This window comes from Sturnira hondurensis, unplaced genomic scaffold (genome assembly GCF_014824575.4).
Source record: "Sturnira hondurensis isolate 20B ecotype Veracruz unplaced genomic scaffold, ASM1482457v3 Scaffold0009733, whole genome shotgun sequence".
NCBI lineage: Eukaryota > Metazoa > Chordata > Mammalia > Chiroptera > Phyllostomidae > Sturnira > Sturnira hondurensis.
In genome coordinates this window covers 2,869,550-3,010,445 of record NW_028082364.1, presented here as the reverse complement: position 1 = coordinate 3,010,445, position 140,896 = coordinate 2,869,550, and the positions used below count along the sequence as shown (strand labels likewise).

The window sequence follows — 140,896 nt, the reverse complement described above, 5'->3', positions numbered from 1 at the left end:
TTGAACTTGCACGGACCCCATTTCCATGTGTCTGCCCCCCAGTGCCCTGGCTGCAGCAGGCACTCAAGTGCTTACTGAATGGTTCAGAAAAGTACTTACCTGCCTCCTCAGGCACCGTGAACTACACGGCTGGTTTCGTACATCCTACCTGAGTTTGAAATGCAGTGCCTCTTTTTTTAAAGGCATTGTTTAGAGAAGAAAAGCTTATAAAAAAAAGAGCATAACAAACACAAACACCAGATTTCCATAGAAAGCAGGAAAATAATTTATTCCAAAAGATGGCAGAAGAAATTCATCCTGAAAGGAGACTTTGGTGTGATTCTGTTGGGACAGAGCTCCCCGGGTGCGTACACTCCTGTTGGCTGCTGCCCTGGAACCTCTGTCCCAGGACAGCTTTCAAACACGTCACGGGTTCCCACGTCGTGAGTGGGCAGGAGCCACCTTCAAATCCACAGGATCCGAGGAAAGAGGGTGTGTTTCTCAGAAGCTAGCACCTTCTATCTCAGAAGAGTGCATGCACATTTTACGTCGTCGGTCGGCACAGTCGAGATTACGGAGGCACATAATTTATCGAAGTGTAAAAAAGGTACAGGAGAAAAATACTGCACTGCAGAGTAAGGTGTTCAACCGTGGTGGGAACGTTTAAGGCAGCGGCTGGTGGCCCACACGGGCGAGTCAAGAAAGGCGGTCTGGGTGCTCTTGGGTGTGGAGGCGGCTTTGCATCTAGAGGAATTCTCTCCGAGACCTGCAAAACAAAGCCGTTCTAGTAACTGGTCCTCACCCCACCCGCGGGAGGGCAAAAGGTGAATCTCAAGGAGGCCGATCACTTAAAATAGACAGGTACCCAATAAAGGCTGAGGGGAAAAGTGGGCTCGATCAACGTGCAAGGTGGGCAGGCTTTGCAGGGCGGTGACAAGAGGTCCCGTGGCAAGGACACTGTGAAACTGAGGGTCACAAGCAGGTCTGACTGTGTCATAGAGAGAGGAAGAGTGAAGTGACTCAGACCGATCACACAGGAACCTAAGCAGTGCCCTTCGCCCCTTACAGCGAGGAGCGAGGGGACCCAGGCGTGGCAGACTTTTCTGTCACACTCCCAAAGAGCTGGCCCTTTGTCCTTGGTGCTGGAAGTTGCTCCTAGACTGCTCCCTGTTCTTGCCCCCACAAGTGTAGGTGACACACGTGAGTTTCTTGGCAAGAAGCTTCACGCCGCGGCACCACCTCGGCAGTGCTGGTGAGCCCTTAGCACAGGCGTCTGCCCCTGGCTGGCTGCGACCGGAGGTGGGTGAGCTCCTGTACGGACACCTACGGAAGTAAGGCCACACATGCTGCTCCTGAAAGTAAAAAGCCAGCAAAGAGAAAACGTCCTTCAAAGGCAACTTCCACACGAGCCTTGCGCTGGCAGACAAGAGAACACGCTGGTTGGGACGCAAGGTGCCAGCAGGTTGAGGGTTAAGCGCAGGTGGGATGGGCTAAATTTGGAGGAGACTGCTCTGTGGCAGGCAGGTCTGACAAGACCCATGGTCCATGGTCGAAGAGCAGGGAGATCTGATGGGCCCTCGAGGTTTTCCAGGTCAGTGAGCAGAGGCAGGGGAAGCCCCAGCACAGTGTGGTGAAAGGTCGCCCAGGCCCAGTGTCCAGGTGCCCAGCAGTGGATGAGACTGGTGCAAGCCGGGGCAGCCCAGCTGCCCTGGGTGTGGAAAGAACCCGACTGCCAGGACCCTAAGGCGGGACACCGCAAACAAGGTACTTTCAGCTCAGGATGTGACCGGGGACCATGCTTACACCCAGGCCACAGAGGGCTGGTTACCGCAGCGAGCCCTCAGCTTCACAGATCCCCCCTAACGCGGCGATTCCCTCCTCTCCTCCTGCTGCGGCCATTGGACAGCACCTCTGTGCAGACCCCAGTGCCGGGCCCCCTCTGAGTTTCACACGAGAAGCCTGGCTAGTGAACACAGATGTTCTGTGTGGTAGTTTTCTGTGAAGAACATACTGGTTAGACTTCCTCATCGTTTAGGCCTTATTGGACAAATAAATATCACAAAATGAAAAGCATAGGCCTTCACTTCTGAAAAACCACATGGACACTGGGGACAATTTTCCCTCCTGTGCAATGACGCCCAGTGTAAAATAAATGTGAGTGAGCCTTACGTTAAATGGCACAGACGTGCTGTTTGATTTTGGAGTGAACTGAACAGATACACATTCTGATCAGGTGGGGTGGGGGAGGGGAACTCAACAAAGGGTCTATGTTCTTATTTTGTACAAGGGAGCTACTAAGGCTACTTCCCGATAAAACTGGGGATGCAGACAACAGATGCAGAAAACATGAAACCCAGAGCCAGGAAATCTTTTCAGGGAAGAACGAGTGGATGTATTTTTTTTACACAAAGATAGATGTTATTTTTATCTCTATTTTTCATTTCAGACAAATTCACAAAATAATTTCTTACCTATTGTTATGTGTAGCGTATGTACTTCCTGTAGGAGATGAACTACCAGGGCATTTAAGCAATCTAAGGGTGTGCATTTAACCAGATGAGGCAGGGCACCAAATAAATGGCACAAAACTGGGGGGCTAAACACCTTTAGGGAGAGAAGAAATCACTCTGAAACCAAGTGGCCAGGAAAGGAAGTGCAAGGCCTTGCAAGCCAGACACTCAGAAAGCATCGGGAAGAGTTCCAGGGGGAAGGGGGAGTGGAACAGGACAGAAGAATGTTTGCAAAATAAGAGTGTTTACTAATCCACTTTCTAAATGAATGAACGTTGTAGGTAGCAAGAGGCAGGAAAAGGTAAGTGAAGCTAAATAGGTCACGAACATGGAAACGGTGAGGCTGGAACACATAGGGCCTGCAGGAGCGAAAAGGCAGCAGAGCGAGTCTGAGGGCCGACTGGGAAGGCCTTGACCACCAGTTAGAAGCTGGACATAACCCGCAGATTAGTCATTCTTATCGCCTGTGGGCTATGCTTACAACATATTACGTAGCGTTTCAAGGGGCCTGAACCCGCTGAACTCAGGAGCCTTGGGTTAAAAACCCTGCTGTGGCCCATGGAGAAGGATGGAGGGTTCAGGGCCAGCAGCGATCGTTCCGGGAAGCGCCCCAGCGGGAAGGTAAACAGGACGGTGTTTTGTAGACACATCTTGTAGACACACCATCGGGAGGCCAGGGAGGCCTGCAGAGGAGCCGTTGCGGTGACTCAGGGCTGCGGTGACTGGGGTCAGGGACGAGGGTGTTGGAAGAAGTGGATACAGAGACATTACCAGGGTCAATTGGATCCAAGGAAGTGGAGAAAGATGTGATGGACAGGCTCTGACCCTAAGTGACAGGGAAAGCTGAGCCACCAGGAACTGAAATGGAGATAGGACTGGGTTTGAAGTGGCAGCAGACCATCCAGTCCGAAATCAGAGTAAAAAATAAACTTTTCAACCACGAACACCTTGAACTTGTTGAACTTGTCACAAGCAACAAACATGGCTTAATTTCAACCTCGGACATATCGGAAACCCCTTCGGGGCCTTCCTTGAATTTCCACTCAGTACTGTGCCCGTTGTGAGCTCTCAAATATTTCTGGAATGCAGAGGAAAACAGCTCCCCCAGGGCAGAAGCCGGATTCCCAACACCCTCTATTCGTCCCCTGTCCAGACGCTGCAGAAGACAGAGCGTCTACCTTTCGGAACCGTGGCACACCACGCAAGCTCACGTGACACACTACAATGACGCAGCACCCCAGCCAGCCTACAGGACGCTGGCTCTGAAGCCAAACCACTCCAGGGAGACGAGACGCCAGTGGGACATCCCCAAGGCTGCAGGAAAACAGGACATTGACAAAAACAGCCACCTTGAGGCGACAGTTGCGCAGCAAGGGGAACAAGGCTGGTGGGGGCAAAGATGGTGCGGGCCCTGTTCGGAGAAGTGCGGACACGGCTTCCAGCCCGTGACTGCCACGGGCCAGCACTCATCCTATGAATCCTCACACGTGGAAGAAAACGGTGGCAAGTAAAGTGACGAAGGGAGCAAAACATTAACTGGGCGCTTAACTGTGTTGTTCAGACCAAGTCGATTCCATCTGTATCGATTTTTCTAAGCTGTCAACCGCTGTTCCTCATCTTCCTCTTGCTGAACACCGTGTCTAGCTTACCTCCCCAACTTTCCGAACCTGGGCTCTTCATCAAGTCGTGTGTAAAATCACACGCTTTTCCTTACTGGACAAAGACGGGCCTACATCTGGGTTCTGTACCCCTTGATCACCCCACCGTTGTCTAAAAGCTCAGAGTTCAAAAGGGTTTGAGTTAACCACCAAAAGCGTGAGGTGGGGTCGTGTTCCTGTGTTCCACACACCTGAGATCTCCTGACGGGGTGACTCCAAAGGCCCTGAGTCCTAATGCTTCCGGGGTCACCACCTCAAACGCAGAATAACCATGCCATGGTGCTCAGAATTAGGGTTTGCCTGGTGGTGCCCTCCTACTTCCTGGACTTTGACTTGTAAAGGAACAACCTTCAACAGAGGGTTTGAAGCAGCAGCCCCAGTAGGTGCTGTGGACCAGAATGCAAATGTTAGGGCTTCATCAATTAGGTCAGCACACACGGGAGGCAGGAAAGATCCACACACCGAGGGTTATGCAGGACCAAAGGGCCCACCTGTCCAATCAGAAGGCAAGGAAATGAGGCTCAGAGAAGTGAAGTGAAAGGCAATGCTGAAGTCCTCAGCTTTAAAGCCCCAGCAACATCCCTACCTAACACTCACTACAATGAAAAGAAAGAAGAGAAATCAGGAGACGTTGTGGGGAAAAAATCTTATGCATCAGATTAAAAAAATTATGTAAGAGGGAAATCAAAACACCCTGGGCAAAGAGGGGAAAAAGCCGACGACGTACCTATCAGATTGGCAAAAACCAGCCATGACGTACCAGGCATCTGATACACTGCTGGTGGGAACACGGAAATGGCGCACTCCCCAGAGAAGGAAGCGGGCTAACACCTAGCAGAAGTAGTTTTACCTTCAACCAGCAATGCCATTTTCAGGGAATCTAACCCGAAGATCATTAGCAAAAATATAGAATGTCATATGCACAGGACGGCACTGGGGCTTTATCAATAAGGGCAAAGGACTAGAAACAACCCGGAGGGGCAGCAACAGCCACAGAAAGAACCAGGAAGATCCCCACCCGCCGACAGGAGCCATCTCCAGGCTGCGGGGCTCGTGGGAAAGCAAGCTACAGAACAGCGTGTGTACCTATCTGTTCTGCGCCAGCGTGTGTGGGGGAGGATGGGGACACACGCGCGAATGCATGTATTTGCTTATCCCAGGCGAAATGAAATACCGGAAGGACAGGCTTCTTTGAATATATCTTGTTTACAATTTTGACTTTGGAAATATGTTTTACATATTCAAAAATAGCAATAAATAAAAAAATGACAATGACATGACCCATGGACATGGACAACAGGGCGGGGACTGACTGTGGGAGCCAGGGTGGGCGGGGCAGGGGAGAACAATGGGGGGAAATTGGGACAACTGTAATAGATCAATAAAAATAAAAAAGGAAATAAAATTACTACAAACTGAACACAAAATAAAACTTAATCTAACTACGTCTCACATTGATAACCACCAGAAAAAAATAATTATTTCAAGTGACCTCAGAAAACAGCATTCTGTTCTTTGCTGTTCTAGGGACAAATAAAGCAGGAAGGATATGCCAAACTGCCCTCAATAAAGCTACAGTTGGTAGTTATATTGGCGCTATTTGGAAACTCTTTTACATGTACTGTAGGATAATAAAGGTAAGTAATTAAGTTACTGTGTTAGGGACCAAGATTGTCAGCATATGTGAACGACATATTCAAGTATAAACCAAAGAAGTAAAAAACCTATAATGTCAAGTTTGAATTAGAAACACTAACACGCACACATGATTCTTTTTCTTCCTAAAACTACACATTTCCCAGCTCTGTCCATTGTAAAAGCTGAGAAGCAACGACCCCCCAGCAGAAACAGACGCACGCCCTAGTTGGCGCTTGGTTTTTAAATGCCATTCCCACTGAGAGAAACCAGGGCCGGGGGGACTGACAAGGGAGCCAGGGTCCTTTCAGTGGGAAATTCAGAAAGCAACTGGAGGGCCAGCTGATTCCAAGCCTGGGCCAGGAGACACACAGGAGGGGTCAGGGATACCTGACGTTGCCAGAAAGTAAAGAAGCCACTAAGACCAGCATCTGATGGACACAGAAGCCGGTCTAGACGGGCTCCCATAGGCCAAAGAACAACTAAACACAAAAAGGATATTGACTGTAACTGACCACGACTGAAAAGGAAAGAAAACCTCACTAGACACCCTAGAAGGAACTTGAGCACAAATAATTTACCCTGAAAATTAAAAAAAAATTAAGTATATATTCTGCTTTTCCTGTGTGATCTATATTTCAAGGTACCCTAGTTGATGAGGGCAAGTTCATCTTTATTAGAGAGAGCTCATCTACTCAAATGTAGAAGTCAGGATAAAACTAGAAATCACCAGTCTGCAACTTCTACAGAAACTCCCAATTCGGGCTATGCTCATCACTGGATCAGATCCCTGGATGAAAGGCTGACAGTGCCCTTCACAACTGGAGCGCTGGGCCGTCACCGCCTGAACCCACCATCATCACCTTAGCACCACTAGAGAGAGGAGGGCCAGGCACGCACGTGTCCCTGATAGGCAACTCGAGGCCCGCAGCAGCCCCGGGCCGGGGAAGGGGGGGGGGGGCCCTTGCCCAAAGGCTGCCCAGAACCTAGTCGAGCACGTAGCGCTGTGCTCCCTGTATCGGAATGATGGCGACGGAGGAGCCAACTACACGGCAGGGATTCCGACCCCAGCCAGTGACTAAATCTTTCCACTGCACCACTCCCTACCTTCCAATCCTCAGGACCAAATAAAAGCTGCAATTTTAGGACCAGTTTTCAGAAAAGCACCCTTCTTTCTCTATCCAGAGCATTCAGAAATGCACGTAACTTCAAATCGGCCAGCCGCTTCTTGAGGCTGCTGAGTCTTATGACATCAACTGTAGCAGCCCCTTTCCTGAACTGTGTCTAGAAGACTGCCCGTGAACTTAATCTTGTACATCAAAGTGTGTTTTGAGTGGCAGGGTAAGAGTAGAATTTAAAAGAACCTTGTGGACAAGTCCTCCCGTAAGTAGCCGACCTAACTTCCTAATCCACTTCTGCTCTTCAGACCACGATGGCTTCCAGCAGCCTGCCCCTGCCCAGTGCTAAAATGCCACAGACATTCTGAGAAAAAGCCAAGGCGAACTGACAACACAATGCGCAAGGTCAAGGGTATATAGTCACCTCGGTGGCTGAGCACTGGACTGCGGGTCTTCTTCCTCAAGGCCAGTGATGCTTGAGATACCAGATGGTTTCATTTTTCAGCTGCGGTCCGAAGAGAGGGTTGAGTTGGGCCAGAATTGCAATCAGCCAACTGGAAGAATCATGGGGGAGGAACAACAACAAAAAGTGGTGAAATCTTGTGGGAACAGGACCATTTGCAATTAGAACGAAAGAAAAGAGCTTTAGCAAAAACTGCTCGGTCCAGCCTTCAACACAAGTTCATAACACACTGTACTCACGGAGCCAGCGTACAGCCTGTAACAGAGCCTCTCACCCAGCACACCCGGCTGTTTCAACCCGTTGCACAGCAGTGCGGCTTCATCACAGGACAGCTCACTGTCTTTTCTCATTTTCTTCCTTCTTAGCAGCTAAGATTTCCCAAATTCATATGCATATCTTTACCTTAGAGTGTTTTTACCTAACCTCAATTTATCATCACAACTCCCAAGCTCGGAAGATGGGTGTTACCTTACCCACTCTCCAAATGCTGAGGCCCTCGGACCTCAGGACACATGCGTTTTCACTGGCACGGCCAGGTGACTTTCCAGCTCCCCCACCCCTCAGTTAGACTCTCGCACTGGCGTGCCCCCTCTCTGCCACCATCGCCGTGCAAACGTGGGCCACAGAAACGAGGGACCAAACGGGCATTTACCTCCCCTGCCCACTTCAAAATCTATGGACAATTCTGCAGGAAGTCCAACTAACTGTGTTACATACAACTGCAGGGTCAGACGTGAAAAACAGCACACAGATGGTCTTCAACATTTGCTCATTCTGCTCACAAGGGGCTTTACATCTGACATAGTCATTCACATATTCAATGAAGTTTGAGGACCACTGAGTTAGAACCGAAGCAGAGAAATTTTAGGACCTTGAATTCCCCTAAAGGAGGGAACTAGCCAAACGGAGCCAGGGCATCATCTGGTGGGATCTCTGTTCTTTCATTTGCTGTCATTTCTGGAACTTGTCCAATCAAAGGATCAAAAAGCCGACTCTGATCACCTGTGACCAGCACCGCACCAGAAGCTTGCACCTCCAGAAACAGAGCACCCACTCTCCCCACCCCGCCCCACAAAAGGGGGTTTTGTGACAGGTAACACGACACCCGAGGAAATCGGGCCAAAACAGATACCTCTGGCTGACTCACTTTATAAACAAAAAGCTAATTCAGATGAGATCCTCTGATCTACCCCAAGAACTAGAGTAGTAAACACCAACAAAATACCCAGGTGTGTAGCTAGGGTCTGGCAGCGATCTGACACTGCAATGACGGGGGGTGGGGGGTGTGGACAGTGCAGGCAGACACACTGGAAAGCTCTGTGACCGCAGCAAACACTCACCGTGCAGAGCTGCGAGTCATGGAAAATTCCACAGACTCGGGACTTCCCCAATCACAGCAGGCAAGAGAAGCTGACTGTACAACCGTCACCCATCCCTTCGCCAGAGTCTAGCTACTGCTCAGACATCGGAATTAAAAATAGGTTAAACCTGAACTAGAGTCTGTCTCCTTTCTTCACCAAAAATGTACAGTCCAGCCTGAAATACCCGCTCCCCGCCCCGCCCTTTCGAGGACGCGGCACAGCAGTGGTTCCCAATCCTGGTTGCACACTGACAACCCGGGAGCTTTGTACAGCTGCTGGTCCTCTGCTTCACGGGGAACCTTCCTTTGAATTCCCCCATAATACAGTTGGGGAAACTGAGACAGAGAGAGGCTCAGGGACCTGCCTGTGGTCCGATACTAATTAGGTGGTAGCAGCTCCTGACCCAGAAATCTGCTCAAACTCATGTTTCCATGGCAGAAGTTCCCTTCTGAAGTACTGACATTTCTTTTAGCAAAATCTAAATGGATCTGGGGGTTAAAGAAATAAGGAATCCACCTGGCTCATTATTGCTTAAATCCATGACATCCCCTTGGTACCTGAGGGGAAAAAAGAAACATCTAGAAGGAAGTCCATTTGGCTTGCTCAGATTAGTATTGAGAAACTTTTTTGAATTAAATTTTACATACTATTTTTAATGGTTTGATTCAAGCAAAACATCTCACTTAAAACCCCCCACAAACCACAGTTCAACAAGTTCCCTGGGAAACGGCCCCGGCCAGTTCATCTGAAACTTCAGGGAGGAATGGTCCCCTCTGAGCATCTGCGTGTGCTCTGTGCCTGCCCTTCCAGCTCCCGTCTGATTTGAAAGTTCCCTTTAAGACAGAGAAACACTGGGAGAACTGGGAGGGGGGAAAATCCAGTCTGAATTGATGGAAGTGGGTGGAGGAAGAGGTCATATTCCAATGACTATATTACTTCATGTGTCCAAGGACAGAGAACGAAACATACCCTTCCAATTCGCCCACACTGTTCCGCATGTCCCCATAACCTGAAGCCAAGCCTACTAACAAACCATCTGAGATTATTCAAGTGCCCAGGGTAGCTGTGGTGTGGTGACATCTTTCTGCAGCGCTGGAATGGCCCAAAGTCAAGTCTACGTTCCTCATTCTATAGATGAGGCGATTGGGCCCTAGGGAACATACTATCCCCGAGCGTGAATCAGTGGTAGGGCTGGATGGGGACCCAGGGCTCCCGAGTCCCACTAGACAGGCTGAAACAAATGTCCTGATCTATCCCACAATCATTACCAATGCCACGTTCCACATCAGACTCTGGGGACCCAAAGAGGGATCAGAAGAGAGGCCAGCCACCCCAGGGGCTCCTAAAACTGTGACAGACACACCAGGACAGCAGCAGACTGTGCTCTGGGAGAGACACGCATGGGGGGTTTCATTCTACGCACACTCTCTGGCCACTTGTGATGAGCTCTGCTCTTGGCTATTAGAATTCTCCAAGCTTAAAGTACCCTGCCACCACCACCAAAAAGGCTATACCCAGCTCTCTCAATCTTGCTTTTTTTAAAGATTTTTATGTATTTATTTGTAGAGAATGGGGGAGGGAGAAAGAGAGAGAGAGAAATATCAATGTGTGCTTGCCTTTTGCACGCCCACTACTGGGGACCTGACCCACAACCCAGGCATGCGCCCCAACTGGGAATCAAACCAGCAACCCTTCAGATTGCAGACCAGCACTCAGTCCACTGAGCCACACCAGCCAGGGCTCAAATCTTGATTTGTTCTTTAGTTTCACATTCAGATATGGGAACAGGGGCCAGAGGCGTGGTTACTTCCCAGTGACTTGCAGCTCAAGCGGATACACGCCCAGCTTCCCTGCTGGAATGGGGAAGTCTGGCAAGGACTTCTCCTCTGACCCGCTGTCCCTCCGGGGGGCCGTGACAGGCCATGACAGGAGTGACCTCTAGCAGTGGGCTCCTTAAGAGACAGCGGAGAGGCTGAAGGCGACTTGCCTTCTCTCCACTGAGATGATCTCTGTCATCTGCCCTCCTCCCAATCCAGGACACAAATTCTTCCAAGGCAACGTGTTATCAGACGCTCTTAGAAAATATGGGATTGCATACTAGGCAGGGTTGGGTTTTAATGCCCGCCACCTCAAATATTAGTTGTCTGTCTTCACACAGTGGCCTCGCAACCCCAAGCCTCAATTTCCCCTTTTGTAAAATGAGGTAATAGTCCCTGCCCCAAAATGTGAAGAAATAAAGACCGAATTATGAAAGTACTCTGAGGAGTAGTTACAAACAGAAACTTAATAAATACTAGTTATTCCTTTTTCTTGTGGGACAGCTGACATGTATTCAAGCACGCAATGAAAAACAACCTGTGTTCTCTGCAAACGAATTTCTCACCTAATTCTGAGTCATCCTAGTCTCCACCTCCTCTCCCACTCCACCCGCTGCGGTGGGCAGAACCCCACAGTGTCCCCTGAGATACCCATCCCCTGGCATATACATCCTGTCTAAACCTGAGACAGTGAGTAGGATGGCCCTCCTGTGGTCAGTGTGTAATGCACAGCTGGCTTTAGGGAAGGGAAACCCTTCAGAGTAGATGTGACCTAATTGGCTGAGCCCCTAAGAGAGACAGGACTCTCCCTGACAAAGGCCTTGGAGTGTGTGTATCACTGACGAATTTACAGCTGATTGGATCGGAACGTCCCCTTCAGCATGTGCTCTGTGATAAACAGCTGAACTCCCTTTTCTCTCTTTAAGGAGAGCATGCTGTTAAGCGGTCTCAGTAGAGGGAGCTGGAGGGACACTGCAAGCGGGGACAGGAAGTTGGCAGAGTGGGTGCGAGGATGTCTGGTGAAGCCTGGGCAGGCTCGGGCCCAAATATGGTTGCTTTTGGACCCCGTGGCCTTAGCCTGGAAGTGACTTTCCTGTAGCCCTTTCGATGCCCAAACTAGCCCCTGCATGGCCCACATGCCCTGCATGACCAGTGCCCTGCGCACAGGAACTCCGAGACACACCCATGTCACTGGCCACCTGCTCTCCTGCCTGCACTCCAGAAGGAGGCCTCCTTCCTGCTTGCCCAGCACGTCCAGACACACTCCAGCCAGGCCTCTGGACTGTTGGCAGGTGAACCACACCTTCTCCAAAGAGGCCTGAATCCTTTCCAAGTCTGCGCTGCCCTGGGTCTCCCTCGGCCCCGGAGCACCTTACAGAGCTTCCTTATATCTTACACTCTCTCGCCACAGTTTATATAAATCATGCGGCCTTTATCTTCTCATTAGACTCAGACTGCTGGAGGGCAAGGGGACTGCTGGCTCCGACAGCTGGGGGACGCCACAGCACGTGTGGTGGCCTCTGGGGGCCAAGAGCGGACCCCAACCAACTGTCCCAGAGGCTGTGGAACCTGGGTGATGGCCTCAGGCTTCCGCCGGAGCAGTGGGAATCCTTTCCGGGAGGAGCCCCCTGCATACCGACCTTGAAGAAGGCACAGGTGTAAAATTATAGGGGAAATGAACTGCAACTAAACACGAAACAAGGCAACATGAGTGACAGGCAACAGAGAGCAGGAGCAAGCATGTAAGGACTTTAGATATGGAATTACTGGACACAGATTACAAATAAACTCTGTCTTAAGAAATAAGATAAGCTTACAATATGTGCGGGGAGAAAGAAGAAAGAGAGGGAGGGAGTGAGGGATGGAAGAAGGGAGCTGGTAAACAAAACTATGAAACAAGCAAGAGACCTTCTATAGAAATGAAAAATATAACACCTGAAACTGGCCCTAGCTGGTGTAGCTCAGTGGATTGAGCACAGGCCTGTGAAGCAGTGGGTCACTGGTTCGATTCCCAGTCAGGGCACATGCTTGGGTTGCAGACCAGATCCCCAGTGGGGGACACGTGAGAGGCAACCGCACATTGATGTTTCTCTCCCACTCTTTCTCCTTCCTCCTTCCCTTGCCCTGTCTCTAAAAATAAATAAAATGTTAAAAAAAAAAACCCTACATCATGAATCTTAAAAAAAAAAAAAAGAAAAATATAATACCTGAAAATAAAATAGCCAATAGGTGAGGCTCTGGCTCTGGTAATAGCAGAGTAGCTTACAGCAAACTCATCCTATAGACAGTAATAATAAACTCTGAACAAAATAGGAAAATCAGCTATTTGGTGGTACTAGGGATGGGAGATCTCAAAAAATAAAACTATAAAAAAAGAACCCAATGGAAATTTTAGAACTAAAAGGTATAATATACAAACTGCAAAGAACCCTTTGGATGGCCTTACTGACAGACTGGAGAGGACAGAAGAGGCAGCCCATGAACCTGAAGACTGGTCAACAGAAACCACCCAATTTGAAGAAGAAAAAAAGTCGACTATACATATAACTGAAGCCTGAGAAGGAGAAAAAGAATAGCAGGAAAAAAAAGAAGAAGAAAAAAGGCTGTAATTTTCTCAAATTTGGTGGAAAATACTGACTCACAGACCCAAGAAGCTCAGCAAATCCCAATTAGAATAAATCCAAATACAGCCACGCCTACACACACCATAGTCACACTGCTGAAAAGCAAACACAGAGAGAAAACCTGAACAACATCCAGAGGGAAAGAATGCAAAACACTCAAATCAGCCCTGGCTGGTGTAGCTCAGTGGATTGAGCTTGGGCCTGTGAACCACAAGATCACGGTTCGATTCCCAGTCAGGGCACATGCCTGGGTTGCAGGCCAGTTCCCGGCAGGAGACTCACGAGAGGCAACCATACATTGACGTTTCTGTCCTCCTTTCCTTCCCTTCCCCTCTAAAGATAAATAAATAAAATCTTTTAAAAAACCCCTCAAATCAGAGCTGAGTCTCAGCAGGAGCAGTGAGGCCAGAAGACAACTGAAAAGCATCTTAACATTGTTTGAATGAGTGAAAAATTCCTGTCAACCCATAATTCTATGTTCAGAAAAAACATTCTCCAAAAATGAAAGTGCAGTAGAGGCATTTCCAGGTGCGTGACAGCAGAGGGGACGTGTCCCAGACCCGCCTGTCCCACAACAACAAACACCAAAGAGAGTTCTTTTCTTTAGGGCAAGGGACAGCAGACAGACATTCAGATCTACAAAAAGACAGATGAGGAACACTAAAAAATGGTAAACATGTAGGCAAATAGAAGATATTCTTTCTCTTAATTTCTTTTTTTTTTAGGATTTTATTTATTTATCTTCAAAGGGGAAGGGAAGGAGAGAGGGAGAGAAATAGCAGTGTATGGTTGCCTCTCATGTGTCCCCTGCCGGGAACTCGCCTGCACCCCAGACATGGGCCCTGACTGGGAATCGAACCGCGATTGTGTGGTTTGCAGGCCCGCACTCAAGCCACTGAGCTACACCAGCCAGGGCTCTCTTTCTCTTAATTTCTTTATAAGACATATGATTTCGTGAGGTTAAAACTGTTACACTGTAGCAGGACTTTTACAACATAGCTGGACATAAAATATAAGATCCCAACAGCTCGACAGACAGACGGGGAGTAAACAGAGGTTTACCTTACATTACGTTACATTCTGACAGGTTGTTACATTTATCTACAGTGGCTCAATATTAAGTCTAAGCAGATTTGAAAAGTTAAGAATGCGCATTGTAATCACTAGAGCAAAGATTAAGAAGAAAAATATAAAAAAGGTTTGCTAAAAAGCCCTTAGAGGAATTGAGGTAGAATACTAAAAATATTCAATTAACCCAAAATAAGGCATAAAATGAAGAGCATGGGAACAAAAAACAGATGAGACAAGCAGAACAATGAACCAAATAGTAGACCCAAACCTAGCTATACCAATAATTACATTAATTGTATATGAATATCTATTAGGAATAAAAAACTCCAACTGAGCCATAGCAAAAAGGCACATTATCAATATAAGGACACAGATGCAATGAGCATAAGACAGGCAGTATGATTATTAACATCAAACAAAATAAAAATCAAGTCAAAGTTATCTTTAAGTTATATTAAAGGGGGACATTTTATAATGATAAAAACACCAATTCATCATGAAAAAAACAATCACAAATGCGTATGCTCCTAATAACAGGTGTTCAAAACATATGAAACAAAATAGAAATAATTAAAACAAGAAACAGAAAAGACCCACAGTAACTGATGATTTTAACACCCCCTCTCAGTAATTAATGAAAAGTAGACAAAACAACTCTGTGACGATCCAGAGGACTTGAACTTCCTGGCCCGACGTTTACAGAACACAAAACTCAACAATTCCACAATATACATTCTTTTCAAGTGCTCGTGAAACAATCATCAAGGTAAATCACAGGCCGAGCCATGAATACGTTCCAACCGTCAAAAGGAGAATCTTACAGAGTGTATCTTCTGATATGATATCTAGAAAAGCTCCATATATTGGAAATTAAACACCACACTTCTAAGTATGAAAGCACGGCATCATCAAAATTTGTAGGCTGTAGCTAAAGCAACACTTAAAGGGGATTTCATTAACTTCTTATGTTTAAAAAGAACAAAGATTTAAAATAAATGATCTAAGTTCTACTTTAAGAAGCTGGAAAACGAGCAAGTGAAACCCCAAGTAGGAGAAGGAAGGAATCGAAGAAAACCTAAATAAATGGAGATACGCCGTGTTCATGAGCAGAAGACTCGGAACTGTTAAAACGTCAGTTCACTCCAAATTGATCTATGGAGTGAATACAATCCCAGGTAAAATCTCAACAGGGTTTTTGGGGTAAAAACTGACAAGCTGATTCTAAAATTGATATGGCTATTTTAGAATAGCCAAATAACCTTGAAGAGCAAACACGAACAACTTAGACTTCCTGATTTCAGTACAAAGCTACAACAGCCGAGAGAGTATGGTACTGTCGGAAGGCTAGACAAAGAGATGAATGAACAGTAGAGAGAGGGTCAGCCTGGAAACAGACTCACTCGCTTGCGGTCCAGTCATTTTGAACAAAGATGCCAAGCCATTCAATGGAGAAAAGCAAAGTCTTCAATCAATGGCAAGCAATCAATGGTGCAGTGTCCTGGGAAACGACACTGCTGAAACAAAACAAAGCCTGACCCCACCATTCCAGTGCCGGTGTCCTGGGGAGGTAGGTACCCAATGGCCAGGGCCTCTGACTGTCCCTCTGCGGTGGAAAGCCTCCTAACAGGACTATAACCACTCAGGTTAACACATCTCTCGTCTTCGTTTACCTCAATTGTTTCCAGGAAAAAAAATGTCCCAAACCTCTCAGGACCACCTACTGTGATCCTAATTCCTCCCCGGCCCGCTCTGCTCATCCCTCCACTTGATCCAACATCCCACCCTCCCCTTTCCTCCACCCAGTCCCAGCTGGGTGCTGTCACCTGCTCAGACAGCGGCCACTCACACAACTCCAGGTAGCTCAGGCTTTGCATGTGGGAGCACTGACTTCTCGGGTCCCCCTGTGTCACCTCCAGACACTTCTCTCCCACTCCTGGGGAGTACTGACCCCTCTAAGGGGTGTACGCATGCTGATTTCACTGCCCTCTGACCCCGTCATCTGTTCTGGTCACTCCCGCTCACTCACAAAGAAGGCTCAGGGGCGCCCTTTCCTGGCCCCTCCTCATCTGAGCATCCAAAGGCCGGCCGTCCCCTTTCCTCTCTCCATCCCTTCCTTCCTTTAGGGCGCATTTCTCAACCACAGCAATACTGGCATTAGGGGTGAGTAGTGCTCTGCTGGGAGGAGGGGCTGTCCCCTTCACTGTGGAATGCACCGCAGCACCCCTGGCCTCTGCCCCAGGAGACCACCACCGCCTTAGGAAACGGCAGTCTCCTGGCCCCAGAGATGTGCCCTTAGGTATCCAGTTCCTCGCGTAACATCTCTTAGAGAAGTTTGACAGAAATGCGAATCGCAGCCTGCCCTCCACTGAATTTTTGTTTTGAAACTGACTCTCCTCTGCTCAACTGTTAACACAAACCGGTCACACTGGCAGAGATCCAGGCCTGTTCAGAGCTCCAACATGTCACGCCCCACAGACTCTGACCTTCAGCTAGAACAAACTGAAAACAGACCAAAAAACTACCACAAACAGAAGGCAGTTTAAAAGTCCATGAATGCAGCCCAGGGCAGTGTGGCTTAGTTGCTTGGGCGTCATTCCACAAACCAAAAAGTCACCAGTTCGATTCCTGGTCACGGCACATGCCTGGGTCATGGGGTCAGTCGCCAGCTGAGGTGTGTACCAAGGGCAACCGATTGATGTTTCTCTCCCTCTTTCTTCCTCCCTTCCCCTCTCCCTAAAAATAAATGAATAAAATCTTTTTTTTAAAAAGCCCAGGAATGTATTTCAAAATATGACTTTGTTTAGGATATCCAGTTTTTTCATCAGGTTTCAAGGAAAAGAAAGACTATTCCCAGGAAGTCTGTACCATCCAGCTCATCCCCCATAAACGGCCTCCAGGGGCGCTGCATATCGGGGCTCAGGGTGCTGCTCTCACAAACACACCGATGCCACCGACGACAATACCAACCCACTGCCAACACAAGCTCATTGGAACAAAGACGAAATGGTCTAAAATCTCAACAGCAAGGGAGGGGTACGGACTCAGACAGTCCCCACTGAGTCACAGAGACTCAAAGCAATACAACTCCCAACCAAGTCGCTACTCATTTTACAAAATGTAGGAGACTGATTGAAAAAAGTGGTTTTTTGTTGTTGTTCTAAAAAGGCTATCATGAAAATGAACTAATGTCAAAGGTGGAGAAAGAGCAAGTCAGAAAACATTTTTGTCCCTCTTGTCTTACTCTGAAGTCGTTCCTCTGTGCAATCGGTTTTTCCTTTTTTAAGCCCCTACCACCAACCTTACTGCTCAGGGAGCAGAGATCTTTAGAGAAATAAAGACAAAGGCCTTTTCAATGGTGGGGCCAGTCCTTGGCTCCTGGACTAACCAAGAGCTCCTGAGCTGGGATCGCTGTAAGAGTCAATAGGGCCGTGACCCGGTACTCAGTCGCCCTTCCAGAAACGGTGCACGTACTTCCTCTCACTCACTCGTCAGAGCAGAACACAGCTAGCGTAAGCATGACCACTCACTGGTTCCCTCCACGTGCCACCTGTCACACTTCCGTTCCGGAGGCTGAGCTATCAACCCTGAAAGCCTCTCTCCCTCTCCCATCCAAACAAAAGGCCAACCCTGCCAACCCGAGTCTCGTCTGCTAAGCGCTGGTGCCGAGCAGGCACACAGCCACGCCTGTGCACTGCGACTCCGCTTCAAACGTTTCAGGTTACACCCGAACGAGTGACTGATGCCTGGCCAGAGTCGACGTGCACGGTGGGGGTGGATTTTGATTTATGCCAAAAGCTGGAGGGCTCATCCTCATGTTTTTCTTAAAAATCTCAGTGAACCCTGGCTGGTGTGGCTCAGTGGACTGAGTGCCAGCCTGCAAACCGAAAGCTTTCCAGTTTGATTCCTGGTCAGGGCACACGCTTGGGTTGCAGGCCAGGTCCCCAGTTGGGGGCGTGTGAGAGGCAACTCTTTTGCACATCGATGTTTCTCTCTCTTTCTCCCTCCTTTCCCCTCTCTCTGAAAAATAAATAAATAAGATATTGAAAAAAGGTAAAATTAAAAAAACCTCAGTGAAAAGCCTAAAGATGGAGGAAATTCACAGGCTCAGAGGCACAGCAAGCCGAGGCCTTTCATCACAGGGGCCGAACTGCTGCCTCCTGCCTCGTGCGTGCACTGAGCACTAATTTGGCCAACATCAGTCCTTTCTTGCAAGGGAGTCTCGGGAAGCTAGAAAGCACTTTTCAAGAAAAGAATCACCGCCCTGGCTGATGTAGCTCAGTGGATTGAGCACGGCCTGCGAACCAGAGGATTGTGGTTCGATTCCCAGTTAGGGCACATGGCTGGGTTGCAGGCCAGTTCCCAGCAGGGGACTCACAAGAGGCAACCATACACTGATATTTCTCTCCCTCTCTCCTCCCCTTACCCTCTAAAGATAAATAAAATCTTAAAAAAAAAAGAATTACTGGTTCAAAACCCTGAAAAGAAATCCATAGAAGGATGTATTTCATGGTATGCGAAATATACTGCAAGAAAGAAATCATAAGGCCCTGGCTGGTGTGGCTCAGTGGATTGAGTGAGGGCCTGCGAACCACACAATTGCGGTTTGATTCCCAGTTGGGGCGCATGCCTGGGTTGCAGGCCGGTTCCCGCCGGGGGACGCATGGGAGGCAACCATGCACTGATGTTTCTCTCCCTCTCTCCTTCCCTTCCCCTCTAAAAATAAATAAATAAAATCTTTAAAAAAAAGAAAGAAATCAAGGCCTTGGAATACTCTGAGATGGCTCCTCCCCCCACGCACTGACTATTTCTGGACCGAGTCCACTCTCCGAGGAAGCGGGCAGAGTGGACACGAGCTGGGGGCAGCTTTCAAACTGTTCCAGGCAGTTCTGACCCCTGAGAGGCGGCAGAACAGCCTTCCAAAAACCACAGGGGGTGACCTCAGTTTCATTCCAGTTTGTGTAAATGGCACAACATCTATGCCAACAGATGTTGACCATTATACTTTTAAATTAAAAACCTTTTTAATTAAAAAAATTCTTCTTATTCCACTTGATTACCATTCTAGCTCAACTTCTGTTGACCTGATGAACAAACGTCGTGACAAAGAATGGCTTTACGGCTTCACAGGAAGATGTTTCAGTGAAATGAGGAGGCCAAATACTGAGCCACAGTGAAATACAAAGCAGTACAGTGACACTTTCTGGCTAAACAGGAGCTCTAGACGTACGCCAGATAAACCGTACTAGTGTCAACAGAGGAGAGGGTACCTGGATTGTCCTTGTATTTAATTACGTAATTACTGACCACAGGAAAAGTGTGCCACTGTCGCTCTTCGGACATCGGTTCTAGATGCTACACGAGGGACAAGCTTCGAGAAACAGGGCCGTACCGTCGCACAGCGATCATGCCCCACTGACTTCATTTTCCATCACACACAGAGTAAATGTCAACAACAATGCTTACGGTGTTAGCAAAAACTACTTACTAGAGAAACATACTTACAAGAGATAGCAGCAAACCGAACAGGTCACCAACATGGTGATGATAACCCTGAAAAAGAAAAAAGAGATTAGGTAACTTGCAAACTATGCCGGCACTGCAGGATGGGGCAAGTCCCCCTCCCAAGTGATCAAACCAGCAGGGACTGTGCCCCCAGAAAATGCCCCTGAATCTGTTCCAAGACCCACTCACAGGCTGCAGCGCACCCTGGGGTGCATTTGGTAGGGGTCTGAGTAAGTGATTACACACTTATGTGTATTTAAAGGGTTACGTGGTTATGCCACAGCTTATCGGTCTGATCCAAACCCATCTGAAAACAAACACACAAAAGCCGCAGTGACAATTAGTTTAGTCACCCAAATAACTACCCCATTTTGTGGGTACCTACCACAAAACGACACGACACTTCTAAAAATGTGACTCTCTAGTCACATTTCTCCACTCGTCTCCCCATCTCCAGATAAGCCTGGGTCTCGGACCCAGTGAATGTCAGCATTTCTAAAACTGCACCCAAGCTAATCTCTTCCCCTTTTTCCTTCCAAAGGCTCCCCTGGGAACCTCCTGCACCCCAGAAGCAGCTCTGACACTCCACCCACCCAGCCCACCCTCAAATCAGTCATCTTTTGCTCACGCCTCCTCTGCACCCTGAGTCACGAATGCTGCGTGTAGTCCTTTGAGCATCCTTCCCTGTGTGCAGTTCTTTCCTTCTGGTCCCACCCACAGCACCAAAATGTATCAGGTTCGCCTGGCTAACTGCTAGCAGAGTCAAAATTCCCTTCCTTCCCTTCTATGCACAATGACCCTGAACCAGTCTTCCTAAAACACTCCCTTCATCCACCGCTCTGCAGATGACCACCTCTCGATGCCCCCCACCATCGGTAAGAGCAGTGTCCAAGGAGACATCTCCACATGCTAAGCAAGTATCAGAACTCCTATTTCTATCTTTTAATATTTATTTATTTATCTTTAGAGGGGAAGGGAAGGAGAGAGGAAGAGAAACATCAATGTATGGTTGCTTCTCGTGCATTTCCTGCCGGGAACTGGCCTGCAACCCAGGCATGTGCCCTGACTGGGAATCGAACTGCGATTGTCTGGTTTGCAGGCCCGCGCTCAATCCACTATTTCTATTTTGAACTCATCCTTTAGAAGTTGGGTGAGTGCATTTTCCACAGTTAACATACTGGCACACCCATTCATTCACTCAACAGAGTTTCATTAAGTGCCCAGTACGTCCCAGGCTCTGGGGAGACGGGAGTGAAGGGAAGGGGTGAAAGCCCCTGCCCTGGTGAAGTTTACTGGTGGTGGTGAAGTTTACTGGTGGTGGTGAAGTCAGACAACAAACAAGAACAGTACACAAACAAGGTCTGTGGGTCGACTGATCTACCACCTATCCGTACGCAGAATGTCAGCCAGTGCAGATGAGAAAAATAAAGCGGCAGAGGAGGAGAAGGGGTCCCGCGGTGTCTGAGATAAAAGGGCTGTGAGATGTGTGCGCACACTCACTTGTGTGTGCCAAGGTAAAGCAACGGTGCACTTGTAACGATTACTGGACTCCTGTGGTGGTGTGCAGCAGGTGTGCCACCCTCTGATTTTCTGTCTGAAAATGTTCTGCCTGTTTGAAGAAATGAGCTAACAACTCCTGGCCCACCCATCCCTGTGCCTCCCCTCGCTCCCTCAGTCCACTACCAAGAGAGCCCCTGTCAAAACCTGAAGCTTTGTGAGATGTGTGGATCCCTAAAGAGAAATGAGGGAAACCACAAAAGACAGGGAGGGCCAGGAAAGCTGAATCTGGCACAGATTTACTCTCCTCTTTTCTGGCCGTAGAAAAGAATGAGAAAGGGGCGCTGGGTTATACGAAGATTCAGAAGTTTTTCCTTTTGCCCTTGCTATCTCCCGGCCTCACAGGTCCCAGAAACCTCATCACCCCAAGTCCTGCCTGTGCATGTGCAGGCGTCATGCAGGAAGAGGACGGAACAGCCAAGCCCTCCTTCTCCCCTTCACCTGCAGCACCTTTATGAAGGCGCTTTTCTATCTCCTCAGTGAAGGTGTTTTAATCCTTCAAGTCAAAAAGGCTCTCCTGTTTTGAAAATTCACTATAGTTCTTGAAGCAATCCAGCCCCTTCATGCATTTCAAAAAAAACCCAAAAAACTGCAGACTCTTCGGGAGGTAAAGGGAAACTAGCACTAATTCAGCGCTAAGGTTTCCATCTTACAATGAGGAAATGGGAATGTGGGAAAGTCAACTAAAGGGTCCAAGGTCACAGGGATCACCCAGCTAGGGGCAGTGTTTCTTGAAGTGTAATGCAGGAACTCCTAGGAGACACTGTGTTTTAAGACCTGCTCGATCCTGCCAAGAGCAGGAAATACGAGGACCAGGGTGGAGGCCGTGGCTTAGACCTGGATAGCATATCACCAGCAGGTCAAACCTGAATTGTAACACCAGGGCCAGACACTGAGCAGCCGTCCACACCAGGAGGCACTTGTTAGCCTGGGTAACAGCAGTGGCTGCCAGTCCCAAGGTTGGCACGCTGGGCCCCAGATGGGGGTCTTTAAGAAAAGGAGGGGTCAATGCTACCAGCACTAAATGCTTTTCTCAGTATGAAGGCTAGAAAGGCAGACAGTACGGTAATGAAATGGTTGAAGACAGAAACACAGCAAAGACGTACTTCATTGTTCTCTGACTCCAGGAGGAAAAGCAATCTAAGACATTACATCTGGGTCATACAAACTGTTTTACCAGGCCCTGAATTCTGACTATTTCATCTATGGCAGGCTAAAACACCCTACAGGACAGGTGTTTTACGGGAGGGAGGGAGGTAAGGGAGAGCCACTCCTACAAAGTGACAGAAATTCATGCACCATTTTTCCTTTGTAAACAAACTGCATTTTATTTTTAAACCTGTTGGAAATAATAAGCCTCATAAAGGTTTATTTCAGAGAGCAAAAGAGGTTTAGGAAGTAACAGTAATTCCCTTCTTTTACTAAAGGCAACAGAATTGTTCACTTAACAGACCCTTTTTGGATCTCTACTCCACACGCAAGGCACTGTGAGGCCACCAATTAATGACAAAGAATTTTTTAAAAGGGTGTTTCTGACAAACTGTGGCTTAGGTCTAAGTTTCACCCCACATGATCCTGCCCTGAGAAAAAATGACTAAAAGGCAAAAGAGGAACAAAAAGGCAAAAAAAGAAAAGGAGAAGGAAAAGTGTGCTCAAACTCCTTCGAAGATACCCATAAAAGTTTACTTATAAAATAGACTAAGCTCTATTTAACATGGGAAAAAGTATCTTGACCTACCATTCTAAGAACTCGCTACATTCACCCTCCAGGGCAGCAGCACCCTCCACACGGTATGACGCAGGGGTTTCTAACCAATACCTCCCGCTCTTCGGTAATAATCTCGCTTTAGATCGCGCCCCAGCTACTACTGGGCGCCCACCAGACGCAAGGCCTGGGCTTGTCCTGGGCTTGTCGCAACTACGACCAGCGCGGAGGGCAATATCTCTTCTGTTTATTCGGCCCGTCCCTTTAGGCAGATATGGCCTCTTTTGGGTGGAGAGCAAGGCTAGAGTCGTCTAAGGTCAAACCCCAACTTCTCCTTGGGTTGGTATAAACCCATTTCCGACTACACCGTCCCCACACTGGACCTGATAAAAAAAATACATTCCCCTAAAACTCCTTCCCAAGAATGGTCTGCCGGGGGTCACCCTCCTCACCCTCCAGCCAGGAGTCACTGCAGCCACCGCCTTTAGAAAATCGGGGGCGGCGGGCGGGTCGGGGCCACCCCGCAGGGTCCCCGCAGTATGGGGTCCCCCCTCCCCCGCCCGGCTCGGCCGTTGCTCGTCGCGCGTCGCTCCGCAGGCGGGCCTGGTGCACTTACCCCCGGTTGGGACCCTTAGGGATGAACCAGGGGACCAGGAGGCCGATGAGGCCCCAGAACACGCTCATCACGATCAAAGGCACCGTCAAGCCGCTGTACGCCATGGCTACCAGCCCCCGACCCACTGCCGCACTTTGGTCCCACCCGGAAGTGTCAACAGCAGGCCGCGTGACCAGCGCGCGCAGGGACCCGCCTCCCGCGCGCCCACGTGACCGGCGCGCCGACTCCGCCCCTCTAAGGGCCGAGAGACAGAGCTCCGCCCTCACCTGGTGGATCTTGGGGCTACTGCTCCTATGAGGGACGTCACTCACCCCAGAGCCTCAGAGCAAGGGGTCAAGTCATCAGGGGCTCAGCAACGTTTTCTGATAAGAAAGTGGCCCTTTTAGGGAAAGACTGTAGCTATTTACAGCGTTATCTTCTTTTTATGCACCAGCTCTTAGCAATAGTAAGTTACTGTTATAAATTCCTGTATGAGTTTTAAGTTTGGAAACCTCACTACAGCCCATGAGGTAGGATTAACTATTACCCCCACTTTGCAGTCGAAGAAAGAAGGCCCAGGGAAGAGGTTAAGGATCTTGCCCAAAGCAACAAAGCTAGTAAGGGGCAGAACCAGGATTCCACGCCTAATGGTGTGATATTCAAAACCGGCACTCTCCTGCACTGTGCCAGGGCCTGGGGTTACAGAGACCAATCAGAACCCCCTCGGGAGTTCACAGGCTGGTGAAGGAGATGGGCTGGCATGGGCCATGCAATGCAGTGTGGAGGTGCGGCGGACAATGGTGTTGGACTTTCCCCCACCCTCAGCCAGTCCCGAGCTGAACCTTGAAGGAGGAATTAGCCAGAATAATGAGATAAACTTGGAGTTTCTACTGCTTTCTACTGCACCCCAAGAATTCTCACTTATGTTAATTACCAGCATGCAGCAACCCCGGAAACCACCTTGGAAGAGAAGAGTAAACCAATTCTCAGAGAGGTTAAGGAGCTTGACAAAGGTCATGGAAGGAAAGAAGAAGGAAAGCACATCTAGAATCCAAATCCAATGCTTTCTTGCAATAGTCACACTTTCTCCCCTCACATTACCCCCTGATTTCTTTCTCCATCAGGTCAAATGGGTTCTTGAATTAAACACGAAGTTGGACCGACAGTCTTTAACATCAGTACCAACTCCTCCAACATGATTCTGAGCCTTGACCTGACGGACAAGGCAGGAAACTAGTCGATCACCTTTGTGCTCATACCACTCCCCAGTGACTCAGCCTCGGCAGAAATTCCATCGTCCTTGAATTCCAGTTCAAGTACCTCCCTCTCCAAGACCGGTTTCATTCTGTCCGTGCATCTTCTGAAGCACTGGACTTGTCTGTGGGTGGCTTGTCACCAACCCTCTAACCGAAGGCAAACGCCTGAGAACAGGCGCTGTTTAGCTGACCTGTGTGTATACACAGAATGTGCTCAATGAACACTTGTACAAGGAAACTGAATAGTAAGGAAGGGGTGAGGTCAGCCAGAGCTAAATTAGAGAGAAAAGTTTGCCCCTACTTTCTTCCCATTTCTTTTTTCAAATTTATTTAGTTGCGGTAAAATATATGGAACCTAAAATTTACCATCTTAACTCTTCTAAGTATACCTTTCAGTGGTGTTCCATATATTCCCAGTGCTGTGCACACAGTCTGCAGAACTTTTCAGATCCACCAACCAGCTCCCCACTTCCCCTCCCCCAGCCCTGGCAACCACCAGCCGACCTTCCGTTGCTATCCGATTGAGTGCTCTGTATACCTGATGTTAAGTAGAATCATACATTTGTCTTTTTGTGTCTGGCTTAATACACTTAGCATAATGTCCAGCATTTTCATCCATCGTTGCAGTGCATGTCACAAGGCTGAATAATGTTCTATTTTATGTATATACCATATTTTGTTTCTCCATCTATCAATGGACATTTGTGTTGCTTTCATTTTTTAACGGTTGTGAATTTTTTCCCGTTTCTTAAATCAATGCAAATATTTTATTTTAAGTTGATCCCGTTAAGTCTTAAGTTTCGTCTTGCCTTCTTGGCTGCCTTTTTGAGAAGCAGATGCCGGGGAGCTCTGGGAAGTGGCTGTTCAGACACCAGTTCTGTTTTGTCCTCTGTGAAATGAGAAAAATTCTGTCTCGGTTTCATATTTGTGATCTAGTATTGGCCAATAGCTCCCTCTATCAGTGAATCTGTCAAAAACATTTTATCACACTGTTCAAATGAAAACTGTAGGCAAACCCAGGAACTAGGATTCGATGATCCACTGAAGAAAGAAATATAATCTGCCCTCAAGATGCTTAAAAGTCTACTTCAGGGAATAAACCAGACTCTGGGCAGTGGACTAAGGACCCCTGGGGTGTTCCTGAGACTCTCCCTGCCCTCCATAAGGGCTTTCCTAACCACCAATCTGTGTGACGCTGAATTTTCTTCCTCTGATTCCCCTAAAACAGTATCTCACCGCAGATTGAATGCAAAAGTGTAGTAGGAATCCACTGGTCAGACATCAAGAAATTTTGCAACAATGGAACACAATGTCACTTTTCTCACTACATTCTTTTATTTTGGAAAAGAGTTATTTTTCATAAAATGTTAGTTCTGTTAAGCAGTTTGGGGTTTATTATGTGCTGAGATTTTAATTTCTAATATGGTAAACTATATGATAGATGCAAATGTAAAGCTTATAAATGTAAGCTTTTGGAGTCTTCAGTAATTTTTACCTGTGTAAACATGTGTTGAGCCCCAAAAGTGTGAGAACCACTTCTCCAGGAAAAGCCTCAGAGGCAACCCCCGTGGGGTAAAGTACATTAAGGGCTGAGTGAGCTGCTACAATACACCCCCCAAGGAGCCCCCCTTTCCCAAGCCCAGCCCAGTAAATAGAAACTGGCCTGCAGAATCACAAAGCCACAGAGCCATAAAGTTCCTTCTAAGCTGATCTGGGGTTGGAAGTCACTGGAGAAGCTGCTGTCCTAACTCATTTGCTCAGCAGGGATGGTTTCGGGCCGGTGCTCCATCCGCTGAGCCACACCAGCTGGAAAAAGAATATTTTATTTAATATTTGTGCATGTTTACACAGTAATTAAGGTGTTTAAGCAGTGAATCGACCTGACACCACAGTTTCAATCTGGATGGCCTGCCTTGCTCATGAAGACGTCTCCATGGATGAAACTGGCGGTGAACACCCAGTCACAGACGTAGAGGCTATTAATGGGAGGGCAAGAAACTGGGAAAGGTGACCGCTTCAGGGGAAAACTGAGTGACAAGAGAGTCAAGGTGATGAGGAAGCTTACTTTTCACTGTGTTCCTTTTGTACTTCTTTATGTCGCACCATATGTAGGTATTACTTCCTTAAAAAAAAAACAAAAAACAGTTTAGCCCTGGCTGGTGTGGCTCTGTGGATTGAGCACTGGCCTGTGAACCAAAGGGTCGCTCGTTCGATTCCCAGTCCGGGCACGTGCCTGGGTTGCAGGCCAGGTCCCCAGTGGGGGCACGTGGGAGGCAACCACACATTGATGTTTGTCTCCCTCTCTTTCTCCCTCCCTTCCCCCCTGTCTACAAATAAATAAAAAAATATTTTTTAAAAACGCCACTTTAAGTGAACAATGAAGAAAGACGCAGGTCACCCTTAGATCAGAACTGCTGACGTCTGCACCTTCGCTCGAGGCCAGTGGGCTCTCGGTGAGTAGAGGTCTGTTTGGTTGTCAGAAGAGTCAGCTCTTGCCTCCCCGACTCGCATGGACAGCCCTGCAGCTGAACATCCATGTGTGAGGCGTGAGCCCGATATGCAAGGAGACACTCAGACGCAGTCCTCTGAAGTTTCAAAGCTGGTATTCTTCCCAGAAATAGCCCAAGGGGACTCACTCAAGAGAAGGGACAAGTGCAAATTTGATGAAAAGGTCAGTAGGGAACTGTCTACTTCAGTTATCCCAGGAAACGTGCTAGTACCCAGGCAAGGCAGGCCCACCCAGCTGGCATTCCCCAGGCCCCATTTCCTGCAGCAGCTGGAACACAATACTGCCGCCCTTGACCCTCCCCTCCATTCAAGCACCGGCTTTGTCTGAACTCCCCTGAGAAAAACTCGTCCCTCTGCAACTGTAGACCAACCCACTTCCATTCTCCCCAAAAAGACAATAGCTAACAGTCGCTCAACTCTCCGTACGTATAGTATCACACGTAATAAGCTCTCAAAGCTCTTATCTGTATCAAATGTCTTGAATGAACGCTAAAAACAAGCCAAGTCTACTAGGAAATACCATAGTTGTAATGGTATCCGCAGGAGCCTAGGGCTCAGACCGGGCACGAGAAGACTGTATTTTGCTGTGTATAATGCACACAGCAAATTTTGTCCACATTTTTTAGGGAAATACAAGGACGTGCATTATACATGGGTAGTACCTGAAATACCTTCTATCTGTTATGTTTTGTAACTGTTATATATAATTTTTTGTACCATATGTTCAGAAATAAATGCTGAAATTCCTTTATACTACAAAAAAAAAACAAGTATCAAAATATAAATAAAGAATTGAAATTAAAAAATTAAAACGAAAAGATTTTTACCCTGAAGGTTTGGGCCAAAACCGTGGGTGCGCGGTATACACCGGAGCACATTATATGTGGCAAAATACGGTATGTCATCCTTAAAAGAAACAATCTATGAAACCTAACTTTATGCAACTTTGGGGTTCTACAACATGTTGGTTGAGAATAAAGACAAATCTCAAATGAGGGCAAACTGCAGACCTCACTGGTAGACCTAGTCATCACCCTGATGGGACATACAGCTCCGCATGCTATTGATGTAGCCCTGCACACTAATAACGTGGCTGTCGTGCGGGACACCTACTCAGTTTCATGTGCTAAGTAAAATTATAGCTACGTCCGGATCCATCAGTGGGGAAAGGGAACATCTCAGACGTGGCCCTGGGTCTCAATCTTGGAGAGTAACTGTAGGTTGGATGAGAAATCTAAAGCTCAGACGCACGTGGGGGCCAGGCACACAGGTGCCCGAGCGGGGTGAGCCAGGAAGGGATCAGCCCAGGGATCAGCCAGGCCCTGGCTGCACGCGGCTGATGCCCTACAGGATCAGGGGAAGGATGAATTCGGGCTTCTCTGTGGCTCTCGTGAGTTTTAAGGGTTGGAAAGTGTCCTGGCTGGTGCGGCCTGGTGGACTGAGCACTGGCAAGCGAACTGAAAAGTCGCTGGTTTGATTCCTGGTCAGGGCATATGTCTGGGCTAAGGGCTGGCCGCTCCCTCTCTTCTCCCCCGCCATCAGAAAGAATTTTTAAAAAAATTATGAAAAGCAACAGGGCCAAGGAAATCTGTCTGTGAGCCCATCCTTGCCTACAGAGCACCCATTTTCTGAGTCAGCCCCAGGAGAAATGAGGGGCATTTCAATAACATGGCAAGGGCACCTGCAAAGTCAAGACCTTCAGCGAGGCCGCCCATGTAGGGAGCTGCTGCGCATCCTTTGGTTTCACTGGGAGCATGAGGCAGAGGAAGCTCGTGAGAGGTCCATCCATCAGGTCCAAGAAATGAGTGTGCAAAGCAGCACCAGCTGCTCAGTGGGGCCACTGAGCGGAATGAGCCCCTGCATCAGGGCCCAGCCTGGTCCTGTCTGTCCCCGTCAGCACAAGGGTCCAGGCAGGAGCAGGCCCATCCCCACCGCTGCTATCGGGCTGCTCTGTCGATTAAACATACGGAATAACGGCAACTAGTCATTGATACAAACACGATTTTATCCACAAGACAGTGCCAACCAACTCCATCTGGAATTAAGAAACAGTTCCAATTTTTATTCATAAAATTATTTAAGACAGCAACAACAGATTTACAGAGGCACATGTCCAGTAACGGAACAGGAAGGAAACAAACTGTTCCAGAGACAACTTGAGAAGTTTCAAAGGGATTCGCACCGGCTAGAAACCTACGGCGGAACGTGGCTGCACGCCAGCTTGTATTTACTCCTGCATTTTCTCAATAAGCTCTTCCTTGTATTTGCCTTTCTCTTTTCCAACCTGTCGAGACTTGGCTTTGCGTTCAAGAATCTTCTTCCGATCTTTGTCCAGTTTTAGCCTGGTGATAACTACCTATTAGGAGTGAGAAAACAAGCAGATTTATGTTTTTAGGTGGAAAGGTTTATAACCATGACTAGCTTGTACAGCAGAGCTTCCCTCAACAGCAGCAGCTTCCGTTCTTTCTGCTGGCCAACCTCCTCCCTGCCTAATTCCTGAGGACCTGGGAGACCATTCAGATGGTTTAGGGACAATAAAATATCAATTGGGTTGGGGAAAATTATGCTACCACCAGCATATTTCTGGTTTGTCTATCCTCCCTTGGCTGGGAAAATGCATTAAGAAACACCTGCACTGCCCTGGCCAGGTGGCTCAGTTGGTTGGAGCATCATCCCATACACCAAAAGGTTGCAGGTTTGATTCCCGGTCAGGGCAAATGTCTAGGTTGCAGGTTCCATCATCAGTCTGGGCACCTACAGAAGGCGTTCAATCTGTTTCCCTCTCCTGTCCTTTCTCTCTCTCAAATGAATGAAAACATGTCCTTAGGTGAGGATGTGAAAAAAAGAAAAGAAAAGCAGATGCCCGGATCAACCCCTGATGGGTCAGACTATTAAGTGTGTCTGTGGCTACCACCGCCCAGCTCCGGGCCGCACCTTGCTCGGGTGGATGCCCACGTGCACTGTTGTGCCATTCGCCTTCTCACGCTGCACCCGCTCGATGTAGATGACGTACTTCTTTCTGTACACCTGGACCACCTTGCCGATCTGCTGGCCTTTGTAGTGTCCTCGAACCACCTGAGAGAAAATACACAAGAGAATTGCCCCCCATTTCTAATGCACGAACATCACAGCGAGGACACTACCAGGAACACACAGGCTAACATACAACCTTTTGCACAACAGCAGATTGACCCCAGCAGGCAGGAGTCAGCCACGATTAGGCAGAAATCTGCTTTGTGTTATCATAAATCAGGTGGAATTTCTTTACTTGAAGTTTTCTCTTTTCGTATCTGAAGAACAAAAAATTGCTTGAACTAGGATGGCTGTCACAGAACTAATCCCGAGAGTAAAAAGATATAATCACTGTACACCTAAAAGTAACATAATGTTATGTATCAACTATCTCAGTTAAAAAAATACAATCACTCTGAAGTCCTCAACAGAGATCGGTCAAAGACAGCATACTGAGATTCACGCAACCGTTTAGAATCCGTGTTTTCAGAACATAATTTATGACCCAGGAAAATGCTGAAGACACAACCTTTACAGAGAAAAGGAGAACACAATGCTGTATATAGAATCTGAATCTGAATCTTGTATGTATATGTTTAATGCATTGATGATGAGACTGAAATATACCCAAATCTCAATAATGGTTGCTGGTAGGCAGGAAGGAGGATTACAGATGACTATTTTTAAAATTCAAAGTCTTCCACATTTTAGGATTTCCACAATTAATAGAAATGTTTTATAGGCAAAAAGTTTTAATGTTCAATGAAAATCTTGTGGGCCATACTAAAAATCTGCTCTCACGCCAACTCTATTCAACAATCAACTCGATTATGGTTTCCCTGAAGGCAAGAGTCTACTGAACAGTAGCCACAACATAGGTGATGTTCATTAATAAGCACAGAGGAAGTAACTCACATAAAGAACTGGAGAACCTCACTACCCCTAAAGTGTCTACCTAGGCTGTTCCGCTTATTTACCAAGGCCATGTTCAGGTTGAAGAGACCAGCCACTCTGCATGAAGGCCCACCACACTCTCTATGACGCTCACAGGGAAGTCTGTGAAAAAGCCCCTATTTAACGACTATCAAGATTGAAGAAAGATGTTAATAAAATGAGTCCAAAGGAACAGCTGGGATAAAGAGAAGTGGACATGCACTTGACCCAGAGAGGCGGATAAAATTAAGTTGAAGGGAAAGAAAGGTGAGGAAAAGGCAAGAATGATACCGAGTCTGGTTGGGCAACTGGGTGGATGGCCCTGTCTTCCCCAGAGGCATGGAACAGGGGGAAGAAACAGGTTTTCAGAGACTACATGTTGAATTTGAGGCATCCGGAGACATTCTGGTGAAGAATTCCATAAACAGATAAGAGGCCGACTAATCGGCAACCAAAACCTGGGAGTCACACCGCACAGGCGCCCCCTACTCCATGCCCTGCCACGCAGAGAGCCACCCTGAGCACTGCCTGGCAACCTAGCAGCCCTGGAGCTAATAAAAAATCAGGGTTTTGCTTGGCTGGCATAATGTTTTTAAAAAGAAAGTATTAGAGAACTGAACTTGAATGCTCTTAACTAAGTTGGTTGGGCAGGTGGCTCTGGGCCACCACCTCCTGTCTGACACACCTGCAGGGTCACATTATTTGCCAGGCTGCTGAGGGCAAGTGAGGTCTATGACTCCCCCACGTCCACGCGCACGTGACGCTCCCAGGCAAAGGCGAAGCCCGCGCGCTGTGCATCTGGGTAACTGGAGCCGCACGCTGTGCATCTGGGTAACTGGGTAACTGGAGACGTACCTGGACCTCGTCGTCCTTGCGGATGGGCATGGAGCGGACGTTGTACTTCTGCCGCAGCTCCTTGGAGAGCGGGGACGACATGATCTTCCTGCGCACGTGCGAGGGGGCGTTGAAGTGGCGTTTGCGGTTTTTGCTGCGGTCCGAGGTCACGAAAGGGTTGAACTTCATGGTGACCGTCTGCAAAGAACGGCGAGGGAGGGATCAAAGGGGGGGTTCAGTGGGGTACTAGCGCCCACTTTCCATCAGGCACGCCTCATCCCCGCCCAAGTGCTCTAAAAGAGGTGGCCTCGGAAGAAGGCGACTAAGCGTGGGGAGGCCGGGGCTGTGAGGGACTTGGGTGTTAAACTAAGGAGTGCATGCCTGATCAGAGGGATCGTGGGGAGTGTTGAAGCGGAATAAAACGGGAAGGCACGGCTGAAGAAGAATGAATGCATGATGGGGTCACGCAGAGGGACCTCTGGGGAGGTGGGTATCCCCGCAGCAGGTGGGGAAGGTCCTGTGCGGCGGGGAAGTATCACAGTCCGAGAAAACTACCTGCAGCTACTCACCTGCCTGGCGCCGGAAATTCTGAGACAGTGCGTGCTCAGAACCGGAAGTGAGGTTTTCCTGCCGCGTAAGCGCAGAAAGAAAGCGGTGCCCCATTCTCTGTAAATGAAACTGAGTGGCGCCCCCTGCGGCTTGGGGTGGGATTGTAGTACCTCGTTTCCGGGGACCACTGGATGGGTACTAAGTGGCCCTGGGTGTCATACCAGGAGCCCCGAAGAGATGGCACCTCTGGGGAGAAGGGGCCTACTTTTTTAGTACCCGCAATAGAGGCTTATTGATGTTCTTTTAATAGGTGCGCCATCGATAGTCCCTCTCCTACCCCAAACTCTTCGCCCCTGTTATTCTCTGCATCAGTGGTCTAGGCATATTATCGGGTTGCTTTTAACGGCATGATGCCCCGAATGCAGTCTGCTGACTTGTTTCTTAAAAATCATCAAGAAGCCCGTTCAAAATGCAGACTTTCGTGCCCCACCACAGTCCTACAAACCAACAGTGGTAGGTTGGGGGTCAGGGTATCTGAATTTAAAGCAAGCCCCCCGCCCACACCCTCACACCCAAGATTTTGAGGTGCTCAAATCATTTGAGGATTGTGGCTAACCAGCCACCTGGCTTTGCAAAACTTCCCCCCCAGTTTTTTAATTCTCTTCGGAGATCTAGGTTGTGGAGTTCAAGTGCTTCTTCATGCTGTTTGGCTCTTGGGGAGCCGCCTCCATGTTTCCGAGCCTCAGTTTCCTCACCCGTGAAATGGGGATGATCTTAAATTGGTGCCTGGTGGAGTTGTTATGAAGACTAAATGAGTTAATCCGTTTAAAGTGTTTAGAATAGTGTCTGGCACACCGCGTTCAATTACAATCATCCATTATTCCTATCTCCCAGAAAGCCCCGGGGCCAGACCTCACATTCCCTGAGTCCTCCATTCAGACTTTTTCCATTAACTCCGATGACGCAAACTGTAAGCTTTCTAAGTACACCACGGGTTTTAGTCCCCCCCCGCCCCCTCTTTTTTGTTTGTTTGTTTTTTAACCTCCGCAAACGCCTTCTGAAATGGCGAACTGGCGCAGCTGGGACTTTGGGGCCGGAGCTCTCCAGCGGGTTTGGGATCGCGGCCCCGCCCCACTCCTTTTGGCTCCGCCCACCACGCCACGGCTTGTTTCTCCCACCTCCTGCCCTCCTCGTCCCCACCCCCCTCGGAGGAAGACCGCCCAGGGATGTGGGTGCCACCCAACCGTTCGTTAAGTTCCAAAACTTCTGCGGGGCTTCTTGGAATGAAAGGTCTCCGGATCCAGGCTCCACTGTGCGGGAGACTCCATGCGTTGATTCCTTCGTTGAATGAACTGATTCATTCTTTCATTCAATTCGTATCTACTGAGCGCCTATTTGATGCCAGATAGAATTTGTGGTGCTCAGTTGACAGATGGGCACCCTAAAATTCAGAGAGCCGAACGTCTTGCCAGAATCAGGCAGGTTTCGTGCTCTGTCCGTTTGTCTCCCTGACACGTGGTGGTGAAATTGTTAAACACTAGTATTTACGGATGCTCACGGTCAACCAGGGCATCTCGCCCAGCCCTGGACTTGCCAGTCCCATCTGAGATTTCACTCCGGAGCCGCGGCAGTCAGTGTTGGAGACCCCTGGCGTTCAGACTGGGGCGGAGGGCCACACCCGGGCTGTTTGCAGAGGTCGGGGGCTGCAGAGTAGGCGGAGTGGCAGTTGCTGAGGCAACAGCACTGTGTGCCCACCCTGTGCCTGGGCTTCCAGAGGAAGGTCGCGGGGAAGAGACATAATAAAGGAAGATCTTAAATGCTCTCACCAGAAAAAAAGAAAAAGACTTATGCCAGGTGCTGCAAGTGTTAATTAACACAAGTGTGTTTATCATTTCCCAATGTATTATTTCTCAATATGTAATTGTATCAGATCAACACGTTTTACACCTTAAACTTACACAGTGTCGATTATATCTCAATAAATAAAACTGGGGACAAAAAAAAAGAGGAAGTCCCTTCCCATGGGCAAGGCAGGAGCAGACACTGGCATGAGTGAGTTCACAGGGAAGGTAAGAGGGTTCTCAGAGCAGCCCATTTATTCAGTCATTCAGTCACTCAGTCACTCAGTCACTCACCGGCTCCTTCTCTGTTCATTCATTCACTCCTTTATCACACTGATTCATTAACTCCCTCACCTACTCATTTACTCACACATTCACCCTTTTACTCATTAATGTACTCATCATTTATTTGGCACCCGCCTGGAGCTGCAGGTACAGGGCTGGATCAGAGACACCGAGGGGGTGTGGGGAGGTCTGGTCCCTGCTCTCAGGGACTACAGAGCCCTGCTGGCAGCCAAGTATGGGCAGATCAACACAACACAAGACAATCAAGGTGTATTTGTGATCAAAGCAAGGAGGTACTTCTTTACACCCCACCATGGCCACCCCCATGGCTCAGTAAAGTCAAGTGCAATGATATCACCAGACATGATGATGAGAGCCCAAGGCTACATCACTCTGATGAGGACTTAGTGGGATTGGCCACCATGTCACCTCATGCTCACCCTTGGGCACATGCACAGGGATGGGTCTCAAAGCCCCAGCCCTGGCACAGAGCCTGGCACAGAGGAGTTGCCCAGGGAGTATTTTTATGTCTCAGAGGCAGACGATGATGTGGTGGGGCAGGGTGTAAGTCCCAGGTTCCAACTGCCTGGGTTTGCATCTCCGCCACTGCCCAGCTCTGTGGCTTTGGATAAGATAGTTAGCCTCTTTCTTGGTCACTCACGTTCCTCGAATGAGAAATGGGAAAAATGACGGTATTTACCTCATCAGTTTGGTGTCGGGATTCAACGAACCCTTAGCACAGTGGTCGACTCCAAGCAAGGGCTTAATAACTGGTGGGAATTACTGTTTATGAAACGAATAGTAACAGCTACTTATTAGACTGTGCCTTCATGGTCAGACATTGTGCTAACAATGGTTAAATGGTGACCCATTTAACCTGGTGACCAGTCCTCTGAACTGTCCCTTGTACAGGTGGGAAAACAGGCTCTGACTGTGATGGAAGAAGAGGATGATCATGACCCAGCACTATATACTCAACATGGTTATGACCTTGCAGACGATAAAGATGATGAGATCCATAGTTATTAACATAGGAAGGCGTCTACTGAGTGAGGGGAAAAGTAGACTACGAAATAATATTAACAGCACAATCCCATTTTGTTCATGGGAGGAGTTAGTTCATTAAAACATTAACAATGATGATCTTTGATTAGAGGGATGAGGAGTTCCTTTAATTTTCCCCTTTTATCGTTTTGCTCTTTTCTGATTTTCCTCCAGTGGGGATATGAAAAGCTATTCTTTGTGTAATTAAACTCGTGTGTTAATTAATGGCTTTAAATTTTTGTTTCACAAAATCCCCAATGTTCAACTTAGCTTTCTTGTACAGGAAGAAAGCAAAAACCAAAAATATCTCCACTGCTTTCCATTTTCCCTTTTCTTGGGGGGGGGGTCAGTTTTCCCTTTTGACACAGGTCAGCTCTTGGGGACTGAGGTGGGACCGTACAATCTGTCATCATCCTGGAGTCAGGCGGACATGGGTTTGCATTCCACCTGCCTGCTGTGTGACATGCGATACAAACTACTAAATCTCTGTTTTGTCCTTCCTAAGAAGGAGGTGACACCCAACTTGTAGGGTTGCTGTGAGGATTCAGACAGATGAGGCCGAACAATCACGCCCTGCCTGGCATGTGGAGAATTCTCAACTACTGGTGACAAGAGTTATGACAACAATAATTTATTTTGGTCAGAATGAAGTGCATGGCCTCACCACTGGGTAACTGACGGAGGCAACTGCCGGGGAGGGAGTGGGGTCTTGGGGGAAGGTCCATCTCAGCCCCTCGTGTTCTTGGACCTGGAACAACCCACGAACCGGTTTCTTCAGAGGGAGTGGGACCACCGGTGACCTGGCCCATCGAGAATGTGAGTGTCTCTGCTTCTCACAAGAGTAAAAAAATTAATCTGTGAGGACGGCATAGGGAACATCATCAATACTATTTTAATGACTGTGTACAGTGCCAGGTGGGTACCGGAAGTACCAGGGGACCACTTTGTAGAGTAGATGATTGTCTAATCACTACTCTGTATGCCCGAAACTAATACAAAATCATACTGAATGCAATGTGTAATTAAAAAATACAATTTAAATTAAAAAAATAAATAAACAAAACTCCAAAAGCGAGTCGTTAAAAACATCAGTGACATGTAGTAACGCAACTGGAAAGGTAAGCAGAGACAAGGCCTGGGTGTTCACGGGCGCTCCATTCAGATGGTCGGCACCATCGCTTCACCCCACTTCTCCCAGGGCCTTGCTCGCCCTCTGCATGCGTGCTCACCCCTGGCAGCATGGGCTGCAGCACATAGATTTTTCCTGTCACCGCTGTGGCTCTGTAATGTCCCCTCTCCTGCAGTGTCCCTGGGAGGAGCCATTTCTGCCCACACCACCATGGCCCCAACCTGTCACCCCCTCCCCCCACCCCTGGCCCCCTGCCCCCGTGATCCCCGATGGAGAAGTCCTCTTACAGGAAAACACTGTAATCTGCGCTTGGTTAGATCATTGGGAGAATTGGTTTAAGGGGCAAATCGTAACAATGACACACACATACGGTAAATGTTCCGTCAAAACACACTCGCCAGCCTCTGGACCCTGAAGCAAGGCTTCTTCACTGAGAAACCTGCCGTGGAGAGTTCTCCTTCGTTTTCCGTACATTAAACCAACCCAAGAGTGTCAGGTTTTGGTTTGTTCAACGTGGAGTGAGACCTTAGACACTTTCAGGATGAGTGCAGAATCCTCAAGGACTTCCTCCCAGGCTCCACCCCCCACCCCCAACTCTTTTCGGCAGCCTTACTCAGCGAATTCAGCAGCATTTGGAGGAGGCCGTGGCAACACACCTTCATCATTTCTCTCCAAAGGATTCGACTTAGTTTTACCCGGTTCTTTCCTTTTTCAATCCTGTTTCATGGGTTAACGAAGTCACATCGTCACGGCACAGAGCACAGCTAGCATGAACAGGCTTGGGAACGCACATAACTGACTCGCTGAGCTCGACAGCAGTAGACAGGATGTTAAAGAGGAAAGGGGAGGGTCCATGAAGGCTGTTTCACAGACAGGTTCGCTCCCACGCCCATCCCCGATGTGTTTACCCACGTTCCTGCTGTCCCACTGAAGACCTTAAAGGACCGGACGGCACCCGGCCATGAAGTCCCTTCACTACGGCTCATGGTGGTGTCTCTTTGCTGAGCTAAAGGTTGAGTGAGGAATGCCAGGTCCTTCGAAAATCAAGAATTTACGAAACACCTTCATGTGTGTGGCCCTTCGCTCGAAGGTGTGGGGAGATCTCAGCCCTGTTCTCCAGATTATATTCTATTTGGGAAGAGTAACGGAATAACCGCGGTGTTTGAAAACTTACCGGGTGCCTCTTTCCTGCCTACGGGAGCTCGTCCTGAGCCAGGGGGTTTACTTGCCCTGGTGGTAGATCTAATTTCTGCAATGGTCCTGTGAGGTTGTGTTCCTGCCAGCCCGTTTGCCCCTGGGCAAACTGAGGCCCTGAGAAGCGGAGTCTGTATGACTAGAGAAGGTGCAGATCCGGGGACCAGCCTGGAGGGATTCAGGAAAGGAAGCTCTGAGTCCCGAGGACGACTTTCTGATCGTCCTCACGGCTCTTCTCCGTTTCCCCATGTCTCTCCCACAGAATGGAAGGCCTTCTGGGCCCGAGCCCCGGGCTGCGCAGCCCCAATCAAGGAGAAAGACACACACAGCAAGAGTTCTGAAAATCAGCCATTTAATCTCTTTGAAATCAATGAGTGGGGAAAGAACTAGAACATGTTTTTCCCTTGAGACTTTGTCGATAAGAATATTGGGTTGGGGGGGTGTCTCTTCCATAGGAAACTGACATTCCCCATGCCCTTACGAGTTTGTTTTTTAAAAATGCATAGAGGTGGATTTTCCATTCCTGCGCACCCCACACATTTCCCCGCCCTACCCCGCCCACCCTCCGAAGGGACTCTTCTTTCATAACTGGGGAACAGAACGTAAAAAATTTTTTTAAAAATCCACCTAAGTGGCCATAGACACCAGAAATAACCAAATGCGGTTACGCACACGTCAGTCACCTTGTAGGCAAACGGGGGAAGCTCTTCCTCTTGGAATCCAGAGCCAAAAATTACAAATGGCAGAGACTTAAGCTATCTATATAGATACGTTAGAACTCCTCCTGGACACTCCCCTTAATCACAAAAGTATGCAAACAATCTTGATATAAATGGAAAACAGGCAGCGGCTCTCTCCCGGGGCATACCTCAAATTCCCTGGGCCCAAGTGCGCCTGGGCCACTGCCCCTCCCTCTCAGGACTAAAGGGTGGGGATGACGGGGAGCAGAGGGGAGCCCGGAAGGTGGGAGTCCAGAGGGGGGAAGGTGGGGCTGCTTTGCTCCCCCCACCTAAGGCCTCAGGATGGATGACCACTGGCTGGGAGAGGCCCAGCCACGATTAGTTCAGGGTGGCAGAGAAAGATGCTGCCCACATGGACCTAAGTGCCCAAACCCTGTCTGCTTCTCAAAGGGTGCCTTCCCAGTCACAAGAGGTGCTGCTGTCACACGGTGGTGCAGGGGCTGAGGCACATTGGCAGGGTGGTGGGGACCGGGCAGCTCGGAGGAACAAAGTAAACTGAGGAAGGGGATCCTGCCACCTGCGCAGTGACCAACTAGGCATCTCCTTCTTGGGAGAAGAAGAAAGCAGGGCGTGGAGGCCTGGGCTCTGGGTCAGGCAGGAAAGCAGGGGGCAGAGCGAGGTTTCGCCTGGAGTGCCACATCCCAGGGGCTTGCCTGGGAAGTACCATTCTTTGTTGAAGGCGCCAGGTGGTGGTGGTGGGGGGGTACCTTTAGGCAGCTTGGTCCAGGGCCGAGAGTCCAGGTCTACGGGTTGGCTGCCCAGGGTGGGGGCCGAGGGAGGGAACCAAATGATTAGTGTGTCCCAATGGTGGAGGCTGCGAGATTGTCAAAGCCTGGCTGAGAACTGGTCCACGTGGATTCTGGGCTGGTCCCACAGGAGAGAAGGGACTATAGCCCTCTCAGGAGTGGTCCCCACTATCCCCAAGCACCCCTTGCCGGATGCTGGTCTTGGGGATCCCCAGGGGAAGGGGTACCACAACTTCAGGCAGTGTAACTCGTCTCAAATTAAACACAGGGAATAGAGGTAGCTGCGAAACTGTGAGCCGCCCCTCCCTCTCCCTACCCCAACTTTGGGATGCAGCCAGATCCTGGACCAGACAGAGGGCAGGAGGAGACAGGGTGCTGTGCGGGAGGCAGGGCAGGCGGGCTCCCTGGGCCCTCGGCCACGGGGCCGGGCAGGTGGTCAATGCATCTTGCCCAGCTGGATCTTCTTCCAGGCCTCCGAGGCTGTGAAGATACACGAGTCCAGAATGCCGGCAACGGTGAAGGTCCCACCAATGATAGCACAGATCTGCAAGGGGGGAGGTCAGAGGTCAGTGCTGGAGGGAGTGCCAAACCAGCCTGCTCCCACGTCACGGGGCCACGTGCTCAGCAAGCCCCACCGCGTGCATACACGAGCTTGTGCTCTACCAGTGGGATGGGTAGTCATCAAATACGCACACCGACAAATGCAAAACTGCAACCAAGGCGAGTGCTACAGAGGAGAGAGGGGCCCATGGTGCTGCCAGAAAGCTATCAGGGCAAAGCTTCTGAGGGCACTATTTTCTTCCGGGACCAGGTGACTCACTGTGGGGCTGTCCTGCGCATTGGAGGGAAGGGAGCAGTCTTCTGGGCCTCCACCCCTGAGATGCCTGCAGTCTCTTCTCCTCATTGTGAAAACCAGAATGACTCCAAACCTTGTCCAATGTCCCCTGGGGGTCACACTTGCTCCAGATTAAGAATCCCCGTAGCAGGGGATGACAATGAATGTCACCTGGATGTCTGCACACTGGCGACATCCCGCCACCTAATAACCACAGCGAAACACAGCGCTTCCACCTTCCCTGTGCCAGGCACGGTCTGAGGTACTTCACACCTCCCACCACGGAATCCCCAGACCAACCCAACAGGGCAAGTGGGATTCTCACACCTGCTTTACAGCCAAGGAAACCGAGGCACGGAGACACTGGATCACGTGTCTAAAGCTACGGCAATGGGTGGCTGAGTTGGGGCACAAAATGTGGGGTCTATGAGTTCTTTTCTGGTGCCATAAAACAATCAGAGTATGAAATGGTAGAAAATAAGAAAAGCCCACGAGAGGCCTGCAAGGGAACTTGACAAGTATTTTCCCCTTGAACACACTTCACGCTGTTCATGAGAACCAATACCACCCCCACCCTGAATACCCGGGAGGGAGGAACCTCTTTACTCATGCCCCCTCGTGGCCCAGAGAGGGAAATAACTTGCCCACGGTCACACAGTAAGTGTGAGGCAGAGCCGAGTCTGTCTGCCTCCAGAGCGCTCACTAGTCCCCACATGCGACATTTAAGCACACTTAAATGACCACAGGACTCAAAAGAAGCCACATTGGGCAGCTCCAGGGGTACCCAAGACCACCTTAAAGACACCATGGGATAGCTGGCCAGCCACGACCCTGGACCCCTGGAGGATTCTGGGAGAGAGTAGCTCCCAAATGGATCCTCTGGTGCCAAGGGGAGGAGGCCAGGAGACACAGCGGAGGCAAGAGGGAAGTGCGAATCGAACCAGCATTTATTTTTAAAACGGTATTTTCTACAAGATGAGCTAAGCAGCGGCTCGTGAGGCCCAGGGCAGACAGAGCTGGTCTGTACGGATGGGCTGTAAGTGGAGCAGCTGGCATTCCAGTAATAACAGCCCGAGCAACCGGAGCAGCCCCCCGGGGGGTGGAGAGGCTGGGGGCGCTGGGGGGATTATTATGAAGTGTTTTCAGTGGGCAAGGCCTCTCCCTGCCAGCCTCAGAGATGACGAAGGGGCACTTTTCAAGGAAGATGACGGCGCGGGAGCCGGTTTATTTCGGTAGGGGCGGATCAGATGATGGGAGATTTTATACCACAAAATGCTTTTAGAGCTTGGATCAGAGGATAGGAAAATGTGACTTCAGTGCAATGGAGCAAATAATGAAAAAATAAAAAATAATCACACACACACACACAGATCTATATTCATCTGCACACTCTGGAGCCCGAGCACACCCGTGACTCACACACACCCGGCCCCCAGTCCACGGGGCTGGCCTAGAGCAGGAGACGGCACATGCAGTGGGGTGCATGGGAGAATATGGGTGGGGAAACTGAGGCCCTGCAGGGAGCCCCGTGAGAACCCACTGGTCTCCCCCAGCTCAACAGCACATCCCCCACTATCCCACATCTGTTGAAGGTGCTCGCCACCGGGCAACTGAGGACAGGAGGCGTTACCCTTTTGGGGGAGTGAGGCTCAAAAGCCAGAGGAAAGGTAGCAGCCCACCTGACCTGCCGTGACCCCTGCCCTCCTCATTTTGTCTACAGGCCACTCAGCCTCTCTGACTCGCTTGAGAGGTGGTGACTGGAGTAGCAGGGGGCCTGGGTGCCCTCGGGCCAGGCGGCCCCTGGGTGCTGACATATGGGTGGTCCCAGAAACCCCCAGCCAGGGGGTCACCACATCTGGCCTCATCCAGAGAGGTGGCCAGGCATGGTCAGGTACGTGCTGTGAAGCGTTTGTGATGGACAGCTTGCATTAGGGACAAAGCACCTGGGCCACAGGCAACTCTGCTTCTTTGGCCCACCTCAGCCCTCTTGCTACAACTCTCCTTTACCTAGAAGCCCGAGGGACAGAAGAAGTGCCTGACACGCAGTAGGCACTCAGGACAGGTTCGCCAAGGAGGTAAAGGAGTGCTTCAGTGTGAGAGTAAATGGACACATGAATGAACAAGTGACTTGCTCGGAAAAGGAGCAGGATTCTAGGCCCAAGGTGGGGGGCCGGCAAAGGTGACTCACTCCAGGGTGTCAGCCTGGAACAGGGCCCCTCCCACTATGTGCCCTTGAATCCCCCCGGCTTTCTGGGCCTCTGTTTCCCACTTTTACGAATGGGGAGGCTAATCCTCGCCAGTCGGGATGGCTGTGGGATTCATGGGGGTATCCGTGACCCCTGCCTGCCTGCTTTCCAGGTACCTCACCACCGCTATACTTTGTACCTCAGGACCAGGCCCAGAGTCAGTGGGAAAACCTGCCTGTGTGTGTGTGTGTGTGTGGGGGGGGGGTTGGTGGCAAGGGGAGGGGTGAAGGAATAGGGCCCCTGGACCAGAAAGGGTCCCCAGAGCCAACACATGCCACCCTCCTCTGGTCAGCAGCACCAGCTCCAGACTGGAAAGCAAGGACAATGCGACATCCAGGCCCCAGTGGGTCTGAGACAAGCACTTGCCTCAGCTTTCAGCAGAGGTTGTCAATAATGCCCCTTTGTTCTTCGGAGGGCCCTCCTCCCTGCGGTCCGCCAGTTCCCCGACCTCCCACGACCTCCTACTCAGGCTAGGATGAAGTCAGCTGGTCTACCTCGAAAGGAAGGGGTGTGTGTGTGCGTGTTTCCCTTACGTCTTAATTACGGCTCCTGATCCCTTGTAATATGGAAAGGACCCGTTCCAACCGCACTGGCGGGCGAGCTGAATCCCTCCGTTGTCCCACCAGCGTCAGCCCTTCCCCAGGGCGAGCGGTAAGCAACTATGACAGACACCCCACAAGGGGTGGGGGGCATAGCAGGCTCTGGAGCACCCATTCCTAAGGTCAGATCCCCGCTGTGTGACTGTCACCAGGAAAACCAGTTTACCTCCCTGAGCCTCAGTGTCTCTCATCTGTAAAATGGGGCCCACTGTGGGGGCCGAGATGCCCCATCTGGCTGCCAGCCCTGCTAAGTGCCGGGAGCCAGTCATTCCCCTTCCCCGTCCACAGTCAGCATCACTAAGAACACTTGTGGAAAAGCACAGTGTGAGGAAATGAATAATGAATCTGAGAACCATCGGGGCTGGCTGGCGGCAGACAGGCTGGAGCCGAGGATGAGGACACGGAGCCCTGCCTGGCAGAGGGGGGGGGGGCGGTCTCAGAGGGGAAGCTGATGACCAGGCCCTGGCAGGGTGGGGGGTGGGGATGCGGGTCCCCACCCAGAGGTGTTCCACCTGCCAGAGTGCCCATACCTACCCTCTAGTGCAAGGGACTGGGGGGGGACAGAGTCCTCCCCCCACCATTTTTATCATGGCTGCAGCTGAAAAATAACTGCCTCCCCTCAGAAAAAAGCCCACCTTGGTTGAGCACCTACTGAGTGCCAGGCCTCAGATGGCACTTCCCTCTGCCTTCTCATCCGGTGTTTGTTTGCAAGTGCTCGGGGGGAAAAGGTGACCCCCATTCCACAGATGTGGACACAGAGGGTCAGAGAGGGGTGACTTGTCCAAGGTCACACAGCCACCACGTAGGGTGACAAGAACCCGGGTCTGGGAGGCTGGCTGCAAAGGGCCTGCTTCTTCCGGTTAGACCACCCCGCTCCACGCCACCCTGCGGGCTGCCCTCGGCCCCCGCCCGCATGCATGCACAGATGGCTCCTTTACATTGTGCTTTCTCAGTTCCATTATCAAACGTCCTGAAGTGAGGGGTCCCCCGCAGCCAAGTCTGGGAGGCAAGAAGCTGCGTGGCTGTGAAAGTGCGTGTAGGGAGCCCACCGCATCCCAATCTTTTTCCTGGCGCCAGAACCCGCCTCTGGAAGGCTTGGAATCCCACCGTGCATCTCTGCGCATGCGCAGTCGGAGCAATCTGTCCCTGAGACCAGCCGTTGCTCTGCTGACAAGTTCGGAAGGGTCTGAACTGATTTTCTGCACTAACTGCAGCTTCCTTCCCCCGCCCCCTGCCCCCGAGGACTGACTGAATAACTGACCTGCTAATTGGGCTTTATTTCATTCCTCAGATATTGGAAATTGTCTTGGGGGGTGGGTGAAGGTGGACACCCCTCCATTTGCTCATCGTTTGACACTATCACCCGCCTGCACTGGCTGGCACAGACCTGGTGACAGGAGGTGACAGGATCCAGGAGGTGACAGGACCCAGCCCTGCCCTCCTGGAGCTCCCAGCTCCCCGAGAAGAGAGAACCAGGGCCCTTTGTAGCAGGGCCGGCTACAAAGCTGCTGTGTCCCCAGCTCACACAGTCCTTGCAGGTAAAATCTGCTCAAGTTTGGGTCCTCTCAACTCTCTCGGTCACCTCCCCCCACCGCAGGCACCCGCTGCCTTTGGTCCAGGGCGGACTCCTACGTGGGGCCCAAACATGTGGACAAAAGGTAATCAGACAAGGGCAAGAAAACTTGCAAACCACACGTTCGGACCGCTTGCTTTTTTTATGGTTTGCACCTGTGTGACTGTGCTTTTATCACATGTGCTCACAGCATCACCTGGTTTCCCGCTGGGATATTACTGTTTCTTGATTCCCAGGATGGATGTCACTGGGATGGATGTCACTGTAGCAAATGACCCTGGTGTCCTCCCAATGGCCCCATGGCTTCTGGGGGCTCTGTGGCTGGAACATCTTTGAGGGAGGTGGGCTTTGGGGTCAAGTTCCAGCCTTGCCACTTACAGGCTGTGTGATCTTGGCTGCGTTTCTTTACCTCTCTGGGCCTCAATGACTCATGTATAAAATAGGAATAAATTAGGAACGGAGGGTCCCGGGGGGCGAGGGGCAGAGAGGTTAAAGCCGATAACTCTAAAATAACCTGGCACACAGTAGGTGTGCACTAAGCGTAGCTATATCATCACTTCGTGCAGCTGCCCCGGGTGTGTTTCTGAGCCCTGATGTGCCGGCCAGGCCCTGTGCTCTGTGCCGGGGACACAGTGGTGAATCAGGCCTGGCAGTTCTGAGGCACAGTCTCAAGTTTGGGGGATCCTCTTATTGGCGAGAAGCAGCTCTGGGGCAGGACAGAGTCCGAGTCTGACTCAGCTGCCCCTGCTGCCCACCGGGAGTGTGTCAGTACCAGCTGGGACTTTCTGGTGGGCAAAAACTGTCTCGGGCCATACCGGCAGCTTGGTTGGGCACTTTGTGGCTTCCAGCTGTTCCCCCGAGAATAGAATAAAACCCACAGGGAAGGCCATGTGACTCGAAGCCATCGATCAGCCACCGTGACCCACTAGACGGGAATCTCAAAAAGGGGCTTCAGCAAGTGGCAGGGGACAAATGTGCATGTGTGGGAGGGGGTACTTCAAGGGGGGTCACCAGCGTGTCGTCCAAAACACCATCTGTGTATTCTCTTAGTGGTGGAATTTTCTGGAGCGGCAGTAAGTGGAGATCTGAGAAAGGTGGGTGAGAGGGAGGAGCCCTGGACAGTCTGGTGGAGGTTTGGGGGGCGTGGGGGGTGAGGGGGTGGGTGGGAGGAGCTCTCCTCTGTTCAGGCTCCGGAGGAGGCCCCCGGGGGGGGCCTCAACAAGCCAGGTACCAGATACTTAGAATTGCACTGGGGAGGCCCCAGCCGCCTCTCCCCGCACGCCCACAGCCGCGCCCGCCACCGGCTGTACCCACACCTCATTCCAGCCCGCCCGCAGCTGCCCCGGCAGCCGCTACATGACGACATCCTGGCCTAAGCCCCCTCTTCAGCAGCCTCTCTGAGGAGCTATTTGCAGAGGCCTCCCCTTCGCACGCAAGGTGGGGGTTTCGGACGCAAGTGTTTGATTTTGAAAAGAGAGGAAGAGGAGCCCTAGCAGGTGCCCGCACTGCCACACGTGCCCCACCCCGTCCACCCGGACCACCCTGCCCCACCCCTGCTGAGCGTCTGTGTGCTGTGCGTCTGCGTGCGAACGTCATCCCCACATCTGCTGTCCCGTGACGAGGGCCATTGAAGCAGCACAATGACGCCATCTGCCAGGGACAGCCAGCTGGCGCCAGGCGGACCCTGGTTGCCATGGCAACCAAGATGGCGTCACAGGGCGGGGGGGGCCTTTGGAAAACCCAGCAGCCTAAGGATGTGGCAGGCTCCCTGCAGCGCTGGTCATTCAGGTGGAGGTGGACAGAGTACAGATGGAGGAGGGGCTGATGGCCAGAGTCAGGGAGGTGGCTGGCCTCTGGGTGCCAAAGCTCCTGCCCTGTGCCTTCTTGGGGCGCCCAGCTCTCAGGAGTCCATCCGCATGGAAGGAGGCTGCCTGGCTTTCACAAGACATGCTGTTGGGTGCCTCTGCACACACTGCGCCCTCTGCTTGTACTCTCTCTCCANGGGGTGGGGGGTGGGCTTTGGAAAACCCAGCAGCCTAAGGATGTTGCAGGCTCCCCGAAGCGCTGCTCATTCAGGTGGAGGTGGACAGAGTACAGATGGAGGAGGGGCTGATGGCCAGAGTCAGGGAGGTGGCTGGCCTCTGGGTGCCAAAGCTCCTGCCCTGTGCCTTCTTGGGGCGCCCAGCTCTCAGGAGTCCATCCCCACGGAAGGAGGCTGCCTGGCTTTCACAAGACATGCTGTTGGGTGCCTCTGCACACACTGCGTCCTCTGCTTGTACTCTCTCTCCACCACTCAGCCCAGAAAACGCCTCCTTGTCCTTCCAGACTCTTCCCAAACAGAGGGGACTGTGCCCGCCTCTGTGTCCCCACGGCGCCTGGTGCCCAGCTCCATCGGCACCCCCGCTGGAGGAGACTGCATCTCTCTGGGTGTGGGCCCACACACTGGGGAGCAGCCTGAGGATAGAGATGGTCTAATCTTTCCACCTGGTTGCCCAGCAAGGGCCCGGCACTTGGAGAATTCTAGCAAATGCTAAATGAATAAATGAAGTCGCTTCACTGCTCCGCTACGTGCCAAGGGTTTCAACCCTCAGAGCCTTGGCCGCCTGGGGTTGCAGGAGCAAATGGGAAGGGGTGTGAGGGTCCTTCCCAATCCCACCTCGAGGTTTGGGCCCAGGGTTGTCAAGGCCACCCCTGCCTGGGGGCGTCTGTTGCACCTTAGTTTGTAATTCTGGGCATGTGGCCAGAGTGCTGGGCTATGCGTCAGCGCCAAGACCGACGGGAGGGAGAGTGTCCACTGTTTCCCTCTTTTGTGGATTAGGAGATGCAGGCCTGGGCCTGGTCGTGGACATTGGGCCTTTCTGCTTCTTGGCACCCACTCCTCCCTCTCCCAGTAAATGGCCCCTGATTCTTCCCTGGCAGCCTTTGTCCTGGGCGTCTGATTGGGGCTGGCTGTCTGGCGCAATCCGTTCCTTCTCCAGGCTGCTAGGATGGCAGGGAACCCAAGCCGGGCCAATGACAGCACTCTCCTACGCAGGACTCAGGTGGAATTACTGAGAAAGGGCATTTCCTGTCGGTAAATTAGATTTGAAACAAAGCCCGTGCAGAAAATGCAGGCTGAAGAAAGACCTATTGTAGACACTAGTTGTGCCTGGATCCAGCCATACCTGAAACTTACACTCTCAAAGCAGCTCGATGTAGGGTCTGTCTCATCTGTAACAGAGCCCTGTTACAGGGCTACTGCAAATCTAGTCAGAGCCAGAAATAAAAGTGTCAGGACCAGACCTCTGATCCTGAATCATATTAAAAGCATGAAGAGGCGCAGAAGCCTGAGGGTCGTGAGGCCTCAGTTTCCCCCTCTGTGATATGGGGACAATCACCCATCTCTTCACATCTGCTCACTCTGGTACCAAACACCTGCGGGCCTCTTGGCTGAAATAGGGCACCGTGACACTGTTCTTCTGGCCCCGAGGACATTGCGAAAGGGAGGCCAGGGAGCCCTGAACACAGACAGATCATGAGGATCAAAAAGAAAGGACATGAGCTTGAAGCCGTCCTGCAGAAGACTGGCCTGGGCGGAGATAATGGCAAAGAACTCGAGAGAGAGACCAGGCAGGAGGGAGAGAGAGAGAAAACCTGATGATATCCGCAACTGCGGGGGGAAACATACTCAAGGGATAAGGGGGCCAGTCTTCCCTGCAAGACTCACACAGAGCAGGGTCCACGCTGCTGGGAATAATTTCCACAAAACGGAGAAGCTGGAGAAAACCACAGACAGCTGATCAAGCCATACAGAGATCTGCTAGAGAAACGACTTTAGTGCCATTCCCCTCGGGGAAAAGTTTTCTCAATGAAATGCCATCGGCCCTGATGTGACTCTGGTGGCGTGTCTGAATGTCCCCCCCCCCCCCAGATCAAAGCTCTCCCACCCCCCACGGTGTATAGCCTGAGCCCCCAGCCCCAAGGGCTATGTCCTGTTGCTTCAAGGACTGGCCGGGCGCTGATTGCAGGGGCACACCGTGAGCACCCCGCCCACTCACCGTGGTGATGAACCTGTACAGAGGCTGCCGTCTCTCTGTGTACTTGACCGTGATGGGGCTGAGGTCGTATCGGAACCAGATGGCAGGGATGATGCGGCCTGTGTGGCTGTAGGCGACATACTCCTGGGATGGAGGAAGAGTTGGGCGAGTCGGGAATGTGAGATGTAGGCACACAAACCGCATCTCACGGCAGGTGGGGGCTGGCATACAGAGGGCCCCCCTGCAGCCCACGAGAATGGGCTTTCCTCCCTCCCTCCCTCTCCCCACCCGGCCCAGGGAGCCAGCCCCCACCAGCCCCTCCCCTCACACCCTTCCTCCGGAGGCTTGGCCATCAGTGTGTGGATGGGCAACACGGCTGGGGGTGTTTTGACCTTTTCAGCTGCCTGGAAACTGCATGTTTTGATTCCGGAAGCAGCCCCAGAATCAAAACATGAATCTGAGCGCAGAGAGGGAAGAGGACAGTATGTCCTGGGCTCCGCGTGAATCGAGGCCTGGCTCAACGCCCAGGCTGTGCAAAATCCATTCATTTGTTCGCTGAGAGTTTCCCTGAGTGCCTCTCCTGTATGCTGGTGCCTGGCACCGGGTCGGCGGCTGAAGCCCCCAAGGGAGCAAGCCTCACCCTGACCCCAGAGGGGGTCACAGTCTGGAGAAGGCAGATGCAACAATACAGGTAATACTGTGACATTGCACATGCCACAGCAGAGGGACGTGGGGTGCCACGGGGGGGCGAACAAGTGACCAAGTCTCCCCAAGGGCATCTGGAAGGCTTGGCAAGGAGGGGACATTTTATACCATACGGATATCCTGGGGAGTGTGGGAGGGACAGAGAGATGCCTCTGAAGGGAGTGAGGGGAGTGAGGTTCTTTGGAGAAAGAACACACAAAACTGGAAAGCCAGAAGGCTCAGCCCTACAGCAAGCCCTCCTGAGAAGGCCCCCCGGCTGGGACCAAAGGATGCTCAGGGCTGAATAACTGTGTGTTTTCTCCGGTCTGGGTGCTTTAGGACACTGGAAACCTCTGGGATACCCTCACTCATTTATAATACCTGCAGACCAGGCTGAACCCCCACAGCGCCCCAGGCCCAGTGCTGGGCCTGATCCCGGGCTTCTGCTTCCTTTGTTCACTGTCCCCATGGGCACTGCCCCCTCTCAGGGCAGGCTGGGGCCAAGGCCACAGAGAGAGCTGAGCCAGCTGCTCTGGACACAGGGCCCTCGCCAAAGCCTCAGGGGAAGGATCCTTGGGCAAAATAAGATCAGCTTTCTCCAGGGAGACCTGATGGGGCAGAGTGACTGGGTCACAGCCTCGAGCTGAGGGACAGAAGGAAAAAAATGAAAAAAAGAAAAAAAAAAAACAGCATTTATCCTCAGCTTTATTCGGTGCCTGGTTTGAAAGGCACTGCCTCATTTGACAGTGATCTTATAAGGAAGGCGTCCTTTTACAGAGGAGTAAACTGAGGCACGGGGTGGTCCTGGGATGAAGGGACTGAGCCAGGTTTGCACTGGCAGTCTCCTCCACACCTCACGCTCTTTCTATTCAGACTGCAGCCACGGTCTCCCAGCTGCTGGGCGCCGTTGGCACCTGAGGGTGGGAAGAACACGCCCTTCAAGAAACGACAGAGAATCAGAGAAGCAGGTCTACTTTTGGAGAGTAGGGGGCCAGGGGGGCCAGGCTCTGGAGCCCGGGTTCTAATCCCCACTTGGCTATTTTGTAGCTCAGTGACCACCCTTCCATGCCTCAGGGGTCCAATCTGTGAAACGGGGACAATGCGAGTCCCAATCTCAGAGCTGTCATGAGGACTGAAAAAGACAATGGAGACACCTCAGCGAAATGCCTAACCCATTAAGAAGTGATAGCTACACTTACTGTTACTATTATTAACCGAGCTAAACACTGTATCACTCAGGAGGGGTTTGGGCAGCCCTGGAACGGAAGAAAAAGGAGCTTGGTGGGAAAGGGGTCTACGAGGCAGGGGGTGGGGGACTCAAGCAAAGGGCTTCAGGCACTCACAGGGTCCTCTCTGAGGAAGCCCAAGGCTCTCAGCTTGAAACCACTAACTGCTGGTCCCCCCATTCTCCTGGCTCTGACCATGCCCTGCCTCTCCATGCAGCCTGCCTGCTTCTCCATGACTTTGAGGGTTGGGGTCCTGGGACATTCCTGTTAACCAACGGCCATTGGGGGGATTCAAGAGCCTCATGATTTTGGATAAGGTGCTTGTGCCCGGAAAGCCAGAGCATCTGTCGTGTGCTGACCAATCAGGGTCCTGAGTCTGAAGGACCGGGTGGGGAGGCCACCTGCCTGCTCTTTCTCAAATCGTGCCCAGACGCTCGGCGCCTCTGCTCTCGGCCAGCAGAGGGCGCTATTGCACGCGGCGCAGCGCGGCGCAGCCCGGCCCAGCAGCCCCGTACCTTATTGGCCACCGTGTACTGGTAAGAGTACCGCTGCTTGCCACTCTTGTCTTCGTAAACCGTGGGCACGATCTTCAAGATGTAGTCGTGGGAGGCGAGGGCTGCGGGAAGGACACAGCAGAATGAAGCAGGGGGACGGGCACCGCCTGGCTGGCAGCTCCAGGTCACGCCAACCTTAAATTTGCTTGGCATTGTCAGTGGCTGGGGAGTGGGGTGGGGCTGCAGGCTCCCCCCTTTGCATCCCCAAAAGACCCCTCTTCATTTCTTCCTGTTGACCCCGGGCATGAAAGACTACCGTAGTGCACATTTCCAGAAATGGAAACGACGCACCGTCCTTCAGTAGGGTAAGGATTGAAAGGTGGGTGCTGGGAGAGGCCATGTTCTAAGAGGAACTGTGATGTCAAAAGAACCAAGTTACATAACAGAGTGAATAATGCGTTTCCGTGCGCAGGGCACAGGGAAGGCTCACGCTCCCCTCATGCAAAAATACGTAGAAGAATGCTCTGGAAATATACCCAAAGAACTACTAGCAGTTTTAGCCTCTGAGGAAGAAGGCGGGATGTGATCCAGATCACATTTTATTGTGCGCCCTCTGGTCCTGTTCAAATGTCGTGACCTTTAGAGAAAACTGGGTTGAGGTTTTAAAAAGAAGGCGCCCACAAACCATTTCTGGTTTCCATGAAGAATGGATGAATTTCTCTCCCCATTTTTCAATTCACGGGAGATCTGTTCTCCCTCCACCTGGCCCCGTCGCAGATTCCGGGGTAACTCTCACCCCCTCCCCTGCGGGGTGGGGAGGCCTCAGAGGGCAGGGACCTTACTCATCCCCATGTCCCCAGAGCCCTTCTTGGGCTGGGTACGGAGCTTGGTATGGCTGGGTACAGCCGCTAATGCTTATTGAATGAATGAACAGGTGGAGGGATGACTGGTCAGAAGCATGAATGGGAGAGCAGATGAATCAGCTTCTGATAAGCATGAGGTAACCGGAATCGAACGCTGGGCCCAGAGAGTGCTGGCCCAAAGCTGCCAGACATTGCCAGGGAGAGGTATGAATTCCCTTGGGCCTTCTGGGATGCTCAGAGAAGCTTGGGTCAGGGGTCATGGAGCTAAAAGAACAGAAATCAAAGATGTAGGCCCATGGGTTGTGATCCAGGCCTCCTGGCTGAGTCGGCCCTGAGCCCTGCACTCATCTTGTGGAAGAGGCGGGGGACGCAGCTGGTGTCTGCGGCCTCTTCCTGCTAACGCGGAGTCTCGGGAAGGAAGGGATAGAGCTTCCGGAGCTGTCTGCAGACCAGAGTCCTCTGGGAACCCAAGAAGAGCCCTGTAGCCTCGGGGCTGAGCCCATGAAGGCCCTAATGCCCCTCCGCTCAACCCTGAAGCAGTCCTCAGATAATAAAAGCACCAGAGTCACCTAGGAAAGGCAGACACCTGGGCCAGAGCTCAGAACCCATCTGCACTTTAAAGCAGGAGCCCAAGACCACCTTTGAAATACAGCGCTCCAAGTGCCCACCGCCTGGTTAAAAACCTGAGGGCATGGGAATCACGCCTGTAATGGTTCTAGTAAACAGAATGGAGGGGGGCAGTGAAGCAGGGGGGTAGTGAGGGACGACGAAGAGGGCAAAGGGTGTCACATACACGGTGACGGAAGGAGACTAGCCTGGGTCGTGAGTACTCAGTGGAATACACAGCCGTTGTATTATACTAGTGTACCTGCAATTTCGCGTCACTAATCAATGTCACCCCAATAAATTATAAACAAATTCAAAAGGGTTCTGTTAAAATGTGTACAAAAAATGATCAGGAATAAAAGAAACAAAACTCACAAGTCCACCATCCATAGGAAACCATGGATTCTCACTCTTGGGTACAAGCCGGCAGACTTGTATGTACACACATGTTTGCATTCTCTTAAAATTGGATGACACTGTACCTTTTTCTAAAAACTGAACGCCACAGACCCCAGAGGGAAGGCTCCAAGGTGGGGTCGGTTATGCGTACTGCCATGCCCCCAGCATGGTGCCTGGCATGTAGTAGGTGCTCAGTAAACGCTGGCTGCCTGAATGTCAGTGAGGTTCTGACACACTGTGGTCGGTGACAGCACACATCCTGTGGCATGGCCACGGACACCGTCCTTGCCCCGAGCCCCCACAGCTAGACACAGACCTCATTTTTACTCTCATAAACAATGACCTAATGGACACCATTTTCCTAAGTTGCTGGACACTCTTAATTCTTTCCTTAGCTTCCTCTCTCATGAGGAGAATGGATGACTCAAACACGATGACCAGTTTCAGAGCCTTTGATATAATTTGCCAAATAGCCGCTAGAGACCTTGCACCTAACATACCCACGTGGATTCCTCGTCAGCTGACCCCTCCTCGGGACCGGTGGCCCCAGAGCCGTCCACGCAGGCCCACGTACCCTTCCTGCTCCCTGCATCCACCTCCTTGCGGAGAAGCTGGGCGTGTAAGACACAGGGATCACGGAAGGAGCGCCCCTGCACCCTTTTCCCGGAGTCCCAGCAAACAACAATGGCCAATGCACTTTGATTCGACCCCATTGCCCCTCCTCCCCCACTTGACGTTGAAGCTAACCCTAGACATCGCATCCATTCATCCACAAGCATTTGTGTGCTGTCTCCCTGAAAGATAAGAACTCCTTAGAAAAGAAAAACACCCACCACCACAAGGCCACCATCACAGCTCAAACGTCAACAACTTCAGTATCGTCAGTATCTTCAAAGAGAGCGGCCTGAGCTGGGAAAGACAGTAAACTCACTCCTTAGGAGGAGTGGGGTGCTGTCCTACAGAGAAGGTGGTCTGGGAGGGCCTCCGAGTGGTAGTGTTTGCGCCACCATGGGAAGATATGAGTGCAGGGGGCCCTCCAGAGGTGAAGGCCCCCCAGCACAGATGGAGGCTGAGAGCTGAGGGAATGACAGGCCATCCTAATGCCCTCCATCTGGCCTTCTGCCGCTGGACCTGAGGCATTTTTCTCACCACCGAGCCAGCCTAGGACAGCTTGCATGGTAGCCCCAGGCAGGCGCAGTTTCTTGCCTGGATCCTCTGCCGGCTCCCCCTCTGGGGCCTTGAGCTGGATCAGTGTGCCATTCCAGGCAGCTGAGGGTCCGTGCTAACTGCAGGCACATGTGGACAGCCACCTGGGGACCCCACACTGTCCTAACACAGACCTCTGACGACTCCCTGCCATCTGTGACATTCGCTCGCACACACACACAGCGGTGCCGTCATGAGCTCGGGCACTGCTGGCGGCAGCGTGAATGGGCGAGGGCCACTGGGAGGCCACTGGGGAGCTGACACAAGGCAGATACAGGACATGTTGGCGGTACTGCTGACGCAGCGAAAGAGCACTGGGCCTGGCAGAGCCACTGGGTGGGCGGCCGGGCCTCCGTCACCGCCGGAAACACCGGACAGAACTGTGGTTAGGTCATGAGGCCGAGTACAAATATCAGAAGGCAAGCTGCTGCCTACGCTTTGAAGAAATGACCCCTGGCGGTGGACAAGAACCCACAGGGACACAGAGAATGGAAAGTGGGGTTTCCTGGGGGCGGGGCAGGTCCTGGGGAGATGCTTTCTCTTATTGAGGTTCCTGATGATTGGTGAGCAGAAGGTATTTTAAGAAATGCTAAGGAAAGCCGTATGTATTGATAAGAAAAGTGAGCTCAGGCGAGGAAGTTGGAAAAGGCAAGGTGACCTGCCCTGCAGTCCCCCAGATCCGGTCTGTGCTCATGTCCAAGGCCCCGAGTGTGCCCGCACTGTAACCTGGGCTGAGGTGCCAGGAAGCCAAGCCAGGAGAAGACTCAGGAGGGGCCTTTGTTGGGGGGGGCGGGGGGTTCAGCAGAAGAGAGGGTGGGGTAGGGGCGGTGGCCCAGGTAGCCAGACCTGACTGAGCCGCCCACAGAGACCTGGTCTCAGCCAGCCATGTGACCTAGGAAGGGTGCCAGCTGGGCCACTGCTCCCTGAGGGACCTCAGGTGATTCATTTAAGGACAGAATGGTAACAGCAGCTACAGTCATGGCTGCCCAGGAGCACTAATGGAAGTGCCCGGGGCTGCTGCTGACTTTCCCCAGGGTCAAGTCAACTTCTCTTAAAGACAGAGAGAGTTCCATCTCCCAGGCTCGCTGTGCAGAAGAGGCCTAGCTTACGGGGAGTGCCCCGTGCCCGCCCTGCCCTCCCCTACTCCCTCTGGGTGGGAGGCAGCTCCCAGCGGCAACACTTACGGTTGGAGGTGAGTCTGTCCGCTCCCCCGAGGGCATTGAACGCTCCGTGGACATTCTGGACCTGTGGAGGGGCACAGCGAGGGGGATGACCTCGGGATGCCGCCCCCTCCAGACCTGGCCACGGCTGCCAGGGGACAACCAGGTGCGATCTGGTTTAGGGACCTCCTCTGTTTGTAAAACGGGGGTCCATCACGGTCTGTCTCATAAAGAAGTTGTGGGGAGCAAGATCCAGACACTGCACAGGCCTGGCACAGAGTAGGCACTAGGTTGCTTCCCATCTTGGGCACCTACTATGTGCACTCTGTCCTGGGTACTCCAGGGCCTGGCACAGAGCCTGGTGCAGAGCAGACATCTCTAGAGAGTCTGATGAATCCATGACTGTCCAAGGCATAGAAAGGAAGACCCGGAGCCAGTCACACCTGGTTTCTCACAAGCTGTGTGGCCTTGGGCAAGTTCTCTGAACCAGTGTCCTCATCAGGAAAAGTAAATCCTATCCCACATGGCTGAGGGAGGTTTGTTTTTTTTAAAATATATTATTTGTTTATTTTTAGAGAGAGAGAAAGGGAGGGAGAAAGAGAGGGGGAGAAGCATCAATGTGTGGTTGCCTCTCGCATGCCCACTACCGGGGACCTGGCCTGCAACGGAGGCCTGTGCCCCGACTGGGAATTGAACCGGCGACCCTTTGGTTTGCAGGCCAGCACTCAATCCATTGAGCGGCCTCAGCCAGGGCTCCTGAGGGAGTTTTTGACAGGATTAAAGAAGGAGTCGCCTACAACCCTGTATTCTAAGTGACAAAGGAAAGGCTTCTCACCAAACAAGGCCTGGGGAGGCCAGGGCCAGGCTGCCAGTCCCAGCACTGTGGCCAGGCAGTCACTCTCCCTCTGAGCCTCAGCTCCCTTTGTCACACAGAATGCAAGAGTTTCTACCTCTGGGGCCGTCAACGCTCCCCTGCCTGCAGCTGGCAGAGTCAGGCTGTCAGCGTCTGGTCCTCTGTGTTTGCTGCCGTGAGTACGAAACTGCCACTGGGGCCTGCTGCCCTCTGGGTCACACAACAAGGACTCGGAACACCTGGGTCACCGCGCAACCCACTGAACAGCATGGGGCTGAGCGGAGAGGCCAGGAGGGCCGTGGAGGGGAGCAGGCTGGACTGTGCCGTCAGACAGATGCACGGGGCTCCCTGCACGAGTGGCTTCTCTGGTCCCAGCTCCACGTTTGTGAAACGTGGTGCCCCTCCCACCGCAGGAGGCTGCTCGGACAGAGAGGGAGCATCAGCACGGAGTGCCTGCTGATGAAGAGCAGGTCCCCTTCCCCAGGACTAGGCAGGCCTCAAGCTGAGGTTCCAAGGCCAACGCACTGCTGATGAAACTGCAGCCGTGCGCTCAGAAGGAACGAAACAGAGCGGGTGCAGGGTGGAGCAGAGGCTCAAAGGGGGTGGCGGCCCCTCCGGAGGGCATTGCTCTGGGCCCAGGAAGGACAGACAGCTCCGGTGACAGAGCCCCCATGCGCCCATCCCCCGCCACACCGCCTGCAGCGTGGCCGCTCACCTGTAGCGTGTCCCCGAAGGACAGTTTGTGGATGATGTGGGTCATGTCCGGGTTCTGCGGCTGCGCCGTGGCACTGTGTGTGGACACGTGGAAGTTGCCGGGGACCTGGGGAGAGAGGCAGGTTTCAGGAGTCTGGTGGGCTCCCCCGGAGGGTGGGGCGCAGGGCTTCGCCCTGGAGCCAGACAGATCTAGATGGGGGCCCCAGCGTGGTCAGGCCTCGAGATCGGAGGGGCCACTGCCCGCCTCTGAGCCCCAGCTTCCTCATGGGCAGAATGTGGCAGAGACGGTAGTGGCCCAAGGGGGCCACTGCAGCTGGGGCAGGGGGCAAAGCATGTCTGCGAAGTGCCCTGCTGGACACCCAACGCAAGGCCACGTGGACCGAGACAGCAGCTGCCCGCCACCCACTCCTGGCCGCCGGCTCCACAGTGGGTTGGGGGCGACCTTCTGGCCAACAGATCAACGCAGCCTCCAGGAACTCCGAATCAACACGTCGCCCATGAGGGGAAGAAGCACAGCTTACGGTCTAGAAGCTTATTTTGTAAGCCCGCCTGTTTCAAACTCTGCAGCCCTCTCTCAGGAATACGCATCTTCACTAGGACCTGAGCTGTGCGCTGACTCGGGAGGAACTTGGCGGACAGTGCGTGGCCGGCCTCAGCAAGCGCACATCGAGTGGCCAGCACGGCATCTGGGCCCTGGCCCAGGGCAAGCCACTGGGTCTGGGGTGAGCAGGAGGGACAGCATCACCCATTCCGAGCCCGATTACCTGGGACAGGGCGGCAGCTGAGTTCCACATGTGACTCCCGTGTGGCCCTGCCTCCCAGCTGAACGTGCTCAGTGGCTACTCTGGGTCTCAGTCTCCCCATCAGCAAAATGGGGATGGCAACCTCAGGGGGTTACCGGGAGGATTAAACGAGGTGATGAGTGCCAAGCCGATGGCACTGTCACTGGGTTGGGTTCCTGGAATGGACCACTTTGTCGTCAGGGAGAAGGACCTCCCGGAAGAGGGGACAGCATGTACACGGGCAGGGCCTGGGAGGAGCCACTGCACTTAAGAAACACTTTCAACTTCATTTTTACTTGTGCAGGTAACACGGAGAGACATCTCCATTACAAAAAACTTCCCGAGATAAAGTCAGGACTCCAGTCCCCGTGACCGACCACCCCCAGAAATAAGGACAAGACGGCGTCTGGCTCGAGTCCCGCGGCGCTTCCTGTGCCGTGACGTGGGGCCCCCTGCGGACGTGGGCAGAATCGTGTCTGGGGCCCCGGCCCTCCCGCTCCCACAGTTAAGTGAGCCAAGGAGGCTGGCTCCTGCGCATCTGCCACCCGCTGCCACCCCTCGGGCTGTGACTCAGTGACCCGCTCCCCCCGGGCATCCATCACAGGTGGCTGACTCATCCCGGCACACGCTGGGCCGGGGAAAGAAAAGACGACGCTCTTAGAGCCTGTGACTTAGGAACCTGCGTCAGTGCCTCTGACGGATTTTAAAAATACATTGCTGAAGCCGGGCCTCAAACCCCGGCTCACCCTGCCCTCTTCCCCGGGGCGCTAGGTGATTAAGCGAGGAGTGGGGGGGAGCTGAGGGCTGCCAGAGCAGACACGTGAACTCTGACTTCTGGCTGCTGACCAGCCTCCTGATGTGTGGATAAGGAGGCCTCGGGGTAAGTGCAAGGCAGATGCTGCGAGATAAAGGGGTGGGGGCCAGCTGCAGGCCCGGCCTGCCTCCACGGCCGGCTTTGTCCTCCAAACTACCGGCCTGGCTGAGAGACTCTCGAAGGCCCGACCCCTTAGCCCGCCGAGGGTGGGTGGGGGTCAAAGGGGGGCCTGAGCTGTGCTCCAGAGCGAATGAACACATTGGTCAGGTCACATGTGACCGAGGTGTCTCAGCGGGAGAGAACGGGAGCCTGGGGTGTACATGTCAGCACCGGGACTCTGCCCACGGGTCAACACGCAGCCCCAGAGCAGGGCACCCACCCTGAGACTTGGCAGGTGCCCCATACAAAGTTTTGGACTAAACGAATGTATAATAACAGCTCATTTATTCCTCACACAGGTTTAGTGAAGCGGGTGCTTCATTGCATGATCATCCCACCCTCCCCCTAAAGATGCGAAAACTGAGGCTAAGATGGACCGAGGGACTTGGAGGACCTAGCTTCGCCGAGACGGGACAGGGCTGCGACTCGAATACAGGGCTCGGGGCCGCCAACGCTTTGGTCTCCCACCTCACGCTGCCCAGTCCCACCAGGAGGGACTCCAAGCCCCGGGGAGCCCCGAACCCCCACCCAGGCCCTCAGTCGGAAACTCCAGACACCTGGGTATTGACCTCAGCCTGCTGGGGCTGGCTGGGGGAGGCTAGTGGGTGCATCAGGGTCCGGGGAGGAAGGGGACAGAGGAGATGGGGACCGGGGTCTCTGTTACCTTGTTGATGCTGAACTGGCCCTCGAAGCGGCAGCCCACCCCGTTGTTCAGCGGGATCTTCATGGAGTTGTCGATGTGCCCCACCTCATGCCTGCCCATCTCATCCTGGATGTCGAGCCCGACCACTGGGACAGCCAAGGAGAGAAGAGTCACAAACACCCAGAGAGACGGCGGTGAAGCACCAGCCCTCTCCCCAGTCCCCTCCACGGACAGGCGGGGCCTTCCAGGAGCTCATGGTCTGGAGCCCAGAAACACAGAGAGGAAGTCGGCCCACAGGGGAGGAGGACAAAGGGACCGTGGATGAAGAGGGAGCCAGCCCCCCGCATCCCGCCACTGCCTGCGCTGGGAAGGAAGAGGGGAAAGAGAGGAGGGGGCAGCGGCTAGTGGGGCCGGTGAGGCAGGATTGCAGGGTGTCGGGGTGACAGCTGCCCCATGGGAGGCTGCAGGCCGCACAGGGTCAAGGTTAGGAGGTGGCCTGGATCCTGGCCCCGCCTGCCTTGTACCAGCTGTGTGACCCTGGCTGAGGCCCTTAACCTCCCTATGCCTCAGTTTCTGTCTTGGGAAATGGGGTGATAACAATTAAACCTTCCCTGGAGGAGCATGAGGATCAAACAGTTAAAATGTGTAGAAAACACTTGGAACAGGGCGTAATGCACCGGAAGTGGCAGCTGCTTAATGAACTTCAACACTTAGTGTGTCTCAGGCAGAATCTGAGTTCGCTAGTCAAACAGGCTCATTCATTCATTCATCATCAGTTCACTCATTCACTCATTCATGCATTCACACCTTCCCTTACCCCAATGCCTGTTCCTCCAGGCCTTGCCCTGCAAGAGCTCAGCCTCAATTACACTAAATGGGAAACCTGGGGTATCCTGGTCCCTGACTGCAATGTGGCTCTACCGCCCCTGTGACTCAGCTTCCCAACCTGGAAAATGGGCAGGTGCATGCCAACTGCGTGTCCCGAGTCGGTCCAAGCGGCAAGGTGGCGATGGAGGTGGTGGGGTCCCCATAACCCACAGAAACACAGCAATTTCCCTGGAAGGAACGCTGGGAAGGAGGTTGCCATGTATAGAAAGAGCAGCTGGGAGTAACGTTTGAAATGAGCCAATCCTGCAAGAGAGCAACGGGAACCACTCCCACGCTCTCGCCGGAGATGGGGAAGGGAGCAAGGGCCCGCCCACAGACGAGGGTGGGATGCAGCCCCTACAAAGGGTGCTCAGGGGTCTGCAATAGGTGGGAAGGTCAATGCTTCAATGTTCAATTTAAAAGAACACACAGGCGGATCCCCATTTGAGTCAGCAGTCACTTCCCGGGAGCCTGTCCTCCGCATGCACACGTGACCAGATGAGTGCGCAAGGCCGCTCAGGGCAACTGTGTTTGAGATTGCGACAGCTGGAAGCAGCCCAGCTGCTGGTCAGCAGGGGCCTGGCCAATGGAACGGCCCCCTCTGGAAGGCTGGGCAGCGGGTACAGGAAGCCCACATGCGGGAGAGGCCGCCCACGGCAGGGCAGTGGCTGAGTGTGAGCGTGTGCTTCACGCTAGTTACCTAACCCCTCTGTTTCTCAGTTTCCGCCTCCATCCTAGGTTTCTGAGGACAAAGAAAAAATTAAAACAGCAGTTACTATGCACCAGACACCTTTCTAAGTGCCTTTTATGTAAGAAGGCACCATCTGTGCATTCTGATGGGGAAGGTAATGTTACCAGACCCATCCTTTTTGGAGAGACACCAAGGCACAGAGAGGTTAAGGAACTTGCCTGTGACCGCACAGCTAAGAAACGGTGGCACTAGGATTAGAACCCACGGAGTCTCGATCCAGAGCCCATGCCCTTTGGATACTCTGCTAGAACACCCCTCGTCCTAACACGCTAGCAGAGCCAAAGCATTGAAGATGGGGCCTGGCCGGGGCTCTAAGCCCACCGAATGCCTGCTGGGGTTACCAGTTCACTAATCCAACGAGTAATGAAAGAACAGCCCCAAGACATTAGCTGAGACAAGAAGCCCCAGAAAGGTCCCATACAGTTGGGTCCCCATGATGGAAAAGAAAAGAAGATTGTTGACGGACAGAGAGGCACACAGGCAGACAGACAGACAGAGGACACGGGTGGGGGCTGGGGTCCTCACTCCTGGCAGAGGCTCCCTCTGAGGCCGGTGGCACCCTGGGGGAACATGTGTTTCTTTTAGTGTTTCCTTGATCTATTTCTATATTTTGAACGTGTCATCCTTCTCAAAAATAAAAAATGTATTCCTGGATTAGTTGTGTAACCAAAAAACCCCACTGTTTGGGAAGCAGGACATGCGATCGCACAGCATGACCTCAGCGGGTGTAGAAATGCACAGAAGAGGAGGCCAGCGGGACAGCATGGCCTGGGACATCCACGGAGAGAGTGAAGGGTGGGCGATGTCTTCTCTCTCTGCTGCTCTGGGTTTTCCAAAAGTACCATGGTGAGCACGCAGTTTCCCTTCTATAATGTAAGCTTGACACGGGGCTCTGGCAGAAGCCACCCGGGTCTGGGTGACGGCCCCGCAGAGCAGCAGGGCCCCTCAGGCCGGCACAGCCACAGTTCGAGGTCACCGGGCCCCTCTTGGGCCGCTGCCTGGAGCTGGGACCCAGCCTGGAACCACATCCCTTCCCTCCCCTGGCCCACGGGGCCCAGTCCTTGTTCCAGAGACATGACCCACTCCTGAATGAGAAGCTGCCAGGTGAATTATTTTTCTAAGAGAGAGGAAGACAAAAATAAAACCGACCAATTCCAACAGGTTCCCTGGCTTGGGAACCATGGTGGATTCAAAGTTGTGATGTCATTCTTGGCAAGAGTGGTCACAGGGCCGCCGCCTCGTCACTGCCTGCAGACCGGCCCAACGTGCCACCCTCCAACAAGAAGGGAGCAGGTGCATGCCAGGCTGGGGCAGAGAAACAGCTAGAACCCCAGTCCTGGAGGGGACACCCACTCCCCTCACCCACAGGTCTAGGAACCAGCTTATCATATCCTCTCGACAACTTCGGGCGATAGTTAGCACTGAGCCCATTTTACAGAGGAGAAGACCGAGGCTCGGAGTGGTTACTGTAACCAGGGTCATACAGTGTTCATGACCAAAGGAGCCGGAATCTGACGCCGCACGCCAGACTTCCAAAGAGTTTTGTTTCCACAAGTAATTCATTCTCTTGGTTGAAACAAAGGGAACAGACAAGGCGGAGCCTGACGTGGGAAAGGCTGGGTTCCGACAGCTGCTAAGAGCTCAGACCTGCCTCCTCCGCCAGGTGACTGGAGCCTGGTTGGCTGGAGGGCTCCCTGCCTTCAGACGCCCCCTCCACCCATCCCCCACACGACACCCTGCAGTGGTTAGTCAAGGACACCAGGGACGAGGACCATGACAGCCAGGCCCTCTGCCACCGGGTGGGACAAACCTCGATGCCCTTCACACGCCACACATCTCTGCCTGTCCTCTGGCCTCCCTCACGCCCTTACCGGTTCCTCCTGAGAGCCCTCCCTCAGTAAATCCGTTTTCGGAGAACCGGACTCTGCTTCTTGGGAACCTGAAGAAATGTGCCTGCCCTCTGCAACATGTATTCTCCAGAGGTCACGCCCCTTAGCAGTGTCTTGTTTTTTCTTCCAGAAACCCCCCAAGTCCGTTCGCATGGGGTCGTATTCTCCCCAAGAGGGCCGGGGAGAATGTCATGCTGCCTGTGACTGGCAGCCCGCCCTGTTTGACCCACTGGTTCGGGTTCTTGCGCCATTTCAAGGCGGGGTCTTGCCGCGGATACTCACGTTCACAGTGCAGGTTGGGCAAACTGATGTTCAGGCTGACGTCGATTTTGCCCCCGCTGTCCTTGTCCGGGTCATCGACATACAGCTCATTCACGCTGCGGGGGACAAGCACAGAAGCCTTTGCTGGGACGGGGGCACCCACCCCGGCTGCAGGGACAGCCAGGGACCGCCCCGCATGGTGACTCCTGTTCCAGTAGCCCAAGTCACTCCCCTGGCGGGGGGCAGCAGGGCTCCCATCCTGATGGCGAGGGTGCTCCCCAGATGCTGGCCTTCCCACTCGGGGGGGGGGGGTGTGGGGGCGTGGCAAGAGCACAGGAGTCAGTGCAGGTTCTGATCCTGGCTGTGCCACTCCCTGTGGGGACTCGGCAGAGGTCACCTCTGGGAATGCATCTGTTACGTGGGTGTGAGTGGGGTGGTCTAAACGTGGACACGAGAACTGCAGGCCTTGCTAGGGGTCTGGGCCTGGCACCAGCAGGCACACAGCACCTCCCTCCCTCCCCGCTGTGAGGGCGGGGCTCCCAGGGTGCCCGTCCCCATGTCCTGGCTCTCACAAGCCCTGGGCGGGTTCCAGGTCTGAGAACAACCAGACCGACGTATCAGTATCTTGTGGCTGCTGAAACACATTGTCAGGAAGGTAATGACTTAAAACAGCACCCATTTATTAGCTTCTACTTCCGGAGGCCAGCCGTCCGCAGGGGGTCTCCAGGGGAGAGTCCCCCTGTCTTGCCTTTTTCGGCTCTGGCAGCCCCCTTTGCTCACAGCCCCTGCCTCCACCTTCCCGGCCAGCCGCATGGCACGTCCTCTCCTCCTGACTTCCTCTTAGAACTCTTGTGAGTTCACCCTGCCCACCTGGGTAACCCAGGATCCCCTTCCCATCTGTAGACCCTAGACATAATTACATTGGTAAACTTTCTTTTTCATATAAACAGTCACACAGTCACAGGTTTCAGGGGCAGGGACGTGGACGTCTCTGAGGGGAGGCATAGTTTGGGGGCAGGCGGCTCCCTGGACACCTTGACAGCTTGTTGTCAGGGGCGGCGGCACCACACTGTGATCTGTGGGCAACACGTGTGTATTTCGCCAACCCTCTGAGCACCTAGTCTGTCCGGCACCAGAGTGACAGGAAGCAGACCCAGGTGGTCTCAGCCTTCACAGAGTCCCCAGACCTCCAAAAGCCCACCATCCACGACCACTGCCTTCACAGGGAGTGGGGGTGCCCTGAACGGGCTGGACCAGGCGGCTGACCTCGGGGAGAGTGACAGCTGAGGCTGAGGGTGAGGAGGCTGTCCTGGCAAAGAGGGAGGGGGCGCTTGGGACAGAGGCCTGGGAGTGTGAGGGCAGGGCTCGCTGGGGAACTGAGTGACGGTCGCTGAGGCTGCAGTGGGAAGCAGTCTCAGACTGGGTGGGGTCCGGGTCAGGGGGACTCCAAGCCCATGCTGATGCCTTTGCACTTGAACCTGAAGCAGCGCTGCGGTCAGGCTGCACTGTACTAGGCTCCCCCTGTCTGCTGCCAGGAAGGCTGACCGGAGGGGCCACTGTGCACTAGGGGGTCCAGACTGGAGGCTGCTGCAGGGTGCAGGTGACAGACGGTGACCTGGCCGGGGGGGTGGGGTGGTGGGGATGGAGAGGAACGTAGGGAGTACCAGCCTGAAGGTGGGCCAATGGAAGCACTCAGCGGACTGCCACAGATTCTTCCTGGAACCATTCACTGGAAGAGAACCGACTGGTGGGAGGAAAGGCACTGTGTTCTGTGCGGCTGTGCTGAGTTCAAGGTGTCTGCGAGTGAACGCTGGGTGGCTGGGTTGGGGGCCTGGTGCCCAGGAAGCTCCCCACGGGGAGAGGCAGCCGAGCCTAAAGGTCGGCCTAGTGGGCAGCTGTGGGCAGAGCTGGAGGCGGCCCCTGGGGTCCCATGCACGGGCTGTAACATAAAGGGCTGCAGCTCTAAACGATCACAGATGCCCTGGCTGGTGTAGCTCAGTGGATTGAGTGCAGGCCTGCGAACCACACAATTGGGGTTCGATTCCCAGTCGGGGCGCGTGCCAGGGTTGTGGGCCAGTTCCCAGCAGGGGACTTACGAGAGGCAACTATACATATTTCTCTCCTTCCTTTCCCATCTAAAGATTTAAAAAAAAAAAGACCAAGATCTTAGTTTATATAAAAAATAAAATAAAATAAACAGTCACAGAGCCTGGTTAACGACTGCTTCTTCAGGAAAGAATGAGTCAGGCTGGGGCGAGAGCACTTTGATTTTCCTGGGATCCTGTCCTCATGCCCCAGCCCATAGGGTGATATGGCCGGTGCTCGCTTAGTGAGAAATGGAGGGCTCAATAGCACACCCAGGGCTCCTTTCCTTGTGGGGTCCCAAGGATGTCCCCAGAAACAATAGAGACCTGCACAGTTTAACATTCAGATTGCAGGGCCTCCTGCCCATCCGGCCAGGCATGGCCCGATCTGCCCCTGGGACATGCCCTGATCCCCACTCTGAAGGCAGGCAAACTGAGGCTCAGAGAGGCGGAGTCCCACTCCCAACGTCACACAGCAGGAAGTGGCTAAGCTGCCATTCCAGCCCAGGGCTGCCTTCCTCCTGAACCCGGGGCTCACTCTGCCTCCCTCCTTCTTGTCCTTAGCATCCAGGGTCAAGGCAGAACATGAGGGGGGCCCTGGCCCTCTGAGGCCCCAGCATGTGGGGAGGGGAGAGAAGGAGGCAGGCTGCTGGGGTTGGCCCTCATCAAAGAACAGGAAGATCTCAGGAACCCATGGGAGAGGATTAAGCAGGATCAGGGGAGGTTATGCTGGAGGAGGATGGACTGCGCCACAGCCAAATGCTCTTCCTCAGCCTTTAGTGCCCAATGTCTAACCCGGCCTCAGATGGCAACTCAGGAGGGGTGTTGAGTAAGGAAACTGCTCGGTGATTAATAGCATGGTCACGGAGGGAGAGCCCTCAGCTACCCTTCCCTGCCCAGTGAAACTCTTCCTGGAAGCTCCTCACCTCTCCCACCTGAAAGGCGGGGCCTGGAGCATCACTGAGGGATTGTGGGATGATGTCATCCCCTGGCAATCTGCTGGAGGTGACCTCAGCTTGCAGAGCGAGGTTGAGTCCCAGGTGTGGCACGGAGGTGAGCTCACCCTTGAAGCCCCAGGGGCCTCTCCCAGGGCAGGGGCCCAGTCTCCCCAGTACAGTCAAGACAAAGGGACTAGGGTACAGGGGAGGGTGGCAAAGGCACTCACCTACAGAGCTCGGGGACAGTCTTGTCATGTAGGCCTGGTCGCTCCCAGGCGCCTTCCTGAAGGCCCCAGACTGTGTGGGTTAAACCACCCAGTCACCTGGGCTGCCTGCCTGGGAGGTCAATACGGCCACCTTCTGAGTACAAGGCCAATGTTCCAGGGCTGCTGGCTTCCTGCCACCCCCGGCTGGCTCCCAGAGCCCACTCACAGCCTTGTGTCACTTGTCACTGGCAGGCGCCTGCCCCGGCCAACTAACCTTACTGCCTGAGGCCAAACCGATTTTAAATCATGATTTTAAATGCCCCTTTGGAACTGAAATAAACACTTTTTATAGACTCACTGTTGTTGGGGGACCCCCGTGGGCCTGGTCCCCTGTCACTAGCAAGGGTGATGCAAAGACCTATGGGGCAGTGACAGAGAAATGTGGGCTCACCACCTGGCCCTGCCACTGAGAAGCTGGGGGTCCTGGGCCAAGTTGCTTCATCTGCCTGAGGCTTGGTTTCCCCAACTTAAAACTGGTAAAGCTTTCCATGAAGTTTAAAGTTCCAACAGGCAAAATTAACCTATGCTACCAGAAGTCAGAATGCGGGGGACGGGGGGCGGAGGGGGGGGGCGGTGACTGACTGGGAGGGACAGAGAAAACCTTCCGGCTGGCGGAGATGTGCTGTCTTGGGGTGGTGATGTGGGTGGGGCGTCGGCACAGGTGAACATCTGTCAAGTCTCGTCTTTAAGATGTGGGTGCTTTGCCATCTCTAAGTTACGTCCACCTCACTGAAAAGGGCAGGGGGAGGAATAAGAAGGAGGGGAGGGAGAAGAGGAAGAAAAGAGGGAGAAAGGAAATCAGGGGCTAAGGATCCGGCTACCTCCCAGGGCTGTGTGAGGACCAGACCAGTGATGGAGCGACAGGCTGCCGGGCAGGGGCGTATGTCCCCCACCTGACCCTCAGGGTCACAGCATGGGCCTTCTATCAGGGTGGAAGTCCAGGCTCTCGGGGTTCGAATCCCGACTCTGCCGCCTACTGGCCGACTGACCTTGTCCAAGGGGCTCTGCCCCCTTCAGCCTCAGCTTCCCCAGATCTGTAAGACAGGGACAATCAAAGGCGTGGCACAGTCTCGGCTAACAATAAGTGCTCAGTGCACGTCCACTGCTGTTCCCGTTGTCCTTAATGTCAGCGTTTACTGACTGAGTCCAGCGCACAGCATCACGGGGAGGACCGATGTGCTCCCACGGGTAAGGCGCCGCGCACAGCCCTGGTCACGTCTAAGGCCATCGTAAAAGCTGGCCCTGCTGATAACTCATCAAAGGACACGGCCCTGTTCTGGGTGCCCAGGTGGTACCAGGCGTCATGCTGGGGCTTCCACATGTATCTCGTTCAACACGCAGAACAAGCCAGTGTTGAATAGGGGTTCCTTTCCTCTTTCCACAAGGACGAAGCCGGGCTCAGAGAAAGACAGGTAAAGACTGGCCAAGGTCACAGGGCAGGAAGAGGCAGAGGCAGGACCTGAACCTAAGGACCCAGAGCCCCTGGAGCCCAGGGTGGCGTTCCTTCCATTGAGAGACACTGGACGGGATGCGAAGTACTGAAGAGCCAAAGGGCATGGCCCCCAAGTCCACCTGTGAGCCAGGTATCACTGTCTTTCTGATAATCTTCAGATGTCCGACCCCCATGGCCTAAACATCCATAGACTGTGGGGGTGCTCAGGGGGCCACGCCCTGTATGCCCCATAAGCCCCCTCTGTCACCACCTGCCATACCCCGTGGGCATCTGACCCCCCCATCCCCTTGCAGAACAGGGCTCGGCTCTGCAGCAAGGAGCCAGGGCTCACGATCTCTGCTGACAGAAGACGGGGGAGGCAATCAACCGCACTGGTGGGGGAGTCGGGGGTGCATTCCGGGTGGGCGACGCCAGACAGCGTCGGGGAGTCTGGCGGATGGCGTAGGGGTGGGGAGTGAGCCGAGACCATGTAGGGAGCAGGAGAGACGCCTGGGGAGGTATCGGTGAGGGGAGCGTAGGTGGAATGTAAATGGAGGGCCTTGACATTCTCGGCTGAGGCGTGAGTCGGATGACATCCATGGAAAACAATTTTTTATTTGCTTTCAGAAGAGCACTCGAATAGTTCGGATTCCTACCCAAAGTCGCCGGCCTCCATGCTCAATAAGTGGACTTAATGGAAACGTACACATGAGTGAGGCCCAAGGCAAGGGCCTCTGTGGGAGGGGGTGGAGAGGGACGCAGGTTATACAATTACTCCCTGGTATGTAAGAATGCCCCCCAAATCAGCCCTATGCAGACACCCCGTCCTGCTCCCACCCCTGTTCCTCGGCTGTCACCCTCTGCCTTGGGTCATCACCCAGCCTCCCCACCTGGGCCTCGGCCTCCAAGGTCACCTCCTCATAAGAGGTGAGCTTTCCCCCTGGCTGGTGTGGCTCAGTGGCGTGAGCTGGCCCCCGAAGCAAAGGGTTGCTGGTTCGATTCCTAGTCAGGGCACGTGCCTGGGTTGCAGGCCAGGTCTCCAGAGAGTATACGTGAGAGGCAACCACACATTGATGTTTCTCTCCCTCTCTTTCTCCTTCCCTTCCCCTCTGTAAAAATGAATAAATCTTAAAAAAAAAAAAAGACAGAGAGAGAGAGGTGAGCTTTCTGAGGCACAAGCCTGGTCCTGTCACTCAGCTCAGAAGCCTCCAGTGCTCTTGCTGTTCCTTTCCCAAGAGCACAATGACAGCTGTGGCTGCTGCCCAGCCCTGGCTCACAATCTGGGCCAGCTCCTCCTCCTGGTGAAGCCCCTGGCCTCCTTAACCTGGACCTGCTGGAGGAGCGTGTGAGGACACTGGTCAAGGTTACCTCCAAGTTCCCACAGTGGGCACTGGCCTCCTGGAGTCCCAACTGCCTGCTCAGCCACCTCACCTGGGGAGGGGGCACCCAAGTCCTCCAGTCAACTATTCAGACCAAGAAGCAGCAGCTCCCAGGTGCCTGGGGAGGCGGAAGTGCTCTGGGTAGAAAAGGGCTGGATGACAGGCCGGGGTGATGCGTGGGCATCGGACAGACTTGGGTTTGACTCTGCATCCACGACTCTCTAACCGAATTGTGGTTTTAGCCTCCTGCTGCCTCAGTCTCCCCAGCTGTAAAGCGGGGTGGACACTAATAGTGGTATCCACTTCAAGGGCCTTTGGGAAGATCGAATGAGCTGAGCAGGGTAAACTGCCAGCCTGAGTGGGGGCCGGCACCTGGTCGCCTACTATCAAGTCAGAACAGGAAATTATAATGAGTTGTATCACGCCACCAGTTATCAATGGAGAGCACCAATGGCTATGGTTTCTCATTATAAATCCCTGTCATGTTAATAATAAAAGCAGCCAGAGCCTGGGCAGTCAAATGCTGGAATGTTCTGTGGCCATGTTCTCTAAGGGTGGGGTGAGGCAGGGCAAGCGGGGGTGTGGTTTGCTCCCCAGCACCTCCCAGCACCCTGTGGGGCCACTTTCCCCAGCATAATTAAAGGCCTGTTCAGGGCCCAGGTTGGAGTCTAACCACTCAAACAAACAGGCTTCTCTCCCACCGGGCCGGGCCAGAATAGCGTCTTATGTCACCGTTAACCACAGGCCCGCGTTGGAGCCATGTTGGTCCAACCAGCGGTGACCTCATTTCCTTAGGTTACAATCTCACGGCGGGCGGGAGACTGACCCACTTCGGTCACACAACTGCCAGGGTGGGCCAGCTGCTCCGCGAAGGAAAAGAACTGTGACCTTCCCAAACCAGCAGGGCTCTCCGCAGGGGACAGATCCACGTCTGAGAGAGGACGGACACCAAAGGCGCAACCTCCCTCCCTCTGGACTTCCCTGGTGCCCTCAGTTCTCGCCTGTGCACACTCCCTTTGGGCAACATCTGTGCTGTGATTCTGTGGCCAGAGACACAGGGGGCATTAGGGTTGTGGCATGCCGTAAACGGGGCCTCTGGCCCCAATGAGGTCTCTCCTCTTGTCCTGTCCCCACTCCCCCCAGCCTCCGGCCACACGCACTGCAAATGGAAAAGCGCGTGTTAGCCCAGGACTGGATCCTCATGGAATAGCCTCTTGTTTTTATTTCTTCCCTCACCCTCATCTTTCTTCCTCTCCAGGGACCTGGTGGGACCCAAGGGTCCAGGATGCCCCCAGGAACCAGGAAGAGGAAGTCCCAGGGAGGGGATGGGGCAGGGTAGCGGGAACATCCTGCTGTTGGGAAAGGAGAGCCCTGTCGTGGGTACACAGAAGGACCTGTCCAGGCTTGCCAGAGTGGCCCTTCCCCTGAAGGCGAGGCCCCGCCTGCTTCAGAGGCAGGCTCTGACGTCCACACTCTCCTGCCTGGGGCCCCGGCCTCAGCACCCTACCTCACTGTGGGCTGAGCTGACAAACAAGGTTCCTCAGCTGCCCTCCCAATGTCAGCAGGAGGCGAGGGAGGCCTGTGCTTAACTCAAGGGAGGGGACCAGGAAATAAGCATTCAGGGGCTCTTATCACCTAGGAGGCACTGAGCAGCCTCCCCACCTCTTGGGGAGTAAATATGCAGTGAGTAAGTGTGAGAAGAGATAGAATCTGTCGGCATCAAACGCTACAGTAGGTTCCTCATTTACTCGCCCTTCCCGGGGATTGTGTTTTCAGAAATGGGAGTCAGGACCACCTCCACCAGCCAGAAGAAGACACCTCGCTTCCTCGAGGTGGTCGGTCAGTCCCAGACAGACAGTATCTCTAAGTGTGCCTCTGTCTTGGACAAGCCCCCCAGCACACCACACCCCTTCTCCTTCTGCTTCCTGCTGGGTCTCCTCGTTCAGAGCCTCACCACGAGCTGCCAGGTCCCAGGGTCGCTTGCTTGCTGACTGTCCGTGTCCCCCACTGCCATTTTCAGCCCCTCTGAGCATGGAACCACAGAGCAGCGAATAAGGCAGGCCTGGCCCCAGCTTCTGGGGGCTCAGGGTTGAGGGCGATCCCCCGTGAACACGCAGCTGCGTACAGGGCCCGGCCTGACTTGGCTCCGCCTGCTCCATGCTCTGCCCTCTCCCTGGATCGCGCTGCACCAGCTCTCCGTCTGTATTTCACAGGCACCAGGGAACCCTGCCTCTGGGCCTTTGCACTTGCTAGTGCCCTTGCCTGGGACATGTAAAGCCTCCCACCGGGTGCCCGGGGCAGGGGGGAATCGGGGCCCCCTCTGTGCTGCCATCACACGTGTATTCCTCTTGTCTTGCTCAGAACATGAGGGGCCTGCAACACACCCCTCCTCCTAGGGAACAGGGGGCAGCCTGGAGAGGCCAGCAGGTGCCTGGCACACAGGTCCTTTATAACACCTCTTACTGCTCTCCCTGCTTACACCCCCAACCCACAATGGGGTGACCCCTAGACGTAAATGGCCCAAATGTGCACAGGTGGGGAGACACTTGACTCAGACAGGTCATCCCCCATTAGGGGCTGGGTGTGGAGGGGGACACACAATCCTTTCTCTGACCTCCGCATGGTTGGGGGTGGGGGGTGCAGGTCAATGTCTCGGGAAACAGCTAAGCCTCCCCAGGCCTAGAAGGGAGTGTGACTCTGATCCACTGTCCCTTGTTTCACCCGCAAGACTGAGGCCCAGAGAGGTTCAGCAACTTGCCCAGGGTCACACAGGAAAGTGAGCGGAGACCTGGCCCTGGGTCTCCCAATCCTTGTACAGTGTGTTTCCCACCACTCTGTGAGGACCCCTGGGCATGGGTGCCATCGGGGTTGAACACAGGAGCAGAGGGACAGGGAAAGCCAACCCTGTCACACCTTGGAGGGCAGGAAGCTACATCCAGAAACAGGTTAAAAAGAGGCGAGACCAGTAGGCCTCAGGAGCCACCTCCTAACGGCATGTCCTGGACTGCAAGCAAGTAGCCTGTCTGTCTGTGCCTTAGTTTCCTCGCCTGTACAACTGGAGGTGACAACTGCCCCTGGGGCTGTGGGAGGGTCAAAGACGGTGACACTCTTACAGCGACCAGGCCCAGCGGGGACTGAGCGGCTGTGTTTTCAATTTCCTGGTGCCTCGTGGCTGAGGAGGAGGCCAAGAAAACCAAGGAATTCGTGAGTAAAAGAGAAAATTCCAGTGCTGAGCAGGAGCGAGAGTGGCCAGGGCCCAACCCCCTGACGACCTTCTGGGCTGCAAACACGGAAACAAAGAGACCTGGAAGCCTCCAGCCACGGCCAAGGCAGCAAGCTCCTAGGCCCGATTCCGCCTCAGAGGGGTGTCCAAGACGTGGCTAAATCATCCCACGGGCATCTGGGTTCCACACGGCCCGGAGGATGAGCTAGGAATCCGGACGGACTCACAATGCGTCAGTCTCGGCCAGGAAGCCCGCACCGATTCCTCACGGAGCGTGGGCCTGGGAACAGGGCAGGGGGCTTAGCCGAGGGGGCGTGGCTGCTGATGTCAGAGGCCACGCCCCCTCGGCTAGGAAGCCGCACGGTTTCTCTGAACTCACCCAGCTTTGACTTGGAATGACCCAGGGATGAGTCAGAGGGGGAAAAAGCCCCCAGCCAAAAAAAGGGTCGGCAAAGACAGCAAATGTGCTCCATCCACGTGGGGACCGAGGCGGCCTCCCACAGCTCGGAACCGAGCTTACTCCTCAGCTGTAACGAGGCAGCATTCGCTTCTGCTCTGACTTTAAAACCCTTTTAAGAAGCAGAAGGGCAGCCATGCCACAGGCTTGGAAAGGGAGTTGGAAGGTTCTGAGGGTTCCCTCTGTTTTAAAGCCCCTCCCTCTTCCCATCTGGGAAAGCTCTGGAATGCGCTGGGGGAGGTGGGGGGTAACTTACACTTCTGTGGTGATGAATCCGGTGAGCTCTGAGAGGAAGAGGAAGAGGATGAAGAGGCAGCAGCAGATAGAGACTGGAAGAAACAACAGAGAGATGCACAGTAAGGGCGGAGGGCACTGACCAGGGCAGTTGGGCTCTCTCTGGCCCTCCCCGCCCCCTACCCTCAGGGGAAAGCTGCTTAGAGGGAGGGGGAGAGGCCCCCCTCACACAGCCCCCAAGGCCCCAAACCTCCTATTGTTTGTCTCAGAAGCAGCCCTGCAACCAGAAAGGGAGCCTGACCCTCCAGGGTGCGCCCAGCCCCCTAACAGGCAGAACGTCCCAGGGGCCAGCCCAGCCCTCTTCCATAAGAGCAGGTTCATGCAGAGTCAAAAACAGAGGCGGCCAGGCGGTGGCCACCAAATGTGTTCTGTTTGGCTTGAGTGGGTTCTGTTTGGCTCTCTACACATTCTGAAGTACAGAGTCGGCCCTGAATGACCTGGAGATTCCCCCCAAAGTCCGGCTTTCCGGCTGCTGCAGAGCACCCCAGCCCCTGTACCCGCAGGGCTCTGAGCCCACCAGCGTGCCACAGGCCCCACCAGGCCCTCCTGCCTCCCTGCTTCCTAGGCCGTGCACCTGCACTGTGTATCACCACCCCCCATGGTGCCACCCACAGTGTGCCCATGTCCCCATCAAATGGAGGAAAGCGAGGACAGTGAGCTCTGTGCTTCAAGGGGAGGGACCATTCTTTGTGGATGTGAGGAATGGTCCCAGTCAGGAACACAGAGACGGAGACCAGCTCCAGGGCTGGCCCCTGCGTGGGTAGGGAGCTTGGCTGCCTGGACACTGCCAGTGCTGGGGTGTGTGGCCCTGTGGTGGCGCAGGACACAGCCAGCGCCCCAGAGTCCAGGCCTCCGCTCACCTCCAGGCCTGTCTCCTGACATGCCCCCAAGGTCCCACCACCCAGCCACGCTGAGTGAGCCACATGCTGGTCCCGAACCGTGCATCCCTTTTCGGTCCCTCTGCCTGGACTGGCTTTCCCATTGTCCCTCCTCCTCTGCCATCACCCTCTGTGCGGCAAACTCCTCCTCACACTTGCAGCTNTGGGTAGGGAGCTTGGCTGCCTGGACACTGCCAGTTCTGGGGTGTGTGGCCCTGTAGTGGCGCAGGATACAGCCAGCGCCCCAGAGTCCAGGCCTCCGCTCACCTCCAGGCCTGTCTCCTGACATGCCCCCAAGGTCCCACCACCCAGCCACGCTGAGTGAGCCACATGCTGGTCCCGAACCGTGCATCCCTTTTCGGTCCCTCTGCCTGGACTGGCTTTCCCATTGTCCCTCCTCCTCTGCCATCACCCTCTGTGCGGCAAACTCCTCCTCACACTTGCAGCTGAGGCCCTGCCCCAATGTCCCTTCAGCAGGGAAGCTCGCCCCATCCCCAGAAGCGGAGCTGGCTGCTGCTTCCTCCGTGCTCCCAGCCTCTGCTGAACACCTGCCACATCCAATGGTTGCCTGTGGCTGTGTCTCTTACTGGACTGACGTCCTGGAAGGCGAACACTCCACAGCCCTCTAGTAGGCCTTTCATCGCAGAGACCTCGAAGGGCTGGGTGGTTTGGGGAAGGCAACATGACACACAGGTTGACCCTTAGTTTCCTGCGGAGAGCAAGCTTGTTCCCAGCACCACCTGCTCCTTCCGCTACGTTCTGGACAGCTGACGCCTGGACTGGCCGAGCCACCGGATGGGCGCTCAGACCAGTTACCACCATCATGCCATTAGCAGTGGCATTGTTATTATCTATCTATCTGTCTATCAAAGACTGGTCAAAGACACATTCTGGTGCGGAAGAAAGAGAATGAGTGTTTCCTGAGCACCTACTGTGCGCCCTGCCGAGGGAGCATGGACAGACATCTAGTCACTGCACACGCCCATGGAAGGGGGCATGAGCCCACGTGATGGGTGCAGAAACAGAGGCTGGGAGAGGAGGAGACTGGCCTTGGAGCCGCACTGGGAGGGGGTGAGACAGGGACCCATTCGCTCTAGAGCAGATGCCTGAACAACAGGAGCCCCAAGAGCTCAGGGTCCAAGTGCAGGGCCCTGGGATGTCCCCAGAGTCCCCAACCAGCTTCCAACCACACCAAGACATGGAGTTACTAGAGTCACTCTCCAGGTCTTCCGAACTCTGAAAAAGCAGTTTGGGGCAGCTTTTTAAGAGGTTTATTTTTTTTATTGTTTTTTTTTGGGGGGGGGGAAGAGGTCAAATATGCACATGACAAGAAAGGATACAAGCTGCATTAAAAGGCCTGTAGTGTTCGAGTCTCTCTCTCCCTCCTGACCGCAGTCCCCACCCTCAGGTCGCGCTGTCACGGTTCTTTGTCCTTCCGGGTCATGGGACCACAGCCAAGTAGATCCCTTTCTTTCTCTGAGCTAATGGCAGCCTAAGGCGTGTACACCTCCCGCCACGCTCTGCTCACTACGCATGCAGGTGCCGCAGCAGCTTGTCCAGGGTGCCCATATTTGTTTGTTTGCTTGCTTGCTTGCTTGCTTGTGTTTATGGCCCAGAAGTGAATTTTCAAGTGCCTTCTCCAGCTGCTGAGCAAGCCCGCTGCAGGAAAGAGTCCACGATTCCTGGGGCACACCCTTCCCCTTGTCACCAGCGGGCTGCAGCGATGACAGAGCTGTCCCCACACCCGTCACCTGGCTGCTGCACTGTTTTGGAACAGCATCCCATCGCAGACTTGTTCTTCAGCTTCCCCGACTCTCACCTCATCCTCAGCCCCAGCAACCCACAGGAGGCTGCAATGATGACCGAGCCCAAAATAAGCCGGCGTTTTCTAAAGTCAGTGCTGACTTCGGTCTATCGGTGTCTCCTAGCTGCCTTCCTTGCCTCCAGCCTGCACAACGGGCCCCCTAAGTTCTCCCTCTGTCTAGATCGGAGGTGGACGGACAGGGCCGGCAAGGCCTCTCTCTGAAACCTGTTTGCTTCATTCAAGGCTCTGAGGGAGCATGGCCAACCCACCCAGTGGATGCCATGAGCCCCAGGCCTGCGTGGCTGGAACCCACGTGTCCAACAGCCCTGACCACTCCAGCTCCATGTCTGCCCCCCTTACCCTGTCCCCAGACTGGGAGGACACAGACTGTCGCAGCACCGCCGTGGCCTCAGGGTCCGGCGTGGTACCCTGCTCAGAGGAGACGTAAAAAAAAAATCGCTGAATAAGTGGATGAAAAACGCGAAGGCCAGATGGGAGGTATCTCAGCCAAAAAGGCCTTCGGATAACTGAAGATTGACGAGGGTTTTTCTATCCACGTTCGGGTAAGAGGCTGAGGCTCTCTGACCCCAGACTTCCTCCGAGCCTGACTCAGGCCCTGGGACGATGCGGGCAAGTAGGCAAACCCAGTGCAGTCAGCAAAGGGGCGAGGGGTCTAAGACCCAAGGCTCCGGGAGTCAGTGAATTTGTCCAAGGCCACAGGGCCGCTTCAGGGGAGGAGGCCGAATCCAAACCCGACCTGTGTCTCCAGGGCCCTCGCCGGCTTCTTCAGATATTAACAACGCTTATCACGGGGCACGGAGATGCTTCTGTGTCCGCCGCGGCGCGTGCTCCTCCAGGACAAAGACTGAAGCCCATTCATCACTGTGGCCCCAGTCTTGCCACGGGGCCTGGACTCAAGGACCTGGTTAATAAATATTGGTTTGCTAAATGGCAGCACAGGGCTGGCTTCCCAGGCCTCACGCCTTCCCTCCTGTGTAAGGAAGTTGGCTGCCAGGCACGCTGTGACTGGGACCGCAGAACACGCAGTGTCTCAGAGGGCTGTGCAGGGTGCCTGCTAATGTTACAGCATGCAGGCCCTGTGACCCAGGGACCTCCCCCTGTCCAGGAGAGTCACCTTATAGAAATAACCCTACAAAGAGATATGGACAAGGATGTGTGCGATAACAATACAATGAATTCAGCCCTAGCTGGTGTGGCTCAGTCGACTGTCAGCCTTCGAATCAAGGAGTCGCTGGTTCGATTCCCAGTCAGGGTACATGCCTGGGTGGTGGGCCAGGTCCCCAGTACAGGGCATACAAGAGGCAACCACACACCGATGTTTCTCTCCCTTTCTCCCTCTTCTCCCCTCTCTAAAATAAATAAATAAAATCTTTAAAAAAACACTTAAAAAAATGGAATCAGCAATGTCCACCCTCCACAGGCTGCTTACATAAACAGCGGGTCACCCAGATAACGTGACAGGACTCAGCTGGAAAGAAGCGTGTCGTGGCCAATTGTGTGCTGGTGTGAAGGCGTCCAGGACCAATCAGCTGAAAGAAAGGCTGGGAAGATGGTGAACACAGCCTGCGTGCGTCTGTCCTGGGAACAGCGATACACGTATATCCAAGCCTGATGATATGTTTAAAAAATTCTAGAAGGATGCACACCTGAGAGCTAAACACGCCGACTCGGGTGAGACCGCAGACGGAAAACGGGTTGGAGCTGTCAGCTGGAGCAGAAAGGGGACAGGCCTGGTGTGAAGTTTTGGGTGCGGGTTCATAAAACAGTTGAACAGGTAGACAAACGAGCCCCTTTCCCCCCACGTCCCCCGAATATCCATTCCATGGGGACCGAGGCACCAAGCGTCACACCTCCTGCGGTCACAGACCCCCTTGGGCCGTGGGCTCCAGGAGGACGGTGCTAAGCAGAGAAGTGTCAGCCAGGCACGTGCCCCGCACTTGACAGGTGTGATGTCCTTTAATGCCCAGATCAGGGAACTGATACCCAGAGAGGGCAAGCAACTAGCCCAAGGTTGCCCAGCTGCTGAATGGGAGCAGGAACCCAGTCCTGCCAGACCCCAGAGCCTGCCCTGGTTCCCAGAGATAGGGAGACTCAGGACTCCAGAAGGCAGCCATGGCTACAGTGAGCCGAGCTGGAGGGAGGGAGAGCTGGGCAGGGCCAGCCAGGATGGGGGGTCCCTGAGGCCATCCCTACACCTGATGACAGCCTGCCCTGGGAGGCCACAGCGGACTCCAACCCACGTGCCTGACCTCAGGGGACAGTCCGTAAGAAGGTCCCCCTCCACACCACACACTGGAGAGGCCCACCGCATCCCGGTCTGACTCTATCTTTTGCAAACTGTGACCCACCAGGCTGAGCCCATCTCTCCTCTGAAAAACAAGGTCCAACCACTCGCTCCTGCTTGCACAGTACTTTTGTTTATTTTGATTTTCCCCAAGTAAACTTTTTCATGTGGAGTCACACTGGATACAAAGATGGTACAGAAAGTTCCCACACACCCTGCTCTCAGCTTCCCCTTCTGTTAACATCTGGCAGGTTTTTGTCACAGGGAAACAATGACATGGTCCAGTACTATTACTACATAAGCGACAGGCTTAGGTCACCAGTTTCCCCACCGGTGACCTCTGCTTGTGCTGGGAACAGGTCCAGGGCCTCACAGGGCACACTCAGCCTCCGCGTGGCCTTGGTTTCGAATCTGTGCCAGTTCCTCAGTCTCCCCTTGGGTCTCAGGACCCAGCCCCCCTGAGCGGTCCTCATGAGGGTCCTGTAGGACGTCCCCCTCTCTGGAGCTGCCTGACGTGTCCTCATGATTAGACCGACTGGCTGTTGGTTCTGGGGGAAGATCTCGGGGGTCCGGTGCCCACCCCGTCGCGTCCCAGCAGGGGGCTGTGACATCATCCTCGTGGCCTCTCACTGGCTGGTGCTCACCTTCATCCCTCAGTGAAGGTGCTGTTCCAGGCGTGTCCACAGTCACGGGACTGTGTTCCTTTCCTGTCTCATCTCTTAAAAATCGAGTCACGGAGGCCAGCCTACACTCCAAAAGAAGAGAACTAAGCGCTAACTCCTGGGTGGGGACCCATTCGTCTGCATTATCTGGAATTCTTCCGTAAGGGAGATGCAGCCCTTCTTCCCCATTTATTTACATCAGTGTGGACTCATGGGCCTTCTCTTCATTCTCTGGGCGGCGTGCTGATGCTACCAAAATCTATTCTGACGCTCAAACTGCCCCGGCCTTGGCCTCTGGGCTCTGTTGCCCAGGCAGCTTCCCACGTCCCCCCGACACACCCTATCTGTGTTCCTCCCCTCTGGGCTCTTCTGGGCTCTTTCGGGCTCTTCCGTGCCCTTCCGTGCCCTCTGGCACACAAGCAGCCCCAGACGTGTTTTGTCCCTTTCCTGCCCAGGCCCCTGAAACCGGCCATTTCTCCAAGGAGTCCTGTCCTTTCATTGAAAAGTATTTCGAACCCCAAACCAGAGTGAGGTTTTTCGTTTTTTAAACGGTTAGAAACATGCTTATGCCCAAAGTACAAACAGTTTAAAAAGTTTGGAGAGAAAAGTCAGGCTCTTCCTGACCTTCCGAATCAGGCCCCTGACCCCCCCGAGTCATCCCCAGGGCGGCCACTCTGCGTGACGTCTGGTTCACCCTCCAGAAGCAGGCACTGCGTGATGCCTTGTAGGTTATGGCAAGAGCAGAGGGGAGATGAGGCTGTAGACCACGGACCACGGGCCTGGCGAGACACCCACCATCTCTCCCCACTTTCCGTCTCTCTGTTCAGCCCTGGCCCAGCAGTTCTGCAGGGGAGGCGGGCACAGGGCTGGGGGTGGGGAGGGGCAAGGGCGAGACGGGGCTACTCACTAATGGCCCCGGTGTACGTCGGCTGCGTGAGGTCCTTGGGCACCTTCCTGTAGATGTCAAACCTGCAGAGAACAAAGGGGGACAGGAGTGAGGGGGCCACGAAGGGTTGGCCTTGGGCATCAGGGGACACGGGGCGGCCGGTGAGCCACGTGGCTCAGCAAGTCACACCTCTTCCCAGAGCCAACTCCTCCAAAAGGCCTGTGGGACACCCCCTCTGATGGGTCCCCCACACCCACACTCCCCTTACCCTTGTCACGCTGGCTCGTGACTCTTATCAGCACCTGAGAGGCCCTGGACCCCCACCTGGTCTTGTTTCTTGGCTGGTCTTTCCCCATCAGAAGGTCGCCCCCCTTGAGGGCAGGGACCTGGTGAGGTTCTGTCCCCCGCTGCCACATCCCCGGACCCCAGCACAGGCCTGGCGCACAGTGGGCCCTCAACAGGTGTTTGTGGAACACACTGAGCCCCTGAGGGAGTGTGAGGCTTCTCCGACGGTGAAGGGAGCAGGGAAACGCAATCTTTCCTGAGTGCCAGGGCGTCACCTCCCTGCCTCACTGTCCGGTCCCTGCAGCCTGCTTCTTATAGATCCTTCTCGACTCCAAGGCATGAGGCTAACCGAAAACCCTGCCAGCGGCCACTGTCTCAGCATTGGGTCATGATGGCTATGGCTCTGGGTGACGTAGGCTCTGCTCCCGGTGCAGAGCGGATGCCTATCTTTCACAGGGGTCCCAACAGAGCGGGCACAGGTCATGGAGTGTGGCGGAAGGACTTGGGGCTGGGGACTCAGAGAGACTCCATGGGTTCAACTCTTGGCCAGTCTTCTTCCTCACTGTGTGACTTTAGGCGAATAATGTCACCTCTCTGTGCCTCAGTTTCCCTGTCTATAAAAAAACAGGGCTACTACTCCCAGACCTGCCAGGCTACTGAGGAGGAAGGGACAAGCGTCTGGCAGACGACATGGAGTGTTCGCAGGGAAAGCTCCTCGTGCACTTGGCTCCCACCCCTGCCCTTGGCCCCAAGCAGCCAGCTCTCCCATGCAGAGTTCTACCAATGGGGCCCTAAGTCCACACACAAGGTTCCCAGGCTCTCTGGTTAGAGCCCGGCTTGGTAAAGAACCATTGCCCTGGGCCTGCTGGGTGACGGGCTGGCGTGTAGTTCCCTTGAGTGGCCAGGAAGCAGCTAGCACCCCGCTAACCCACTGCAGTGATCTGGACGGCCTGCATAAGGCCTGATACTTGACTCCCATGTGCTCACTTTAATCACAACCGAGCTAGCTTCCTGAGACCTCAGGGGCAAGGCAGTTCCCATGGGCTGCCAAGTAAAAAGGTACTACTTTCTCTCCTACCTCCTCAGCCAGGTACTTGGGCCTCGGAGGGTACCAGAAATTGGGCTGGGAACACAGTGGTGGGGAGGTGGGAGGGGTATAACTATGTGACTCAGCCACCCGAACCTAGTCACCTCCCTTATCCTGAAAATGCTGACCCCTTTCACGCAACAGGTGTAGGAGAGGTAAAAGCAGATACTGCAGAGTCAGCCTGCCTGGGTTCAAAGGTCACTCCGTCACTGTGTGACCTGGCGCATGTTGCTTACGCAACCTCCCTGGGCCTCAGTCCCACCGTCTGTATAATGGTGGGACTGAGGCCATTATAATGGTGGGACTGACGGCCATTCCTGGCCGTCTGTATAATGGTGGGACTGACTGTCTCTTCGAGACAGTCATATGTATCTCGAAGATAGGGGTGAGTGAGCGCCAGGAGAACTGGAGCACGTGAAGCACTATGAACCAGCCTGGTGCCCAGGACGCACTGCCTGGGTACTGCTGTTACTCTTATTGATGCCCGTTTGAGTAACATTTACAAGCACCTACTACGTGCTGGGCGCTCTTTTAGGCTCTAGGACATGGAGATAAAATCACCCCTGCCTGCCTGTGGGTTAGCAGCAGAGACAAAGGAAATGGAAAGAGAAGGTGAGGCTAGGGCAGGGAGTGATGGGGAGTAGGTTCCACCATGGGGTCAGCTGGAGGCACCTGGGGAAATCAGGGAAGCTTCTTGTAAGAGGTGGCATCTGAGCAGAGCAGGAGGATAGGAGGAAGGTGGGTGCAGGCAAAGAGCAGCCCAGACAATAAGAACAGCAAAAGCAGAGGCCAGAGAAGGGTGGATCTGGTGTGACGGAGGCTTCGCTCCCTTGCACGTGGTACCAGGCTGGGAATGGAGGGAGCTGTCCCTGGGAGCGGGGGAGGGGCCAACGGGCCACTTCCTGGTCCAGTTAATACCAGTCACCATCCAGGGCCCACAGGCCAAAACTGGGCCTCCCAGCTGAAACAATACAGGGGCCGTCATTTCAACACTGGAAGTTTTACGGGAAGTCAGAGGCTGCTCAGGGGGACGAGGCAGGGGTGGCCAGACGCAGAGTATCAGAACCAGGTAGGGTGAGGATGGAGAAGCAGTTACGTACAGGGCGGGGGGGGGGGGCACTGATTAAATAAGTGAATACAGTGAGGGTGATGAGGGCCAGGTACCTCACTGTATGGGGAGGGACTGAGAGAAAAGCAGAATAAACCCTGGGGAACTAGCGTGGAGATGGGAGAATCGCTGTGAATTCATGGTTTTCAACACACACACAACACTGAAATATCCCCATGGGTGTATACACACCATAGTGCACATACTTCCCGGCTCGGTCCATAGAGAGGATGCAGGGACAGTGACAGACAGATCACAGACCCGTCTGGCACCGACATCTTGGCTTCTAAATATCACTCTTTACTCAAAGAAATCAGCTTTTTGGAGAAATGGCTAACTTGAGGGTTGGGCAGGGAACGTACAAGATGAACTTGGAGCATAATGATCTTACGTCAGAAAGCAAGACAGCATTCAAAGCAGGATGGGGACCTATCAAAAGGACAAGAAGCCACTCAGAGGGGCCCCCACGGGCCAGGGAAAGGACACTGTGAACACCACTCAGTAATCATGGTAAGAGATCGTAACCCCCTGGCTAACACAGGAAGCCCACAATCTATACGGATAAGAAGAAATGAGTAAAGTCAGGCATCTGATGAGAAACAGAGCCTTTCCATACCTTCGAAGCACCCTCCCCACCAAATCCTTGCTAATTACAAAAGGAAAAAGTGTGACTTTACAGGGGAGAAACTGAGCAGACACCAGGGTGACCAAGAGACCGTCCCCGGGAGGAGACGCGTCATGCGCCTCCTGATGGGACAGACTGAGGAGGGCACGCATCACCCCTGCCCAGCTGTGGCTCCAAATGCACACCCTCAGGACAATCACGGGAAAACGGCCAGCAAATCCTCGCGGAGGGTCGTGTTTCAAAACGCCCAGCCAGCACTTGTCCAAACGACTCAGGTCGGGGAGGCCGAAGGGAGGCGGTGGAAGAGACGCCCCAACCAAGTCCTGCGGGATGTCCCGAATCACCAAGAGGACAGCAGCGCCACCACTGGCGGGGTCTGCGATAGATCTGTGGATTCGTTCGTACAGAGTGTTGTCTCCTGGGCCTTGAGCGTGGCATCTAGTTATATAAGATGCTAACATTTCAGGGAACTGGGCAAAGGGCACAGGGGAGGTTTTGGTATTACGTCTGCCAATGTTTTGGCAAGTCTAAACATCATATCAAAATGAAAAGTTAAACGTGTTTGAATTTAATGGAAGTTTTAAAGAATATTTTCAGGGCGAGATATCATGTAAAAATCCCACCCGGCCTCCTCTCTTTGCTACTGCCCGTCCCTATAGGCATCTGAATGAGAACGGCTGGCTTAACTGATGTTTGTTGAGTCTCCTTGGTGTTCAGGAGAGTGGGTCTTGGCTGGGGGTGGGAAGGGGCGGAAGCCTGGTGAACAAGGGTCTAAGAGAGGAGGTTAGACTTGGACCAGACTACAGGAGGCAATGGCAAACCAAGGAGGCAGATGCTCCGGAAAGAGTGAACGTCGCAAAACCAAGGTCACTGCCAGCCCTTGCTAGGCTGCTTCCCCCACGTCCTTGAATTTAAGGTTCACCATAACCCTGGGAGACGCCGATATCCCATTTGCCCGAGGAGAAGATAAAGTTTAGCTGTAAGCAACTCGCTCCAAGGCATCGAGTCTGTGATTAGCAAAGCTGGGATTCAATCCCAAGTCCAAGTGTGTAGACCGTGGTCCTTCCACCACCTTGAATGTGCAGGAATCCGTTTAGAGCTCAGTTATTGGTCAATTCAAGTCTCAAGGTTTTGTTTATTGTTCTGAAGATGCTGCCGCAGAGCACACGGAATCTCCTGGAAGACAGGGACCAGTTCACAACACGTTCACTCATCCAGCAGATTTTCACTAAGCACCTATTGGCAGTGCCCTTGATGGCGGGAAAATGAAAGTGGTCAAGGCAGACACGGCCCCTGCCCTCACGCCTTTAGGTCCCTGCTCAGAACATTCTCTAACCATAATCCCATTCCCACGCCACAAAATTTACCACGCAGGGTAAAGAGAGAGCTGAAACAGACCCCGGGTTCAGAGCTGACCACAAGCTGGGTGAGTCAGCAGTGAATGTCAATGAGAAAATGGGCCACGGGGAAGATGGTGAGAACCCAGGCATGTGACAGACCAGGAAGTGAGCCGTCCTCCTGGGCTCCCATCAGTCAGCCCCTGGCTGCGGGGATGCGGTGAGGAGATGAGCGGTGACTACTCACTGTCACAAGAACGAGGGAGAAAGGACAAGCAGAAGGGGGGAGGGGGGAGGGATGCTTACTGAGTGCGCCTATGCCAGGCCCACGCTAGGCCCCAACCAGCACGTGCTCGTCCCGTTTTCGTGGCCAACCCACGAGGCAGGTATTGCGAACCCATTTTGGACAGGAGGCTCAGAGAGCCCGGGTGATTCGGCTAAGCTCGCGCCCCTACCAAGTGCCGTGGCGAGGATCGGAATCCAGCCCTAACTGGCGTTCTTGCTGCTGTCCCCAACAAGGCGGGGACAAACCACGGCCACTTGGATGGAAAATACGTCTTGGGAAGAAAGGCTAAAAAACTGGCATGGCTTGGCCTCGAAGAGAGAAAGCTAAACGATGGCCTTTTGAGTTTTGATGGCTGTCAAATAAAAAATGCCCGTCCTTGGACCTCCCGCCAGACCCTGAGTTTTTCAAGGGCAGGACCTGGTCTCTCTGCTGCCCAGCCCAACCATGCCCACTCCAGGAGGCCCTTGGGGAACCGAAGCGAATGAATGAGTCCATGAGCAAACCTGCACAGAGGTGAGGCGCGTGGGGGGGGGGGTGAGGGTGAAATGGGAGGTGGGGAAGCTGGAGGACCAGTCCCCGGGGCTCTTCTACTTTTGTGACTGTTTCAAAATTCACTTAAAAAAAAAAAGGCAACGTGGGTTTAAATTAAAGCCGGAGAACACTCAGCTGGACCTAGAGAGGACTGGTACAGATGCCAGGAGAATGGGACCAGGGTCTGGGGCAAGGCGGGCAAGAGCTGCATTGGCTGCTGGCCCAGAATCCGAACACGGAGACCCCGCGGGGCCTCCTGCTTTCAGCGCTCCACACTGCCCGGTCTGGAAGGCACTCGGAGATCACGGTGCCCACTCATTCTGCAGAGGACAGAGCGGAAGCCCCGAGAGGAGGAGTGACCGGCCCAGGTCAAGGCGCAACTCACCTCGGAGTGCTTAAGAAAAAAACAAGCCGGTAAAAAGCTGGAAAAATCCTTGTTCTCTCTCATGCTCTTGAAAACTCATTGCCAGTGGTACTCAGGCAGGGGCGATTTTGTCCCATTGGGGGCATCTAGCAATGTCTGGGGATGTTTCTGGCTGGCACCCTGGGGGTGCTGCTGGTACCTGGTAGGTAGAGGCCAGGGGTGCTAATAAACGTCCTCAGATGCACAGACCCCACAACAAAAGATTATGGGCCCCAAGAGTCCATAGCACGGAAGCAGGGAAACTCTGCTGCACACAGAACAGAACTTGCCACGCGGGAAGCTCGTTTTCCACAGAGCCTGCGTTCTCACCGAGGCATCCGCTCCCACTGGGAGAAGTCGGGGCTCCAGGCTCGACCGCCCCCCACGGAAACCAAGAATCTGGACTCAGCACTCTCTTCCTCTCCCTTTCTGCTCTGTGCCCGAGAAGGCAGAGCTTGGAAAAAACTGGACAAAGGCCCCAGCAGAGAGCAAAGAAAATCGACCTGGGTTTGTGACCTACTCTAATGAGACAGGAAATACAGGCATCACTCCGTTTAATCAAAAAGGTGCCGAACCCGGGCCTCTAACCTCGCTATTCTTTAGGACACAACGCGTTCCTGAGGTGAAACATACATCAGCACCAGAAGTCAATGAGCATTCGCTTAACTTCGCCGTGGGGACCCCAGCTAGCCCTCAGGGCGAGGAAGGTGGCGTAACCTCACCGAAAATAAACAGGCAGAAGGGAACTGCCACTGGAAATGTCTGACTAATGGGGCCCGTCTGTAATGTCTTTTCATAGCAGAATGCCTCAGCTTGGCTATTTTAACTTTTGCTGCTGGGGACCACACTTCTCCCGGCTCCAGTGGACGACGGTTCTCGGATCTCTCTGCGGTGGGCGGCGCCCGGGCGAGCGCCTGTGATGTCACTGTTTCCAAGGTTTCATGAAATCAGACGCCATTTAGGAGCAAGTCATTGGAAGCGGTGGGTCATTCGCCCCAAAAATAGCCAGCGAGGGTTTTCGTTGGCGCTTTGGCCTGGTCAGCCCAGCCTGTCAAAGCCTCGGAGCCAAGTGCCAGGGCGTTCAGTGAACAGGGTGCTTGTTTGTTCACTTGCTCACTTCCTCCACCTTCCGGAGAACCACTGGGGCACGGGCGTGTGTGCACGCCTGTGGGCCTGCTGGAGAGCCCACCAGAGCTGGGCCCTGCGGGCACCAGTCCTGAGGAGCCCTAGCGTTACCCTCACTCCCCTCCCCCATCCTGTCCTTGACATTCAAACAGCTAACAGGAGCGCACACGGCTCCTCCCTCTGTTACAAGGAAGGGGAAAGAAGGCTGTCCATCCAGAGCTGGGAGGGAGTAACATTAGTAACAATGACAGCGGCCCCAGCTAGGCTTACATGTGGTATGTGCCTCCTTTGCCTGCCCAAGATGCCACCAGCTCCCGCAGGCTGGGCCCAGAGCGTTCATGTCTACCCACTGCGCACTGGCCTGCCTAGGCCAGGGGGACGCCCTCCTGCACGTACAGCTTTGGGTGGTGACCCACTGTGCACACACCGCCAACAGANCGCCCCAAAAATAGCCAGCAAGGGTTTTCGTTGGCGCTTTGGCCTGGTCAGCCCAGCCTGTCAAAGCCTCGGAGCCAAGTGCCAGGGCGTTCGGTGAACAGGGTGCTTGTTTGTTCACTTGCTCACTTCCTCCACCTTCCGGAGAACCACTGGGGCACGGGCGTGTGTGCACGCCTGTGGGCCTGCTGGAGAGCCCACCAGAGCTGGGCCCTGCAGGCACCAGTCCTGAGGAGCCCTAGCGTTACCCTCACTCCCCTCCCCCATCCTGTCCTTGACATTCAAACAGCTAACAGGAGCGCACACGGCTCCTCCCTCTGTTACAAGGAAGGGGAAAGAAGGCTGTCCATCCAGAGCTGGGAGGGAGTAACATTAGTAACAATGACAGCGGCCCCAGCTAGGCTTACATGTGGTATGTGCCTCCTTTGCCTGCCCAAGATGCCACCAGCTCCCGCAGGCTGGGCCCAGAGCGTTCATGTCTACCCACTGCGCACTGGCCTGCCTAGGCCAGGGGGACGCCCTCCTGCACGTACAGCTTTGGGTGGTGACCCGCTGTGCACACACCGCCAACAGACAACATACATGCACCGTGTTCTCCCTCCAGCCCATCACTGAGGGTTCTCTCCCCACATCTCGGGGCCCAGGTGGGGATTTCCCTCTGCAGGGTGGCCTCCCAGCTCCAATCACCTCCACCTGTGACCTCTGCCCCTTCAGCATACCCTCTCCCCTGCCCTCCTTCCCACGAAAGCCACCACCTCTTGCCAAAGAGGAGGAGGAATAAACCCGACGCGGACTTTCTAGAAGGCCGCTTCCTAGGCAGCTTCGCCCACCTCCCCAGCACAGCCCAGAGCTGGCTGCAGGGTCTTCCCCTTCGTCTGGGCTGGGACAGGTCAGGTTTGGTCCTCAGACTCCTGTGGGGCGTGCAGGGCTGGCCCATTGATGGCATTCAGTAAATTCTGGGTGAAGACACCAAATGCCATATGCACAGGGCTACTCACCATAGCACCAGCTGGAACGGCCAATGACTAGAGACCACCCAAACCTCCACCCCAGGGGACCGGTCCACAGGTCACAGACCACCCATAAAGCGGAAGGTGATGGGTGACACAGCTATCGAGGGGAACGAGGAAGGTCTCTATCCAGAAAGAGAAACAAGGAAACTGCAGAACACGGCGTTCTGTTCAATTTTATGTGCGTGTGGGTAGTTGGGGGGGGGGGTGTGGATAAAAATAAATTGACATCCTGGCTAGTATCTTCAGAAAGAAACGATAGAAGGTATAACCAAAACGTAACGCAAATGGTTGCTTCTGTGATCCTTAGAGACACATGAAACCTATTCAATATTTAGGGATAAATTTGACAAAAGAAGTAGGAGTCCCAAATCTGGAAAGTTCTAACCACGGACGAGGGAAATTTTAAAAGACCGAAATACATGGAGAAATACTCAGTGTTCATGAATCACGAGACTCAACATCGTCACAACGGCATTCCTGCCCAAACTGACCTGCAGATTCAACTCTATTCCAAAACAAAATCCCAGCAAGCGGGTTTGTAGAAAGTGACAAGCTGATGCTAAGATTCGCATGGCCACGCAGAGGGCTTCGAAGAGCCAAAACAATTCTTAAAAAGAACAAAGTTGGGTTTGACTTCAAGGCTTGCTATAAATCTTCCAGAAGAAAATCTTTGTGATCTTAGGTTAGGCAAACCCCCCCCTTTTTTTGATAAGACACTAAAAGCAGGATCCATTTAAAAAATTGATAAGTAAGCCGTCATCAAAATGAAAAACTTCTGCTCTTCAAAAGGTGCTATTAAAAGAATGAAGAGGCAAGCCACAGACTGAAAAAATATACGTGAGCCACACGTCTGATAAAGAATTTATATGCAGTATAAAGAACGCTCACAACTCAACAATAAGAAAACAAATGACCCATTAAAAACCGCGCAAACGATCTGAATAGACATTTCCCCATGAAATGATGCTAACGTCAAAATCGCTGGGGAAACGTAAAAGCCACAGAGAGCTCCTCCTCTCTGCCTAGGAGAGTGGCTAAAATTCATAAAGATGCATCACACCGAGGGGTGGTGAGCATGTAAAGCGACCGGAACTCTCAGACTCTGCTGGTGGGCGGGGAAGTTGCGCCCAGTGCAACTTTCGTTCAAAAGTTACACACGCACCTATCACACGATCCCGCCAGTCCAGTCCTAGGCATTCCCCCGGGGAGAAATGAGAGTCCATTCCCAAACAAACACATGGGTATGAAAATTCATGGAAGCTTAATATGTAATAGCCACGAAACTGGAAACAAGTGTCTACCAACAGGCAAATGGACAGACAAACCGTGGCACAGCCAGACAATGGCCTCAAAAGAGTCGTGTTGGATGAGAGACAAACTAGGGTCCCGATGGGGTGAGTCCGTCCATGTGGGTTTCTCCGGGAAGTACAGACTGATCTACAGTGACAGCAGACCACCGGTGGCCTGGAGACGGAGGGAGGGAGGGGCCCCAGGAAGGTCTGGGAGGTGAAGCATGTGCTCGCTGCCTTGGTTGTGATGATGGTTTCATGGGTGTACACACGTGGCGAATTCCTCAATCCCAGGGCCCCACCGTGGAATGAACTACATCCGAGTGGGGCAGGAAGGCAGGAACTGCGTTGCGTAAAAACACAACTGAGAAGACGCCCCCGCCAGAACCGCGACGGTATGAGCTGTGGATTTATTTCCAACTGCAAACCGATGTCCCCCAACTTTCAACTTGCACCCACGTGTGTTAACAGAGGGACAGAAAGGGGGGCTGGCATCTCCTGGGCTCCTACCCCACAGCCCAAGCACTCCTTACACACCTGACCTATCCCACTGAATCCTCCCAGCCACCCATGAGGCACCCGCACCAAAGGCGGAAACCCAGACTCAGAGAGGTGGAGCCGTTTGCCTGACCTCACACAGCCAGCAAGAGGCAGGATCAGGACTGGAACCCTGGCCGACTTCACCAGGAGGTTGCGCCCCCCCCCCCGCCCCCGCCACAGACCCTCTGCAGCCTCCCCAGAGATCCACGCCAGCCCCAGGCTACTGGCTGGCTGTGCTCATGGCTGCCCTTCTGTGCCCATGTCTGGCCTGGGCAGCAATGGAAGGGGGAGGAGTCCCACACTGCAGCACGGTGCCACCCTGACTCCCTGCAGAGCACAGCTGGATGGGGGTCCCCTTGCCTCCGATGGCCTCCCCACCTCCAACAGTGTCATGAGCTCAGGCTGTCCCAGAAATCAGAAAGGCACGCTGTCTGCTGGGGCCGCCCGAGTCTGGCAGGGAGTCAGGCATCCTGCTGTCAAGGCCACAGGGAGAGCCTGTGGGGCCGGGGGACAGCAAGGGCCCCGGAGTGTTTCCAAATCGCTGGAAACAGGCCATGGCCGCCCGCCGGCCCCACACCAGGGCACAACAACATCCCGAGTGCAGATGCTATAAATGGAAATGTATTCTTAGAGGGGCAGAAGATGGGGGCAGGGAGGCGGGGTTCAGAAGTGACCCATCATCGGATAAAAATATAGACGACATTTAAACGCTGAGCGGCAGGAGCTATTCCGGGGATTGGATTTTGACGCCCACGGCTCCCCGCCAGGGCACGGCCTTCGACGGATTTGAACGGAAGGAGCTGCTGGTGCCGGCGTTTTCAAGTATATGAGGAGAGTTCTGGAATGACTCACACACTTCTACATACGAGGGAGGAAGGCAGCTAGGCCACGTTTCCTGGGGGAGGTGTCACCTTCCAGGGCGGGGAACGCACAAGTGCCCTTTGACCTCCACCAGCACTTGCCCATCAAGTTCAAGTTTACTCTGTGCTGTGAGACCCACCTTTTGCACAACATCCCCAGCTGCTCTGAAAGGTCAAGGCCAAGTTCTGGCTTGGCCAGTGGAGGTGAGAGCCTGGACGTCAGGTTAGGTCTGAAGAGGGTTGCAGGGCAAGGAACGTCTAGCATAGAAAGAGCTGGAGAGCTCAGAAGGGAAGGAGAGTATTTACTGAGCCAGCTTCTTCACTCAGGCTGCCTCTTCAAGGTCATCCCAGGTACCAAAACAGGGTTCACCTGCATTTCCACAGAAAAGGAAACGCAGGCTAGAAGAGAAGACTGTGTAGAAATGGTGACTCGGAGGCGGAGGCCCTGAGCCCAGAAAGACAGGCAGAAACGAGGCTGGAGGAAAGGGCGGAAGGGTGTCTGGGGCAGAGTGACACCTTCCGCTCAGGGGCATGGCTCCCGGAGCTCAAGGTCACTCCAGCAGCACGTGGCAAGGCAGCCACGTGCGCCCTCTGGGGTTCACACAGGAAGTGAGTGTGCTGTGCTGCGTCTAGCCGTGTGCTTTAGGAAGTGAGGTCTGGCCCACAAATTAAACAGTGAGATTTTTTCAGACAAGCCCATGCAAAAGGGGCGGGGGGGAGTGTTCTCCTCGTGGGCCTGGGTGAGAGGGGAGCTGGTAGCCGTTTTCACGGGGGCACATCTCAGTATTTTTGAGTTGCTCTATACAAACAGGCTGTAAAGAAAAAGCCGAGATAGTCAGGGTCTTTGGGAGACCTGGGTTGGGCCAGCCCCCTGGTCTGGGCATTATCCACTCCACCTACTCCAGGGCCCCTCCAACGCCCTGTTCCAAAGGCCCCTTCGGTCCCAGTGCTGGGCCTTTGCAGGCGTCGTGTCCTCTGCCTCTCCTTCACCAGCCCGTCCACTCTTTCTGTCATTATCGAGTGTCACCTGTGGACCAAGCACTGCTCTAGGTGCACATCAGAGAAAACACTTCTGTGCTGGCTGGTGTGACTCAGTGGACTGAGCGCCAGCCTGAGGGCTGAAAGGTCGCAGGTTCGATTCCCAGTCCGGGCACATGCCTGGGTTGTGGGCCAGGACCCCAGTTCTCATGCACTGATGTTTCTCTCCCTCTCTTTCTTTCTCCCACCCCCCTAAGAGTAAATAAATAAAATCTTTAAAAGAACTGTGGCTCAGATTTGGTCTGTTAAGGCTGACAATGGACTCAACCTGGATTAGCAATGTCTGCCCAGGGCGTGGGAACAGGGATGCCAGTGACATGCTTCCAGGACACTCTCAAGGCTGATTCAATCCAGGCCCATTTTTAAGGCAGGAAAATGGAGGTCCAGGAAGCTACACAAAATTTCCTAACATCAAGAGTGTAAAGTATCTTGTAAGCCCCATCCTGAGCTCTTCCCATGACACTCAGGAGCCCCTAAATTTGGGGGCTTCTGGCCTTATTGTCTACCAAAGACTGATCTTCGAGAAAAGTCATCTCTACATCAATGATGCACGTCAGTAAGAAATCTTGCTTTTTCCAGCGATTCATGCTACCCACAGCTCCTTTGGAACAGAAGGTTTTCTAAAGAGTGAGCAGGGGTCTGAGCCCCGAGGAAGCCATCTGAGGGTGCTGCCCACAGCACGCACACAGCCCCAGGGGAGGGCCTGGAGCTGGCCGAGGGGCCTGGCACCAGAGGGAGCCTGGGCCTGCGAGAGGGCCTTGGCCTGCCCGGCCCTCCTCCCTCCCCCTTGGTGACTCATGCCTGGCTCTCGACTTCAGTGTGCTGGCTGCCGAGTCTTCAGTTTTTCTTGGCTCCTGAGCAAAATGTACTTTTCCAAAGGACATTGATTTAACTGAGCTTGAATTTTGCAATGGCCTGGCAGGGGCGAGGTTGGCCTGAGCACACGCTGTCCCGGGAAATGGGGGCCAAAGAATGTGGTTATCGCCGCCCTCACCTCCTCCTTCCTTCTCCCCAAGTGGGAGGATCGGTCCACCCCCTGGCAGGGCCCCCCTCCCGCCGGTGTGCCTGCCATCCCGTTGGCCTCCCTGGTCACCTGGCTGCAGCCACTGCCTCTCTCTGGCTCCCCCCGCAAGAGAATACACCCCCAGACTGCGTTTCAAACGACACCTGACAGTGGGTCTGGAAGAACTGGAAAAGAACAGCCTGCAGATCACCCAGCCAGGGAAGCCCCCATCATGTGCAGAGCCACGCCCCCTTCCCCCTCCCACCCCCTGACTCCACCGCTGGGGGTGTGGGAAGAGGGTCAGGGGGTCAGGCTGTGGCTGGCTCAAACACCAAGTACACTGTGTACCGGTTTGCTTTTTTAAAAACAGGCCATTGTTTGGGGCAGTTTTAGGTTTACAGCAAAATGAAGTGGAAGGTACAGATTTTCCACACATCCGTCCCCTACCCCCAGGGTGGGGCTTTGGTTACAGTGGACGAACCAAGCCTGACATCATTATCACCCAGAGTCCACAGCCAACATTAGTGTTCGCTCTTGGTGTTGCCCATTCTGTGGGTTTGGACAGAGGCATGATGACATGTACCCACCGTTATAGAATCACACAGAGCGGTTTCACTGCCCTAAATAGTCTCCGTGCTCTGCCCAGTCATCTGCCCGGCCCTCTCCCCCAGCCACAGCTTTCACTGAGCCATGGTCCTGGCTCTTCCAGAACGCCGTACACCAGAAATCATGTCCTGTGCAGCCTTATCAGATGGGCTCCTTTCATTCAGCAATATGCACTTAAGTTTCTTCCATGTCTGTTCAGGGCTTGGCAGCTCATTTCTCTGTAGCACTGAGTAACAGTCCAGGGTCTGGATGGACCCTGCGCACCTGGTTTCAACCCCCAAGGTGTGGATTTGCAGGGCTCGACCTCCTCATGCACACACCGCATGCCTTTGGGCAGATTTTTCTCCCAACTTCCAGTGTTTTTCAATTGTCAAATGGGGATAAAAAGACTGACTAACCCCGACTGACTGGTGTGGCTCAGTCGTTTGGGCATCATCCCGAAAACTGAAAGGTCGCCAGTTCAATACCTGGTCAGGGCACATGCCCGGGGTGCAGGCCAGGTCCCCAAGTGGGGGTGTGCAAGAGGCAACCAATTGATGTTTCTCTCCCTCTCTTGCCCTCTCTCTAAAAATAAATAAATAAAATTCTTTAAAAAAAAAAGAAGACCGACTACCCGAGGGGAGTGGGAATTATATGAGGAAGCGCTCGGAAGGCACCGATTGCAGCCCGCAGTACGCAGCAGGCGTGTGGCAGGTGCGGGCTGCAGCAACTGTCTATCACTAGGTATGGCAGCTGTCATTCCAGGGACGAGCTTGCTTTTGCCTTCGTTCTACAATGCAGTACGGGGAGAAGTGGAGACATCCCAGCTCTGGGCTCACACAGGCTGGGGTTTGAATCCTGACCATGCTTAGGCAAGCGCTTAGCCCTCTCTGAGCCTCAGTTTACTCATCTGTAAAATGGGGGGGGGGGCTCACATCTCCCTCCCAGCACGATTTTGAGAAACCAACTTGATCACTAACTGGAACATAGAAAGGCCCCCCGGGCACCCCGGAAGCAAGCGGTCATAGGAGGTTAGATCCAGGCTGTGTGGGGGAGGTCCCATGCCCAGCCCTGCTGAGGGCAGAATGTAGGGACAGTGGATGTATGTACGTGAGGGTATGGGTGACAGCCTGCTGCTACCAGCCAGGAGGGGTGGCTTCAAAGCAGAGTGAGTATGGGGACAGGCAAGTGCCACCCTGCCCAGCCACGACATGGTAGAGGTCGGCCAGAACTGAGCGACCGGGGGCTGTGGCACTGTACAGCTGGCCAAGGCCCAGCTAGCTGTCTTCTTGGTGTCAAGTGACAGCAGCCGAGGCAGTGGCCAAGGCCAGTCAGCACTGTCTGTGGCCTCCAAGGTGAGGAGCAGGGACACGGGGAAAGTAAAGGGGCAGCATTAGTCAGTCGGCTTGCATGTGCCCACGGCGAGTGTGGTGGAACCGCCAGGCCTGCCAGTGACCTCTGCACACTCCAGAAAAATGACCTTGGTCTTGGGCCCCCCCCCACTGGGGAGGCCCACCCACCAGGGAGGCCCCACTTGTACCCAGAAAGGCCTGTGAGGTGTCACAGCCCGCCAAGGGAATACTGGGAACCCTGGGAGGGAGGGAGACTCAGGTTCCCCACTCTCTGGAGGATGAAGGTGAAGGTTGCCCCAGCTGTTACTGGGGACAGGGAACAACAAAGCTGGGACTCAAACCCTTGACTTTCGGCTTCTCCATTCTCCGAGTCAGGCCTAGGGTTTTAGAGACACCCCCAGGGGGCCTCCTCACAGACAGCCTTCACTGCTCTGCACCGCCAGCAGCCCGCCCACCCATTCATTCATTCATTCATTCACTCATTCATTCTGCATCTGCTCTGCTCTAAGTGCTGGGCGGGCCCTGGAGATAAAACGTAACCCAAACGAAGGCAGTCCCTGCCTGCCTGCCTGGACCTGGAACTGCTACCAACGTGTGGTTCTAGTAAGAGATGGGCAGCAGGGAGCAAAGGCCTGGGCCTCCTGCCTCTGTTACAGTTGAGGCTGGGCAGTGTCGGGTCACAGTGGGCCTGGCGCTGGCCTTTCTGGGTGTGAGTCCCAACCTGCCACTTGCCAGCTGCGGCCATGAGGGATTGATGTCACTGCCTGGTGCCTCAGTTTCCCAGTCTGTCAAAGAGTGCCCACAAGGTTGGGCTGCTCTGACGAGGTTTAGGACTGTGCTCGGCCCAGAGGACCGCAAGCAAGTTCCCCCCTCAAGGCCCTCTGAGGGCTGGCTCGGCAGAGGTGGCCCCAGGGGAACCCAGGACCTTAGGTCAGAATGAGGGGCACACTGAGCTCCTCACAAGCCCAAGATGAAGGCAAGGGTCTCAGGGACCCCAAGTTACAGCTGCTTCATGAAATCTGGGTGTACCTCCTCCAAACACCCCCACCCACCCCGGGCCTCCTACCCACTCAGCTCTCCTCCCGCCTCCCTCCAACTGGCCTTTCCTTTTGGGCTCCCTTCCAACGCTCCTGACCTCAACAGCACAGAGCTGAGGGTCTGAATGCCAGAGAGACTTGAAACATTTTTTAAAATTTTCTTAAGTCGGGGCTCAGCAATGCACACACACAAAAGGTATGTGTACACACATGCACCCTCACACATGCACAGGCATGCCGATTAAGGATCTGTTAAGAATTCATATACAGGCAGTGAAACTGTGCCGACGTGCACCGGAGGAATCAGCACCACACTCACCAGAGTAGCTACACCAGGGGTCATCAAAGAGGGAAACGGGGAAGGAGAAGGAGAATATGGGGGGCTTGCGGTTTGTTTTTAAGATTTTATTCATTTACTTTTACAGAGAGGGGAAGGGAGGGAGAGAGAGAGAGAGAGAAACATCAATGTGTGGTTGCTTCTCATGTGGCCCCCACTGGGGACCTGGCCTGTGCCCTGACTGGGAATCGAACTGGCGACCCTTCGGTTCACAGCTCACACTCAATCCAGTGAGCCACACTGGCCAGGGCCAGTGTGTTTCTTAAAACTGTGGCTGGACGTGGATTATTCTCTGTGCCACCTGTTGTGTCTCATAGAACCCCCCGCCCCAGCTCAACATGACAAAGCCCAGTTCTTGGAATTTAGTAGGAACAGTACACACTTTGAAAATATTTCTAATATTTCCAAGAAATTCAGATATTTGAGTTTTCTCTTAAGGGCCAAAACGCTCTGTAGTTGAGCAAAGACAGGGAAAGTATACAACAGGCAGATCTGAACTCCTGGGGCTGGGAGGAAGAGGCGGGCTGGGCCAGGGGGGACTGGGGGAGGATGGGGCTGACGGTATGGTCATCGGGGCCCAGGCCCGGTATCTCCTGTCCCTCAGGAAGGACCGGTGGCTCTGGGGGTGCTTTGCCGTGGCCTGTACACCATGATTTAGGTGGAACCCAAACAGGACGGCAAACAGCCCGCCCGCCGGTGAGGGAGTCCCGCCTATTCCATTTCTGCAATTCTCGTGAATGAGCCCAGGGTGGGGGAGAAGCCACAGTTGGGACTAGTAGGTCTCTCATCGCCTCATCATCTCACTCTTTAATAAAGAGACGAGCTGGCTTCAGGCTCAGAGCCTTCTATTGGCCATGGCCAGGGGCTAGACCCGGCTTCTCACTGCTCTGAAGTCCCCGGAGACCTTGGATTCCTGGCGAGGGACACTGGTTTTCCATTTCTCAGGGTGAGGTAACATGTTTACCATTTTTAAACTCATCCATTCAAGTCTTTAAAAGCGGGCCCATTTAAATAAAATATAAAGTGTATCATAATATGGGCAGAAGTACGGGGGGGGGGGGGGGGCGCGGGGAATGGAGACAACTGTACTTGAACAACAAACAGAGAGATAGATTGACAGACAGAAGGAAGTACAGCCAAAAGGGTAAAACTGGCCCAGGAGGGGCTGAAATCCAGTAAATGCTGCTAAGGACTCTGGGCTGGAGGATCCTGCCACGGTTTCCCACAGCCTGAGGTCAGCGGGTGTCACCAAAGACCACACTCCCAGGTGGCCGAGCTCAGGAGAGGAGACCAGATCCCCCTAAAGAAGAGCAAGGTCAAGGCCAGCCAGCCAACCAGCAGCTAAAAATCCTTCCTGGAAACAGGATTCTACACCTGCAAGGCGTCTCCTCCTGTTGGCACCGCCAGGCCCTTTTATGAAAATGCGCTCTTGTCGCCGGGTCTCCTCCACTCACAACTTCCTCTTCCCTGCCCCCTCCTCTTCCATCATCCTTTTCAGCTTTTTATCCCACCAGCATCTGAGTCTCGCAGGTCACGATGGTGGGACCCAGACAGGAGGGCAGATAACACGCTCACCGGTGCTATTTGTGGGACAGAAAGTCCCACACACCCTTCACCCAGCTTCCCCCAATCCTCACATCTCACAAAACCACAGAAAAATTCTTCAAGCTAAGAAATGCACCTCGGTACATTGTAGCAACCATGTAGCAACCGCAGGCCTCCTCAGGAGTTTACCGGTTGCTCTGCTAACATCCTTTTCTGGCTGGGGGTCCAATCCGGGGTCCTGCCCACACTGTCTCCTCCCATCTGTGACAAGGCTACATCCTTCCTCGTCTGTTGTGACTGTGGCACTTTTGAAGAATGTTTGTGGCGATTTTGCAGAATCTCTCTCAAAGTGGGTTTGTCTGATATTNCACATCTCACAAAACCACAGAAAAATTCTTCAAGCTAAGAAATGCACCTCGGTACATTGTAGCAACCATGTAGCAACCGCAGGCCGCCTCAGGAGTTTACCGGTTGCTCTGCTAACATCCTTTTCTGGCTGGGGGTCCAATCCGGGGTGCTGCCCACACTGTCTCCTCCCATCTGTGACAAGGCTACATCCTTCCTCGTCTGTTGTGACTGTGGCACTTTTGAAGAATGTTTGTGGCGATTTTGCAGAATCTCTCTCAAAGTGGGTTTGTCTGATATTTTCCGGAGAGTCGAGCCAGGCCATGCCCTGCTGGGAAGAGCCCCGAAGTGGGCCTTCGTCGGAGGGCCACATCAGGGGACACGCTGGCCGCACGGCCTGGTCCTGGTGTCAGCAGCCTTGATCACTGGGCTGAGATGGTCTCTGCCACAACTCTCTGCCATTTGTTACTATTCTCTTCGTGATGATAGAATGTTTGGGGGGAGACCCTCCTGAGCTGCAGCTTAAACTTTTGCCCATTCATGTCAGCGCCCATGAGTCCATTTTCACTGCAGCCGTTGTCACTGTGCGTTCTACTTCATTTCCAAACTCCATCATTCTTTCCACACTTACTAGCTGGAATACCTGCGCTGCACTCCCCTTTTTGGTTTTAGGAATATGAGCCCTTGGCAGGAATTTTCAAACTCTCCAGTGGGCAAAGCCGGCCTGGAGCTAAACCACCTCTTCTACGTTTCCATGGAAACAGAATCCACTGCATCCGAAGACTTGTCTTCCTTTCCCCTTTTCTCCTTTACTTCCCTCCTCTCATCCTGCCCCAGCCACGAGCTCCGCGGTGCACACCCGGCTGGTCATTCCCACCTGAGCCCCGACACTTGCTTCGTTTACCAAGCCTCAGTACCTACTATGTGCCTGCCGGGCACTGTGCCAGACACTGGGACCTAAACATCTGTTTAATCTTTACAGCAACTTTAGTAGGTGGGCAAGATGCTTCCCATTTTACAGATGAGGAAACCGAGGCTCACTCCTTTAGCCAACAAATAACTAGTGCCCACCAGTACCAGACACCCAGGACGGAACTGGGGGAACAGGGGTAAAGGAGACAGGCGGGGCCCATGAATTAAGGGATTTACATTCTCGTGGAGGGGACAGGTGATTAATGAATGTTTTAACCAACACAGAAGGAGATGTGATCGCTGTGAAGTGTGCTAAAGGCCACGAAGCATTCCACGGGGTGCTGTGCTGGAGGAAACGCATGGGAGGCACTTCGGGCTGAGTGGTCAGGGTGGGCCCCTCCGAGCAGAGACCTGGAGGAAGGGAAGGAGCGGCCTGGGAAGGGCATCCCAAGGGGAAGGAACAGCCACTGCTCAGCAAAGGCTCAGAGGGGGAGCAGCAACAGCCAGAGAGCATAGGGATGGGGGGTGCACAGGACGAGGTCAATCGGACGGAGGGGGATGGACCTGCAGGGCCCTGCCTGCAGGCTGCAGAAAGGGCTCCATGTTTTCCCTGTGCTGGCTTGGCAGCAGAGCACTGAGTGTCCAGGAGGGTGGACCAAGTTTCACCCAGGGTGACCCCCGTAGCCAGTGACAGAGCCGAGCCGCCTGGCCCAGCCTCCGTCCGGCCCAGCCAGGCCCTGCCTCTGCCCCCAGCACCGACAGGCACAGGCCCTCAGGCAGAGCTCCAGGCCCTGTGGAACTTGGGGTCTGGCTCGGGAAGATGTTTTTGTGCTCGCAACGAACACGGGCCTGGTTGACGCCCTGGACTGCTCCTCACACCGTCGAGGTCATTCACAAGGCCCACTCTGATCTCCCCATCCAGGAGGACGGAGCCCCGGTCCCTTTCCCTGCCCTGAAGTCGGGGCCTGCGCCTGGCGCCGGCCCAGCTCTGCTCCATCCAGGTGCCCGCTGACCTCAATTCTGCCACACACCCTGGAGCGGTCCGTTTATTTTGAAGTCCCAAGATGTACATGTGCTATTCCCATTTCTTTATCCAGCAAGTTCACAGTCAGGCAGTACCATGCTGGAGTACTTGGGTTCAGTTCCCAGCTCTGCCACTAGCTGGGTGACCCTGAGCAAGTTAATCAACCTCTCTGTGCCTCAGCTTCCCAAGATATTTATGACGACAGATCCTCCCCACCTCCTAGGAGCAGCCACGGGGATTATGTTGGTTCATAGATGGGAAGAGACAGAGCCCGGCACCCTGAGAACGCCAGCCACTCCAGGACTGGCTATTGCCACTGGGTTTCACGCCCCCCACTGCCTCTGAGGCCTGTGAGCTCCCTGAGGGCAGGGTTCACCAGTCCGTCCAGTCCCTGGCAGGGGCCTGGCACTGAATAAACGCTGTTTGTTGAAAGAACGAATAAGGAACAAGCTTGCAGGAGGCTGGGCTAGGTTAAATGCGTCAAAGGTGAGATCTAAAACTTGGAATCACTCAGGACAAATACTTCCAACAGAAGTGCCTCTGGCAGAGCAGACTGAGACGAGGCCTGTGGGCACAGCACGGCTGCAAGGCCAGACACGGTGGGGAAGACACCCAGCGCAGAGGCCCGGACCCACAGGTCATCGGGAGCCCCCAAGAACAGACTTCAGAGTCTGGAGTCTCAGGCGCCTGGCTCCCAGATCCCGGAGCCACCGCCATGTATGGGCTCTGCGGTGGCCTCAGAGATAGCTGTCCCCTGCCCATGCTCAGCTCAGAGGAGGTGTGAGGAGTCTGTAGGGGGCTCCAGGGGCCCCAAAGACGGGGAGCTTTTAAAGTGATCCCCCACCGAGGTGACAGAGAGGCAACCAGCAGCCTGACACCTGTATCAGCTCTTGGGGCTTCAGTTCTTTTTTTTTTTTTTTAAGATTTTATTTATTTTTAGAGAGAGGAAGGACAGGAGAAAGAGGGGGAGAGAAACATTGATGTGTGATTGCCTCTCACGCACCCTTTACTGGGGACCTGGTCTGCAACCCAGGCATGTGCCTTGACTGGGAATTGAGCTGGTGACCCTTTGGTTCACAGGCCGGGGCTCAGTCCACTAAGCCACACCAGCCAGGGCTGCATGCTTCAGTTCTAACTTGCAAAGTGGAGCAAGTGAGAGCCGCTACCCCTCCCAGGGTGGGCAGAGAGCGCTGGGACCTCAGTGACACTTGAATATCCATTCTTTTTGTGCCCAGTGCCTGGAACAGTGCCTGGCACATAGGAGGTGCTCAGTGCACTTGCTGAATGAATGAGCAAACAAATGAATGAACGGGCTAATGGACTTGACTCCTGTCCTTTCCCCACAGGCAGCCTGGGAGCCAGGTGGCCATTCAGCGGGCTCAGACACAGGCAGCTGTGACCATGAACTTGAGCAAACTCTCACACCCCAAGTCTGGAAGAAAACAGAAAGGAAGGGGGTGGGACGGGTCTAATTTCAGGCTGGAATGCAGCCTTTTTCAGTCAGCTGGGAAAAGCGATAAGGACAAGGCTGTGGACTTGGGAACCGGGGAGTTGAGGGTGGGGGAGGGTCTGGTCCCATTCAAGTAGAGCAGGAAGGTGAGGGCCCCAGGCCGCAGGGGCATTCAGGCAGGGTGTGGGGCTGGGCCTGGGAGCAAAGTTCCTGAATGACTGGCTGGCTGGCTGGGCCCAGCCTCAGGCCCCTCTTGGGAACCTTCACAGCCAAGAACAGTGTTTCATCAAAACAGGAAAATCATAGAGGAAAAATGCATATGTCAGGGACCTGGTATTCACAGCGCTGGCCCTGCCTTGACCCAAGACCAGAGGATGGCCTTGGGGGTGGGGACACAGAGGAGACCTGCCGGGAACAGAGCCTGCCTGGGTCAGGCCACCACCTCAGCCCGGGATGGCTGTGTGTGTGCTGGTGCAGGGGTCAGGGGGCCGGGGGATCATCCCAGGGAGCTAGGAAGGGGGCCTGGACTGGGTGGCAGATGAGGGCACTGAGAGCCTCAGAAGTCACACCCTCGGAGCCAGTTCTGCAGCCACAGGCTGTGGGCTTGGAGCAGAACTTGACCTGATGTTACCCGTGAAGAGGGACGGGCTCTCCCATAGGTGTTACCTGTTAGGTAGGGAAGCAAGGACTTTGGCCCAAAACGCCCGGCAGGCAGGAGCCTCAAAGCGCCCGACCCTGTTTTCTTTGGACAGCAGGGCACTCCTGCCCCATGGCAGCGCCCTGCTGGGACTGCGAGCTTCCATGAGCTTCCACCCGCTGGCAGGGTCTGCAGACACAGCCTTTCCGGGGGTGGTTCAGGAACTCCCAGATGAGCACTGAAATGGTCACGTGAACGTGGCAATCTGGCAAAGCCTCCTCTGCCCACCCCAAGCTTCCTGGACCCATAGTCCCAGGGTCTGGACTCTCCTCTGTGTAAACACAAGGACCCTGGTCTCGCTAAGTGCAAGCTCTGAGTCCCTCCTCGAGTGGCTGATTAAAGGAGGTCTGGGAGCCGAGTGCAGCACGTAGACACCCCCTCACTCGGACCCCGAGGGAGGCTCCTGACAGCGCCACTCTGCCCCTTCCATCCTGAGTGAGCTTTTCACAAACACCGAGCAAGGGAAACGCTGGGTGTGTGTCTAGAAACAGCCGAGAGGTGCCTGGCAGAAAGTTCCACCGAGGAAGACGCCGCTGGGCAGCCCAACCAGTCCCTCCACTTCCACTTGGGGAGCTCCTGGGGCTACACAGGGGCCTCTGCAGGCCAGCAGGCACCACCCAGGGGCTGTGCCCATGACTCTTCTAGAAGCTTCTACCTGAGGCAGGAGCAGACCCAGAAGCAGCTCACAAGTCACAGGGCTGCTGGGCAGAGGGCACATTCCTACGTATCATATCTTCTGTGTCATACCCTTCCAGGCAACAGCAGTACATGGCAAACCGGTCCGGCCTGGTGACGGGGTGGGGACAGAGGTGGGGACAGAGGGCCCCCACGGCCCCACACTAGGGAGCCCCACGGGGTGACGCTGGCTGAGCCCTGGTAGCCACCCTCGGGGGCCTTCGACAAAGCCACAGAGTCCCAAGTGTGTACGCACACTTACACACACGGGCACTTCTCTAACAAACAGGGCTGGCTCCCCACAGAGGTCCTCTCCCTTGGCCACACCTGCATGCCCTCTCTCCCCTAGGCTGTCACCTCCAGCATACTCAGGTAGGTTCCAAAATGACAGCGGTACACTGGCACCTGCAGGGCCAGAGGCCTAGGTGGCAGCCCGCATCGAGGGTCGAAGGCAGAAATACCCGTGTAAACTAAACAGCAGGCACAGCCACATGTGGCGGGCACGTCCCGCAGCGGTGCGCCTGGCTGAGCGATGCACCTGCCCCACCTCCTCCCAGCACTACTGTCCCCCCGGGAAGAAGGCACCTCGCCATTCCCACTGATGACGCCAACCAGGGGCCAGCAAGTCAGAGAGCCTGTGGGGGGCACAGCTGGGACTCAAACCCGGGGAACCCCTGCTACCCTCTATTTGAGCTTTCTGGTGTGCCTGGCACTGTCCTAGGCCCAGGGGACCCCGCAGTGACCGAGGCAGAGCAAGGCACTGACATCCTAGTGGGAGACCAAGCTCCTAGCCCTGGTCTCTACTGTCTCCCGAAGGCCACTAGCTCCTTCCAAAGACAGCCCTCCCTACCTGGGTCCCTGGGGTCCACTGCTGGCCTGGGACCCCTAGGCAGACCCTTCAAGGGGGTGGGCTGGGCTAGAGGATGCCAGCCAGCACAAACCAGGTCCTATAGGCTAACCCGTGACACAGGGCACTATCGGGGTGCCTGAGACCACTGACCCAACTCGCCTCCTTGTCTAGGCTCTGGGTTCTGCCTGGTTCAACTTCTGCCTACGGCCTGTTTCTCCTCAGGCCGCCCTGTCCCCATAAGCTGGCCCATTGAGAACTAGGGTGCGGGTCTCAAAAATGAGGGGAGCTGGCTGGGTGTGAGGCAGCACAGAGTGGGGGGCTGGTGGGCAGGTACCCCGCCCACAGCGGGTGGCCGCGTGCTTCCCTGTAGCCAGGGAGCCCCATTTTCCTAGAGACACTGGAAACCCACATTTCCATGTGAACTCTCCCCATTGGAAGACGCTGGTGTTTTCGTTCAAAAGCATGTTAAAACGTGAGGCCCGAATAATCACACCTGGGACTGGGCAGCATTCAATCCCCCACGCTGCCAGTTTCCGGTCTCCGCAGGATCCAGTCGGTCAGGAAGTTCCATGAACAGGGACAGGGAAGGAGCGGGGCCGTGACCCCGAATGAGGACCCACTTGGAGCCAGGAGCTGTGAAAGGCTCTCCCATTAACCCTGCGCAGCTGCCTGGTGGGGTCAGGTTCGTGGCCCCGTCTGTAGGCCAGAAAGCAGGCTCAGCGAGGTGCAGTGAGCTGCCCAAACACACACAGCAAGTGGTGGAAGCCTCTGGCTCCAAAGTCCACGTGCGCCGGGTCTGCCGGCCGCACACAAAGGTAGCCCTAGAAAGAGCAGAGTCTGGGTGGCTGACTCGTCACACCTCGGTGAGTGCGAGGCGGGTGGAGGGCCAGGCTGGGTGACGTACCCGTGTGGACCCACTTTGAGGGGCCTGATCCATGGTGGGGTGGGGTGGGGCGGGGCAGGGAGGAGGCAGGTGGGCGAACCCTCTCATACCTCCTTTGACTCAAGCTTCACTCAGCTCTGACAAACCAGCTGGCTTCGAGCGTGACCCAGTTTCGCAAGCTCAGCCGACTGAAGCGAGTCAGGAAAAGCCGGGCATGTCCGAGAGCAGGCCTAGTCCCAGTGCCTGGCTTGCTGGGTGGTTGTGGGCAGGGCCCTCAGTGCCAGGAGCCTGGAGTCCCCCAGCTCCAAAAGGAGGGGCCTGGGCGGCCCTCCCGCTCCCGTATCTACTGATTCTAATCAGCCTAGAACCTAAACACACACCGACACTCGGGCACATCCCTCCCTCTCTTTTCTCACCTGTAGACCGGGCGTTACACACCCTGTCTCAGGGGTTGTTGAGAGATATAAGGCGATCTACGTATTTTGGGTAGCACTGTGCCTGCTACCCAGCAGATGCTTCATAAATGTTTATTTCTACAATCACCTGTCTATAGTGATTATAGACACATTCTAAACATTATAGAAATGTTTATTTCTATAATTCAACCGTCCAGCCCCTGGGGCTTCTCACGTCCCTCCTCCCGGAAATATCTGAGTGCAGAGGACGGGTCCAGTCTAGTTCTCCGAGTCAGGGACAAAGGTGTCCAAACCCACAGCCGTGTCAGTTCAGGGGCTGTGTCCCCGAGGCCCCCCTCCAGCTGTGTGACTCTCTGAATCTGTGTCGTCATCCAGGGAAAACAATGGCTCAAAGGCCACAGGCATCTTCTGCCAGGGGTGTCCAACCTTTCGGCATCTCCGGGCCACGCTGGAAGAAGAGGTTCCTTGGGCCACACGTTAAATACATTGCGACATGTAGTCACAAAAACATCTCACGACGTTTTAAGAAAATTTACAACTTTGTGTTGAGCCACATTCACAGCCACCCTGGGCCGCAGGTTGGACGCCCCTGGGGGCTTTCTAAAGTCTTAAGTCCCACAGGACACTTCTGGGCAATTGTCACTACGTTAATTGAGATTTGCGGTACTGAATTCCAGAATTACAATTCAGTCCTAACGGGGACCTCCTCCTGAGGGTTTCCCCAGCTTACCTCATCCTGAGAATCACTGTCTCCTCTGGGATCCCAGGGCCCAGCTCAGGCCACCTGGATGGAACTGTGGGCTGGAGGTGGGGCCGCACAGGGCCCAGGTGATAAGCAAAACAACCCTGCCAGTTGTAAAGAACCTACCTGCTCAACTGAAACTGAAAATCGGGCGAACGCAGATGGCCAGGGGCCGGCGTTCTAACAGCATCCCTTTCCTGAGGTGAGAAAGTCTTAAGTCTGATCAAGGCTTGGCTCTGTAGCTTTGCCAGCTGTGTGACTCTGGGCCGGGCCCTCAATCTCTCTGAGCCTCTGCTTCCTCAAAATGGAAACAATCAGGCCTGACCCTGAGGCTGGGGTGAGGGTGAAATGTCAGCTGTCCTCTCCCCCCGATGTCCTCTGATTCTGGGGCTAACCCGTGGGGGATGACTTGGTTACCCCCATTGGGACAAGCAGCCAGCCACCCAACCCTCCTTTAGTGAAGGCTTGAGTAGTGTCTGATGTCCCAACTCCCTTCGACACAGTCCACAGGGAACATTTCCCATTCTCATTGCTAGAGAAACAACTCCTTACTGATGTCCTCACGTCCTTAGGAGAAAAGTAGAAACAGTGTCCAAACACAAGGAGGCGTGGAGACAAAACAGCCCCCTGCTGGGGCTGGACCCCCGCCCCCGCCCCCCCGCTACTAGGTCACAGTGAGGGGGTCGTCTCAGCACACTGGGGGTTCTCAGCTGTTTTGTGGGAGGTGTGAGGGGAGGCAAGAGCCCCACATCCAGACTGAAGCCGATTCCGATTCCACAGGCCCTCCCTCCCTGCCTCTCTCCCTGCTGCTTTCCCCCTGGAAACCTCCCAGATACACCCTGGAGTGAGTGAAAGGATGAAGGAATGAATGAACCCGCCAGCCCCTGGCCCTGGGCCTCCACCTCTTTGTCCCCAAGATAGGATGACAACGCCTTTCAGCCAGGTCTCCAGAGACCCTGGGGAATACAGCCTGTTTTCAGTGGGTGGGACTTGGCACTGTTGCAGCTCGGGGTGGGTGGGACATCGGGGGAGGGGAATTAGGGGCAGGAGAGGAAGCCAAACTCCTCTGCGCTGTGAGCAAATCACTTGTGGACTCCACCCAAGTCAAGAGCCCAAAACAATGTCAGGAAGACAAACCTGCCACCTGGGGAGCCCTCCCTTCAACAGCACGCAGCTTGACAGTTCCCACTGATGCTGTCACCGGATAATCCTCTCACCCACGGGGCCAGCAAGTAGGTGACAAGGTCCCAAGCGTGCCCCACGCCGCCTTCTGATTTCCTGGCTCCTCAAAGCAGATCCGGGAGGCTGGCATTCCTGTGTCAACACAGCCACATGTACCAGCAGGTGACGATAACAGGGACAGAGATGGCGGTAGCAGCATGAATATAGGTGACAGTGTCCAGGGGGGCTTCCCCTGCAGCAGGACGCCCTCCCAGACCAAAGACAGCAGCCAGGGGCAGTGGAGAGGACACAGAGATGTGATGGTTGGGGCAGCCCATAGTGGGTGGGTGAGATCTCAGCTCGTGGAGACAGAGGGGGAGGGGATGCTGGCTCACCCGGAGCCAACGGCCACCTCCTGGGTTCACAGGAATCAGAGCAATGGTCCCCTGACCTTGTCTACTTGAGGGGACAGGTCTCACACACACAGTCCTCAACACTTCCCCGCACTGGGGGAGAGACCGCCAGTCCTCTCACGGGTCCTCTCACAAAAGGCTCCCATGGGCCTGGCTATGGGCTCATCTTTTCCGGGGCATGGGGTGTCCTGGAAACACTGGGTGTGGCTGTTAGACCGCTTACCGCCTCGAGGATCGCCCCGCAGAGGGGCTCCTCGGTGTCCACTGCAGCGGGTCCTGCCCCAGAGGAGCCGAAAGAGGCAGTGAAGTCACGTAAAACCACAAAAGATTGGAGAGGCTGGTGGTCCACTTCGCTAGAGGAGGCCGGTTTCCAGGTGGGGAGGAAGACCACCAATACCGGGGGCAGCCTGGCAAACGCGGCCTGAACCAGGTACCGAAGGTCAAAGCCACCGGTGAGGTCACATGGATGTCAGGGCGCCCTGAGAAGGCCGCTTCAGCCAGAACCCAGTCGACTTATGAGAAAAGACTGAACAAGCCAGGCCAGGGGCCATTCCACAGAACAGGTGGTCAGTGCTCCCCAAGCCTGCAGAGGCCCTGAAGAACGAGAACACTCCCTGACCAGAGGAGGCCAGGGAAGCGTGACCGGCGAAGGCCACGTGGGGTGTGGCCTGGGTCTGATTTGTGGGAAACAGGTGAACTCCAAATAGAGTCTGGCATTTCATCAATAATAACAGTAATGGACCAATGTCCGTTTCTTAGGTGCGGCAAATGCGGGGGCACATGCTGTGAGCCACACAGAAACTGGATGGGGTCCGGGCACCATTTCTACAACTCTCCTGTAAAGCTCCGTGTTTCCAAAATGAAAACTGGGTTTCATCTCTAAGAGGGAGGGGGAGAGAGAGACAAAGAGAAGCAAACTACGAGAACTCAAACAGAAGTCTCATGAGGCTAGGGGGCAGGAGTTGTGTGGCTGGCTCCGTGCTATCACCCCAGCTTCCAGAACGGTGCCCGACACACAGTAGGCCCGCACTAAATACGTTCAGTGAACACAGGACTCCACCAAGCGTCACTAGCTCCTGGCCTGTCAACAGGGGCTTCAGAGACAGACCAAAGGAAGGGTAGGATGGGCACCCTGCGCCCCCCACTTCCCACAGGAAGGGCTGCACCCCTCCACCCCCTCCCCGGCAGGGGCTGGGTGGTGAGGTCCTGCCCACAGACATGCCCATCACGCAGGAAAAGACCACCACTGAGCTTCTTCTTCAGTGACCCGGAGGCCCCCACTGAGACTTCCATGGCAACAAACAATAAACACAACTTAGGAGACGGCAGCTAACCTGGGGGACACCCGAGGAGTGGCCCCACGAAAATCGAGGTGGTAAGGGTCTCCTGGGGAGCACGAAAGTGCGGTCAAGAAAGCCAGCTCCGCATCACTGATGAGCACTCGAGTCTCAGCCGCGTCATCGTGGTTTGTGTGACCTTGGCCAGGTCCTACCCCCTCTCTGTGCCCAGCATCCTCATCATGCAGATGGGAATAATACCTGGTGCCTGCCCTGACTCGTGTGGCGCAGGGGGTGGGTTGGCCGTCGCCCCCCACACTGAAAGGTCACTGGTTCAATTCCCAGTCAGGGCGCATGCCTGGGTGGCGGGCAAGGTCCCCAGCGGGGGGCGTGCAGGAGGCAACAGATCGAAGTTTCTCTCCCTCTTTCTCCTTTCCTTCCCCTCTCTCTAAAAATTAATAAAACTTTAAAAAAAAAAAAAAACAAAAAGCCCCTGGTTTCTACCTGACACGAGGGGGAACAAAGGGAATCCTAGAGAGGCCGTTAGCCTGGCTCTCGACCAATGGGGAAGATGCGTGCATGGAGGCTGCAATCCCGCCAGAGCCCTGGGAAGTCACCAGAAGAGACGTCCTGGGGGGCTGCAGGTGCTACAGGATCTGGGGCAAGGGAGTGTCACTCAAACTGGGCTTTGGCCAGCTCCCAACCTGCTGAAGAGGAACGGCAGGCCCAGCGGCGGCAGAGCTGGGAGGAGGGGCGCCCCCAGACTGCCTCTGCCCAGACCTGTGGGTCCCCCACACCCCCGCCTCCAGCTCCAAGTCCATGCCCACAGACCGCCGCCCAAGGGTCCGTGAACGGTGCCCCGAGTCCTGTGGACCTGGCCAGCCTGTGACGCAGGTGGCACTCGGCCAGCTGAGCCGTCGCCAGCGCTCGGCGCGTTTCAGCGGGGACCGGCGTGGGGTCCAGCAACACTGAAAGTGGAAGCGGTCACCAATCACACTCACACTTCCCGAAAAGCTGGGGCCCTGGCAGGGCAGCTGGCCACAGAGCCAGACGGGAGCTGCCCCTTCCCGCCCACCGAGGCACCTGGCTGGGCTCTGGCGCATCGGGGTGTGTGACTGACCCTTTTCTCTCTCACGAGGTTAATGGTTCCTTGTCTGTGGGTGTCACTGAGAGAGGGGAGTTGGGCTCCAGGTCTAACCTCCCCGGGGGTCTTCACGCGAGCATGTTGCCGGCCCCGAGAACCTGAGAGGCCCTGGTTTTACTGTGCCCACTCGCCAGAGGACCCTCTGTTGCGGTTTCCCAGGTGAGGTGGACAGGCCGGTGCGGCCAGGCAAGGGAGGGTCCGTTCTAAGGGTGGCCCCACAGCGTTCTCTGGGGACCCCAGTGGGCAGCCCTCCAGGGAGAGGGACTCACAGTGTAGAACATGCCGCAGGTGTGGCCAGGGTTGGCCCACCACGTGGCACTTTCCCCTGAAGGTTCGGACACACTTTCTCCACTCTAGGAACGTGCTGTTGGACCCAGCAAAACATCAGAACAGCCCGAGTACCAGCAAGGGCCCACAAAGTTCTGCGTGTCGGTGGCTGGCGGTGGGGACAGAGGGCCTGGTGGGGAAACCACAAGAACCAACAACGGCAAGGTATCGGCGAGGCAGGACGGCATCACAGTGGAGCACCCTGGCTCAGGACTCGCCAAGTTCAAGTCCCGGCCCTGCGTTCCCCCAGCGGTGTGCCTGGTGCGTGGACGAACAGACCAAGAAAACGCGACACGCACACACAACGAGATAGCATTCAGCCTCGAGAAAAGGAGGAAACCCTCCCTAGATACGACGACACGGGTAAACCCGGAGGACGTCATGCTAAGTGAAAAGAAGCCAGTTTCCTTTTCCAGACGGACAAAGATTACATGAGGCCCCTTACACGACTTACCTAAAGCGGTCGAACGTACAGGAGCAGAAGGCAGAAGGGTCGACGTCAGGGGTGGCGGAAGGGACGTTGCCGTGGATGGCAATGAACTCTGTTACACAAGATGGGTCAGTTCTAGGGACCGGCTGTGCCGTGTCCCCCCAAACTGTTGAAGAGGGTGGGTCTTGCGTGTTTTTACTACAGTTTAAAAACTCAAATGAATAATGTGACTATCATGCGGCCGCATCAGAGCCTCTTGGGCTGGTGGCACTGCTTTGTAGGTTTGGGGGCGGCGACATGATATGATGTCTTCAATGTCACGGACAAGTACGCCCCCCAAAAGGTCAACTTGACTGTGTGTCCGTTTTTCAAACAGAAGAAATTCCTAGTAATCCGATCTGTGTCGTGGGGCCAGGGTGACTTCTAAGTCTTGTGATATGCCCAGCACACACTGGATGCGGCGTGAGCCAGGGGACCGGCGGGCATTGCTGGTGAGATGGACTTGCTCCTGTCCTGTCTTCCTCCAGAGATTCAAGCCCCGGGGCCAAAGTGCAACGGAGAGAAGTCAGCATTCCGGAGGGGCTGCCGCAACCCCCCCCCCCCACCCCCCGTCCCCAGTGTTTCAGGGACTTGTAACTAGACTTCAGTTTAATGATGGCCAGGCCTCTCGTCTCCAATAGGGTTTCACGGAACATTCAGTTCATTTTGGTCAGATCTTACTGGTGTGCTGCCTAGCAGGTTCAAGGAGGTGGCAGGTCCCCAGGGCCCCCTGATGTCCCCGAGGTGTGGCCCGGCATCTCTGAGGGGCGCTTCAGATAGCGATAACGACGCCCACTGAGCTGGCCAGGGGTTTACGCAGCACTCTGCCCGCCCCCGGCCGTCAGCTGCACACAGAACCAGCCCTGAGTTCCTCCCGCCTCTGCCAAGAGTTGGGGTTTTTTAATCCGAGAACACAGTGGGTGTCGGAGGTTCTGTCCTGCCCTGTACTCCGCCTGCACATGTAGCCGACGTAATCAAATCAACAGACCTAAACGTTAAGGTTGACAACAATTAGGCTAATCACCACTTCCCTAAAGAACCAATTAGGGCTATTTCCCAAACCACATTCTGAGAAATGGTGCCCAGCACGCCACGAGCAACAGGGAGACGTAGACGGCAGTGAGTCCGGCAGAAGCCGGGCTGAACCCAGGCGCTCTGGCTCCTTCCACACGGGGCTTCTCAGAGCCTTCAGCCTGTTAGCCCGGGCTGTGAATCTCCAAGTGGGGGGCGCAGCGCAGAGGCCCGTGGGCCGGGAGACGCTCAGTCTAGATGGCCACACAGAGCAGGGCTTGGTCCTTACTGAGCAAATGACCAGGGAGTTGTGAGTCTGGGTTCAGACTCGGGGAGGGTGGGGGTTGGGGGGCACTGAGACGGCAGGTCTAACTAACAAGCTCTGGAGATGCCAGAGGCCACTGGTTTGGGGACCACACTTGCTACAGCAAGGATATCAGTGGAAAGATGAGACCCCTTACGGACCACTTGGCTGTGTGAGAAAAGTCTCCGAGCAGGGAGCTGGCTTGCCGAACGTCACACAGGAGTACCAGGTGAGACCCCAGCCTCCCCTGCAAGGACCAGCTCGCTGTCGGTTCTCCGGATTTAGGGTCACCTCCTCAGTCTTGGTTGTGCACTGAAATCATCAGAGGAAACTTAATTAAAAGTACTGACGCCTGGCCCTGAGCGGCTGGCTCAGATGGTTGAGCGTCATCCGGCAAAGCGAAAAGTCGCTAGTTCGATGTCCGGTCAGGGCCCACGTCTGTGTTGTGGGTTCAGTGCCCTAAGTTAGGGCGTGTGTGAGGGGCAACGGATCAATGTGTCTCTCCTTCTCTTACTCCCTCCCTTCCCCACTCTCTGATACCTGCCTCCCTCCCTCACCAGAACCTGACTGTGGGGTGGGGCTTTTGAGTGACTGTAACCCAGAGTTGAGGTTCGCCAGTGCAGAGGTAGGTAAGCCTCACCTCACTCGCCCTCCTCACACCCTGCGCGCCTGCCAGTCAAGGCAAACTGCCTGCAGCAACTCCGAACTAAAGGATGAAAGGATTACCAGATGGGGACTGGAACTCTCGAGGCCACAGCTGGCTCAAGCCCCGGCTCCAGATCCTGCGGCATCACTGCCAGGAGCCCAGAGCCCCTCGGGAGGATGGCTTCTGCCTCCTTCTGTGCCCAGAGGAGCAGGGAAACACACGTTCTCCACTCTGAGGCCATGGTGGCCAAGGAGTGGAGCCTGGACCGTCCGGGGTGAGAGGCCCTAAGCCAGTGTGAGGCCGCAGTTGGGGGGGCAGTCTTTAAAGGCAATTTCAGAATTGGGTGTCAGGCCACCAGAGGCTGGTGTTAAAAAAAAAAAAAAAAGATGGACGACTTTAAGCTTCTTAATGAACACGGTTAGGAAAGGATTAGCGACAGGAAGAAAGTCGATGAATCCAATTAGAGGGGGTTTCCTCGACTCTGAACTTGGTGATCGGAGAGGGAAAGGCTTCAGAGATGGGCCCAGGGGTCCCCCCTAGGTGTCCCCAATGGGGCCGTGGGGCCAGACGGCAGCGCTCCAGGCCCAGTGCCTCCTGCCCACCCACGAGTCCCTCACTCCGCACCTCCATGGGCTCACCTGCAAAGTCGGGCAAGAGCAGTGTCTGCCTAATGCAGCTCCTGGGGGATTAAATGAGTCGATAAATGTAAGATTCTTACAACAGGTCTGGCCCTAATAAGTGCTCAACCAACTTGAAACACTGGCCTGATTTTCACATAATTTTTCCTTCTGTCGGATCTTTCTTAGGTTAGATTTTTCCAGTTTATTTAAAAATTTTAAAACGCATACAGTTTGTGTTCCTGTCAACTTCCCCGGAACGAGGCGGGGCAGACAAACAGGGACCCGCGTCAGCGACAACCTGCGGAGTGTGCACTCTGCACTCACGACCCTGCGTAGTGGCTGGGGCTCAGCTGGCTGTGGGGAGTGAGGGGGGCCCACGAGGGTCTGCAGGGGGCCCCTCGGGCAAGGCCCCGGAGGGAGCTAAGGAATTCATACTGGACCCTCAGAGCAACGGACCCCCTTGAAGGCTGAAATCAGGAAATGCAAAAATCGGTCCATTTTGGAAAACTCGTTCAGGGCGTCTCTCTGGGGCTGGAGGGCTGGGGTCTCCTGGAGGGAAGGCGGCTCGGAAGGGCCGAGTGTCGGGCTCCGCCACAGGGCTGACAATATGGGTGTGGGACCTCTGCCGTCACCCAGGGCCCCACACTCAGGAGGGTTCGTGCTTAGCTTAATGCTCTGCTGTCAACATCCTCAAATTCTTCACGTCTTTCCACCAAGGGGGTTCTGAATTTTTATTGTGCGCTCGGCGCCACAAGTTACGTAGCAGCCCTGCCTTGCGGGGACATCTCACATGCCCGGTCTACCCTTCCTGGTGAGTCAGGGAAGGTTCCGATCCCCTTTCAAATGGGGAAACTGAGGCTCCAAGGAGGCAAGCCAACTGCCAGGCAAGGACACAGCTGGTCAGTGCAGGGTAGTGGCACACCCCAGGTCTTGGGGTTTCAACTCGGGGCGGCCCCCACTGTGGGCGAGCCGGCCCCCTATGCCCCCTGAAAGCAGTGCTGAAGCTCCGCCCCCGCCGTCCCACCCAGCCTGGGCTACAAGAACTGCCCTGTCACCTACCCCGGGGCTGAGCGGGAGGCAGCAGGTGGTACTCGTCCCCCGCCACCAGGAACTGGTTCCGGTCTGGGCCAACGCCCCCGGATCTGGGTCGAGAGCCCAGTTCCACGACTGCGGGGGTTCAGTGATTGATGAAACAATGCAAACAGAGCAAAGCAAACACAAGCCATCTTTGAAGGCCCAGGCTCCTTCCTCTGGACCCTGCCTCCTCCCCGACCCCCAGCCATTCAGAGCCAATTCAAGGAAAGGAGGGGAAAAGAAAAAACATCACCAATAGCTGAAAACCTGCCAGGTACGTCCAAGGAGCCGGGGCGGCCCAGGCCGGGTCCTGGGACTCACCAATGACTCAAACAGATAAAAATCTTTGGCCTGGGGAGCTTGCGTTTTAATGGGACGGAGAAAGAGGACAAGCATAATAAACCGAGTGAGTTTTGCCGGGTTAGAGAGGGCAGGTGCTTCAGTGGAAAAACACAAATAATGCCAACAGGGGCCGCGGTGCATCGGGGGCTTCCTGTGTCTAAATGCGGCGCACACGTTACCCCATGTAGCCCCCCCCCCAACGAGCCCTCCCCACATTCTCACCCCCAAACGACGGACAGGAAAAGGCACAGGAGCCCAGCTGCACAAAGTCCCCTGAACAGTAAGAAAACAAAGAGTATTGGTAAGAAAGGGCAAAATCCTCCTGGTTTGGTTTTAAGGACAGCAAACAGAGAGCAGGCAGCCTGGCTCACTCCCAGGCCCCAAGGTGGGGGAGGGGGTCTGATCACTCCCCGAGGTTCTCAACCACGGTGACAGGGTTGTGGGACCCTCCACACCCTCCTCTTTCTTTCTCCCAGAGCTAAAGCTTTGGAGCTCGTGGCCCCACATTCAAACCCAGGCTACACCAGCTCCCCATGGCCCTGGGTAGGCAGTCTCCCCATCCTCTGACTTAAAATGACAGTAAAACTGCCTCTCACAGGTGACATGGGTGAATGCCCTATGCTCGCCTCCCTTCTCCCCTCCAGTGCTGCCAGGGCAGGGCCACACATCCCCCAGCTTGGCTCACTCCGTGGGGCACAGGACAGAGGGCTGAGCGCGCTGGTGACTTCACGCTGACGAAGGGGACGGTGTCTGGGGCAGTGGAGCCTCCCTCAGAACCTGAGCCCTGGAGTTTATAGATCTTCGCAAAGTGCAAGTTTTTCGGACACCAAGGGCTCATTCTCCAAGGTGGGAATAGAAAGTGTTGAGTCCGCATTCCCGGGCAGGTAGTGAGCCCACGCCCTCCAGGGACTAATTAAAGGGAAGCTGGACCCCCCAGGGCCCTGAACACTCCAGACCTCCCACTCAAGGGCCACCAGGTCGGGAACTGTGTGTGACCAGGGGCCTGGCCCACCTTCAACTTAGCCCCTGTGAAGTCCAGGGCAACAGGCTCAGCCTCTTAAAATGACGGGATTAGGTACAGAAGGAAGGGGTGCAACGACTAGAATCGGGGATTCCCCCAAGGTCAAAAATGGTTGAATCACATGGGGATGGAGAAGGGGCCGGAACTATCAGCCTGGAAGAGGGGAAGCTCTGTGCAGCCAGGAACCCAGGTGCCAACCGAGGCTCTAACAGCCGAAATGTTAATGTCAGGGGGAAGACTGGCCCCTGAATTCCATCAGAGGAGCGTCATTGTCCAGAACAGCCCCATGTCTGCGAGCGATTGTTGGAGACCCGGTGCCGGCCTCTGGGCTGCACGGAAGGTGCAGGAGCTGGCAGGTGTCTGCGAGGTGGCCCCAGTGCCCGAGACGGGCTGGAGCGCCACATCAGCCCGTGCGAGAGGTCCCAGGCCAACGCCCTCTCCAGGCCTGACTCCCACTGTGCCCACCCGCCATGGGGGGCACTGCCAGGTTTTTCTTCTGGAGAGGGCTGTCACTTTACCCTGATGGAGGGAGGGACAAGCACTCAGGGAGGGAGAGTCCCCTCCTGGGAGGTGGGCCCCAGAACCCTGGTTTTGCAGACAAGGAAATGGCCTCATGGAGAAGCTTCTCACCCATAACTCCCACTTCTAAACCTGCACTCAGCCCTCACAGGTGGGACTAGATGGTTAGCTCCCACCCGCAGGTGGTGACATGGAGATTCTAACAGGGCTGGGACCTGTTCTCAGGTCACCCAGCCGAGTGACAAGGGGCAGTCTGCAGGCAGAACCTTCTCCCTGACTTCTAGAACATAGCCCGCTGCTCAGTGGAAGGGGCAGAGCCTGGATTCCAACTCAGCTCCCACCAACACTAACGGGTCTGTTTTCCTGACCACGCAACCCATGGTGTGGCTGCCTCAGGCCACAGCATCCCTGGGGCTCCATGTCCCAAGGGTTAGTTTGGCGGAGACCCCTTCCCAGGCAGGCTTCCAGAAGGCGTAGCCCAGTACAATGTGGACCATGAGGCGGCTGGACCCACAAAGGACCCATTGTGGTGACTGGAGAGAGCCAAGGCCAGACCCTTGGGCCCCTTGCACAGCACTGCTCCAGGCTCCATGGCCTCTCCCCTCACCATGGCGCCCGCACATCCAGAGCCCAGGACCAGGACTGGCCAGGGGGGACAGGCCTCCTGTTCTGCCTGCCCAGCCGGGGCAGCCCGAGCCTGTGGTAACCGAAACCCCTCCAGCTGCCCGGCTGGCAGGATGGGCTTCAGAGCCTGCAGGTCCCTGGGGGCTTATTCAAAGTGCCCAGGACACACCTGTCAGTTGGGTGGGGTCCCCGAAAGGAGGCTCTGCAGAGGGCAGGAAAGGGATGCCTTCGGGGCTCCCAGCTGGAGAAGGGAGCAAATCTGTGTCCTAGGATCAGGGGAGGGCAACGCAGGACACGGGCCTGTGCAGTGTGAGGACCTACTGCAGGGGGGCAGGCAGGCTGGGGAGGGGGTTCCACAGAGGGGAGGGATGGCTGGCCCGAGGTGGGTGGTTTTGCCCAAGGAGGTGGGGGGCTGCACGAGGGGGCCCTCCGCGGCCCCGGCTGGCTTTGTGTGTGGTCGGAGGCCGGCCTGGGGACCCGGAGGGCATGCCGAGGCATGCACGGGGCAGGGGTCCCCCGGTGCGTGCCAGGCAAGAGGAACCCGCAGCGTGCCCCGGCACCCCCGGCGCCTGCGGACCGGGCTTCCCGGTGGCCGGGGTCGCCACACTCACCTCCTGAAGTCAAAGGGCATCGTGCCGTCGCCGCTGAGGGGTGGGAGCGCTGCAGGCCAGGCGGGCCGCGGCGCCGCGTGGGTCCCAGCCGGCTGCCAACGCCTCCTCCGGCCGCCCCGCCCCCGCCGGGCGCCCCCCCGCCCAGACACCAGCCGCTAGCCGCTCGCCGCCCGCCACCCGCCACCGGGAAGTGACGCTCAGCGCAGCCCATTGGGCGCCGCTGGCCCGGACGCCCCTTCCGCCGCCGCCGCCTGGTTTAAGGGGCCCGCGGGCCAGGAGGGGGAGGGGAGGGCCTTGGGAGGTCTAGGCTCGGGGAGGGAAAGGGAGCCCCTAGGGACGACCCAGTCTTTGCCAAGCCCCTCGCTCTGTATTCCTTCACCCTCTCCCTCTCTCCGTCTCTCTGTGGCTTCGGGGCAGCCCTGCTGCCTCTCTGAGCCTCTGTTCGTTGCATTTGTGAAACAGATTCCTTGAGTTGTGACCAGTAAATGGAAGGGTCCGGATTTGGGCAGTGCCCAGCGTCCAGCTGGGAGTAAGGGCCAGATAATGGGTGAGAAGGGTGAGCAGGCAGTCCTGGTTTGGAGGGTGCACAGTTTGACAAAAAAGACACTTTCCTGCTGCACCTCTGGGTGGGGGGCGGGGAGACCCTTGGCTTCTCCGCAGAGTCCCACCCATGTCCCCGGTGTGCACCAAGGGAGCCGGGACACTTATTCAAGGGCTGTTTCCCTAGGGGTCAAATGAGAAAGTTGGTTTGGGGCAGTCCCTGGGCTCAGCCCCCTGGAGTTGTTGCGGTCGGCCTGGTGGCCGCCTCTGCTTCCACCTTCCAAGGGCACTCAGGATGCGTCAGTTGTCTCAGAGGCGGACAGCCACCTCCATTCCCCTCTGTGGAAGTCACAGGTAGTGGGCATCTCCCTGGACGAGAGGAGATGGCAGCTGAGATAACCTAAGACCCTTGTAAAGGACACTCATTCCGAACTTCCCCATTTCTGCCCCCCGCCCCCCATCAAGGCTGTGGTGTCTCCAGGTCTCGGGGCTTGAAAAACCCCAGGGGAGGAAGGTGGAGGCTCCTGTTCTAAAAAGGGGCCTGCAGGTGGTTCGCTTGTCTATAAATAGAGGGGGGGTGGTGCTTGGCCCTCTGGGAGGATTTGGAATGCACAGCCTCAGTATGGGGGGGCTGCTGTAGGGGGGGACCCTGAGCCAACTCTTCCCCATGGAGCCTACACACGGCCTGATCAGTTGCCTTTCCTTCCCTCTGATCTCTGGCATTTTCATTCATTTGTTCATTCATTCATTCATTCATTCATTCATTCAATAAGGACTTGGTACTCTTGGGAGAGAGGAAGAAATCTCAGCCTGAACTGGAAACCTGAGGGCCTCGAGCAGCCACTGGACCCAGTGGGAGGGAGTGCTGCAGTGGTGGCCTTTGACCACAGTCTTCCTCCTCAACAGGTGGTCCCCAGGCCAGCGGTTAGGGCGTCATGGGCAGGTTCTCAGCCCCAGCCCAGACCTATTGAATCGAGTGTGTATCTCGCATAATCCCCAAGAGATTCATTGGCACGTTTAAGTTTGAGAGGTGTGGTGACAGAGGACCTGGCTCCTGGAGGTGGGGGTCCGTGGGGGAGCTTTTGTACCTCCTGTTCCTTTTCCCTGGGATGCATTCCTTTCTCACTCTCACGCTGCTGTGTGGACAGAGAATGCACGGGTCTCCCAATAGCCGCCCTCCCTCTCTTCGTACCTGTGAACTGTGAACAGAGCCCAGAATGAAGCCAAACTGCATGGCTTCATGGACCACCTTGTCCACTAACCAACTTATGTTACCTCTGTCCCTTAGTCTTCTCATCTGGAAAATGGAGGCAACACTAGTGCCTTCTTCACAGATCTGTTGTGAGGATGAAATGTGTTGATTGATGTCAAGGGCTTAGGTCCGTCCCTGGCACAGTGAGAATGAAAGATAGAGTTGGCCCTGGCTGGTGTAGCTCAGTGGATTGAGCGAGGGCCTGCGAACCAGAGGATCGCGGTTCGATTCCCAGTCAGGGCACATGCCTGGGTTGCAGGTCAGTCCCCAGCAGGGGACACACGAGAGGCAACCATGATGTTTCTCTCCCTCTGTCCTTCCCTTCCCCTCTAAAGATAAATAAATAAAATCTTTTTTTTTTAAAGAAAGAAAGATAGAGTTGACTATAGTTGCTATTTTTGTATGATGATGGAGTGCCCAATTTTTGGCTGGGTATATGGGCGCTCAGGATGAAAGTTTCATTCCCAGCTTCCCTTGCAGCTAGGTGTGGCCATGTGACTAAGTTCCAGCCATTTGATACGGAAGGGGAAGCAGCTTGTGGCAGCTTCGGGGATAGTTGGTATCCATTACTCTCTGTGTCCCTTTCTCCATCTGGATGCCCAGAAAGTAGATGTCAACATCCTAGACCATGCAGTGAAGGCCACGCAGTACAAGGCAATAAGGTAGAAGAGCCTGGGTCTCTGTCACTGAGTGGCACAGTACCTGTTCTCACACGCCTACCCGGACATCTAAGCAAGAGAGAAATAAACATCAATCTTGTCTGAGCTACTGTTACTTTGGATTGTCAGACACTTACACTGGAACCAGCTGCTAGGACACCTGCCCAACCTCAGCTCAAATACTGTATGCAGCACAAGCCGGGTCCCCCGGTATATACCCCATGGCACCCTCTAGTTTTCCTCAGGAGAACCTGTCGCGGTTTGTGACTAGATTATTGTAACTGGCTAGTGCCTTCCTCCCCATCTTGAGTGGAAACTCTCCAGGGAGGATGGACGTCTGCTTGTTCCCTGTGGTCCCCCAGCATCTAAGCAGAGCCTGCCCGTGGAGGGGAGCAGCGTCTATAAAGGCTGCATGGAGGCTTCCCGGAGAGGCTGGTCTCCCCAGAGCACAGAGCGCGTGGGAGCAGGGAGTATCAGGGAGGGTCTCCGTGCGGACTGCTGAGGTCTGCACACCACCAGGCTGCCGGCCCACCTGCTCGAATGACAGGGGAGGTAGCGCTAAGGAGCGAGTGGGAAAGCTCTGGATCTCTTGGCCCAGGGGAGAGACTTCCTAGGGGCTGAGTTTCAGGACTCTTCACCCAGTGGCGCCCTGCAGTCGCCGGCCTCCTGATATTCCCATGGCCTTGCACAATCCCCTCCCATGGCGAAGAGGCCTGACCTGGGTGACCAACAGGACGTTGCAGAAATGACAGTGTGTGACTCCTGAGGTCGGGCCGTACAGGGCCTCGAGGCTTCTGCTTACATTCTCCTGACTCACTTGTTCTGGAGGAAGCCGGCTTCCGGGTCAGAAAGATGCCCAGCACCATTATGGAGGGGTCGTGGCAGCAAAGAACAGGCCCAGCAGCTAGTCCGGAACACCCACTCCTTAGAAACAACGTAAGGTGACCATGCTGGTCACAGGTTTAGTGGCTGGTGTCCAGCCACTACACTGTGGGCATCAGTTGCACAGCAGCAGGCAGTGTATATGGCCTCTGTCTCCCAGCTAGTCTAGAACCCCCTTCGGTCAGACGGCCTCCCCACCTGGGTGACCTGCACGCATTGCTTAACCAGCTGGGTGTCTGAGTGTGACATGCAGAATAATAACACCTCACCTGTGGCAGGTAGCCTCTAAAATCGCCACCCCAATTAGTCCACCTCTCGGTATTCACACCCTTGTGTAATCCCCTTCCTGAGAGTGTAGGCTGGGCTAACTCACTTACTTCTGCAGAACAGAAGGTGGCAAAAGTAATGGCGTGTCACTCCTGAGACTACACTATGAAAATACTGCGACTTCCGTCTTGGACACTCTCGCTGTCCCTCAGGCCCATCGCCCTGGGCCAGCCAGCTGCCGAGTTATGAGGCAACCAACCCCCTGGGGAGGTCCAAGTGAGTGAGCTTGCAGGGGAATCTGACTAGGTCCAACAGCAGCCATTTGAATAAGCTTAGAAATGGATCCATCAGCCCCATTGGATCCTGAGGTCACCCCAGGTCAGCCTTGGGGTGGCCTCAGCCCTGCAGCCTCATGGGAAACCTTGACCTAGAGGCATCCCACTGAGCTGCATCTGGCTCCTGTGAGATGACAAATGTTTTAAGCCCCTAACTTTGGGGTAATGTGTTACACAGCAACAGAAACAAATACACGGTCCTAGGAGCTTGCTGGGGAGATGAAGTAACATGTCCAGAGCCCTGCACATAGTATGTGCTCATTAAATGCTTACTGAAGGAATCAGTCAATAAACATGGAAAGTTCTACAGCATAGAATGTTCCCTGAGCCCAGTGCTCACTCCTCATCAATCCCTCCTGCAAATGAGTCCCTGAAGTTGTTTCAAGCAGGGGACTGGCCAGGTCAGATCTGTTTTTCTGTAATAGGAGATGGCTTTGTGTTCCATGGGCGTGGCTGGTCCTGCTGAGGTCTGGGTGAAGAGAGATTAAGAAATAATAACCCTTTGTCAGCTCTGAGAAGTCTGCAGGGTAACTCGAGCCTCGGAGAAGGTAAGCCTCCAATCAGACTCTCCTTTCTTGTTCTACTCAAGTCTCATGACCAACCAGAAGACAGTCATTCGTTCATTCATTCAGTTATTCACTGATCACCTCCTTATGACAGGTCCTCTGGATGTAGAAATGAACACGACATCCCTGTTTGCAAAAAGCAGGAGGGGGGTGAGCAAAAGTGTGTTGCCATTAAAAATACCGGGGCCAGGCCACCAATTCTGTGCGTATGTAGTTCTGTACAGTGGTGAGGGCAGTGCCGGAGGTTCTGAGAGGCCAGAGGGCCTGCCCGATTCTATCCATGGGATAAATCAGTCTGAACACATTTGGTGGAAGGTGACAGAAATCATCTGCAAACAACACACACTGTCTCAGGCCAAAAAAGAGAGAAGTCCAGAGGTATACGGGCTTCAGGCGCAGTTGAATCCAGGCGCATCCACAGCAGCAGCAGGAATCTCTCCCGGTGGCCCTGGGCCTGTCTTTTTTCTCTGGCTCCTGGCTCCAGCAGGCTTTCCCTTTGGGCTGGTAAAATGTCTGCCTGTAGCTCCAGGCTGATTGATGCTTTGTAGCTTAGCCATGCCAGCAGGTGAAGATGACCTGTCTCCTGATGCCCCCAGCAAAGACTCCAGGGCTGACTCTCAGGGACCCGCCTTTGGTCACAGCCCTGAACAGTACCCTCCTCAAGAAAGGAACCTGCAGCTTGGCCAGGCCTCAGCTAAATGCCAGCTCCTAGAGCCTGGAATAGAATAGCCTCATTGTACACACAGGGATTCAGGATTCAGATGGGAGAAGGGTAGTTTCCTTAAAACAAACAAAACAAAAAAACAAAAACAGAGCAGCATGGCCAAAGATGGAGGGGATGTTAGCAGGCTAAATCAACAGGTATTTTCTCCAGGGAGTCAGGGAAGGCTTCCGGGAGGAGGAAGAATGACAGCTGAGACCTGAAGAACAAGTAGGCAAGCAGTCAGGGGGAGAAAGGCGGGCGTCTCTCTGCGTTGCCTGGGAGGTGCCCTACGGCCTGAAGGGAGGAGGCAGAGCGGGCGCTTCCCGAAGAGTTGAGAGTCTGCCAGAAGCCTAGAGGGGAGACCTTGGGATGGGGGCTCCACCAGAGACCTTATACCCCCTTCCGAGAGACTCACTAGCCTGTCAAGAAAGGTGTTCTACAAATATTTATTGAGTAACTATGATGGGTCAGAAAGAAGCCTGGCCTTGGCCTGGGGTTGGTATTCGGGTGGATTAAGAAATGGACCCTGAATCTCACTGTGTCGGCAAGTGGAAGGGAAAGAACACTGACCACTCACCCCCACTCTGTCCAGGGCTTTTGTTAGGTCATTGTGAAAGTAATTTTTAAATATATAAGTAGTCTAGGAATACATTTTCCATTGAAAAAATGGAAACTTTTGTCCTGGCTGGTGTGGCTCAGTGGATTGAGTGTCAGCCCTCGAACCAAAAGGTTCTCGGTTTGATTCCCAGTCCAGGACACACACCCGGGTTGGGGGCCGGGTCCCCAGTTAGGGGTGTGTGAGAGGCAACCAATCGATGTTTCTCTCCCTCTCTCCTCCTCTCTCTGAAAACAAGTAAATAAATACATAAAAAAGTATTTTTTATAAATGGCAACTTTTCTGGTTAGCCTAAATCCTGCTCTGATCTCTAGCTCAATCTGGGTTTTCTTCCACTTCTCCAGAAGGAATCCCCATTTCCAAATTGGTGCAAATCCTTCCAATATTTTTCTCTACAGTTTTTCTGCATATGTGGTGTTTTTTTTGTTTTTTTTTTGGTCTCATCAGGTTCCCAGTATCATACGGATGAGTGATGTTCCTGGGAGATTTCAGTTTAGCCGAGTGCAGACCTGTGCGAGGCGTGTCTGCGTGGTGGTTCACAAAGGGGTGCTCCCGTCAGCCCCACTGCTGCTGAGCCAACCGAGCGAGGCCCAGCACACGTCCCATGTCGGGGACTCCTCAGTGAGTCGCCACGGCTGGTGAGTCACGGAGCAGGATTCAGGCGTGGAGTTCTCTCTCCAAGTTCACGTTGCACCTGCCCTTTACCCCATCTGCCCGTGGTTTGTGCCCGACGTTTCCTTTGGCTTATGATATCATCAAAAGCACCGTTTAAATGGCAGGTCAATCATAACACAAAGGACACATTGGCCCTCTCCCTTCCCTCTTAAAAATACCTCCCTGGCTCCCCGTGCCCAAAGGACTGGGTCTAAGAACCTCAACCCAGACAGAAAAGAGCTGCTAGCCAGGGCTCCCTGCGACTTCTCCAGCGTCCCCTGACCAGGCCCTGCCTTGGGGGCAAAGCTCCACCCAGTATGCATTTCCCAACACCTCCAAGCAATGAACTCAATTCTGACACTCTACCTGGAGAGAGTGTCAGGTACCACAACCTGGAGAGAGTGTCAGATACCACAGGTTCAAGGTTCAGGGCTACAAAACCGCGCCCACCCTGCACTTCAGATGCCGGTCTCAAGTCCAAGTTGTCATCTGTGCTTCTGAGTGACGTGCTCCATGGGAAATTCCCGAGAGCCCCTCCTTGGGTTCAATTGCTTTGCCCAAGTGGTTCACAGGATTCAGAGAGACATCTACTTCTGCGTATCAGTGGGTTATAGAGGGTGTTATAAAGGGTTAGGCACCAGATGAAGAAGTACACAGGGCAGGGATGGGGCAAGGGTGGGGAGCTTCCACGCTCCCTGTGGGCGGGAGCTACCCCTGCAGTAGTGATTGATTGGAGGAGAGCTCCAGCCCCTCTCCGCTCCCTGCAGGCGAGGTGCTAAGTTCCAACCCTCTCATCCACTGATGGGCTCCCCATCATCCCTGGGGGCTTCCCAAAAGCCATCTCATTAACATAAACTCAGACATAAAGACATCGCTGTCCTCACTGAGAAAGTTGCAAGGGTGTTGGAAGCTTTGTGCCAGAAATGGAAGACTGAACAGATATAGTTTATCATAAATCACAATTGCACACTCCAGAAAACACAAACTGCCCACGCCGGCCCTCAGGCCAGTGTTTCTCCTCCTTGTCTTTCCTTCCTTGGGGCAGGGGAGCTCCTCATTCTTACTCTTTGCCCAGTTTACTGCAGCTCATCCTTTAGTTCTTGATACTGCGCCATCCCTTTTGGTGGTCCTCCCTGCCACCTCCTGTATGGCCCACGAGGTCTTGCATTTACCCTGACCGAGGCGTTCCCTCAGCCCCGTCTAATTGCGGGTAGGCTGCCCGCCGCTCCAGGGCGAGCTCCTGGAAGTGAGGTTGCTCTTCCTTCACCTGTGCCCCCAGGCCCCAAACAACGCCTGCACGCACCCTGCACCCACGCATGGGGCGGGCGTCGCCTCCCTGCCCAGGAAGTACGACAAGTGCTTTCTAGAGAAAGGGAGGGGTTGAGTTCATCTCGAGTGGGCATTTCGGCCGTGGTGGGGGAGAGGCGAGGTTAACACCGGGGAAGAGACGGGACTGGGAAGAGGAACCCAAGGTCTCAGTTTGCCCAAAGGGCAGTCACATATCCAAACGCGTGATGTCATGGTGACTCAAACTGCCTCCTAGCTCAGCTGTCTCTCTGAACCCCACGACGTTCCTCTTTTCTTCCCTTCCATCTAGGCTTCCAGGCTGGGAAAGGAGATGTGGGCCATGGATCTCATCTCAAATCAACCCCGCCAAAGGCTGGCTGAGGCCTGGGGCTTCGTCAGCTCGTTCATGTCCCTTGTTTCAAAAGAGAATCAAAACCCTCTGCCCACTCCTGAAACAAGCAGGGGTTTCCTGAGGAGAGGGCCGGGCAGCTCACTTTCTGGAGGAACCGTTCCCCTCCTCCAGATAACAGTTAGCACTCACTATCTCTTAACTCGCATTTTGCCCCAAAATTCCAGTGCCATCTTCTGTTATTACTGGAATCGGGGGAAGGCCGAAGCTTTCACCCTTTCCTCTCACTTCCCTTTTCTCCGAACGAATGCGAGGGAAATGCTCTCTTCATTTATCTTTCTTCATAGCATGGCATGCTTCTTTTACTACCAAAGTACAAAATGATATTTAAAAAACAGAAAACTGTGGTAGAAAGTGCAAGAACCCCCTGGGCGGAGACACCGTGTCATTGAGAGTTCTTCCCGACTTTATTCTACACGGGGTTTTTAAAAACCATGGGACATGTAGACCAAACAGGGTATGTAACACATAGACATAGACATAGACACGTATGTAATTTAAGGAATTATGGAGTGAACACCCATGTATCCATCACCTAGCTTAAGAAAATAGACAATCACTGATACCTTAGATGCTCCCATGTGCCCTCCCCACCCAACTCAACCAGAGGTAGCCATCATTTCAAACTTCATGAGTAATTCCTCTCGAGTTTCTTAATAGTTATATATATCTCTATATCTATATAGAGAGATAGATATATACACAAACACTATATATTACTATATTTTGTATTATACATATACACATATGTATAATGTGTGTGTTACACATACACACATACATGTATACATATTTACACATTTAACCATATACATGTATATTACTACATACATATAGTGTATGTATAGGGTATATTGTGTATAGTGTACATACACCTTATACTATAGTATGTACTATATAGTAATATATACTATACAATATACTATAGTGTATATAGTGTATGTTACATAGTATAGTATACTGTATAATATATAGTATATAGTATATGTGTATCATAGTGATGTGTATATAACTATCCATATAGTACATAGTGTGTGTGTATACACATACATAATATATAGTATCCCAAAACAGTGTGATGGTTTTGACCCCTACATGAGTGGAGCACATCACTCGGCAACTCACCCCTCTGGTTCACCACGTGGTGGGCGCGTCCGCGTCGGTGTGTGTGGTCCAGACACCTTGTCCCGCTGCTCCCTAGCAGTCCACTGTCTGGGGGTGGGTATCCCATCCTCCAGTCTGTCTATCTGTTCTGCTGCTGGACATGCGCATGGTTTCCAGGATGTTTTTCGTCTTTGGAACGTTTTATTAAATGGAATTATTAAGGGTATTTTTGTCAGGATAGCGTGCACTGAAACAGAAAGTTTCCCATTTTAGGTGTCTCTGAGGGTCCACTGCCGCGGCACTCGGCACACTCACACTGTGTGCAGCCGCACCCCCCCTCAGCTCCAGAACCTTCTCACCTTCCCAGCTGAGACTCTGTCCCCGTGACACACTCGCCCCCCATTCTTTTCTCGCCCCAGCCCCAGACAACCACCAGTCTGCTTTCTGTCTCTATTAGTCTGAGAGCTCTATGTGCCTCAGATAGGTGGAGTCATACGGTATTTATCTTTTTGTGGGGGCTCATTTCACGTAGCACAACGTCCTTGAAATGCATCCCTGTCGTAGCCGGCGGGGGTCGACCTGTCCTTCCTTCCCGGGGCTGAATCATACCCCATCCACCACATTTTGTTTATTGAAGGGGAGCAGAGCTTGCCGCCCCCGAAGAGGCCTCCTCGTGGTACCCACGGTTTGAAGCTGGACCATTGTAACACATGGCAGGCCTGGGAGAAGCTCTGAAAACCCGGCAGAAGTTTCCTTTTGTCAAAGACATCTCCCTTACTTTTTGATTACTCTGCTCTTACTTGTCACCTCCCTCAGCTCTCTCCCAAGTCCCCGCCTCCTTGTCTTTAGCTGCCAGTACTGTGGCAGGTGGTGGCTTCTGCCATTTGGGCAAGTTACTCGGTGTCCCGGGGTCTCTCCCCCGCGCACAGGAGGCAGCCATGTGTGGGGAGGGGCATACTTCCCTCCACCCGTCTCGGTTCTTTCAGCTGATCTAACGATGAACACTCACTCATGAATAAACAAGGGAAAATGACCAGATTTCATGACGCCTGCATGTATGGGAGCCCCACGCACAAGACTAAATCAGAGACCCCACGTACATGAGAGGTTCAGAGCCGGAAACGGAAAATGGGGTGCATGTGGCGTTGTGAGCTGAGGGTGAAGTCAGGCACCGTGGGGGCTCAGGGGATGAGGTCACCGCAGGCGGGGAGCAGAGCAGAGGTTCGGCGATGAGAAGTCTGCCCTGCCCTTTAGACAGGTCATTAAAAGTTATCTCTGGTGATAACTCTCAGCAGGGGCGAGGCCCCCAAAGCAAGTCCTTTCAGGGAGTGGTAAAAATCTCTCATGTGCCTCAGGGTCTCAGTTGCCTTTGGCTCAAAATAGTTCCCATATATAAGTGGCACCTGTCGGGGAGGCCCGATCTGGAGCCCTACACGTGTTATTAAACTTCAGTTCCTTTTTCTCCTGCCCATCTGTCTCCCGTCGGCTGGGTTACTGGACCAGCCAGAGGGACCCCAAAGAGGAAAACGTGTCCACCTGACACTGTCCATTCGTCTGTTGATTCAACACCTGGGGCTATTCCCACCGTTTGGCTCAGGGCAATAATGCTGCTAGTGAACTTGGTTGACCAACTGTCTGTCAGGTGTCCCTACTTTCTGTTACATTGGGGTGTACACCGGAAGTGGAATGGCTGGGTCCCACAGTAATTCTGTTTGTCATTTTGGTGGAACTGCAATATTGTTTCCACGGCGGCCGCACCACTGATATTCCCACCAGCAGTTACGCAGTTCCTCCAGTTCCTGGTGGTTTTGTTTGTTTTCAATCAGGGCATCCTAACGTGTGTGTGAAATTACGCCAGGGTTTTTATTTTTATTTTATTTTAATTTATTTACTTTTAGAGAGAGGGGAAAGGAGGGAGAAAGAGAGGAAGAGAAACATCACTGTGTGGTTGCCTCTCATGTGGCCCCCACTGGGGACCTGGCCCACGACCCAGGCATGTGCCCTGACTGGGAATCGAACCGGCGACCCTTAGGTTTGCAGCCTGTGCTCAATCTACTGAGCTACACCAGCCAGGTTTTTAATAAACAAAACAGCTATGGCCTTTCTAGTACATTGTACCCTGGTATTCATGTGCAAGAGTTTTTCTAGTTATAAAATTAAGAACAGAATTCCTGGGTCATAAGATGCAATGTGTGTTATGTGTGTGTGTGTGTGTGTTATTTTCTAAGAGAAGAGGACCCATGTACATCGTCACCAACAGTAGATGATCTGGTTGTTCCGAATTGTAACACAGGCTGTTGTCAGTCCTTTATGTTTCACCAGCTTGCAGGGTGTGAGATGACATTTCAGTGTGGTTTTATTTTGCATTCTCATGAGTAATTACCAGATTAAACCTCTCGTCATGGGTTTCTTGGTCATATTTGTCCCCTCGTATGCAAAATATCTGCTCTAAGCCTTTTGTTCATTAAAAAAAATTTTTAGTACTTTTAATCTTTATTGTATTTTTGTTTCTCTTTTAGTCCCACCCTATGCCACTCCCCTGCCACCTGTTTTCCTATTAGATTGTTTGCCTTAATTCTATGAATCTGTGGGACTTCTGTATATATCCTGGCTACTAATCATTTCTGATGACACATTACAAATATCTTCAAGTGTATGGTGTGTCATTTCTTCTCTCTGGGTGAACAGAAATTATTTGAAGTTAGTCGAATGTATCAGTCTTTTTCTTTGTGGTTGTATTTTTTGTATTTTGCTTAAGAGACCTGTTTGTATCTCAGATGCTAAAGATACTCAGTATTTTCCTTCTGAGAGTGTTTTCCCAGCCTCGCCAAGGTAGAATTGACGAACAGCATTGTGTAAGTTCAGCGTGTGCACAGCGGAATGATTTGATGTACGTACACATTGTGAAATAATTACCACAATCAGGTCGGTTAACACATCCATCACCTCACATGGTTACCGACTCCGTGTGTGTGTGTGTGTGTGTGTGTGTGTAGAACATTTGAAACCTAGTCTCTTAGCCAATGTCAAGTCTAAAATACAGTGTTTAAAGACAGACATCCTGCTGTACACTAGATCCTCAGAACGTACTCACCTTTGTCTGAAATGTGTCCCTTCTGACCGACGTCTCCCCATTTCTCCGCTCCCCTGACCCCATCAACCATCGCTCCCCTCTGTTTCTACAGGCTCCGTGTTTTTCGAGGCCACACATAAGCGAGGTTACTCGACACTTGCTCATCTCTGTCTGACTCATTTGTAGTTACTTTAGCATAATGTCCTCAAGGCCCATGTTGTCACAAACAGCAGCATTTTCTTCTTCTTTATGGCTGAATAATTCTTCTCAGAGTTTTAAGGCGTTTCTTTCATAGTCAAAGCCTTGATCCACCTGGAATTGATATCTTTTCTACGTCTTCCCTGTGTTTTTCAGGGCGTCGTTGGCTCTTGCCCCGTGGGACTTCAGGGCCGCCCCCACCCACCCCGAGAAGTGAGGTCTTCCGACCTGTGTGGGTCCCTCGGCTGAGGCCCTGTGCTCAGTTCCATTCACCTCTTTGTCAGTCCCTGGAACAATTTCATACCATACAAATTGTGGTCCTTTTACCGTCAATCTTGTTAAGTTACTTCTCTGCCCAGAACTCAGCTGTGGGAGGGTCTTAGCCTTCCTCGGCCCTTTGCTCTTCCACGTCGGTTGAAGGTTTGGCTTGCCGAGTTATATAAGAACCTCAGCTGGCCTTTCCGCTGGGATGGCCTTAGGACGCTTTGAAAACTGCGTCCTATCCACGAATATGGATGCATCTCTGTATATTTAGGCCTTTCAAATGTCACTGAATAAAATTATTTCGTTTTCTTAAAATGGCCTTCACGAGTCGTCTGCGGCATGCTTGTGGCTGTTTTTGCAAACCATATCTGTGTCCACAACACTTCTAAAATGCACTTGTATCCACATTGGATAAAGGTGTTTTTCAGATCGAAAAGGCTGGTGTTCGTGCTGCCTGTCACCACCAGAACCAACCAGTAAGAGACGAGGATTGAATTGTTACGGGGGCTTTATTCAGGCGGCCAGCAATCTGAGGAGACAGCGGGTTACCTACCCTCAAAAAAATCTTAACATCTCCTTTCAAGCCGACCTTGGAGACATTCAAGGAGAAGAAAGCGTGGGTAAGGGGTTTGGGAAAAGGTTAATTGGATAAGAGTTGCAGTTCAGCAGGCAATTCTCTTAGTAATTCTTTATCTGGGGATCTTCTTTGTTTGTGTCAGCAGGTTCCCTTCTCAGAGCACTTTGGCTCTGGTACCAACTCCACGGCTTTCAGACCCCTGGGCGCAAAGGTTGAGTTGCTTGTCAACCTCCAGGAGTCCCGTGTTCAGGCATTGTGGTTCCTGGAATAATCACTCTCCACACCAGGAGTATTAGTCACTTATACCTATCAACTAAGGCCAAAGTCTTTTCACGTGCATGAATCACTTAAGCCACAGGTGGCAAACACAAGGCCGGAGGGCCAAATCCCGCCCTCCACCTTGTTTCTACCTGGCGGCATTGCTGAGCTCCTCGCCCATAGTTAAGGAGTAGCTACATAGATACAGTCCTAAAAGTTCTTTTGGCCCTTTGAAGGCAACCTCAAGGCTGATGTGGCCCCCCTGGTGAACAAGAGTTTGACATCCCAGACTTAAGCCTATCAGCTAAAGCTAAAATTTTTAACTTTGGAGTTCCCGTATCATTTTGTTTCCTTCTGTTACATGACACCCCCCGCCCCACCCCTTGCAAGGGTTACTGAGTATTTGCAGAAAGGAGAGGCTGCCTCGGTACTGCTGGGATACCTCCGGTCTCTGGGTTTTATTCTGCTTTAGCCTCATCAGATGCCTCATTTTCCTCCGAGAACTTGGGGTTTGGGATTCGACAACCCTGAATCACAATCCCTGCTCTCTCTCACCTTCACCTCACGGTACCCAAGTTCCTCATCTATAAGAAGGAGATCCCGATACCTCCTTGAGGGGGTAATCCCGAGGAGGACAAAGCCAGCCCCATTTGCCCGGCAGGCCTACACCCTGTTACACAGGATGCCTTTTTACTCATCTAAACTGATGCCTCCAGGACTGGAAATCACTGGAAAGAAAGAAAAGAACTAACAGCCAGAGGTGGAAGATAACATTGAAACAAACTGCCACCTCCCAACAGCCCAGGGGCCACCAGACAGGGATCCTCACCCTTTTTTAATCCGATTATAATCCAACAAAAGCCCAAAGCCCCCAGCCCTCCAGGCTGGTGTATCTCTCCACAGTAAGTCCCTCTGCTTTCTAGGAGAGGGAATAAAGACATAACTCACTACACTTTCTTTGCTTTGTGACTTTGTTCATAGCCGGAGGCACCGACCACCCCAACAATGATTAAATGAGACAATGGGGTGAAATTTCTAGAATGGGGCCTGGTGTAGTGAGAGCACCCTGAAAATGAGCTATTATTTTTCAGCAAAAACTTTTCCTTCCCTTCTGTTTTGCAAGGTAGGTCTTGATTATTCTAGCTGAAACCAGTGTTTGGAAAACCGGGGAGAAAAATCAGGATTCCCGTATTCTGTTTCGCCCTCTCTCCGACTCACACTGTCCCCCCTCCTGCCCCTCCGCTCTCCACTCTCAGGTTGACCCACGTCCAGGTGGTCAGGGTTGGGGGGCAGCTCTGAGGCCTTCTAGCTGGGAACAGTGAAGAATGAGGACACCTCCTCCCCTGAGGACGCGGACGCCAGGCTGGCTCTAGAATCTGTTCCCTCCTCCCCATTTCCCAGCCGCTGCCTGAGTTCAGGTCTCAGGGCTGCTTCCTGACCTCTCTGCCTCTTTCCCCATCCTGCCAACTTCGCCACCTGGCCGTGCCACCACCCCCTGTGTAAAGCCATCCGTGGCTCCCCACTGCCCTCGGGTTGAAACCCAAGCGCATTAGTCTGCTTTCCAAGGCTCTGCAGTGTCTGGGCCCCTCGCTGCCATCGCGGACCCAGCTGCTGTTTTGTGTCTTACACACGTGGCCGGTGACCCGTGATACAGAATTACACAGAGTTGCTGGGTAGGAATCGTTCTTCCCTGGCACAGATGAGGACACTGAGGCTCAGAGGCTGTGGCTCTGAGAAATGCAAGGACCCCTCAGAGGTCCCATGATTAGGAGGTACACACACACACACACACACACACACACACACACGGGATTTAAACCCCAGTCTCTGGCTCCTGGGTCAGTGTAGTTCTCCTCACACCATCTCTTCATCCCCTCCTCCCCTCACCACCGCCCCCACACTGGCTCTCTCAGCGCAAGCACCCAAGCACCCAAGCCTCAGCTTAATCCAGTGTAACATGCAAATGAGCCTGGGAAGGGCCCTTCCCTCCAACACCCCCCCCACACACACACACACTGGTCTGAGCTCACTCTCACTGCTCTGCAGAGGTGCTGAAGAGGGCAGGTGGAAGAGGCAGTAAAAAGAATGCCCCCTGGCCCTGGTTGTCTAAGGCTGAGCCCTGCGGTGGGGGTGGGGCTAAGCAGAGGGGTGGGGTGGGGTGAGGCCTGGGGGGCGGTGATGAAGTAAGTGCTGAAGGTGACGAAAGGGGTGACGAGGAAGTGAGCAGGACCAGGAAACAAACACGCTGAAACCACCCCAGGAGGAAGAATATTCCTGGCCTCAGTCCGTGAAGATTTTTTAAAATAGCAATAATTAGGTATTTAAATTCTCTGCCCCTCTCATTTGCCTGCCCATTCAATTACTCCAATAACCCTGAAAGGCGATTTCTGCTACCATTTCTGTTTGATAGAGAAGAAAACTGAAGCTCAGAAACCTGCGGGGACTCACTCGAGGTTTCTGAGCTAAGGCTTGACAAAACCCACTACGCTCCACGGCTCTGCCTGGAGCCCGGCTCTGCCACTGGGTCATTCCGCAATCAGTTGAGTTCCTCCAACTGTAGCCAATTAATTTGGGGGCCAAGGAGAGATCACGGCTGTTCTGCTAGGTGTGAAGTACAGGATGATGCCCGGCACTGGGAACCCTGCCCCGGGCTGGGTGCAGAATGAACAACCCGCTCCACGTGCTGGCTCCCCGGGGCTGGGCGCAGCCTGCCAAACTTCCCCAGTTCCCGTCCAGAGCCTGCTCAGGCCTCTTTCCAGATCCCACCTGACAGGGGCTGGGGATGACTGAGTGTCTGCTTCTGGGCTGTGGGGCAGTGGGCAGAGCAAATGCGGGCTGGGCGGTCCGCCCAGCTGCTCAGTGGCCAGATCAGGGACCAGGAGGGAAGGTGGGAGGCGATGGTCAGCTGTCTTTCTCTAGGCCCTGCCACGTCGGGCACAGGCCTGAATACGGGTGTAGTTTTTTTTTTAAAGTGAATATACACCCAGAGAAGAAATAAATTGTTCAAAAGAGTGGAAAATTAGCATAGTTTCAAACAGAGAAAAAAAACTCCTATGCATTCATATGTTCAATGTAGCATTATTTGCAATAGCCAAATATGGAAGCAACCTGAGTCTATCAATAATGAACACATAAAGAAGTGCTGCCTATAAGCAATGGAAGATGCCTCAGCCATCAAAAAAGAAAAAAAAAAAGGAAGAAACCTTGCCACCTGCAACAACACGGGTGGACCTGGAGGGCACTGTGCTGAGTGAAGTCAGTTGGACAGAGGAACGATGCATTCCAGAATTTCACTTGTGCACGGACTCTTAAAAACACAGACGAACAAGCAGACCAGAGACGGACTCACAGACACAGAGATGGTTTTGATGGTTGCCAGACGGGAGGCTGGTGGGGGGCTGGGTGGAAAAGGTGAGGGGACCGAGTACAAATCAGCAGTTACACAACAGTCACGGGGACGTTCGACACAGGGAGTATGGCCAGTGGTTCTGTAATAGCCGTGTGCGGCGTCAGGGGGCTACTGGGCTTATCAGGGCGATCGCTTCGTAAGTTATGTGAGTGTCTAATTCTACGGGTTGTACACCTGAAACTCATTATAATATTGTACGTCAACTGTCACTGAGAAATTCAAAACCATTTTAAAAAACAAACCCATCGCAGCATCCCAGCTTGACTAGGTTGGTCTTGCCAGGTGGGACGTGGCAGGAAGAATGAGCGGACCGGGAAGAATGCAGGTGCTGGGACTAAGGGGGGGATTGGTGGGCAGAGGGGGGGGGCGGGCAGAGGCAGAGAGGGAAGCCCCCGGGAGGCTGTGCAATGGAAGGCCCTCCCCCATCTCTGTGGGGAAATCGGCAGTGAAGTCTGTCTTTGAGGCTGCCGTTTGCGGCAGCCTGGTGGCCCAGAGCGTGTACAGTCTTGACATGTGTATTTTATAATAATGAAAATGAAAAACAAAACCTGCATTCAGCGATACTTCGGGATTGGGTTTGTAGCTTGGGGGAGGACAGTCAGGCTGTGCTGAGACTGGCCCTGGTTCAGGAGCCCGGTAGCTGGCAGGGCCAGTTCCCAGGGATCATGGTGTGGTTTTCTCCCTCCCTCCCTTCCTTTTTATCACCTATCTGTCTATCATCGACTCACTGTGTTTCCTGCACAATATGGACCATTCTATTCTGCAACCTAAATTTTCACATCGCTACGATCTTGCACGGCCCTCAGCCATCATCCTCCATCCCATCCCGTGCAAAGCCCCCAGAGTTAGGAGGCAGTCTGCATGCGAGTGGACAAGCTCTCACGTCCACCCGTGGCTTCTGGTGCCTCTGAGGGGCCTGCTGGCCATCAGGTCACGTGGTCACAAAGGCGTTGATCAGGTTCTTGGAGCAGCCTCCCCTCCATCACCCTCAGCACAGAGGCCTGCTTCTTCTCGCTCCCCCTCCCTGGGGCCTCTGGGCAGGCACAACCCCTGGCACCAGGCAGGGCTCACTCTTGGGTACAAGGGAGTGAAGGGCAGAAGGGCAAGTCCCAGGGGCAGGGAGGTGGGGTGCCTCTCCAGCACGATGTGTTCTGAGACTGCTCTTGCCCCAATCCAGTCATGAAAGAAATTCTCCATTCATGAAAGAATGAAGAAACAGATGAGCAATTAAATGCCTGAGTCTGGAGTAATGATGATTAAGGAATGCTGGGAAAGGGAATGATTACTCGGCTCCGAAAGCATCTGAAAGCTCGGGGAGAGTGTTTCGGACGGGTGGGGCTGACTGTTATCAGAAGACGCCAGGCCCCTCATTCCGGCCTCATTAGGTCACCAGGAGCCCCAGGAGCCGGTGAGAGCAGAGAACAAGCAGGGTTAGGGGTCACTGTTTGCGCCTCACCGCAGATCCCCCCCTTTTGAGAGGCAATGGTGGGGAAGGGGGGGCCCTCTCCGTGGGTTCTCAAAGCAGGAGAATGTGGTCTGCAAAATGGGGTGGAAATGATGAGACCCAAGGAGACTGAGGACCGTAGGGAAGATCTCCTTGGTTCAGGACTGACACACAGTAGGCCCTCAATAAAAGCAGGAGGACCTCAGGGGGCATGTATCTTCTCCAGAATGTCAACTCCCTGAAGCAGGGCCACTGTGGCTGTCCCTGTGGTGTATGTCCCCAGAGCCCGAAAGAGCACCTGGCTCTTGGTTGGCACCCCGTGCGCCAGTGTTGTGGGCATGAGGACGCCCGTTACATAACTTGGTCACAGACCCAGTGGGGCAGCTCTGGGGCCCTGCACCGGGTTCCCACAGCTCAGTGCCGCAATCTGCCCATTTCCCCAGCCTGCCCCACACAGCCCTGACAGGCAGTGACCACGCAGGGTAGATGACGCTCTGCGTACTTCTCTAAACACTCCCCAAGGCCGGCGGAATCCCCAGCGCCTGGCTCATCAGGAATACGGATGACTTGGGGCCCAGCATGGTCCACCTTCCCGTCAGCAGGGCACTGGTCAGCAGGGGCCAGACTCAGAGGTTCTGTTTTGGGAAGGGAACGGAACAGGAAGGAGGAACACTGCCCAGGCCCCTTACAGTAGGAAATGAACCCTGGCCTGTCCCCCACCCCACAGCCTCCCTGGGCTGAAGGTCACTTCTCTCTTGCCTCTGACCCTGAGCCTGCCTGCATCCAGGGAGGTGACTGCCCTCTCTGCAGGGAGTCTCAGCAGTAGCAGCTGATTGCTAGAGGTCAAGTTCAGGGACCCTCTGAGGGTAATAATGGCTGCCTCCTGTGCTTAAGTGAAAAGATTTCGTTTCACTTCCTCTAAAGGGGCACCCGACTGTTTCCCAACACTGTGTCCTTCGACAGGACTGCCCTTCCAGGTGAAAGGCCCTTCCCGGTGACCGCTCCCCCGTCAGCACCCAGCTCCTCCGCCAACTCCTCTTGGAGAGCTTTCCTGTCGGGCCTGAGGCAATCGGCCTTCTGTGGGTCCCCACAGCTGTCACTGGGTTTGTGTGTCTGTCTGCCCCCAAGCTGTGGCCCCTCCAAGGCCACAGGGCTGTGTCCTTTTGACCCTTTTCTCCTGCATGTCCACCTCCGCACCCAACACACAGGAGGGACACTATAACTGTTGGGTTTTCCCTCTCACCTCCTTGGCATTGGGGCACTTTATCTCTTGTAGGCCCCTCATTCCTTTGTCTTTACATAATATTTGCCTTTATTCCAAGAACAATGCTCAGCACGTTGTAGGTATTTATAAACGTAAGTTGAATAATACAAAGGAATCAGTGACCTGGCTTGCAGGGTACCCGATAGAAGGTGTTTGGTTATTTGCCTGTTAGAATCCATGGTTACCCCCAGGCAGAAATGATCAGGACAGGCAGGGGAGGGTGGGTCAGAAGGAACGGAATGGGAGAAGGTGCTGGAACGGACACTTTCTGAGTGGCTGTGTGAGCCAGGCATTTGTTTCATTAGCTCCCAACCATAACCCAGTGAAGTGAATATTATGATCCCCTTTTTATAGACAAAAAACAAAGGCACAGAGAGGTGAAGTGATTTGCCTAAAATCACACAGCGAGCAAGCAAGCAGAGATTTGAGCCCCATCCGTCTAGCTCGATCAGTTATGTGGAGAAGGCCAGGGTGCCGAGGTTGTGTGGGAGTGTGGGGAAAAGCAAGGCGGGGCGGCGAGACCCTGGGGGAGAGGGCCCGTCCGCCCTGCAGGTCAGACCTGGACCCCTGGGTGTGTGCGTGCCTGCCTTCCAGATGTCTCTTTCTTCCTTTTTTTTTTTTTTGACTTCTAAAGAGACCTTTATTTCCATGCGTTCACAGTGTTAGAAGTAACAATGCTAACACACAATCTAGAAAAACATAGGACCACGCCGTCATGAACGTCACCACGCAAACGGTTGTGTCTGTCTCCGTATGCTTCCCAGCATTACCTACACAACCCACTGAACCATACGCATCTGTGGGACTGCCTTTCTCTCTTTTCTATATTTTTATTCTTGTTATTTTATTGTTCAAGTAACAGTTGCCTGCATTTTCCCCCACCATTCTGCACCCCATCCCTGCCAACCCCACCTCCCTCCCCTGATTCCACCCCCCCCCTTGGTTTTTGTCCATGTGTCCTTTATACTTGTTCCAGATGGTTCATATCAAGGTTCCCAGGGACAGATGTTTGCTGGCCTGTGGACCTACCCTGGACGCCTCCACATTTTACCACTTTCTCTTGAGACAGCTCACTTTGCAAGTAGCTCCTTTCTTTCTTTCTAAGACTGACCCATCCTAAACCCTTCCCTCTGAATCCCTGAGCCAACCCTGACCCCACAGAGCTGTACAACGCCCACCGAAGGCTCCAGGAACCTGCAACTTCTCAATAATGCTGAACCGGGTGAAATTTCCCAGTAAGCCCCTCCCCCGCCTGACTCATGCTTTCTTCGCGGGGCAATGCAATGCACTATTTTTAAGGAACCTAGTCATTTGGTTTGGATTCTTTGTTTTATTTTAATGACCTTCTGAATCACTCATTTTTCTATCTCTGAACTGATTCACTCCTGGCCACTTCCTCGCATAAAAACCCAACCCCTCCCTTGAGCCTCAGCCCCAGCAACCACCTTCTCCTGAAAATCATCCTCACCCACCCCCTCTCCAGAAGGAAGTACTCCCCTCCCCCACCCCGGTAGTTATTCTATTATCATCTTCGCTATCGTAACAATAAGCAACAGCCAGCCACTCGAGTGATTTCTGAGAATTCTCACGGGGACCCTAGGAGAAAGTCATTGTTGTTCTCATTTTTTGTTGTTGTTGTTCCCATTTTACAGGTAGTGAAATTGAGCCTCACGGAGCTTCAGCCTCTTGCTCAAGATCACACGAAGTGAGTGAAGAAGCCGAGACTCCAAGCCAGTCTGGCCAGATTCCAGAGCGAGCGCCCTGAAAGGCAGCTACTCTTGTGGGGCTGCCTGGCTCTGGCTGTGATGATGGCGTCACGCCCCCCCGCCCCCAAGCCCCCGACTGTGGGCTCCATGAAGCAAAGAGCTGATGTTCCGAAGACGTCGAACAACAGCGGGAGAACTTCCTGTCCCTTCTCTTGAGTTCATTGCGCGAAGCTTTGCACAATTTTGCATTCTTACAACATCATGAGCTTCGTAGCAACAAACATCAATGCACACTGAACGAAGACTATCATGGGTGGGCATGGACCTGGAAGACTCCCATGGACCTGTTTCCCAGCTGAAAATCTCCCATAGGAAAACATTTTAAATCCTAAAATTCTTTCTGCAGCTCAGGAGCAAGGCTGCCAGACAAGCCCTCCTCACCGCTCTTTTCAGGAGGAGCCAACAAAACTGACGGAGGGGGTCAGTTTACATTCACTCGTTGCACCTCTAAGGCGCATCTGCAGTGGGCCGGGCTCTGCACTCATAGGCCCCTTCAGGAGACGGCTTCCTTTGGGTGCCCGCCCTCCCCTCCCCCCTGTCCTTCCAGGAGACAAGCTCCCTGCAGCGTCTGGGGCAGGCAGGGGTGGGGCCTCAGGAACAGGGAGAGGGAGAGAGGGGCAGTGCCCTGTCTGGTCAAAAAGGACCAGGCAAGAAGGATCTCCATGTGCCAGCAAGCCTTTTAAGAAGTGAATGCCAGCAGCAGAGCGGAGGCCTGGAGGAACCAGCTGGTCCCTCTTGAACTAAAAAGACAGCGCTTTGAGGATAGAAGGTGGTCTGGGAAAGCTGATGAGGACAAGAAGCCGTCTGGGGGTGGCGTCTGGAGGCACATGGAGTTTAGGGTCCCCTGACCACTCAGTGAAGTGCCTTTGACCGCAGCCTCTCTCTTGTCTGCTACCAGTATTGCTGTCTCTGCTCTTGGGTCACTTGTCATTTCCTGATAGTCCTGTACCCAGCCTCTCACTTACCACCAGACAGGGACACTCTACCTCAGGCTTGCCTTCTCAGTTCGGGACCGAGACGGCAGGCGTCACCTCTGGATAGGAGCATTCTGCCCGGGAAGCAGTAGGGCCCAGTGGCTAAAATGAGCCCCTGGTGCCAGGCTGCCTGGGCCAGAGGGTCTGTGGACAGCCTGATGATACTTAACGGGACACTCAGTGCGCACCTAGCACTTTCCTGTTCCCAACCTAAACAGAAGGTAGGGCAGAGCAGTCCCACTTGACAGATGAGGAAACGGAGGCCTGGAGACCAAAGTCAGGTGCTTGAGGGGACAGGGAAGGGATATTTCATTGGCCTGCCAAGGGAGCCACCTGTCTGCGTAGACCCACTGACCCTCTTTAACTCGAGAGCTTCTTGACCCATGGACTTGGCCAGGAGGCCAGGGAGCCCTCACCCATTCCTCCTCATGGTCAAGGATTCGGCTCAGACAGACCTGCGGACGGCAAAGCAATAATACAGTAGGGATGACGCCAGCAGCAGTTAGGGTTGCTGAGGATTCAGCGTGTGCCCAGCACCATGCCATGTGCTTTCTGTGTTTCCTCTCGACTTTTCCCAGCGTTGTGGCTCAGGGGCATGGACTCTGAAGCCAGACAGCCTGGGTGTGACTCCGAGCTGACACTGACAGGCTGTGTGGCCTTAGGCAAGTTACTTTACCTCTCTGGGCCTCAGTTTCCTCATCTATAAAATGGGGCTGGTGATAGCACCTTATAATAGATCCCTAGCACATAGTAAATGGCATACAAATTTGACCATTCCATTTAATAAATCTGATATGAGCGTCCTCTTTCTCTGGCTTATGAATGGTGAGCATGTACAAAGGAAACCCGATGAAAGGGAAGGGCACCTCGTTCAGAACTGCAAGCCAAAGGGAAGACACTTTTCAATAAAGACAACATCAGAGGGGACAGGTGTGCTGTCCATCTATAAATGCGGACACAGAGGCTCAGAGAGGGCAAGCCGCTTGCCTGAAGTCACACAGCCAACATGCAGCAGGAGGATTTGAACTCAGACCTGCCTTATGTCACAGCTCGTGTCCTTCATTCCAATGCCAATAGGGCCCGTCCTGGGGGACATGGAAAGA

The 140,896-nt window shown here is 53.9% G+C and overlaps 3 protein-coding genes across 4 annotated transcripts; all 3 read right to left on the bottom strand.

The window, feature by feature from the left end:
* Positions 1 to 241: 241 nt before the first annotated feature.
* Positions 242 to 23,794, bottom strand: ATP6V0E1 (ATPase H+ transporting V0 subunit e1). Its single transcript, XM_037057780.1, has 4 exons — positions 23,617 to 23,794; positions 19,739 to 19,786; positions 7,325 to 7,454; positions 242 to 745 (listed from the first exon to the last, which is right to left on the bottom strand). The coding sequence occupies exons 1-3, from the start codon at positions 23,718 to 23,720 to the stop codon at positions 7,361 to 7,363; spliced, it is 246 nt and encodes an 81-aa protein (XP_036913675.1). The 5' UTR covers positions 23,721 to 23,794; the 3' UTR covers positions 242 to 745; positions 7,325 to 7,360.
* Positions 23,795 to 29,389: 5,595 nt separating this feature from the next.
* Positions 29,390 to 32,799, bottom strand: RPL26L1 (ribosomal protein L26 like 1). Its single transcript, XM_037057779.1, has 4 exons — positions 32,708 to 32,799; positions 32,160 to 32,336; positions 30,294 to 30,434; positions 29,390 to 29,715 (listed from the first exon to the last, which is right to left on the bottom strand). Exons 2-4 carry the CDS (start codon positions 32,325 to 32,327, stop codon positions 29,587 to 29,589), a joined length of 438 nt encoding a protein of 145 aa, XP_036913674.1. The 5' UTR covers positions 32,328 to 32,336; positions 32,708 to 32,799; the 3' UTR covers positions 29,390 to 29,586.
* A 5,716-nt stretch (positions 32,800 to 38,515) lies between these two features.
* Positions 38,516 to 117,433, bottom strand: ERGIC1 (endoplasmic reticulum-golgi intermediate compartment 1). 2 transcript variants are annotated; one of them, XM_037057778.1, is made up of 10 exons: positions 117,293 to 117,433; positions 79,936 to 79,997; positions 73,342 to 73,414; positions 63,328 to 63,422; positions 59,560 to 59,684; positions 57,142 to 57,246; positions 55,598 to 55,658; positions 51,361 to 51,461; positions 48,957 to 49,079; positions 38,516 to 40,210 (listed from the first exon to the last, which is right to left on the bottom strand). In XM_037057778.1, the coding sequence occupies exons 1-10, from the start codon at positions 117,310 to 117,312 to the stop codon at positions 40,103 to 40,105; spliced, it is 873 nt and encodes a 290-aa protein (XP_036913673.1). In that variant the 5' UTR covers positions 117,313 to 117,433; the 3' UTR covers positions 38,516 to 40,102. The 2 variants fall into 2 exon arrangements, with proteins under 2 accessions (XP_036913673.1, XP_036913672.1); XM_037057777.1 differs by lacking the exon at positions 117,293 to 117,433 and adding an exon at positions 116,851 to 117,194.
* Positions 117,434 to 140,896: the final 23,463 nt, after the last annotated feature.

What these genes read in the sequence shown, in the direction of transcription:
- ATP6V0E1 (XM_037057780.1), bottom strand. Translation starts at nt 23,720, where the DNA reads ATGGCGTACAGCGGCTTGACGGTGCCTTTGATCGTGATGAGCGTGTTC. An exon ending in CCTAAGGGTCCCAACCGGGG is followed by an intron (nt 19,787 to 23,616) that starts GTAAGTGCACCA and finishes TTTCTTTTTCAG; the next exon opens with GGTTATCATCACCATGTTGG. An exon ending in TCGGTTTGCTGCTATCTCTT is followed by an intron (nt 7,455 to 19,738) that starts GTAAGTATGTTT and finishes TGATTCTTCCAG; the next exon opens with TTGGCTGATTGCAATTCTGG.
- RPL26L1 (XM_037057779.1), bottom strand. Translation starts at nt 32,327, where the DNA reads ATGAAGTTCAACCCTTTCGTGACCTCGGACCGCAGCAAAAACCGCAAA. An exon ending in GCAAGGACGACGAGGTCCAG is followed by an intron (nt 30,435 to 32,159) that starts GTACGTCTCCAG and finishes ATTTTCTCTCAG; the next exon opens with GTGGTTCGAGGACACTACAA. An exon ending in TGGGCATCCACCCGAGCAAG is followed by an intron (nt 29,716 to 30,293) that starts GTGCGGCCCGGA and finishes CACTCCTAATAG; the next exon opens with GTAGTTATCACCAGGCTAAA.
- ERGIC1 (XM_037057777.1), bottom strand. Translation starts at nt 117,179, where the DNA reads ATGCCTCGGCATGCCCTCCGGGTCCCCAGGCCGGCCTCCGACCACACA. An exon ending in GGACCCCACCCAACTGACAG is followed by an intron (nt 79,998 to 116,850) that starts GTGTGTCCTGGG and finishes TGTTCTCTGCAG; the next exon opens with GTTTGACATCTACAGGAAGG. An exon ending in GGACAGACTCACCTCCAACC is followed by an intron (nt 51,462 to 55,597) that starts GTAAGTGTTGCC and finishes TCCTTCCCGCAG; the next exon opens with CCCTCGCCTCCCACGACTAC.